The 135,000-nt window shown below is 38.7% G+C and overlaps 1 protein-coding gene across 6 annotated transcripts; it reads left to right on the top strand.

Annotated features, from left to right (window-relative positions):
- Positions 1-59,661: 59,661 nt before the first annotated feature.
- LOC308691583 (myocyte-specific enhancer factor 2C-like) lies at positions 59,662-126,349 on the top strand. 6 transcript variants are annotated; one of them, XM_081366956.1, is made up of 11 exons: positions 59,669-59,980; positions 80,695-80,885; positions 90,243-90,446; positions 107,727-107,873; positions 107,984-108,121; positions 111,178-111,322; positions 112,459-112,533; positions 120,793-120,965; positions 121,919-122,048; positions 122,567-122,702; positions 124,594-126,349. In XM_081366956.1, exons 2-11 carry the CDS (start codon positions 80,832-80,834, stop codon positions 124,955-124,957), a joined length of 1,566 nt encoding a protein of 521 aa, XP_081223082.1. In that variant the 5' UTR covers positions 59,669-59,980; positions 80,695-80,831; the 3' UTR covers positions 124,958-126,349. The 6 variants fall into 6 exon arrangements, with proteins under 6 accessions (XP_081223084.1, XP_081223082.1, XP_081223083.1 ...); XM_081366957.1 differs by having other exon boundaries at positions 59,680-59,980; positions 112,459-112,506; XM_081366958.1 differs by lacking the exon at positions 107,984-108,121 and having other exon boundaries at positions 59,662-59,980.
- Positions 126,350-135,000: the final 8,651 nt, after the last annotated feature.

The following is a 135,000-nucleotide window of genomic DNA, read 5'->3' as shown; positions in this document are numbered from 1 at the left end:
CGTTGGGTTAAAAATGCAATTTAAAAATAGACAAACCCAGCCGTTGGATTACATTTTTAATGTAACCAATGCAATTTGTCCTTTTTTTAAATTGCATTTTTGTCCATTTTTGATTTTGTCCAAAATGCAATTTGTCCATTTTTAAATTGCATTTTTTAACCCAACGTTGGGTTAGTCCATATTTGACCCAACATTGGGTTAAAACAACCCAGCATTTTTTAGAGTGTAGAAAATATGAATATGGACTATATTCCAAGTCATACATTGTTTTTGTATGGTAAACAGACCGTTGTTTTTCACTGATAATATTTTCCTCTGATGGATATCGCCTGTAGCCTGTGATCACATCCCCATTCAAAAAAGAGCACATTGTCATTATTAGTAACCGAACATGAGTGTTTTATCTAAAGCACTGCATTCAAGCTATACTTTTTATCCATTCAGGCATTCATTGGGAATCAAACACATAACCTTGGCTTTGCTCGCACTACAGTTCGAACAACTCAAAGATGCACAGTTTGGGGGGACAGGATCAGTGACACAGTCACTGTAATGACTTAATTATTTCAGAAGACTTAAATTATAGAATGCAAATTGCATTGACTATTATAGTGATTTTTGGAGCTTAACAGCCATGGTCATCACATAGTGTCATTTTATAATGAGAGTTTCATAAACATTTATCTGTTTGTATTCCAGGGGTAAAGAGTAGCAGAATGGTCTTGGAACGAAATGGATGAGTAAAGGATAAATCATTTCTTGAAATATGCTATTTTGACTGTGATCAAATGTAGATACCATCTCAATCAAAATCCATTTGAAATTACAGAAATTGAAATGGAATTTCAAAGAACTTTAATCAGTGGCCGTATATGAGTTCTCTATATTCTTACTATTAGAGCTTAAATAATATATCAGTAAAAACCAATGTGTAATCTTATGAAAGTATAATCAAAGATCTTGAGATAAAAGTCCAATCTCACATGCACAGGAATGACTTAAACTCTTGTCTTTGGCAGTGGTGCCAGATGAGGGATCAGGCTCGAGTGTGTTTACACCACACAGAGGTGTGTCCACACGTCCCGTAGCGCCTGTGTGAAGTGGTCGGATGTTGGTCCCTCATGCGGTCCTTTCGAGTCTTCCAAAATCATGGGTGGCTATGAATTTCACTGTAGCTCTTTTTCCTCCCCTTCTTTCATTCTTAAGCCTAACTCTTTTTTTTTTTTTAGTCAAAATGAAGGAAATTTCCTGTCTGAGGCAATTCTTTGTTTGTTTCCTCGGAGGAGGTAGGGAAAAAAATAGTCTGAAAGAGGAGGCAAAGCTCGCATGACACTGCCCAGCTAAACATTAGAGCCTAATGTGTCATCTTAACAGGCCCTGAATGGAAATTTACAGTGGAACATGGTGAAGTGGGCTTCCCTCTTGTTTTATTAAAGCACAACTGTAGAATGAAACCCTGATTTTCACCCCTCATTAACAGATTACAAAAGTGTGTTTGAATCCACCTTCTTACCCCGCTGTTATTTTAATGCTGTACAACACCGTCCTGATTATGCACCCATAAAGCCATTTCGTACAATATGTAAACACTCCATAAGGATTCACACACACCAAAGAACTGAATCCAGACACAAAACAGAGCTGTTTCTTATATGAAACTGCTTTCATATTCTAATGAGAGCAGTCAGAACATCAAAGAGCCTTATGCAGATTAAGTCATTAGTTGAGCTTGCGTGTGCGCAGTTACGCAGCAGATCATCTGTGCGTCACGCTCCATGAACCAAAGTGAGAGAAACTGCAGACAAATGAGCCCAGTGGAAAGTCTTTTTGCCTTTAAATTGACTGGAACGGGTCGCACGAAGGGTGTCTGTTTACACTTGTCAAATTTTGAACTTATATATTCTTACAGAGCGTGTCAGGGGCAATGAATGACACAGTTGTGACAATTCGAGCCCACAGTCCGTGACTGAATGGCAGGGAGTGAATGAGTTGTTTGGTCAATACACCAACTCCTTAGCAACCATTTCTGTGGCTAAATGGAGGGAATTTTATGCTCTGGCCCCCACCCAATGCACACAAAGCCGACTACGACTTCATTGCGGCGAGTATAAAAATAATTTATTCTGGCTAAACCCTTTCGCCAAATCTTTTAATCACCGTAAAGGGCTTTCAGTATGTGTTATGTTGCAGATTCCTTCAGATGCCTATGTGAAATATTTATGATGTGTTCCTACGTGGCACATATAAGGCAGTGATTTATTTTGCTAGGTGGAGGAGGACGCTGTAACTGGTTTATGTTGTAGATGATGCGAAATTGTATCTGACACTCACTGTTGATGCTTCAAGAGCTTATGAATCATTTGATGTAAATGTCTTTGGAAGTTATTTGCTGTGTAACTTCCGTGGAATTAAAATATAGTGTCCTGTGATTCTCGTTCCAAACCCGTGTAATTTAGTTCATAAACAGTAGCCTCAGTAAAACATTGAAACTTGAATCAGTTTGCGTCCTTCCTTATGTTTAAGAGAATCACTGCATTGAAAGGCAGTCCACCCTGTTGGTCTTGGCAGAACGGCATTTTTTTTTCTTTTCTCTCTGCTTGAAATGCAGCGGTTCAAACCCCACTCTGAGCTTTGATGTGCAAGTGTTATAAGTCTGTTCAATTGTAATATATATATATATATGTCACCGCGTCTCATACATTTTCAACTAAGCCAGTTATTTAACACCAGAGAAATGTCACGCGTTCGCTACACTCAGTTCACACATACATATTTTTGATATTTGTCTGTATATGCAGAAAACACATTCTCTTCCGCCTTAATGAATAATGCAAAGGATGCTGTCTCCGATATTTAAAGAAACGGTCAAAAACATCTCATCTCGTTAAGTTAACCTCCAGTTAGAGAGTCACGTGACTCACGCGGCATATGTTATTTACATTTATGGAGCGGGAAGATGTTTGCAGAGAAGGATAATTTGACAGTCCGATAAACCAGCAGACAGACAGATAAACAGTCTGCCTCGTCGCCACAGAGATCTCATTGTCAGTCTTACTGAAACCCTTGTTTCTCACTGCCATCCCAACAGCCATGGGGCAATATTTAAGCAGACAGTCAGAAGACGTCCAAATATTGAACAACATTTTCTCTTTATTTCTAGCCCTCTCCCTTTTTTTCTATTACTTCTGTAATTTTTTTTTTTTTTTTTTTTTTTGGCTGAGACCACAAATCCCAAACAAACAGGACGGCTGAGGAGCGGGAGAATGGGCTGACTCATCAGAGAGAGTGAGAGTGAGAGAGATGGAGAAGAGCTCTCCATTCTCGCTGAACCAGAGCAAAGAAGGCCAACCAGTGCTCTGCATACAAGCTCATGGACCACCCAGATCTCTCTACTATAAAGTAATATTGCTTTAGCCACCTCTACTGCTGCACTGGTTAGGCTAAAGGTATGAAGATATTACAGGCGTCTAAAAAATAGTATGCGCTTTGAATACTATCGACCACCACAACAGAGGGATAGTGGTCTGACAATATTAAAAAACTATAAACATTACTATTATTATTATAGAACATTTACAGGTAGGTCAGTTTTCTGCATTGTCCTAATTTCTTAAATATAAAGACTTATTTTTTATTTTAAAATGGATATTTATTTATATACTTTATTAGAGACTAAAAATAAAAAAGGGACAAGAAAGAACATTTGTGGTTAGGAGGATCTTGTTTTTGAAGTTTCCCTTTAATTTCATATCTGAAAGCTGTTGCCAATAATTTGATGATTATTCATTTCCAGTGTTTGGTGTACAGTCTTCTCTCTGCAGTAATTGTCTGTCTGTTTTGTTAGGCACGAATGTCATTGCTATTCCTTTTTCTTTTCTTCTGGTGGCCTTTAGGGGAAAGGCTAATATCTTGTGTGTCAACTCACAGCATGAAAACTTTTAGATCTATATAAGGTTACTCATTTCAGAACTTATTTTCTAAGAGAAAGGGAGGGAAAAAATAAATACATTATTTATGAACATATTCCCAGTCCAATGGTTAATTGTTTATCTTTTCACAATTGCTTTGATGTAACCAGAAACGTAATCTATAAAAGAAAGAAGAAAGTTTTCCTGTTTTTTTTTTTTTTTTTTCTTGGTGTAATTGTTGCTGCATTTTCCGCTCGTTTCTTTTTTAATGATTTGTGACAAGGGGACATATAGGTTATTGTAAAAATGATTCCACTTTCTCTCTCTATTATGAAGGCGTGCATGCGCCCCAAAGCCTCATCAGCTTTGATTAAAAACATCTTCTCAGCTGCCTACTCTCATTAAAGCTGCCATCCGCTACCACTTTAAACATATTATATCTTTAGCTTAACTGACCATGTCCAAAGAGTTTTAAAATGAAAGAAATTAAACATTCCTGGGTTTGTTTTTGGGCTTAAAACACTGCACACTCAGCCTTTTCAAGCATAGCGGTGGAGACAAATTCACAGCAGAAGTCAAACATGGATAAAAAGGCTGAAACAACAAAATTATCTGGCAGTTCTAACCTTAAAAGAAAGAAAAAAAAGAGAGAGAGAGAATTGTCACTTTGCAACCTACAAAATAAAACTATTTTTGCTTGCCAGGTGCACAATATTAGACATTCTGTATAGACAACTCTAGTAGTTTCTGAAGGAATATGGTGAGGTCTGTCTCGCCAGCGGAGCTGGCAGAGCGTGTCCAGTATATGGCCGCATATACACTGCTGTCTGTTTATGTCAGAATGAAAGATGGGGGATTTTTCTCAATGAGTCTTTTGTTCATGCTATGGCAGTAGTTACAGCAGAGCTTACAGTATATGAGCCTCATTCAAAATGCACTGCAAGATTATGCTAGCGGCATGGATTTTTGGTACTGGTGTGACTGGAAATACTAAGATTCATATTTGGCAAGTCCCATTGTGACATGTCAGTTATCTGAAAATGATTTAATTATTATTATTATTATTTCATCTTTGTGGCATATATTGTGAAGTTTAACACTTTAGACAAATAAAAGTTTTTTTATTATTATTTCATACCGTACTTACTGTAAAACTAACAACATATTGTATATATTCACTGTAGCTGCACAATTAATTATGGATATGTATATTTTTGTATGCTGTACTATATGTCAAATTGCATTGTGTATACTGTAGAGCTAACATCAGTAAACTATTTACAGTACTAACCACAATATATTACAGGTTTTTTAAGGTTTCTTTTTTTTTTTTTACTCTCGTTTTACTCTTTTTTTTTTTTACTCATCAACAGAATGTTCAAAAGGGAACATCAAAATATAGTTTTACCAATGTTTGATCGGAAATGATCGGCTACATTAAATTATGTCTAATAAGAATCCAATGCAATAAACAAATAACTAGTCAAAACATGTTAAAAAATAATGTCTGTGACAATTTTACCTCCTTCATTTTAATTGTGAAATTATGACTACAAATTATTTTCCCTCTGTAGGCCTACATTTTTTCAAGGAATAGCTATTGCAAATGTGAATGCAAATTGGCATCAGCATGATGTGCGGTTTCTACAGTACTACTGTTCATCTGAAAATATGGCAAAAATACTGTTATATTTATCTATTGCTTTATAACTATGGTCTTAATGCCTAAAGATTGCTGTGACCTAGTTTGGTCTCCAGACAATTGAGAAATTGTGCAAAGGACAGATAAATTACTATAAACTTTAGCAAAGTGTAAGACAAAATTCCACTTGCAATGATTTCTTTCTTGGGCTGTACTAAGCTTGTCCTTAACCATTTAATCACCCAGAGTAGCATTGCCAGAGCCATTTTCTGGTCTACGGCACAATAACAGAACAGCCCCAAAGAGTGAAGCAGTGGCCCGACGGTACAAGCAGAGAAGGATTTGCTCAAATGTGCCAAACACTCAGTTTATCAAGCATAACCCTGTAGAAACACCACAACACCTGTGCTCGTTCCTCTGCTCAGTGCTCACTCAGGTAGTTCCTGCTGGCCCCCCTCAGAGATGTGTGGAATATACTCTCTCTCTCCTGCTCTTCTTCCTGCTCACTGTTTGAGTCGTCTTCTGCCTCTTTTTCTCACGCTTTCATTGTGCGTCTGTGTTTTTTCTCCCTCTGATCTCGTCTCTCCTCTAGACATCAGTGTGGTAGACTACGGAGGGCTCTACGAGTGAGTCTCTCTTTCTAAACCGTTGGCTCATTAAGCAGCATGTTTGTATAGGCAGACTTAGTATTTTTAGTGTGTTGTTTGTTTTACATGCCCTCTGTTCTCACAGTGGAAGAGAGGATGCGGCTTTTCGCTACGTTACGCTAAAGCCGAGTTCTTTGCGCTTTTGCCACACTGCAGGGAGGAGAATTGCAAAACTTTTTCGCCTCTCATTACAGCTGCGTTTCAGAGCGTCTGGGAACGCTGTGCTGATGGCACGCCTTTGGTTGCTTCCAAAATTACCCCACAGCAGGTTCTGTGATGTGGTGTTTTCTTGTAAACAGGTTTGAGGATGGCTGTTCCATAGGCTTGGAAAAGTAGGTTTAGTGTAAAACTTTCACCGACGTCTGAATTCTCAGCATGCTCACCTCCAGGCACTGCCTTCGAGCCAGCAGTGTTTGTGAAGGCCAAGGTGGGAGTCCTGGCGATCCAAAAGGTTCTCAGACGTAGTGATTACTCTCAATACCGCAAAGGAAAGGACAAACTTGCCCTTTGTGATTTAAAAGTGTAATTAAAAACACAAAAAAAATGTTTCAGAAACTGCAATAGTTCTGCTGTGTCTTTGGAAATGTGTCACTCTGCAAAAGTAACGTGCAATAGGAATTAATCCTTTGATTGACAGCAATTCAATTTATGATTTACTGGTTTGTTTGGTTTCATTTTAATTAAGTTTTATTAATGAAACAGCTTTTCAACATTTTATATATATATAAAAAAGAAGATATAACAACCCATTAAACATAAAAAAACAATCGTTTAAGTCAAGACATGTCTCCTTTTGGCATAAAGGGTTCTTTAAAATTGAGTCAAGAACCCTAGTGTTGTATATATAACTCCATTAAACCTTATTTTTATAAGAGTGTATATTTTCAGCTAGCACAGCATCATTTTATTTAGTTAATGGTTGATTAAGTAGAAAATCCATTTCTCTAAGAGAATCCCTTTCCTTTAGTCACAAAAGGCATGAAAAGAAATATTTAACAAGAAGTTCATCCTTGTATGTTGTCATAAGACCACATCCTCCCTCTTAGCGGACAACAGACTAAATAATGGCCCTAACCGTTTACGGCAGTTTCCTTCACTTTGTGGCTCCGACAAGTGGCCCGCTTGCATAGTCCAAACAAGCTGAGGATGACGTCTACCCAGCCATTGTAACTGTATCTCACCCTTTCTTGGTCACCTGACAAGCTAACTCAAAATGAACTGGCCACTGCTCTGGTCTAGTTTGTCCTTTGCCATCCATGGCATAAATATTTCACTTCATACACATTTTTTTTTTGTGACAGTGAGAGATTCCTCCCTGAAGAGCATGGTGATGTCCTTTATCCAACAAGCATCACAAATTATAGTGACAGAAATGATCTTTGTGTCTATAAATGACTCCAGTTATGTTGTTTATATGTAGCTTTTTTCCTATGTGTATTGTTCCAGAGAAAACACTTATACAAACATTGCAGTACAACTTGTCTTTTGTAAACAGAAGTATCTCCTGAATGGAGAGAGACCTGCTAAAAGGTTTGCTGCAACCAATCGATACTCCATGGCTTCTCCTGTTGCCTGAGGAAACCACAGGTGCTCTTAGATATCCCAACCTCCTCTCCGGTGAGCAGTTTTATGTTTTCTTTCAGGACTTTAGTTGACTTTAGTTGTGTGTGCCTGTTAAATAAATCCCATCTAGGTTACCAAACTATAAGTAACATGTTGTTGTGTTTTCCTATTTTTTGTATTGAGGCCTAGAGGCTAAAATATGGGTGGAGAATTCCTTACACTTCAATTGTTATAGGGGAGTGAATCTTTGTGTTGGCATGTAATATTTTTTTGTACTTGATTTTTAAAAATTGCACAATTTGATTAAAGCAATTCCTTTCAGTATTTGTTGAAAAAAAAAACGTAGGAAATAATCCAAGTCCAGGCACTCAGTAGATACAAAAAGTAATACAAAACACTTTATTAGAGGGCTAAAAAATGTAAAAAACACCACGCGTATCGGCCCACTGGCCTTCATCAGGGTGTTCAGGGTGTTTTTTCCTTTCAGTATTTATTTTAATAAATATTTTTTTAAGGAGTATTTTTTTTTTTAGGATTTATGTGATGGTTTCCATGCACACTGAAATAATTATTTATTTTTAATATTTTTTTTAGTAAAATGTCTATAAAAAAGATAAATTTACTTTAAGTAGCATTGCGTAACATATACAAAAAGTGTATCCTGAGTATTTGTATTTTGACCCCATAGTGGAGCCCAAATCCAGGTTATAAAACCTCACAAATGTGTGTGGCGGGGACTAGCCTGACGCATCACATACATCTTGGAGGGAAACTCTCGACAGCAACGCTTTTGAAACAACCATTCTTCTAGTGGAGTGGGCCCGGACAGCCATACTGTAGGTAAAGGCTGGCTGGCCGACTCATATGCAAGTGAGATAGCCTCGACTACCAACTTGCCATCCTCTGCTTAGATGCGGGAACCCATTTCTGTGTGACCCAAAATATACAAACAGCTGGTCAGTTTTTCGCCACAGGGCAGCTCTGTGGACAAATGCATCTAATGCCCTGACTGGGCAAAGCAGATTTAGCTTCTCTTTGTCTGATGTCCGAAAGGGAGGAGGACAGAAGGCCTGCAGCACAATCGGTTTTGCATTAGTGGGTACCTTAGGAATGTAACCCGGTTAAGGGTGGAGAAAGGCTTTCACCATACCAGGTGCAAATTCTAAGCATGAAGGAGATACGGACAGGGCTTATAAGTCTCCAATTCTTTTGAGAGACGAAATGGCAAGAAGGAACACAGTTTTGAGAGTGTTAAACTTTTCTGAAACCTCTTCGATAGGCTCAAAGAGAGCCGTAGATAGGCCTTCCAACACTATGTCCAAATCCCAAGCCAGCACTCATGTGCAAACTACAGGCCTCAGCGTCACAGTGCCATTGAGGAAACGAGTCACCAGTGGGTTTTTCTCTAAAGATGCACCACCCAGAGGAGTGTGGTAAGCAATTATGGCCACCACATGCACCTTTAAGATTGAGGGGGGATAATCCTGCAGAGAACAGCTCCTGCAGGAACTCCAGGACTGTACCAACCGTGCAGTTGACTGGGTTCAGCATGCAATTTCTGCACCATGAAGTGAATACTTTCCACTTCAGGGCATATGGTTTCTTTATGGAGGGAGCTCTGGAGGGAAATATGGTCTCAACAACCTCGATTGAGAGACCAGAGTCTATGAGCTGGGCCCCCTTAGAGAACAAACCCAAAGCTTCCACAACTCTGGATCATGGTGAAGGAATGTCCCCCCTGGTTGAGACAGAAGGTCCCCCATGACCGGAATCTTTCAAGGAGAGCTGTTTAGGAGGGACACAAGGTCCAAGAACCAGTTTCTGGTTGGCCAGAACTCTCTCCAGAACTCCTGGGAGCAAATCAATTGGTGGAAATGCATACAAACATAGCCTCGGCCACGTCTGTACCATGGCATCCGCCCCAGAGGAGCTGGGTGTGTAAGGGGAGAACCATAGTGTTGTCTCCAGAGATGAGAACAGATCTACTTCCGCTCGACCAAACCTCTCTCATAGGAGCTCCACCACCTTGGGATTGAGTCTCCATTCCCCGAGCCTCAGTCCCTGCCTTGACAGGATATCTGCTCCCTGATTTTGTTGCCCAGGGATATAAACTGCCCTCAGTGAGTGCAGCTTCCCTTGGGGCGACAGGAGGATCTGGTGTGCCAGTTTGTATAGTGGGTGCGACCACAGACCCCCCTGCTGATTTGTTTGATTGCTAGAAACACAGCCATCATTTCCAGGTAGTTTATGTGCCACGAGAGATGATGGCCCCGCCACAGAACTAGAGCCAAGCAACCACTCATTATCGCCATCACCGATCCCACCGCCAGCCTTTGAGGGATGAATGTGTCATAAGCGTTACGCGATGACAATGAGCCCATAGCACAGTCCCTTGGGAAAGGAACCAAGGTTTCTTCCACATTACCAAGGCACGAAAGCACCTGCGCTTGACCTTGATCATGTGGAATGGCTTTCCCCTTGTGGAAAACCCCTTGGTTTTGAGCCATCACTGCAGGGGTCTCATGTACAGCAGGCCAAAAGGTATCAAGTCGGATGCAGCCGTCATGAGACCCAACAGTCTTTGAAACTGTTTGACAGTGAGTGACTGGCCTAGCTTTTGCTCGTTCACGGCTGAGAGAATCGAATCAATATGAGCAGGAGACAGACGTGCCTGCATCGTCATCAAATACCATACCACGCCTAGAAAAACGGTTCTCTGAGCTTTTTCATCTTTCTCATGTGGGTGAGGATGACAAACTGCCAAATGCTCTGATTGAACTAGAATCAACCAATTGTTTATGTAATTTAACACAGGAATGCCCTGGTATCGCGCAAAGGAGCCAGTGCCGCATCCACTCAACTCGTGAAAGTGCAGAATGACAAAGCTAGGCTGAATGGAAGAACCCTATATCGGTAAAAAATACCAATAAAATACCAGCTGTAAAACCTGAATACCACGTTCCATGACCCGAGGCCTACCACTGTGGTTAGGACCCCATTGAACCTGGACGGGCGAGACCCAAACTGAATTTTGTAACCCTTTTCTACTGTCTGCAGCGTCCATTGAGATATATTTGGGAGCAGCTTACACTCTGCCAAAAAATCTACTAATGGAACCAGTCTCTCGACTGGTATAATTTGAGTAGCCAACTCGGTGCTCTGAAGCAGCGAACCTGCAGGGAACGACCGAAATGACTGCTCAAAAACCCTACTTTCTGGGCGGACTCAGAGACATTGAGCTCGCTGGAAACGACTGCGCCCCGAAGCACGTGAGATAGTGGGGTTGGCAGAAAGGTCCCCGAGGGCACAGAGGGGAGATGGGCACTGTATAATGAGGTGTAATCCATTTCCCCCCTGAGAGGTCTGCCCTCAGAAGCCCGACACCACTGGTGTCAGGGCTTCTTCTCCGACGCCTTCTTATAGATAATAATTGTCCTCAGATCCGTTTTACCATTCAAAGGCTTCGCCTGTGCCCAATAAGAGGAGCTCGTAGATGGCTGGGGCTGCACCCACCCAGCAGCCCCAGAGACCTGAGAGTGGCGAGGAAGAAATTTCTGGAACGGCGCTACCTGATTTTTCTCCTCCTGAAACCCCTTTGACGACTGAGGTGACAGCGTCGCCAAAGAGGCCTCTTATCTTTCTCCTTAATATTGGACAGATTTAACCATAAGTGCCTCTCCGTGGCCACCAAGGCTGCCAGATAAATCTGTAGCCCAGCAAAGTTCTTTAATTGCGTCAGAGCTTACTTTCTTTCCCTCATCAAGGTCTCTGAGCAGGTCGGCCAGGTATGCCAGCAGGATAGACATTATGTGCAGGCATGCTTACCCACCAGCGCTGATGTGGTTCTAACTGGCTTGGTGGAAATGATGCTGACTCAGGGAAGAAATAGCTGGCAAGCATCTCTTCAACGCTAGGCATCGCTGTTTGAATAATTAGATGTTTGGGGACTGAGGGCATGGTTGGAAACCGGTTTCCTCGGTGTGGAGATCGAGAAAAAACAGTAGGCCCCGACAGCGAGATTTTGATTGGGACGGCAGGCAAACTTTCTTTTATGGCAAACTTCCTGTTTCTCAATGTTCAGTGTGGCCACGTCACGAGTCACAACCTCCAACAGCTCTTCATATGCAGGAGTGTGAGGTGGCGAGTTCTCATCATCTCCTGTCTCGATACTCTCTACATCCAACTCCTTAGTGCTGGATGGTTGCAGTATGTGTGCTTCACTCTGTATTTTCTAAGGAATTTTCTATGTATTTTCTATTTTCTATATATTTTCTAAGGAAACTTCCGTCTTTTAATATGGATGCTTCCTTAATGAAAATGTTTTATACTTGTTTTATAGAATCTGTCTTAAGTTTTTCTATTATTTGTTGGTATGGCAATCTTAATGTCAAGAATAGGAGGAAGTTGACAAGTATAGTTACAATGTGCAGCAAGATAGTGGGGACTGACTTAAGGAGATTAAGTCACACAAATTTATGAGCATAGGGTGACTAGGTAGGGCCAGTTAGTCCTTTCTGATGTCACTCACCCATTGTGTACTGAACTTCAACTGCTTCCTTCAGGGCGGAGATTTAAACTCCCCTTGTGCAAATCAAATAGATTCCTTTAGAAAAAATATTCCTTTATACCTGCTGCAATTAGGTTTTTAAATGATTTATTATAAATGTGTGTTATTTTGTGTGTGTGTTGTGTTATAGGTGCTATATGTGTATGTATACTGCTGTCTACATAAAGAATCGCCTTTAAGGACAATAAAGTTAAATCAACCCCATGACCTGAGTCGCCACTCTGCCTCAGCAGTAGTGGGGCAAGAGCCGCGTGGAACCCACGCCGAGATGCCCTCCTTAAAGAGCTCTTAGCAGTAGCTCTCACAATGTTCACATTTAGCCCCCTCGAGGACTGACTTGAGTGTGCTCCGCTCCCAGACAAACAACACATAACTCCTGTGTGTCCCCAGCCATGATGTTGCGAGGGCAGGGAGGAACACACTTGTTTAAAATGTTGTTTGCTCGCCATACTTATTATTACATTCTGTCACGCCATCACGTGATTTTACACGTGCTTCATGACACAATCACACAGAGGCATTCCCACAGCGTCTTCGATGCAGCGCGAGTTCCTTTGAAAGGGAACTGCTGCTGCTATGAAATAAGATAAAATGCACTTAAATGATTCTGTAAAAACAACATCTTAGTGTTGCTTCTCAAGTATTTCTTGATTCAAATGATTTTTCAAATGTGTTGATGGTAAAGTTAGATGTCAAATTTTATTTGCAATGCAATGCAGCCTTAGATTCCAAAAATGTGCTCTATGTTGCCAATAATCCACACTCGTGTGTATATGTGTGTATATTTAAGCATTTTAATTAGATTTGTAGCTGGGATTTTTTTTTTTTTTCATGCATTGTCAAGTACTTTTGCTGAACTCTCTTTATATCCAGTAAAAGTAAGGCAGTAACTTGACTTTCTTCATTTGATTTAGTGGCATTGTTGCATTGATTAGTGGCATTGTTGCTTGAATTGTTACATAGGGAGAGCTATTATTTGTTGCATTTACAGGTCTGATTTTTTGAATGTGAAGTTTTGACATCACCAGGTAGACTTGTGTGGGAGGACACCTGTAATTTGTATCAAGGTGGAGGCGATGGAGGAAAATGCAAGCGTTGTTGAGATACATAAGGAATATTCAATCAAATAACACTGCCAGACTAGCACAGCGGGTTCTCAGGCCCCAGTACTTTAACTTTCATTAGAAAGCAATTGGTCATGCTCACAGCGGGGATCGTCGGCCGACTACATGGTTGAACATTGTCGGCGGTTCCGGAGTAATTTGAGTTTTGTTGATTTTTATTTCTCTTTCTTTCACATTCTTCATGTGCTCAGAATGGGACAAAAACAAGAAAATAGATGGAGACCGAACACGGTTCTGGGAGATTTAAATGCTGCTTGGGCGCACTGCTGTGTCCTTGAATATGGCCAGTCACTGAGAGCCGTAGGCGGCTAGTAAAGAGAGGGGGTTGTGTGGAGAGTCCCAGCAGGCCGTTTGTCTGGACGGTGCTGTCTAACCCTCCCCTCCAGCTGGGCAGGGCTGAAAGAAGTAGAGCCCTCACTGACTGATTAGGTTTCATGTAAAGTACCACCTGGGGAGCCTATTAGAAACACCAAAGTCAATGACAACGCAGACAGATGACGCACCTGCACGGCCACTGAGCATTTACATTCCCTCTATCACTTTGCTATCTGCTGGTGTTCAGTATGGCTCTGCAACCATACTTGACTTGAAGTTGGCACATTGTGTTGTTGCTTTATGCAACATTATGGCAGGGTTGTGCATCGTTCAGAATGTATGCATGTTATTTTCCAGTTCAATTTATCAATTTGATTCCAATTGAGGTAGCAAATAGAAATGCAATTTGAAAAGTGCAGCTTTAAAATGAATTAAAATTCAGGTTTGCAAGGTTTGTTTCAAACTTTTTTTGGAAAGAAAAGATGGATGGATGGATGGATGAGGCATGGCCAATCCAGTTCAAATTCCCACTTATGAAGTGAAATGGAGCCAATTCTGCAGTTCTGAATGTTGCATAACCATGCATTACGAGGCCTCCTTATTCATCTCCTCGGTCTTCCTGTGCTGTCTACTATATAGAACACTGTGACTCTGTTAATCAGGAAGCCGATAAACAATGAACTTCTGCCCAGCCAGATCTGTAAGCAGTAAAAGACAACCCTTTGTTTCTAAAATAAGAACTGTTTGACATTTGAGAGGAGACACAGCCCGTTCCTATGAAGTTCGCCGGCATCGGAGCACAGACCGGAACCCTTTAAGTTATTTCCAGCCTCGGTGAATACCAGTTATTGTGAACGTGTAATTACAGGCCTAGACGCTGCACTTAATTCCCAAACAATATGGTGTACTTATACACAAGGACATCAAATTATACTCAACCCACCATCTAAAAAATGTTGTCAGAGTGTGGATGCCAAAGCTACCGTACAGTGGCCGCCAAACCATCTGCCACCACCCTCTTCTGCTTTCTCATTATCCAAAGGCCCTGCTCCACGGCCCTAATGATGATGATGGAGAGGAGGCTGCCTCCAACCGACCACAATGCCTTTCACAGCTCAAACAATATCATGCCCATAAAATGGTGACCAAAATAGACATCACAACTTGTTTGTTTTAGGGAGAACATTTCATTTCAGCAAAGTGGGGTTTTAGAAAATTGATTTTGAACCTATTGTAACAACCTTGTTTTTATCAGTCATGAAGTAATCAGAGCGTTTTGAATGGTCATCCAGTTTTAGAAGCTCTCCAAAAGCAGCAACAACTTGAGAGAATGTGATCCTGCTCAAGCTGCCCTTAAAAAGATCATTGTAACACAGCAGAAAATTGGGCTATTTAAAAACAGAAGCTATGTTTTGTAGCGAAAATGAATTGTCCCCTCATATAGCTAATGCCCTTTACTTACAAGGGGCTCCGGGGGCTCATTTTGAATATAGGACAATAATGGAGGACAATGAGAGTTTGTTCTGGGTCCCTCCTCCTCTGAAATGTGAGTTAATGTGTTTGCTTTTCCTCCCTGATCATTTTAGCTCTTGCTCTGCTGTCAGGAGGACTGAACTGAGACTCCCTCAATTATTAGAGGAAATGACAAATAAGTACTTCCAGTAGACGAGAAGAAGTGAAATGCAAAGGGACACGCTTCAGAGGTTTCAGGAGAGGAAATAGGAGGGACATATGGCGTCGTACAAAGGATGGAGTGTTTCAAGCGCAGTGCATAGCGCCCAGCTTTTTTGCAAAGGAATTGAGAGGACTCTGGGTCTTCTTTTGTTTTTTTTTTGGTTTTTTGTCTCTCTTTCTTGGACAAGCTGATGAAGTTCCTGAATTGCCAAATAGCCCGACAACAAACCCCTATAATTTTCCATATGCCTCAACAGAATCTCATGTCCTTCAAAGGAGGTCTGAAAGGGAACCCTGTTTGAAAGGCCTAGTGTTTATCCTCAAAGCCCATTTTGGTAAGAAAAGTCGGCCTTCTGCCCTTAATCGGTGGAAATGTTAGCAGCATTTGATTTCGATGTACATTGTAGAGGGCAGAAGGCAGATGACTGTCACTCTATTGCCAGCCCATTGGCTCAGGTCTCGTCTGTGCCACCAAGCTGGAGAGGCTGCCAGTCAGCATTAGGCCAAGGATTCCCTGAAGAGACAGCCATTTCACGCAACCAAGAAATTATGCCATTTGAGAGCAGAATTTGATAATATGCTTATTTTCTCTCGTACAGCCGCAGGGAGAGGGGGAGAGAAAAAGGGGAGTGGTGGAATTATATGCTACGTTAACTTTGGAGACATCTCTAAGGCGGCGAAAAACGTCGGAGAGCATTTTTCTTTTCTCAGACTGGCTGCTGTGACTGTGAATTGAGAGAGAGAGAGAGAGTCACTGTGACTTAAACGTCTCTGGAGACTCGTACACCCTAGGTCTTTCTGTCCTCTAGAAAACGTGCATGTGGTTTATCTTCTTTGAAGTGACGACTCAGCTCAGTGTTTGAAAGAATACACTCATTTCACATGCTTGGAACGGCTGTATTCCAGCAAAGGTTTGCTTTTGAAGAGTAACAAAATTTGTTCAGTCAGGACCACTTTGAGAATGAAATTTATTGACAATCTTTGGATTTGGCGAGAGGCTTAGGCTCTAAGGTGCTCGAGCTGCCATACTAAACAGCTTGAGATACATCCTTGAGACACAAATCCCCCAAGCCTTTTAATAACCAAATGTTTCTTAGCATATGTTTACAGAAGGAGATACAATACATCTACGTACATAGAGTTTCTATAAAGAATCCACTGATCTATTATGAAGATGCTAGGAGGTGAAAGAGTGAAGGTGGGTGTAAATGTCTGTGCGACAGACTGCGGAGCATTTGTTGAATGAGCTTAAATACTATAGACGATTAGAGTAGGTGGAGTAACAAATCAGCTGAGCGTCAGCTGATATTGTTTAGCGATCAGTGGTCTGCCTGAACTACGCTTGAATTCCATTCGATCACTCAAGCTCTATTTATATAATAAAATAAAAAAAAAATAATAAAAAAAAACAGGTTTTCAGTTTTTATTTTGACTGAATGAAAAACAAAAGTTATACAGTAAAGGAAATGAGAGCACTAAAAATGTAACTTTTCCAGATTATTGTCAAAAATTATTTCCCCCTCTGTACTTTAGATAAATATTTACCTGATTTGCTTCATGGTACTCACAATTACTTTTGGGATCAATATCTAATTATGTACACATAAAATTTCCATACATCTTTATTATTTTATCAGATTGAATAAAACAGTAAAAAGTCACTGCTAAGCTGGATACCTGCCATAAATTACACAGAGGAAAACAGATTTCTGATTGGTTCAGGGTTCAGCTAAGTGCACTAATAACATGCTGGTGGTCATACTGAAATGCTAAATGTAGAGTCCGGCCTCTCTAGAAGTCAACACAAGATAGTAGCTGTCTCCCGCAGCTCTGGCATGCATACGACTAACCGTAGTGGTACCATGTGACGTGTTCTTGCTTGAATACAGGTATTGAGTGCTGAATTCCAGAGTGTACTGGATTATACCGCACATTCAAGAGCAACAGGGGCTCTTCAAGGTAAACATTATTGCCTGCCAAAACAAGTCAAGCATTTTGATTTCATTTCTTTTCTTTAATTTTGCACTTTGTGCTTCGACATTGATGTGCGATTTTAAAAGACATGCATTGGTTGAAATTACACTCACACCAGGTTAACTAGGTCAAATATGAGCAAAGTCTTTCTCAAGTTCCTAGCTTGGAATAAAAAGTCATCAGCAAGCAGGCAAGCTTCCTTTTCAAGTCATCAATCAGGATTAGATAGAAACACCAAAGCTAATAATTACACCTTTTTTTTGTTACCGTGAATGTATTAGTTAATTATAACTTTGAAACTGTGAAATAAGCACAACTGAAATGTGTGCTTCATCTTAACATTGAGGAAAACTAGCTTCAACACAGTCATCTGAGGCACATTTGGGCATAAACAAAAGATCAACCCGAGGATGTGGAGAAGACAAACACATGCTGGAAAAACAAACAAACCCACAATGTGCTGTTGCCGGGCCGCTTTATCTCCATGTGTTCCTGTTTGTTTGTTCTGCTGAGAAGAGGGCTGTGGATAAAATGTCATGAAATGATAAGTGAAGAGCTCTTGATTGCACAATGCATTACAATTCTCAGGTGGCTGATGAAAATCATAGTATGAGATATATGCGGTTCTTGTTTAGGCTTTACCAGATCTGTTCATGTGCAAACAAGAACAGAAGCTAAAATGCTATTGGCCCTCCATCCAGTTATAATGATTAGATCTTACTGATGTCAAATATCTATGGCGGTGACAGTTTTACATTATCAGTGCCCCACAGGACATAATCAAAAAACCCATGAGAGACAGGATGGCTATTCTCTTGTCAGGCCATAATGGGGTCACCTGGGAAAACCTGTTGAGTTTGACAAGGTGAATATATATCCCAGAATGGCCAATGGCATGTTGTAAAATACAAGATGACCAAATACCCTGGCCGAATCTGAACATTATTTTAAACACAATGTGTTTTTGGTTGTTAAAGGATTAGATCACTTCAGAATAAAAATTTCCAGATAATTTACTCACCCCCACGTCATCAAAGATGTTCATGTCTTTCTTTCTTCAGTCGAAAAGAAATTATAGCCCTTTGAAGCTGCATTGAAACTGCAGTTTGGACCTTCAAACCATTGTACCCCATTGAAGTCTTCTATATGGAGAAAAATCCTGGAATGTTTTCCTCAAAAACCTTAATTTCTTTTCGACTGAAGAAAGAAAGACATGAACATCTTGGATGATGTGGGGGTGAGTAAATGATCAGGAAATTTTAATTCTGAAGTGAACTAATCCTTTAAGGCCCCTTCACACCAACAACGATAACTATAATGATAATAGCGTCCACGCCAGCGGACAATATTGTTCTGTTTTTCCTAAGCGCATGCTTATCTGTCGCTTTTAATGCTCAAGCTCATTATAGCAGGATTGATTCTGATTGGCTGTCAATGTTTTTATCATTCATCAGCTGGATAAAATCGTTCTGAAAGTGATTCCAGCTAAATTGTTTCTCTATAGCTGTTGTGTGGACTCTGCTATTCCTTAATATTGAAAATGATTTTAAGAACTATTAGATATTAAAGGATTTTAGATATTAAAGTCCACTTCAAATGTTTATCCAAAAAGTTATTTAATCACCCTCATGTGATTTGCTTTGGTCTGTTCCTCACACATATAGCTTGTATAAGACTTTGAATATAGTTTTGGATATAGACTTTGAATAAGCCGTAAAAAACATGTTTATGGTGCTTCTGTGTCCATTTTGATGCTTGCAAGCCTCAGTCTTCTTGCACTTTATTTGCATAAAAGACCAGAACAGTCTACAAGTTTCTGTTTGGTTGAAGAAAAAAAGTGTCAAGCAGTTTTGGAGCAAAGTGAGGCTGAGTAAATGGTAGATATTTCATTTATGGGTGAACTAACATGAAAAGTTTTGATTTCATTGACCTACATTTTAAAAAGGTGTAACAAACAAATTATAATGGGAACTTTAATATAAGAAAATTAGGTATGTTTACTAATCACCTAATGTCATGATTGTTCAGCGATACGTGAAAACGGAAAACGGATTAAAGTCTATCTCCCTCAGCGTGGGCTACAGACTTCATCAGGTGCAACAACTGATCAAGAAAACTCGTGTATCAGCCAGCCATGGAGCACAGTCCAAATGCTTCAACATTAATCAAACATAATTGGTGCTTAAAGACTTAAATTATTTATTATTGTGAGATCTGACAGTGCTGCTCAGAAGCAAATTGGGATCATCTTCCATGACCACTAAGGATTTGGAGATTAAGCCAGAACTAAGTTTATTTCCTCCATACGGCTTTTATCCCTGCAAACGAACCGTTTAAACGGATCACCCGCGACAGATAACCACGTTACTGTAAACGAGAAATGAGGCTGTTCCTCTTAAGATCCTCTTCTCTCCCCCCACCCCCCCTTCACCCTGGTCTAATTGTGCCGTGGATCCCCGTGGGTTTAGATGTTTGACACTGCGAAATGCTCTTAAATCCTCCTCGCTTCTCTCTTCCTTGCGCTGCGCTCCCTATCTAGAGCCAAAAGGATGTATGTCGAATTCGTAAATTTATCACTTTGCAAAACGGTGCATTAAATGAGTACGGACACGCTCTGATTTGAAATGCTGACTTAAGAAAATAAGTTCTGATGTTTCAAAATGAGTTTGGATCATGGCGCCAACCCTCCCCCCCCTCGGGCCTCCCCTCACACCCTCCTCTGCCTCTCGTCCTCTCTTTTCGTCTTCCGGCAGCGTATATCTGTAATCTCTCTCTCTCTGGCTATAGTCAATCTAAAAAGTCCACTGCTTTCACTGTCTCCTCCAGTCCTATACATGCAAACGTCATCCTATCTAATAATTAGTGTTTATATGCAGCTGGATAAACTGAAAATTAAGTAGATTAATTAATTAATCTGGTGCTTTGATGTTATTCTGATGTAAAGAATCCATTATATTATGGCAGACTCAAATATGGTATTACAAGACACCAATGTTCGCAGTTTTACTTTGTATTTAAATCACTAACTGAAGACATAATCCATCTTAATCCATCAAAACTGCTATGTTAACTACTACAAAACATGCAGTGTTAGTTTTATTTTCAAAGTGTAATCCTCTTGGTCTTATTCCTTTGAGACGACATGAGCCCAATGGCAATCTGTAGTGTTCTTCATAAAATGTAGTGTTCTTCAAATTTTTTTTCCAGTTCTGTTATCATAATGTGGCAATAGGAAACTCTCAGTCAACACAAGGCCCAAGGAGAATCAGATTTTATTAAGAAATTATCATTATCTTTTCTTCGTGACAAATCGAAATGTATATTCATCCTATGTGACTACTTATTTTAATTGTTTTTTACTTGCAGTGAACACAGAACAGCTTGCAATATTGCAAAAAAAAAACCACACACACAAAAAAAAAACGAATTCATCACTTTTGGTTGAGTCTTGTAAAGATTTGTACAGTTCTGTTACTTTTAAGTGTTTTATTTATTTTTGGTCTCAAAAATGGACGTAGCAGTGGTGGTAACGTCACAGTTAACACACTAAGCCAGGTCTGCAAAGCTCACATTTGCTTTCTTTGGCGATATGTGTACTTTCCCTCTGATATGTTCTTTCTTGGATTGCAGATAAAGTTACAGTATAAATCATGCTTTCTGAACCTCTCAAGTCCCAACCCAGTGAATAGAAATCTGTATAAAGTGTGAGTGAACTTCTGCCATAGATTCAGCATCCTCAAGAGACATTCAGACAAGACTGTGAAAGGCTTTGATGACAACCAAGACCAAAAAGCCCCCTTTTCCCGGGCCGATTTACACTGAGAACTTTCTCTCTCTCTGAATCTTTGGTCACCACTGCATTCTTTTATCTCTCTGTTCCCTCTACTTGTTTGGACAGTGTATGAGACCTGCTACAGGGCCTAGTCTAGACCCCATAGCCTTGATTGCTTTGTGTGCAAGGTCATGTTGGACACATAATATAGCTTGTCTAGCAAAGCAAGGTCAGAACCAATGGTCTGTATAATAATATAGTATCTAATACACATCACAGTCCCATTAAATCCATACCCTAAACTAAAACGCCACTGCTCGGGACGTGTTGAAATGATGTGCTGAGATTCTGTTGCAGAGCCTCTCCTCTTTCAACAAGTAAACAAGCCATAATTAATTGTACAGTGTGTAAATTTATCCCAGAGGCACGGAGGCCATCTAAACCCTCACCGCAAGGAAAGGTCTTGGCAAATAGCCACAAAATATTTTTAATTTGGCCTTTTCCTGTAAGGCCCAATAACTCTGCTTTCTGTGTATTGTCTATAAATCCAGACTTTTTTTCTGTCATTTAAGATTATAATAATGTTTCAGTGTCACCAATGTGTTGATGATCCAATATAAAGCATGAGTAACACAACAAGACTTTGAATCATATGATGGCCACGGCAGTGACAAAAGTGAGAACGGTGTCATAGATAGATCTAGCAATGTTTACAGTATGTGCTCTCAATATAGATGGTCTTAAAGGGTATTATGGGAGAGCTTTTTAATCTACATGCCGAGACATGCTTATACATGCACTCACCCACTTTCTCTTTGCATGTCTGATTTAATGGCCCCCTCATTTAGTAACCCCCATCGGTGTTGGGGGTAACGCATAACAAGTAACGTAACGTGAGTTATGTAATCAGATTACTTTTTCAAGTAACAAGTAAAATAATACATTACTTTTCAATTTACAACAAAATATTTGAGTTACTTTTTCAAAAAAGTAACACAAGATATTTTGTTTTCCCATTTATTTACTGACTCCTCTCTTGTCCCCATGTTGAAAGAAATCAGGAGTAATGTACAGAGAAGTTGTGTGCACTGTGTGAATATGATGGTTATTGTAGTTGTAGACTAAATGCTAACATGCATTTACTCATCTCACTTGCACAAAAAAAAAAAACAGATTCAGTATTCCTTAAGGTCCCTGCACACTGAGGCCAAAGTTTTCGCATGTTAAAAAGTAAATACGACCTCACGTTGTGTCATTCATGTCTACGCACTGCCTCCGATACTTTCGTCCATCATAAAAAAAAATCGGATTGGGCTCAAATGGGACCCAATATTTCCTCTTTCTTTTTCTCTTTTTAAGAAGAGAGGGGACAACAAAATCATCCTCACTGTTTGAAGACTCCATTTTGTATTGTTTTGCGAATTTTTTCGCAACTGATTAATTAATGCGCATCAGACTCTGTATAAGGTTTCTCTGCGCGACGAATTTTTAGGATGACGAATACAAAAAAACACATACGAAAATTTCAGACTCAGTGTGCAAGGACCTTTAAAATGAATAAAAACAGTCAAATGCAAACTCAGAATATTACGCAAACCTCCAATAATTAAATGTTAAATAATACAAATATACTTTATGTATTTAAGCTCACTTTATTAACCAATGTCTTTGCTGCTAACCTTCGATGATTCAAATCAACCATTCTAATAAGCAAAAAAAGACTTTAGATAGCCTATGTCACATTTGTTTCAGTTTTTAGTTTTTATTGCTGAACTGAAGTAAGAGTGTTAAACTTTTTTTCTCCTGCGTCCTATTCCTCTACAATCCAGAAAAGCAGCACAGCTGAAAGGTTTGTTTGAGCTGCGCCCTCTACTGTACAGGCGTGAATTTGCATTTCATTCAGCCTGAAGGTACGTTCACACTACACGCGACCAAGCGACACGATACCATTCATTTTCAATGGGGAGCGGGCGACTTCCGGCGACACGCACGGTCGCGACCGTTGGCGACTGGATGGGGCGTGTCTGGCGACACGACAAAGTTGAGAAAATTATGTTTAACTTTATGCAAATGAAGAGCGACTTTCGCAAGCGACGACCAATAGGAGTGAAGTCAGTGGAGCAAACGTGATCCGTCACTCAGTGCAGCGTCTGACCGAGGCAAGATGAATGAGAAGTTTATTTTAGCAGTCAGAAACTGTCCAATAGTTATTATGATATGTCTCTGTGTACATACAGTGGTACTCGCCATGCTGACTCCGAGCCCGAATGGTTTCGTGAACTCAGAAAGACCAGTATTTGCCCATTTTCTGCAGTTAAATAGCCGCGATAGCACAGGGCACTCGCTGTTTCTCATTCATCTTTAATATTATGCATTTTATGTACTGATTCCATTTATATTTAGACTTTTCCTTCCAAAATGTTAGCTTGTAGCGGCAAGAAAACAGATTTGTTGTCTACAACACGTAACATCCGTGAATGTCACTCACAAACATTACTAGGCAACCAGAAGTGAGAACGCCCACTAACGACCTCACCGCCAGCCACTGGCGACATGCAGCGATAAAGTCGCTTGTAGTGTGAACGGGGCTTGAGGCTTATTCACTTCTGGTGTGAAGGGGCCTTTACATTTGCCAAAAATAGAACTAATTTTTTGTTTGTTATTAAAAAGCAAACAAGTAAGCCAGCCCAGGTGAGAAAAAAATTTTTAACTAAATTAAACACAATAAGTTACTTTTTGTGAGTAACACAATATTGTAATACATTTATTTTAAAAGTAACTTTCCCCAACACTGGTAGCCATGCATGAGTTAGAAAATACTTGCAAAGTTAACAAAATTAATCATGTATAAGCAGTGGTATTGATTGAATACACATAGGAAAATAATATTCATCTTACACATGCATATACATGACATAAAAAGTTGTTTTTGATAACATGGACATGGAAGATATTTTTGACAGAAAAAGCTTTAAATTTCATAGCAAAATATATGAAATTTCAATTTATCAAAAATAACAATACATAATACAATACACATTGAATCAAAATTCAAACATAAAATCGCTGTTCTTCACAAATGGCTCATTGTGACTTTAGACACAATGGCCCTCATTTATCAAAAGTGCGTACACCAAATTTCCAGCGTACACCGGGCGTACACCCAAAACCACGGTGACTTTGAGATTTATCAATATGGACTTTGGCGTACGGCACGCTCAAATCCTACACCTGCTCAGGAGGTGGTGTACGCATGTTTTGAGTGCGGGAATGCGCAGAAAAACAATTCCTAACACCACAAAACGCACTGACAAAATAAAAGATATGATATATTATGACCCACTGTAAAAAAACAAACAAACATAGTAATTATAAACTTCAATGTTTATTTTTGTGCAACATGGACTTCAATGTTTAATTTGTGTGACTTTACCAAATCATTTGAATTGTAGGCATATGTATTCCTTAAGTTGCGAGCCTGTGCGCTTTACCTGACGTTTCAAGCCTTGTTTATACTTTCGCCTGGCTCCGCAGCGCGAGTCTCCGCAGACTGCGCGCGCACCTCCCCAAACGGACGAGGCGTTTATACTCGACGCGCTCGCCGTTGTACTATTCTTTGAAACGATGGTTAGGCCAGGGTTAGGCCCGGCAGGTATGCACGGATTGGGTTTAGTAATGAAAGGCTTTCAATGACCAAAAAAATAATTCAGACTGACAAAACAATAAAAATGCCATTCTTCTTCTTTTAAATAATAATAATAATACAAATAATAATAACGACATTCTTCTTCTAAATAACAATAAGCGTCATTAATAATAAAAATCTAGAAATCAATTTTGTTTCTTTCCACTTCCCTGGTTTCGCTTTCTCTTTCTCAAAGAAGTTTCTCTTTAATTTGCCGTCTTCCGTGTGTCCATGGCGTAAAATGAGGGCGTGGGGGGAGCGGAGACTTGAATATATAGGGGCGTGTTATTCTAATGACGATCGATTTCAGCCGCGGCATTTATCAAGGGCAGGTATTGCGTACACCAGAATTTCAAAGGTACGCACAGCTTCATAAATCAGGCGATGAGAGGAGTGTAAGCATAATCTTACGCCAATATATACGCCCGTTTCTACGCAAGATTGATAAATGAGGGCCAATATGATGAAGTGCATTGCATATTATGCATTGCACACATGCAGTTGAAATAAACTCTTTGCTATGTACTTTCTTTTAGTTACATGTCCTATATATTTCAAATTTAGCGAGAAGTAGTGCACCTAAAGTTAAAGCAAGTGAGACCATGTCCTCAAAAACTTGATCAGGTCATCCGGCCTCAGTTCGGCCCTAAATCAGTACAAATGAACTGATTATTTAAGCGTAAAATGCAGTCTGTGCCAGGTGCGTGCTCTCAAAGGTGCGTTAGATGGAGCAAGTCAAGGCGTTAACATAAGGCCGGAGCGTGGATGTAGCAGTGGGGTCTTTGAACCCTCCAGGTGCAGCTGTATGTTGACTGATGGAAACAGGCTTCGGCCTGCGATCGCAAAGCCTCGGATGCACTGAACAGGCTCCGAGAGGAAGAATCGTTACACTTTGTCTTGTTTATCAAAGAATAAGTTACTGAACAATGTTTTTTTTTCCAGGAGATAGCTGAGGTCGAGAGTTTGTGTTTCTGTGTGTTTGAGACACTCCAGTGGGGTCTTATTTGGCAGAGGGAGAACACAACTGCATCTTTCGTGAACATCCGCAGGCAAGTTCGCACTGTGTTTTCCTCTGTGTAGTTGCAAAAACCCTCTTTCTTTGAGCAAAGAGTGTGTGTCAGTAGGTTTACACACATGTGCGAATCCCACTGGGCCTTTAGTCTACGTCGAGCTCCATTTTATCCCCTGTTGTTTTGTTATTCAAAAGCTGCTGTCCTTGTATCCATCTATGTGCCCACATACTCATTAAAAACAAATATGTCCTCATTAGCGACAAGGCATAGATTACACGTGTACACATCAGTCTGCCGAGCGCATTCGTGCAAACATAACAGCCCTCCTGTCATGGATCTCAAAGATGTTTTTCATTTTGCTTGTTTTATATCTCACACGACAGCGTGATGAACGCATTAGCACTTAGTTATAGAAATGCTATACCTCTCATCATTTTCACCCTATTTCCTTTCACAGAAGTCGCAGGAAATATAATCAGTGCAGGTTGTACAACTCAAGTGGAACCGTGGAAATGGCAGCATAGCTAGAGGGTTCTGTCGGGTCAGCAGGGATGGGGAAGAGTGTAAGGCAAAAGGAGTGAATGAAAAACAGAAGTAAAGCGAGTCTCCTCAGCTTTTGCCCTCTCTTTACACTTTCCCTCCTCCAGATCCATCCGTACCCAGCAGCACACCGCTACTCTTTCTGGGGGGGGGGTCGAAGAGAGCAAGGAGCAAGCGTTCCGTGCGCTCTGCACTTATTGCCTTGGGCCGTGATGTGATATCCTCCTCCGTGATGTGATATCCTCCTCAACCTCTGTGAAGCTTCCAGTGTCTCCTCCTGCAGATGTCCAGGAACATCTAAGCTCAAAGCGCAATAAGGTTTTCAAGGCCTTGTGTGGCATGGGATACGTTATTAGCGACGCATGAAGGTAAGCTCGACACATAGATCAAATGAGGAGAGTGGCGGAAGAAGCTGCAGTTGATTTGAGGGTCACCATGCTGTGTAAAGGACACAGGTTGAGATCAAGGCATGGGCTGTAATTAGTGAGCCGAAGCTCTGGATACGAGCCCGACTGTGCAGTGTGGGGAAGCAACATGTTAATTGCTACCTTTATCAACGCACGAAAATACAGCAGGAAGCGCTCATTCAAACCTTGTGAAGGTGCAGAGATGGAAAAACTTTGACATGAAGACAATAATGGACAAACTGTGTTTTGGTGATATTGTTGTCATGCTTTGAATGGATGGCAAGGGGGGATTAAACAATTGCCACATGTCCTGACGCTATACTGTATCATGCATGTTGAGATGATTAATTAGCTCATTTGATCTAATGAACTCTGAAATGGAATCCATGCTGGTATCGATTCAGTTTGTAAATATTTCAGCAGTCTTGTATTTCTGTAACGTATATAACAATATGTTGTCACTGGTTGGTTTTACATGCGCATTTTGGGGGTAAAGCAAAACACTATCAGTGCATGTAGATTTTTGTACCATTCAAAAATGTAGGATCAGACAGAGTATTTTTTTTAAGAGATGAATACTTTTATTCAGTATTTGGGATTACATTGATAAACATGGACAGCATACATTAATAAGTTACTAATAAAATACTAATAAAATAAAATAAATACTAATACTGTTAAAAATAAAATAAACTTAACTTTCTATTCATCAAAGAATCCTGAAAACAATAGTTTACAGATCACAGTTTACACACACACACACACACAAAAAACTGTTTAACAATGATAATAAGAAGAAATGTTTCTCAAGCAAATCAGCATATTAAAATGATTTCTGAAGGATCATGTGACATTGAAGACTGGAGTAATGACTTTTTTATTTTAATATATTAATAACACATTTGTAGTAAGATTTCACAATATTTCTGCTTGTACTGCATTTACCAAATAAATGCATAAGAGGTATCTTTCAAAAACATTATTAAAAATATATTTGGATTTTATTGTTTGTACAAATGTGCATGTCCTTAAATGTATTATTCAATACCAGCTGACTCCCTTTTTACATGTATTATTGACTTCAGGCTTTAATGTCCTGTTTTGCTAACACAAGATACACACTTGCTTGTGCTATCTGAAGACATCTGAATGTGTGACAAGCTGGTGTACTCGTTTTTTATATGTATTTCATTTTAACAACGGTCTCTCGTGGGCCCTCCAGACTTGAAATACTTGGCCATGGCCAATGGCATGCCTTCGAGCGACATACTACACTCACTCAACCTCAAGGCTGGTGAAACCCTCTGCAGAGATGTCAGTCATTGATCCCTCTAGCGTGGACATGGTCAGGGGACAGGAATATCATGTCTGGGCTGAAACTGACTTGCCCCTGGAGACTCTAGACTGGTTGTCTTGTCTTGGGAAGTGGCGCTCACTGCTATGATGGAAGCCAGTCGGTTTGTTGACATGGTGGTATGGAATGTTACACCTTGTCACGTTGCTCCAGTAGACAAAATGTCTTTCAGTGACTGTGTAAAGAGATGCCTCAGGATTTTCTTTGTCAAAGACACATCAGAGAAGGTTGTACAAAAAGATGTTTTTAGAGCTCTCTAGAGAACGAATTCCTTGGGTCTGTTCTGGTCGTCTCGCGCTATATAAAGGCAGAGTAGAGCAAGCATGTAGCACTTGTCTAAACTGCTGCGATTTTTGATTCAGCAAACTTTCAAACATGATAACAAGCTGGCAAAAACTGTAAACAGCCCACTTTACCATTAGGTAATTGAAAAGAAAAAAAATAAGACTCTGTTTCCCCTCTGTGCCACCCTCTCTCCCTTTTTTGACATTTATCTTTAGTTAGAAAAGGCGAGCATGTAAATTGCCAGAGACAAGTGTTTGCAGGATTATCTTTACATACTCTGAGATTAGTGGAGGATGTTGCGCCATGGTTGTCGGGGTAAATTAAAATGAATAAAACAAAGGGCTAATGAGTATGGTGGATATCTTAAATACCTTCTGCACCTATGTTAACTGGGTTTGAAGTCCTTTTGAATGTTGTTTTGCTCTACTTAAGATTTCAGCCGGCTTTGAACTGGCTTAGAGGGAAAACATTTGAACATCTTCATATAATATAATATAATATAATATAATATAATATAATATAATATAATATAATATTATATATATAATATAATATAATATAATATAATATAATATAATATAATATAATATAATATAAAATAATATTATATAATATAATATTATATAATATAATATAATATAATATAATATAATAGGCCATTTTTTTTCACCAATTAATGCCAAAATATTGTAGATGAATAAAACAGCTTAATTGCTATCCTGGAAAACACACACAACAAAATTACTGATAGTTATTGCAATTGCTTGACTCAAATTAATCAAGAAAACTAAATTCTATTTAGTTTATCGAGTGCTAATACAATGTATGTTTTGAATAATACTTGTTTTTATACAGTTTCTCAAATTAATTACATGTATCATTAAAAGCAACACATTTGCAGTTTAATTTTGGTGCTTTGTTTGATTTACTGTGGAGTCTTTTTTTTATAAGTAGAGTAATTAATTAATTTGAATCAATAACTACACTCTAGCTTATCTGTGGCAAAGAAGTGGCAAACTAATGCTTTTTTTTCTTATATCAGTTGTTTTATAATTGCATTGTATCATATGTAATGGTATTTCATTTGTTTATTAAATACCATTACACCATTATACCATTTATTAAAGGAGTAATGGACCTTTAACGGTTAGACAATATTTCAGTTATTTGCTATATGTGCATAATTCTTTACAATAACTATTATCTAATGCACATTTTCAATACAATTCAGATAAATGTCTATTAAAAACGGTGAATCTCAGCTGTAGAGAACTAAATCAAAATAGCTGCACAAGAGCATATATTAGATTGATTTGGAAACTCTTAAAATAACTCTTGTGACCAGAATATATCTCTCTCTGAGTCTTGCAGACACAGTGAGGAATCTGATGAGGTAGTGTTGCATTTTTGTTTGTGGGTCTGTTGCAAGTGCCGTTCTGGAAATCTCTCGGCACCAAGATATATAAATATGGCTTAATATCATAAAGGATTTGCTCAAATATTTTTTTTTTTCCTACAAAAATAACCAGCCAGTGTAAAGTATTCTGTTTGTATGCACATGGCCTTCTCCTTACAGCAACAGTAAATTGACTGATTTGTTGAAAGGTGTCCATGAGCATGACAAATTCTGCCGTGCTTGATAGTGTTGTTCATTATCAAGTGAGGAACACTTCATTATTGCATCGTGCCGCTATGTGAGCCAACCATAATAAACAAGACAGGTTCTTCTGAATGATGCCATTATATAATACTTTTTAACATGCATGCAGATTTTTGAATATGCATTTTTAATAAGAGCCTCAAGTTATTTGTCATTTGCAAATTTGTCTGACAACCTGCCATTGTTTAATGAATCTCAAGATCAGATTCTGAACAGGTGGTGTAAAACATACTATGCCACTCATATTTTAAACCCAAAAAGCCGGGGACTGAGGTGAACATCGGTACGGATCTCGGCACTATTTATTACCCCATTATAAGTGTGCCCTGGAAGAGTGACGTTAAGTATAACACAAAGTGTTGGCTTAAAGGATGTCTAACAGATGGCTTACAAAACCCAGGATGTTTTTGAAGGGAAAGACCTCAGCTTACATTATTAAGCTGTCACATCTGCACATAGCAAATATGCTGGCAGGGATAAAATCAAATGAACAGAGTAGTAGCAGCAAGAGCGCGGTACGAAATAAGGAAAAAAAGACCCGGACAAATCTCTCTCTTGCTAAGTTAATACGGAGGTCAGCATTGCGCTTACCAAAGCAAGACGATATGAACTTTGCATGCGTGGAGTTCATCCCTCGTTCCTTACCCATCAATGTAGCAGCTCATTTAACCCTTCATTAGACCTGCAGAGAAGCAACTTCAGCCGATGTCATCAAACTCGGGTTCATCTCGCATGGCCTGGCAGCCTATCGTGCGCAGAGCTGATGGCTTGGAACAGGTATTTGGGACGAAACCGAAAGCAGATGTTTCGCTTTAAGACCTCTCTTAGATGTCTAATGAATCTGAAAGTTAAGGCCTGTTGATCCAGAGCTGTTTGATTTGCCAGTGGAAATGGGGCATCACATTCATAACGAGCAGCATTACCTAATCACAGTAAGGCAGCGTGGGCTGTGGGGGAGTGGTGGACTGGGGGGAGTTGGGCTAGGAAATGAGTGCTTCTAATGCCTCCTGAATGTTGCGAGTGAATCATTGGTGCTGAGTACACACTGCCGAGTCCAATTGATGTCTCATTTCCTTTATCCTACAGGGATGCGGAGAGCACTTCAAACTTGCAATCAGGGAGACCTTAGAGAAAATCACTGAGACCCACACAGACCTTTGAACGGTCATGCAACTGAGTGTGCGTTATGCAAGATTTGCTAGACTGTAATGATAAATTTGTGTGTTTGAATGTACTGGGAGTAGGATACATGTTGACATGCAATGCTAGGTGTTTTCAAAATTGTGCATCTACATGGATGGCATCATGTTTCAGTTTTAAATACTTTGCTGTGTGGTATCTATTAATTAATTATTTAATTATGCCACAATTCATGCTGGGAACTGGAGTCCTGCATCCAGCCAGAGTTGTTAAATTGAAATAAAGTTGAAATAAAATGTAAATATTAGATGAACAACTTAAAGCTAAACAAAAATTTGAAATGTTGCCTCGGCAACTAACTGAAATAAAAAAGAAAATTATAAGTTTTAGTATAAAATTACTAAAACTAAAATAAATTATCAAATTAACAAATAATTAAAGCTAAATAGTAATAAAAAAAACTAATACAAATGATAAAGGCATATAATAAAATTACTAAAACTTTAAAATTAAAATGAACTGAAAATATAAAAATAAAATAGAAATCAAGTTATAATAATAAGTAACATAATAGTATATAAATAATACTAAAATAGCACTGCACTCTAAGGCTATTTGTGCACTTAATTTTTTTTTTTTTACTTAATTGTACAGCCTTATACATTGGGCTGTCTAAATGAGCAAGTATAGTGTCATAAAGGATAAGAGAATAATATTTCCCAATCAGTGTTGGGGAAAGTTACTTCTGAAAGTAATGTGTTACAATATTGCATTACTTCCTAAAAAAGTAACTAATTAACTTTTAATGGAAAGTAATGCCTTATGTTACTTCCGCATTACTTTTTCTTACCTGGGCTGGGCTTGCTTGCTGTGCTGCCATTCTGGATTGCCGTAGAAGAAAATTCACCACTTTTACTGAGAAGCGTCTCACTGCAGCCTGCGGTGGACATCCAGCTCGGCTCACGTCCAAGTGTGACGTCAGAAGCCATGCCCAAGTCCAAATATGTCACAGTCTCATGTCTCATGTTAGTCTCAAGCTTTTTTCGTCACGCCCCCCTTTGAACCTTTAATTAATTAAATTAATTCATTAATTCATATCAGAATTACATTTTTTATTTAAATAGACAAAAACATTTAAATGTTTCAGTGATGCTTTGGATGAACAATATATAAAACCGCCAAAATATAAATGAAAGCTTTAGCATAAGTTCTGCCGGGAAGACTTAATTGTTACGTCACTTTACCTTCTCATCTATCCAATCACATTTTAATACTCGTGGTATAAAATATTGGTACTTACACACGTTTTAGTTCGCAGATGCTGACGCTTCCATTCACCTCCATCCTCCCCACCACCTCCAAGACGGATCCTTCCCTCCATCCTCCCCACCACCACCAGGATAGTCCCTTCCTATACCTTACAGGGGGTCGGCTGCGCCCCTGCCTTTATCTTCAGGCAGGATATGCAGAGTCCGGACCCTCAGATTGCGAGCTACGCCAAAGAACTTTATTGCTTGCTGGGCTGTTAATAAATGTATAATTGTCACAGTATTTATTCTCCCGAGTCTTTCTGGTAGAACTGCTTTTGACAGCGCCTCACCTATGAGCTCAGCCTCTTGTTCGTCTTCTCACCGGAACACGCACAGCAGCGGAGTTGCTTGCGCGTTCAAAATAGCAGCTTGTGAATCGGTCCGCTAAAGAAGTGCTTTTCTATGGCAAGCAACTTCTATGTTGGGCTTGTTCCAACGGTGACAAGTCAACGGTCTGAAGAAAAATGATTTAGTGTAATTGCCGTTCAATGCCGCTTTATTAAAGTCGGCATGAAACGGAAGTTGAGATTGTACTTTTTTCCTTGTTGTGACATATATCCGAGTGAAACGGCTTCTGAAATTAGAAAAAAATGTAGGGCGGGGCTTGATTTCGTCCTTCGGGAATTGATTGGATCGTTGGAGGTTGGGCGTTGCAAACAAAATGGAGGCAGATTTGAATGACAGTTTACATTCAGTTGTGGAGGATTTCTCTCCACCGGACTCCCCACCGTTACCCTCCCATGAAGGATTTTTTATTTTATTTTATTATTCCCGCGAACCAAGATGAGTCAAGTCAAGTTATCAGCCTTATTAGACATTCTCTGTTATCAGTCAAGTTCACCCTCGAGAGCATCTCGATAGCTGCACCCTCATCGACTCTGGCCGCACCCTTTCGCCATGGCACGTGACCGAAAGAGAAGAGAGGTCGTTTCGAGGGGGGAGGGAAGGGTAATGTATTTGATTAAAGATTATAAGGGTACATGAATTTTAAAAAAATAATGAAGTGCACAGATAAATCATTTATAATAAACACTACAATATTACATATAAAAAGAAGATTTGTCAAATTTGATTTCATGCCGACTTTAAGGCAGATCGCTAACCGCTAATCACGCACTTGAACACAGTTGCAACGGCTGTTTTAATTTTTTTGCTGATCTCCCATGCCCCCCCTGCAGTATCCTTGTGCCCTACATTTTTGAGAACCACTGCATTAGCGTGATTTTTTTTCCCCCAGCGAAAACACCCTGCAGCTGATTCTTAAGATTTTATTGGTCATGTCAATCACAGTGCTGATTGCCTACACCAAACACTGATCCCTAAACCTACCCGTATATATAACCTTAACCAATGAAATTAGCTGCAGGACGGGACTTCTGGTGAAGTGGTTTGGGGGGAAAAACACGCTTCCTCATTAACTTTGAAACCGGAAGAAGCATCAAGAAGACTTAACCCTGACACCTAATTCTTTTTCATTTACTTCTTGTATTTCTCTTTATATGACAGACCGCACTAAAACACACTCAAAACCTACCCATGCGCGCCTAAAAAAAACACTTTTAATCTGGAACCCATACTGAAAACCAATAAAAAACCCTTTCAATCGGAAACCTATATACAACAAATCAGGTTTCCGGGGCGGAACGGGAATGGGGAGTCACAAGGTGACATATTGGACGTGAGCTTGGCTTCTGACGTCACTCTTGAATGTGGGCGGGGTTGGATGCCCTATACTTACTTTTACTTCAGCAATTAAAAAAATAAATAAACAACTGTTAAACTTTTATTATTAGTAGTAGTAGTAGTAGTATGTTTCAATTGGATTGCCGAGGGTCAGCAACAAAGACATTGGATAATAAAATGAGATTACATGCATGTGTAACATGTGACCTAGTTCCCTTTCAGTTGCTCACGTTCGACGTAGTCGACGTGTCGACTGATTGGGATCACGCTTAGGGAGCCTGTCATCTTCAAGTATTGATAAAACGAGCCAATGCACACATTGGCGTGTGAGCTTTGCATCCACGCTGCGCCCCACAGCACGGGTATAAATACGGAAGTGGATGCACGCACCACTTGTCTTTCGCTTTGGAGCAGATTGGTCTTCATGACGGTGTCTCTGAAGAGTGCTGATTCATCCAACGAGCAAGTGTGTCGGTGCATCTTCTGGAAGTCTCTCCTGGTGCTGGTGGTTCTACAGCAGCGGTGGTCGCGAGCCTTCTGAGCACTTAACTGCTGTTTTAACAGCATTCCTTTTTGTGTTTGTTTGTCTGACAGCCGGTTGATGGCGAAGAAAGTGACTGCTTCACTGGTACAGGCTGCACCATCCCTGTCAGTGTTGTCATGATCATTCCCCTGTGTGCTCCAGCACTGGTGAGAGTTTTTAATTTCCTGAAAGAGTAACATGGGTGCATTTGCTTCATTTTCAAGATGTCATTCCACCCGTGTGTTTCTGGATGCGGTCGTTCCCTGTCCCCCTCTGACGGTCACATTAGTTGCATCACGTGTTTGGGATTACAGCATGCTGAAGCAGCTTTTGTGGATAGTTCATGTTCTCATTGCGAAGGTGGAGTCCCCATTATCACGCCACACCCTAGGGTGCCGTGTGGGACGGGTGATCAGAGGATCATAGTGATGGCTTCCCCGCCCGGTAACCCATCCCTGTGGGCCCCTCATTCCTCTATCACACCACAGCCGGTGGAGCCCCCTGTTGAGCGCGCTGGTCTCTCTGTAATGGACCGACCAGCCCTCAAACTTATGCTTCTCTCGACAGCCCTCCCTGACCCATTCCTCTGAGACATTCTCAGGGACGGGACACCATTGGCACCCGCGTCCAGACCTCTGGAAACTCCATGTCTGGTCCCGAAAGGACGGGACGCGGAGGTTCTAGGTGATCTACCACAAACAGGTCGTAGATATATCATCACTTCTGTGAGAGCACCCTCTACAAGGCTTGCTTACGCCCTGAAATGGAACCTATTCGTTGAATGGTGTTCTTTTCTTCCGAGAAGACCCCCCGAAGGTGTTCGATCACTCCGTGCTTTCTTTCCTGCAAGATGGGTTGGAGCGAGGGCTGTCTCTCTCCACCCTCAAAGTGTATGTTGCTCTATTTGTGCACATAACAATGCCGTGGATGGAAATCCATGGGAAAGCACGACTTGATCGTCAGGTTCCTGAGGGGAGCGAGGAGACTGAATCCGCCTCGCGCCCCCTCTATACCCTCTTGGGACTTATCTCTGGTGCTGCAGAGACCTCCCTTTGAGCCCTGCAGGCAGCTGAATTAAAAGTCCTGTCTTTAAAAACAGTTCACCTGCTTGCTTGGCCTCTATCAAGAGGGTAGGAGACTTGCACGCATTTTCGGTCAACGAATCGTGCCTGGAATTTGGGCCGGCTAACTCTCACGTTATCCTGAGACTCCGGCCTGGATATGTGCTCAAGGTTCCCACCTCTCCCCATTAAAAGGGAACAGGTGGTGAACCTGCAAGTGCTGCCCCGGAGGAGGCAGACCCAGCCCTGGCTTTTCTCTGTCCTGCCCGCTCCTGCGGTTAACTTGGACAGAACGCAAAGCCTCAGGACCTCAGTTCAGCTCTTTGTCTGTTACGGAGACCAGCAGGAGGGAAAGGCTGTCTCCAAGCAGAGTTTGGCCCACTGAGAAAAACCAAAAGATAGTGGATGCCATCGTCTTGGCGTATCAATCCCAAGACGAACCATGCCCCCCTGGGTTGCGAGCCCACTCCTCTAAAATGAGAGGGTGTAGCTTTTCCCTGGGTGTTGGCATTGGGTGCCTCGCTGACAGGTGTTTGTAGAGCTGCCACATCAAACACGTTCGCTAGAAAAATAGCCTGTGTGTCGAGCTGGTTGCTTCCCGTGTGCTCCTTTCACATGAAGCCAGTTACACTGGAAGCCCGGTTCGAAGTGTCGGCTTGCTGCACCATTCCCCTCCTATGGACTGGATACGTGTGACATTCTTTCTCCAGTAGAGTTCCTCTAGGGATCAGTACGTATGGGCCCAGCCTAGCACAGGTTCCACCAGTGCATACGAGTGCTAGGCCTGGCATCGGACGCTCCACCACATCGGTTGCCGAACCCTGTCGAGTTCCTCCACACCCTTCGGCAACAGATGTGGTGGAGCGTCCGATGCCAGGCCTAGCACTCGTATGCACTGGTGGAACCTGTGCTAGGCTGGGCCCATACGTTCTGATCCCTACGGTGATCCCATATGTCTATTCTTCCACGGTACGGCCCCCTGCGGCGAGCCCATATCTTTCCCTTGGCAGAGCCCCTCTGCCATCACTGACAGGTGTGTGTCCCCCCTGTTATAGGCTGGAGCTACCTCAGTGACATCCCATATGTTGTAGTCCATATGTGTATCCTCCACATGTATACCTCCCTACGGGCAGGATGTGGCTTCCGCAGCGTATTCCTTTCCAACGAAAGGGCACGCTTTCCTAGTGTTAACAAGTCTGACAGAGTGGGTCTTGCGGAACAGCAGTGACTTCCCTGGCCTAAGCCCTGTCCTATCTCCGCCTCAGTTATGCGGGGGGATCAGGAGGCTTTTGTCTAGGCACTGGAAAGTGGCACCACTAGTGGCGTTTTAATAGGGATCACAATCAGTCGACTACGTCGAACGTGAGCGACTGAAAGGGAACGTCTCGGTTACGTATATAACCCTCATTCCCTGAAGAAGACGTAGTCCCATCACCACTATTGCTCGTCCACCTCTGACTCAGGGCTCCACTCTGCTCCTCAGTGAAAAACAAGCGGAGCGTGGATGCAAAGCTTACACGCCAATATGTGCATTGGCTTGTTTTATTAATATTTGAAGAAGACAGGCTCCCTAAGCGTGATCCAAATCAGTCGACACGTCGACTACATCTCCGTTCCCTCCTTCAGGGAACGAGGGTTACATACATAGCTGAGACGTTAAATCTGTTTGTTTAGTCATTTCATTCACCTGTGTCCTGTTAATTTACTGAATTAATTCCTTTGTTGGCTCTGTGTATTTAGACCCTGTGTTCTCCCTCAGTCTTTTTCCGTTCTCGGTAATATTTGTGGGTTTTTTTTTTTTTTTTTTTTTTTTTCTGGTTCCTGAGTGTTTATGATTAAAGTCTGTTTCCTAGATTATTCCTCGTCGTGCGATTTACTATTATACCATGTTACGTAACAGCATGAAGTGTAAATGTATTGTTTAACTTAATTATTGCTGGTTTGTGTAATATTTTAAGTTTGCATTTGACTTTTTTTTATTCATTTTCAGGAATACTGAATCTGTTTTTGTGTAAGTGAGATGAGTAAATGCATATTGACATTTAGTCTAGAACTACAATAAACATCATGTTCACACAGCGCACACAACGCTTCTGTGCCTTACTCCCGATTTCTCTCAACATGGAGAGGTGTCAGTCAGTAAATGGGAAAACAAAGTAAATTATTTGAAAAAGTAAATCAGATATTTTTTTGTAAACTTAAAAGTAATTCATTACTTTACTCGTTAATTGAAAAAAAGTAATCTGATTATGTAACTTGCATTACTTGTAATATGTTACCCCAATACTGTTTCTAATATTCATGAATTTGAGAATAGGCACACACTATTTCAACTTCGTCCCCTCAATTTCTATCCTTGTCAATGTTGCACACAGTTTCATGTATATATACTGTATATATATGAAGAGTTCAGATGCAAAAGCCTCTAAGTGCCATTCGGGGCTGTTGCTGGACAATACGGACTTTCAGCTCTCTCCATAGATTTTCTATTGGGTTCAGGTCTGGAGACCTGTCTCCAGGACCTTGATGTACTTCTTACGGAGCCACTCCTTAGTTGCCCTGGCTGTGTGTTTCGGGTCGTTGTCATGCTGGAAGACCCAGCCACGACCCATCTTCAATGCTCTTATTGAGGGAAGGAGGTTGTTGGCCAAGATCTCGCGATACATGGCCCCAACCATCCTCCCCTCAATACGGTGCAGTCGTCCTGTCCCCTTTGCAGAAAAGCATCCCCAAAGAATGATGTTTACACCTCCATGCTTCATGGTTGGGATGGTGTTCTTGGGGTTGTACTCATCCTTCTTCTTCCCTCAAACACGGCGAGTGGAGTTTAGACCAAAAAGCTCTATTTTTGTCTCATCAGACCACATGATCTTCTCCCATTACTCCTCTGGATCATCCAGATGGTCATTGGCAAACTTCAGACGGGCCTGGCTTGAGCAGGGGGACCTTGCGTGCGCTGCAGGATTTTAATCCATGACGGCGTAGTGTGTTACTAATGGTTTTCTTTGAGACTGTGGTCCCAGCTCTCTTCAGGTAATTGACCCCGTGTAGTTCTGGGCTGATCCCTCACCTTCCTCATGATCATTGATGCCCCACGAGGTGAGATCTTGCATGGTGCCCCAGACCGAGGGAGATTGACCGTCATCTTGAACTTCTTCCATTTTCTAATAATTGTGCCAACAGTTGTTGCCTTCTCACCAAGCTGCTTGCCTATTGTCCTGTAGCCCATCCCAGCCTTGAGAAGGTCTACAATTTATCCCTGATGTCCTTACACAGCTCTCTGGTCTTGGCCATTGTGGAGAGGTTGGAGTCTGTTTGATTGAGTGTGTGGACAGGTGTCTTTTATACAGGTAACGAGTTCAAACAGGTGCAGTTAATACAGGTTATGAGTGGAGAATAGGAGGGCTTCTTAAAGAAAAACTAACAGGTCTGTGAGAGCCGGAATTCTTACTGGTTGGTAGGTGATCAAATACTTATGTCATGCAATAAAATGCAAATTAATTATTTAAAAATCATACAATGTGATTTTCTGGATTTTTGAAGTGTACCTATGGTAAAAATTACAGACCTCTACCTCTACAGACCTGATAAAAATCACAGACCTCTACAGTGTGTGTATATATATATACATGGTCTTTAGCGTCCTTCTTAGCTCCCCTGCCTCCCACGCTGGACACCCGGGTTCGAATCCTGCTTGGGGCAGATCGAGTGGGAACAGTTACATTTGGTGCTGTGACCCGGATCAGAGTGAGGTTTAGGGCGGTAAGTGTAACTGAGACAAGCTAGTATGAGCTGTGCATATAAACTCCCCTGGCCTCATGAGGCACACTAGCGACTGACACTATAGGCTGTGGTCTTTAGTGTCCTTGTTAGTGTACCTGCCTCCCATGCCGGAAACGCTGATTCGAATCCCACTCAGAGCGGTGCGAGTAGAAACGGAGGGGTGAGCATCTTTTATTTATCCCACATTTTATTTACGTCAAAAGGTCTTCATTATTCATTTGCATTGGTAGAAGCATAATCTACCAATTATAATCCTTTTTCATAATCCTCTTTGCTGAATTGTCACTAAATAATATTTTTGCTGAAGCCTTTTGGGCAGAATATATAAACTATTGCTCTTTGTTGTTCAAAGTGTGTCATGAACTTCACTCGAACCTGTTCACCAAGCCTTTCAGGTCATTGTCTCATCATATTCTCAGAACAGTAGCCAACCCTCGAAACATGAGTTTGTAGCTATTTGTGCTCTTTTTGGTAGCGAAGTGGTGGGACACTTTAACCTAATAGACCTTAATGCTTATGGCTCTCAGAGGCAGTAATTGCACCCCATATCTGTCTGCCCTGACCTCTCTCACCACGGCTGTGCTTTGACAAGAGCAGCTCTTTCAGCTAAGCAAGTGGACTCATTGCCACCAGAATAGAGATGTGATGATGTCTTTTGCAGTTTTTTAATATTTTCCTTTCTTTGTTCTATTTTATGTGAATGATGTATTGGAGAGGATTTGTATACTTAAAAAGGTAATTGAACATGTCTTTTCAAACTTGAATATAACAAATTGTGACAGTCCAATGTAATTTTCTATTTGTCATGTTTTATTCTAAAGAAAACCACTGGTCTTTTCTTCTATAGCTATGGCAACATGAGAGCATACTATGCTATTTAGAAAAACAAAACAAAAAACAAAAAAAAAAAAACCTCTGTAATTTTAATATATACGCAAAGTGATAATAAACAGACACATAATCATCATTATAATTCATCAGTTTCGACAAATTAAAGGGGCAGCCACATAGCCATGACCTTTGACATGTCTTATACCTCTGAGCTTTCATCCTGATGGCTTCATTTGTCACTCTGCACTACCACTAAAACAGCACCACGCCAGCTATGGTGAGATTAGAAAATTACACAAATGGAAGGGTGGAAAGGTATAATTGAAAATGGCAAATGGTTGAATGGGGAAGACATTTAAAATGAGTGCTCTGTGCTGTTAGGCTGGCAGGATGTTGGGAAGCCTTGGAGGGGCATGCTAAAGAATCATTACACTTTGTGACAGGGCTCCAGGACAGCGCCCGTTGGAGAAAGCTGGCACGTCGTGCCCAGACAAACAAGAGTAGAGTTTAATCACGGAGATTACTGCAGTGCCGCTGCTGCCATGACAGGGACTAATTGAGGAAATACAAGACACCTTCTAATGAACATCTAATTAAAGCCACACAATGTCCCAAGAATCATCTTGAGGAACGTACTAGGGAAAATAAGACATGGCATGGTGCTTTCCAGAGCGTAAGTGGTACTTATGCCGCTTTGTCTTTGTGGCTTGTTTCCTGAAAGCATTGTTATGCATTACTTAAATACATTTGGAGGTTTGAGAAAGAGTGATAACTGTCAGCCAGCAACACCTCCCATTTAAGTATGAAAATTATTATCATGAGCAGTAGCAATCCAAAACTTGAAGTTTAGAAATTTGTGTTTTTAGAGTTAAACAAAAAAACAAAAAAACCAACATCCAATGTCACTATTCCGTAATGAAATAACATGCAGTATAATTTATATATATAATATATATGGCCTGACCACATGTATTTTTGCAAAAGAATGGCCAACGTTCGATGCTGAAATCCCCTGATTACTAAGCTGTCTCCTGAAGGACCTCCTGGGGATAGTGTCCTCATGTTGGCCTCTTCTTTAACATTATCGTCTGACATGCATTCAATTTAACCAGGGTGCCAAGTTGGATGCCAAGAATGTAACCTTAAATGGTACCATAATTTGGACCACTGCCGGTCCCATTATATTTAGATTTGCAGAAGTCTTGGAGTTGCATCAGAAAATGACCCTTAGCAACCAAGGCATGTAACAACATTATTATCTGCATTCTAACAAGCCGGAGACTTTTTGGAGTGCCTTTTGACATTGCCATTCAATTCTGTCTTGTATAGTAGACATAACGAAGCCCACTCTGAGGACGTATGCCAAGGATGAGACACATTTTCGAGCTGTCACTTTGCTGGTCATTTCACCCTAATTGGGACATCACCGACCTGCTTTCCCTGAAAATATGTCATGGTTTGCCCTTGTAATTAAGCTGTACCTGTCAAAAGCTGTAATATCACACCAAACAACTCAACTTTTGCTTATTTTACTAGCATAAAGCAGAATTTCTATGAATTGTGACCTTCGAAATAGTGCTCGTAATATAACACCATTTTTCAACACCATTTAAAACCATGTCTTTGTTTTATTGCACCCATTCACTCCTTGGAATATCAGTATACAAATTCAAATTCAAACAGTATACAAAGTCTATTGCCAAGTTTAATCTTAATCTTAATTTTTAAATTTTCATTCATACTCACACAAATAAACTGAAGTTGCTGAATGCCACTAAATGTTGGGCTTTCTTTTTTATTTTCCTGAAATGCTTTCCAAGAAAGTTGGGGTAATTTGGGTAATTAGGCAAAAATCAGTAATCTAATTATATATGATGGTAATTATACACTATATGTAATTTCCTTGCAATTTTGGTGTTTGTGGATGTTCTTTATTGTGCCCTTCTGATGTCTGGGATAACATCATAGCATGACAATCCTGTGGATTATGTTGTTGTATCATGAGTTGGATGTTAAATAGGCTCATTCACTCTTTTTTTCTTTTTCTTCAGAATTTTTTTAATCCAAGTACATCTTTAATATGAACAACGTCATTGAGGTTGTCTGAGAGTGTTTGGAGCCAACAACAGGGACAAATTGGCAAATTACTTATCCAAACTTTAAAATATGCTAAGTATACTTACCATCACAAATTGCACCCAAAATCATATCCATTTGGGGCTATTGTTTTGTCTACATGATTACAAGAACTAAATTTGTGTAAAAGAAGGGATCTGGACTTTGTAAAGGTTTTCCTTGGCTTTCGCCCCAAACAATCTGCCACCAAGACTTAGTCAGGGACAAAGACATGGCAATAGAAACATACCCTCAGGTTAAAACCCATTTTTTACGGATGTTTTAAGTGGCAATCGTTAAAATTCAAAGCATGGACATTAATTGAAGAACTCTTGAAAAATCAAGCCCAATTTACCCACAGGAGCTTTAGTGAATGGGATTCATGTTATCAAATAGTTTGCCAATTTTACTCTTTACTTAGCTGCTAATATGTTTGACAAGTCCTTTAAATCAGTGATACTGAGAAGGCTGTTTGATTGGACTAGTTGTCACTTTAAAAGGGATGCCTGAGGCTGGTGATTGACTCACTCTAGATGGAATGAGAGAGCTTTGTGAGGGATGCTGCTCTGGAAGTGTCCGTTGGATTAAGAGCTATTATGGGAACATCTATTATGACACCTAAATCATCAGCTGCAAGGCACAGCCAAATGCACCATGAAACGGACCCGAGAAGACCTCGCTCCTCACACTCCATCTGTGCTGCTTGTCACACGCTTTTCAGCTAGTGGAGGCAGAGCTGCTAAGAAAGAACGGGCTGGAGAGAAACAGAGGGATGTACATATGTAAGCGCTCGATCTGTATATGTGGCGCCCAACGTAGGGCACATGAAAGGGTCTGATTGAGCTGCTCGCTTTGGGTGAGACGTGTTTGCTTCCTCCAAACACACTTGGGGTCTTTCCGTCACCTTCCTGAAAAGTAGTTTACTCTTTGTTCTGTTTCGTCACGTTTCATTTTTTGTTATGAAAACAAACTGAGATGTTATTCATTTGACATGAACAATCTATGTCAAAGTCCCATTATGGGAGCTGACTTATTAAATTTAGTCTTTAGAATAAATCCTGGATTATGATGAAACCGATATACAGTACCGAGATAACTTGGATGAAAGGGCCGTGCAGGGTCTTGCCCCACTTGCTCTTACCTTGAGGTGAGTTCCTTCCATCTAATTAGAAGATAAAAGCTGCCACTTTCACAGTGCTCAGGGCATGCTCGGAGAAACTCGGAGAGTGAGTGAAGGAGGCAGAGAATGAGTGGGGTTGAGTGCGCTCTCAGGTTGCCATGGACACCTGCCAGAGCGTTCAGGTTCGAGATCTGGAAGCACTTAGGAGATTGAAATATGAAGATATATGGCATTTTTAAATGAAGTGAATTGAAAACAGGCTATATGTTCATGTGCTTTTTTTTAAATCAGATAATGAAAGTGTGTAGATTTTAATTTTTTTTTTTCATAAAAACAAAACAAAAAAACATCCGCTGAATCTGCCATTTTGTCCGACAGTCAGGAGAGTTATTCAATTATCGCTGGTGGACTTGAACTTGAAAAACGGTGTGTATTGACGTCTTTCCACGGTTGAAACAACATTCCTTCTGATGTTCATTCATTTTTATTTGATGCTATAAATTAACTAGAAGGAAGAGATGATCGGTTCACAAGGAGCTTTAACTGAGGTGCTACAGCGATCTGTCACTACACATTAAAGAGCCACAAAACTAGACTAGGTAAACCCAGCCCGATCAGCCGGCGATTTTATTTCGCCCTGCAGCTCAGGCTGGAAACCTGTACATTTTTCTATCCTGCTTCCGTTACAAATCTGCGGGGACCAATCACAAACTGGCTTAAACGCCTGGCGCGCTATTGGCTCTTGCATGACCGTCAATCCAATTAATTTTAACCTCTTGATGATGCTCAAGGGCTTCTTTAGTTTAGCAAACAAATCGCTCGAGTGGGCGTAAATACTACTCACTTTCATGTTTTTTTTTTGCACAACATGCAAAAATCGCTCAATACCATTGCTGCTTCTGCAAACCGCTGAGCAATACTACAAACCAACACGTTTGTTGACACGTTTCCTGCCTGGAGTTTTCACGTTGCTCAAAGTACGTCACCCGGATCATTGGTCTGATTGCTTGAAGGACTATCCAATTGCGTAGAGTCATTTGAACTATGCCCGTTGATCACGCCTCTTGTGCAATAGAAAATACAGAGCAGACTCCCCAGACTAATGTTCAATCTTAAAAGATTGAGCTTGGTCCGGTGATAGCCAGACTACCACAAAACTTTATTTACTGTTTAAATTTCTGGTTAAAGAAAAGACAAAATTTGAAAGCTAAGACTTTGTTTTATATCAAGCACAATGTGCTCTCACCATTCCTGATTTCTAACACACACTCACCACATTCACTGTGGTCTTTCAGCTATCAGAGCAGAAACGAAAGCTTCTGCTCTCCTTGCTTTTTCCGCTGTCTCCTTTCACGTTCATATGTACATTTTGTGTGCTTTTTCCGTCCATTAGATCAAAAGATCTGAAAAAACCTATACATTTACCCGCTCATAGACCCTCCCCTCAAAGAAATCAGGACAGAAGTGGTCGAAAGTGGATAAAAGAGACAGATTAAAACCCTAGGTGTAAATGGGAATGTGTCTCCCTTGTCTACTTGTGATCCGATCGACCAAAACACATCTTAATACCAGGTGTAAACAGGTCCTAAAACCAATCTAACTGATAACAAAGAACCTGCAGCTGCCAAAACACATTTTACATAATGACTGTTTCCCATGCATTTGTGACTGTTATTTAAAATATATGTAATGTGAAGCTAGTAGAAAACTATAATTGTCCAATTAATTCAAATTATTAAGAGCAACACCTTTTGGGCACCATTTTATTTAATGAACATTCATTAGGATGCAGTTGACAAATCTAGTTTGATATATGGTAGAATAGCACATTCTTTTAAGTGAACCGGTGTCGAATGTAGCGAGGTTATGTATATAAATGTAAACCAGTGAAGTAAAATAGTTCTTGACTATTTTTCCATGTATCCAAAGTCTTCTATTTTAAAGCATACTCAGATAACCCATTGTTTCCCCTTAGTAGATTGGAGAGCTGTTCATGCAGCAGCAGGGTGGTTGTCATCATAGAGTATCTCCATGCAAGCTAGTGGCTGTGTCTGTGGCAACCAGAGTGGTAATAGGGGAAAAAATAAGTTGAGGCACCAGCCGTAATCCTGCGTTCAGAAGATCCAGATGGCTAACCTTTCAGTCAAAATATTGTTTTTGGAAAGAGGTGTGTGGACTCCTACCTCTCTCTCCCTCTCTCTGTCTAGAGCTCTCGCCTTCTCCAAGCCCCCAATCCCTCCTCCTTTATTTCTCTGTACTTCATCAGATCTATTCAGGCTCAGAGTTCATCAGAACGTTCTAGAATGGAACATGAAATCATGTGATGTTCTTAGTGTGCTTACCTTGCACATGTGTATGTGTGTGTAAATGAATGGATGGATATGCGTGTTAAACGTGGGCTCCCCTCAGTCTCCTGGGCAGGACACACACAGAGCGACCTTGTGTTAAGGAGAGGGCTGACTCGAACCTGCCCACGCCACTCAGTACCGTTGATATATAGACCACCGGTGGAATTTCCAACACAAAAACACAGTTGCTGAGAGTTAGCTGAGAAGTATGCAACATATGTCATGGCATATTTTGATTTGGGATATTCAAAATAATGAAATATTTTAAATAATTAGCCCAGAGAGCATAGAGCAAATCCTGCTGGAAAAATAACCTTTTAAAATAATGAAATAAAGTAAATGTTATCAAAATGGTTCATAATACTTCTCTATTGTATCAAAGAAAAAAATACAAATTCAATTAAATATTAAACTTAAAAGGTTAAAGGTTAAAAATGAAAAATTCAAAATTGAGTCATCATTTACACAATCTCATGTAGGACTTTATTTTTCTGCAGAACACAAAGAAGATATTTTATATATAGTTGGTAACAAAACAGCTCTAGAAAGAAAGAAAGAAAGAAAGAAAGAAAGAAAGAAAGAAAGAAAGAAAGAAAGAAAGAAAGAAAGAAAGAAAGAAAGAAAGAAAGAAAGAAAGAAAGAAAGAAAGAAAGAAAGAAAGAAAGAAAGAAAGAAAGAAAGAAAGATGTTTAAACATTATACAAAATTTATTTTAACTTTTTTTTTAATTATTGAAATATATTTAGTTTAGTCATTTTTATATTAATTTTTTTTATATGCTGGTGCTATTTTGTTGCTCTGAAGTACTTTTTTAGTAACTGTGCTGCTATAAAAACAAATCACATAAACATAAATCTGTCAGTAGATTCATCAAGATAATTACTGTTAATGTGCTGTCAATGACTAAACTAAAATAGTAATTGCACTGAAGGCAAAAAAAAAAAAAAAAAAACACGGCACACTGCCTCAGGAAAGATGCCGCTTTGAGCTTCCTGTTAGTCCTCTGTCACCTTTAAGATAACAGAACACACGGTGTAAAGTACAGACATACTTCCCACACTAAAATATACACTTAAAAAAAGTCGAACAAATCCTACTCTTATTCTCTGTCTCTGTCCCTCTCACACACACTTGGGTCCAGTCAGCGTGCCTCATGGGGGGAGCCGGGCTGGCTCCTGTGGTTGATGGTTGGGGCGTCTCTGCTGCTGTGCATTGCCACACTGGTCCTCTTTCCTCTAGAGCCGCACAGACAGCCAGACTCCTGCACGCTGCTGCTGCTGCTGCTGCTGCTGCTGTTGCTGCCACTGGAACACACAGCTTGTGTCCAGCATTGAGCGCTCTAACAGCATGGCCAGAAAAGACAGAGACATTCCAGCTTGTTAGACATTCCCATTAGTTTATTAAATATAGGAAAGAACTGTCTGTGAGTATTTAGTGGAGAGAAGAGAGACAGCAAAGAAGGAGACAGTGAGAAAGGTGTGCCGACTCAGAAATGCAGTTTTCCAGGTTGTCGCTCTGGATGCTGAATGAGGCTTGGTATTGTAACTAAGTTACGATAAGTGGGGAGGGCCAATAATAAATGCACTTACAGTTCAAACAAATTATGCTTTTGTTACTGAGTGCTCTGTACAGTAAGGGATAATTATGCATTTTCCCCCCTCAACAGTTTCCTCTTCCCTTGTGACTGACCTCGGCTACATCCTGTTGCAGTGTTTTTACAGTAAGCAAACTCTTTTACCGCTTTTTGTCGTATTTTTGTGCACCGTTTCAATGAAATCCCCATTATGCTATTGTAACATTAGATATGTATGATGAACTCATTCCTTCTTACCAAAACCCATTCCCATTAAAGGTCAGATATCCCCAGGATATTGTAAACAGGGTCAATACAAATGTGATGTCACTGAGAGAATGGAATTCTGTGAACCCGAATACACTTTTGGGAATACACTTTTGATGCGGTAAATGCTTGTCTTCCCTGTACTTGTGCTATTCCAGGTTAAAATATCATTCATAATTGAATTAGTATAAATATGTCTTAAAAATCCACATTGTGTCACTGTCAGTATAATGTGTTATTGTGTGATTTTAAACCGTACAGAAATAATGGCGATCAATTACAGGAATTGCTGCTTTTATTCCACACTCTCAGAATGCTTTTACATTTAAAGGATATGACAGGACAGGACAGGACAGGATAGGATAGATGATAGGATAGGATAGATGATAGAATAGAGGAAAGAATAGAGGATATGATAGAGGATAGAGGATAGGATAAGATATAGGATAGGATAGGATAGGATAGGATAGGATAGGATAGGATAGGATAGGATAGGATAGGATAGGATAGGATAGGATAGGATAGGATAGGATAGGGTAGGGTAGGATAGGATAGATGATAGGGTAGGGTAGGATAGGATAGAATAGGCTAGAATAGGCTAGAATAGATGATAGGATAGGATAGGATAGGTTAGGATAGGATAGGATAGGATAGGATAGGATAGGATAGGATAGGATAGGATAGGATAGGATAGGATAGGATAGGATAGGATAGGATAGGATAGGATAGGATAGGATAGGATAGGATAGGATAGGATAGACGGACGGACAGACAGATAGATAGATAGATAGATAGATAAACTGATATATGGATATATGTTCTTATGCAAAGCATGTCCCAGTTTGTTTGATGTTCTTGATGACAGTTGCTACAGCAATTCCAGCAATGACAACGGTCTGAGTGTCATTGATATATCTCAAGCCTAAATTTACCTCTGAGCCTGGAGAGACGGGAACAGGTGGAGATCAGGCACTGCCAAATACTTGTGCCACAAATCTTATGGGCCATTTTTTCATGGGGGTGTGTGTTTAGGGTAGCTAGTGTCTCATTTATGTGTGTATGCATAGCACCCTTTTCAGATCCAAGAGAGTTTGTGGGGCAACACAACCCACATCGGGGTTTCTGTTCAAAGCCAGCTGGTCTGGCTTTATTAATGCAGGGCATTTCTTTTGTGTTCATTCTTTTTTATTTTTTTTATTATTTTTTTATTAACCTGGCCCACAGCTGGAGCTGCAGGGTGTGACTTCCTGGGGAAGCACAAGATCGGCACCGGTGAGTTTTTCCTCTCCAAGCTCTTCCCTTCCTCCTTCCCCTCTTGTGATGAGCCGAAAAATTGTGTCTGTGGAAAAATCGAGAACTGCACAGTGGCCGAGCATACTATGTTGTAGGGAGAGGATTTTACATGTGTCCTTCTGTAAGGGGATTTTCAGTTCAAACGGTGTGAGCGGTGAAGTTTTGGGGGTCTGAAACATATCAGGTGAAACGAGTTACTAATAATCCACATATAATAATTTTTACTAATTTCTATAATTAATCTACAATTATCACAAACACAAGGACTGTATAATCCTGAGATTATTTGCTGTTTTTTATGTTGTTTTTATTCCTCAACGTCAGACTGAATTATTACTCCCGTTCAGAGTAATTGAATCCAACAACTATTTGCTTGGTTTGAAATGAAGCATGGGGGAAACCTCCTAGTCTCAGAACAGTGTTAATTCTTCTCACTTGTGAAATAGCTGCCACAACAGAATCAATATCAATTTGAATCACTCTGGCCTTAGTACAAGTTTGACATTGCTAGTTTAAGTTTGAAATAACAGGGGAATAGGTGAGCATGCACTAGCAGAAGCAGTCTGAACAGTTTGACATGTTTGAGAACTCAGGGAATCTGTGGGAAGTGTTTAAAATGAAAGAAAACAGATAAATATTTCATAATTCTGAGACATACAGAAAATGTAAATAAAAAGTTATATTATATAGTTATATATTTTTCACTCATATGTTATATATAAGAATATATTATATATAATAAATAAATTTGCATTTTAAAACAACAACATAAGCTTAGTTTTGACATCAACTTAATCCTTATATGAAAGTCAAAATGTATACAATGTATTGTGCGTGTGTGTGTGTGTTTATATACATATATAATTACAAAAAATAAAGTGCATTGTTGAAAAAAGTATATATATATATATATATATATGTATATATATATATAATAATTATATACTTTAAATATTTATAATATTCTTAAGACTCAACAAATATATGCTTAGTTTTGACATCAGCTTAGTCCTTTGAGAATAAAATCGGGATTCAATCTGCTTCTTCCTCTATAGTTTATTTGCATTCTGAGAACAATGTTTCTGAGGCAGCATATTTTTAAGAAAGCATCCCTTGCAAGCTTTCTGCCATCTAATCCCTCTCTTCCTGGGTGTTCAGGGTATGACATTCAGCACCCCCCACCAACCCACCCCATGGAGACACCGGCAAGGCAGCTCTGACCCAGTTTACCAAAGCTCCCATGTTTGTCATTTGAAAAACTTTCTCGCTACCAAAATAAATAAATAAATACAAATCTTTGATCTGAATTGTGGTTGGAAAAGAGCGTTGTTTTCTCGCAGCAAAGGTGGTGCACTTTGTAGAGGAGGCACCCTTTTCTTTTTGAACCCTTCTCTGTCTATTCGCCAGTGGCTATGTCAGGATTCAGTTTGTCTGCCTGTTTGTGTGTGTTTCCGTGCACTAGTCCTCTTCTCCCAGCTCCCGCAGGCTCCTGTGTTATTTGCAAAATCTATAATAGCCCCAAATTAACCTGAAATTACACAAATATGGCAGTCAGCCTTGTTTGCTTTTGCTCATATTTATAAGAGCATTTAAAAGCATAAGTGATCTGACTTTAGCTAAGAACTGAAGCCACTCGGCTTTACGGATGCGACATAGACAGACCTATTTGTGCACTAATGCAGTCTACAACTACGAAACATATACGGTGTTGAGAAATGAACCCCCCACATTTATTTATATCAATCACAGTTGGCACGCAGGCGTCGCAGTAGTTACCATCCTTATGTTGCATATTGCAGATCCAGATGCCATGTTCTTAGGTTACATGCTTCCACATTACTGTCTATTGGAGGAGAATTTTATATTTAAAACAAACAGTGACATATTAAACACATGGAAACGGTTTCATCTCTGTAGCGTTGAATTTGTGATTATCTTTGTCCTATAATTGCTCACAGTGACGGCTTACTTTTTCTTTCTTCTCTCTCTTTTTCATAATCTAATTCCAATATTTCACACTGGAGCTGTAGTCTTGGCCGTCTGACGTTGCTCCTTTCTTTATTCTCTTTCTCTCTCTCTGCTCATCCACTCTGCCCCTTGGAGAGGGTGGCATCGGCGCAGCGCTCCGCTCCGCTCAGCTCCTCCGTGGGTCTTACATGTTGGATGGGGCCCGTCTGAATCTACAAAACACGAGTGCTTCACCGCCTTTTGATCTCAGGCTAATCTCTGTTGCCTGCCTCCAGTCTCATCTTGTTTGAATAAGAATGAGTCTGGGGTGCTATTGCAGGCACAAAGAGGTTTAGGCGGCATCCGTTCAGCAGAGCAACGCTGCGCCGGTATGTGTACAGCCAGATTCACTCCTCAAGACTCAGCGCTCATATGCTTCTATATTCTCCAGTGTGAAGCTTCTGCGAGCGTGTGTGCGTGAAGGGGGTTTTCTGACTCTTTGACGTTTCATTTTGTCTGAGCAGTTAATGTGTGAATTTCTCTGTAAATATAATGGGAATTTGAGATCCAACCATGACTTGTCTAAAGTGTCTCGTATTGATGAAACCTTCTACAAAGGCATAGTTCACCAAAAATGATTTACCCACACTGATGTCCTTTAAAACCAGTGTGACTTTGTTTCTAATGTGGTAGGATACATTTAACAAAATGTCCAAGCTGTTCTTTTCCACACAAAGAACGTTAATGATGAATATGACATTTTACCTCCACAAACTGACCTCCGCGACTGCAAATTTTTCAAAGCAAGATATTCTCTGAATAATGACTACATGCAAAAGTTTGGGGTCAGTAAGTTTTTTTTTTTTTTTGGTAAAATTTTTAACAGTACCTTTGTTATAAATGTAGTTACGTACTATAGTAATAACAGTAAATTATGCACAACTACTGTGCATGCAACTAACCCTAAACCAAATCCTAATCCTAACGGTAAGTGCACGTATTTAATTAATATTACTCAGTCCTTAAATGTATAATTACACTGCAACAAAGACACCTTAAAATAAAGGGTTATACTTTATTTTTAAGGTGTCCTTGTCATAGTGTAATTAGACAATTAAGTACTAAGTAATAGTAATTAACTACATGGACTTACTTTATAATTTGGGTTAGGGTTAAGGTTTGGTGTAGGGTTAGTTGCATGTAACTATGCATAATTGACCGTTATTACTATAGTAACTACATGTAAAATGTTTAACAGGGTTGCTGTGAAATAAAGTGTTACCAAATAAAGTGTTGCCTTTTTTCCCAAAGAAAGAAAGTAATACATGTATAGTTACACTGTAACAAAGACACCTTAAAATACAGTATAACCTTTTTTCTTAAACAGTTATTTTAAATTGTAATAATACTTCACAATATTACAATGTTTACTGTATTAAAACATTTTAGAATGGTAGTGTATTTTCACATGAAGGAGATAAAATAATGACTTGAGAAAACTTGAGTTTTCTTTTTTGGGTGAACTTATCCTTGCAAACGTATGCCTTGTAAAATCTTGGTTTGAGTAATTTACGTGAAAGGCTATTATAATAGCACAACCTTTCCATTGTGGTGTAGACCTAAGATCCAGTCTGTTCTGTAGTTTATGTGGCATAAAGAGGGGCTTCTCAGTTCATGTCCTCGGGTCAAGAGGACAGTGGTGCTGTTTTTTGTGTGTGTGTTTTTTTTACTACAGTCTGAGAAGAAAAAGCAAGAGGGTTTGATTTCTTTACCACCTGAAGTGTGCACGAGTGTAACTGGGCAACAGTTTCAAGGAAAAAGAGAGAATAAATCAGAGAACAACACAGACAAAAAGTGAAGGGATGAAAGAGTAAAATAACTATATTTGATGTCTAATAAGAGTTTGGGACTAAAATGTTCTCCTAAAAATAAAAAAACAACACACATCAGACATACTTTTACATGTATGTAACCACCCCCTGCACAGATAATCTACACTGTCTGGTATAGCAACTGTTATGTGACCAGTTAGGAATATACATAAGAAAATACAGGTAGAATTTCCATTGCCTGTCCATAATGCCCACCATCTGTTAAGACCCAACTTCTGCACAAGCTCAGGAAACACCGGTTGGCACTGCAAGTCTGGAGACAGAAAAATGTGATGTTGGCATCTTTTTTAGTGTCGCCGTTGTGGGGGAAAAAATGTTGAAACAATGAAATAACTGTGCAGGTTTTGTAGAGGTTATGAGTGAATTAGTTTTCACCATTCAAAGGAGGAAAAATCATTAGATTTTATTTTAAATAGTTTTATTTTTCCAGCTTTTAACATTAGACAGACAAAGGGAACTTTGAACTAAATGGTAAAATATACAAAGATGTAAACTAAGATTTTCTGAAATAAAGAGACTGACAATTTAAGGTGGTCTAAGTATGGGACAGAGAGAAGGTGCCAGTGCTTTTATTGAAAGATTTGTGCCTCATATTTATTTATTTATTTATTTAATAAATGCATGTTACTGTGAGTCAACAGATGCTTGCTGCTATATCCATTTGACTTACAGTTAAACTATTGTATTAGTTGTGATGGAGAGGGTTGACTCTTCTGTGAGAAAGCCTTAGTGTGCCCCTGCTGGCAGAGGTATATATTGCAGTTACACATTTTACTCACAAGGCAGAGAGCCGTTCCAAGAAATTGCCGTTTAAGCTGTGCTTTTACATGTTTGGAGCTAAAGTAAATATAGATTTGAACTTTTACTGTCATTTGCCACTAACTCCTATTTAGGCCTCCATTAGCAAGTGGGACAGAGTACAGGTGTATTGACAGGGGAGATAAAGACTTCAGTAGAGTGCAGGGTAACTGGAACTGGGGTGGCTTTTTCCAGCACACAGCTTTAATACTGAAACCAGAGCAGCAGCATCCTGAACAAAGGCTTAACCGTGTTGTGCTGCTTGTGGTTCATTTATAATGAATCAAAGGTGTAGCATTCACGCGCTGTTTGCCCAACAGAACATGCAAATTACCAAATTTGTCCCCACACGATTCAACACTTCACTACCGGTTTTCTTCCAACCACAATATGTGTTAGCGTGCTCAGGTGCTATAAATGCAATGAAGAGAGGGCTCAAACCGTGATGAATTCATCAGCTATGCGCTTTCAGAAGTTTCTAAGTTATATGCTTGGAAAAGTTAAAGTTGCACTACTACTTTGAGATGAATTGAAAGCTATACAGCGATATGTAAAATGCATGGCTTGCTGTAGATAAAGACTTTGAAGGGTCGGAGGAGCTAATGTAAGATGAGATATCAGCTTCCCTTGAGAAATATTGCTGAACTTGTTTGCTTAATATCTGCCCACAAATTGTCAAAAAAGAAAAAAAGAAAATAAAAGAAGAAACATGATAAAATGATGGCAATGATTTAATTAGTTAGGTGGGTGGTTACGAAATGAATTAATTAAATAATCCGTATGAGTAAAGGTAAACATGCAGAGACCTGTCTTATCTATCTATCTATCTATCTATCTATCTATCTATCTATCTATCTATCTATCTATCTATCTATCTATCTATCTATCTATCTATCTATCTATCTATCTATCTATCTATCTATCTATCTATCTATCTATCTATCTATCTATCTATCTATCTATCTATCTATCTATCTATCATCTATCTATCTATCTATCTATCTATCTATCTATCTAAATAGATAACAATTTCTGAAAAGTGATATAAGATATACAAGTAATATAATATAAAAGTAATATCTGCTGGATTTTGACAAAGCCACATAAATATATTAATAACTTGAGGGGAAAGTTTCAAAAGTCAGTTTCGAATTGATTGATTGAATGATTGATTCACTCACTCACTCACTCACTCCACTCACTCACTCACTCACTCACTCACTCACTCACTCACTCACTCACTCACTCACTCACTCACTCACTCACTCACTCACTCACTCACTCACTCACTCACTCACTCACTCACTTACTTTGCCTATCTACTTACTATATGATCTCTGGGATCCCAAACATAAAAATATATCATGAGGGTTAAAAACAGAATACATTAGATTAGGGCTGGCGCACGTCTGTGACAGACACAAACGACTCATGCGCACAGAAAAGCAGCTTCGGACAGCGCTTGAACGGACAAAAACACACAAAATCAAGCCAAAATGCCTGTTTTGTCAAGGATCCTTGCAGGCACAGTCTTAAATTAGTTTAATTAAGTCTTAATTGAACGTAAAGAGTTGTGAGAAAATGGGATGCATGCCAGATCATGTGTGTTAGGTCTTAAAGTGACAGCAGCCTAATAAACTTAATGCTGTCAATCAAAGAACAAAAGAAAAAGGGAAAATCCCTCACTTGTCTTGACTGAAAAACTTTTGTAGCTTAATAAGGATTAATCTATATTTCATGTTTAGGGAAGACTGTGAAGTTTTTGATAACTTTATTCAATTTCTGGAAATCTTAAAGGTGGTATCAGTGATTTCAGGCCCAAAAATATTTTTATCACATTCATCTAATCTTTCCTAACGATCCGCTAGCTGCCCGCCCCATAAGCATGCCGTCAAAAAAACGCGTCTCTGTAGGCAGCCTAGGCTCTGAGATCTGCACACAAAAACAAATGGTTTAGCCAAACACTCAAAACCAAAACAAATAGTGTTCCAACCAATCACCAACAGGCGGAGGGTGTTGTGAGGTTTTGTGCTCGTGCACGGCTGCAAGCGAAGTCAGAGCTGAAGAAAAAGCTGGCTCAAAACCTCACAACACCCTCCCCCTGTCTGTGATTGGTTGGAACACTATTTGTTTTGGTTTTGAGTGTTTGGCTAAACCATTTGTTTTTGTGTGCAGATCTCAGAGCCTAGGCTGCCTACAGAGACGCGTTTTTTTGACGGCATGCTTATGGGGCGGGCAGCTAGCGGATCGTTAGGAAAGATTAGATGAATGTGATAAAAATATTTTTGGGCCTGAAATCACTGATACCACCTTTAAAGCACTGTTTACAAAGTTACATGGATAAAAGACAATGAACACAATAACTTTATGTGAATTTTCACAGGGCAACTAAAATTTAATCGATTGACAGAGCTAATTTAGATATAAATGCATACTGAACTGAGGCAGAAACAAAAGTGCCATTTCGTAGCCATCTTAAGCCATTTCTAAACTCTTTTAGAGACTCTTACATAACTTTGTGCTGCATAAATACCCAAGTTATTGTGTGTTTTTTCCTCTCCCTGTCTGTCTGTGTGTCTATCTGTCTAAATCTTCAAAGTTTAAGAGAGAAAAGAGGGCAATAAAATGGAAATGGGTGATATTAAAGGTGGCAGAGAGAGAGAGAGAGAGAGAGAGAGAGAGAGAGAGAGAGAGAGAGCAGAGGGGAGGAGTGAGATAAGCAAGGAGGGGACAAGAAGAATCTATGAACCAGACCTGGGAGACAGGCTCATCCCCAACGTTCTCCTGCACTGTGAAAGCTCAGCGCTGGTGTTTGAGCACTTGACAGTGTTATCAGCACTGACAGCCAGATTGTGTTTTCACATGAGTGTGATCAGCAACAGATTACACACGTATACTCACGCACACACTCATACATTAACAGCCTTGCTTGTTCCTGTTATTTCAACACAGAAAACGTGTTGATGTTTATCGTGCTCTTAAAATAAAATGAAATAGAGGCCTTGTCCCTCTATCCTCCCCGAACACGCTACTTATGTCTGACTGAAGATAATAAGACACACGTGGGTAACTACTGGGCTCCCGAAAAGAAAACAACGTAGGCGGGATTGTTGTCAGCCGCTAACATTGTGTATTTATCTTCCATCTCCTTACATCTGCTCGTTACAAACATGAACAGATGAGGTCGAAACCTCAAAATTACCTTTCTCTGAAAAGCCTCTTGTATGTGTATACGAAATGACATAACTGCTACTGGACACTTTCCTTGTGGCTTTGAACTTACTGGAAATCGGATTGTTGATCCTGAGTGATGGCAAGCAGGTTCAGTTTGGACCGACAGTCTGGTAGCGATCGACAGCCAAGGAAAACAAGAGGGAGAATAATTCATTTGTGTATACACATGTATACAGTATGTGTCTGTCTGTTTGTAAATTAGGTCATGAAATATAACTTTACACATTTTTTATGTTTCAATTGACATAAATCCCCTTCTGAGATATTACAGTAAAGTGCCTTTGGGGAATGTCTTAACAGGCAAATTTAGAAATTTAAACAAACTCATTAGTCAGCTCTACTGCACAATGCTTGGTAGACTGAACTAATGTAGTGAAAGTATCAAAAGTATTAAAAATATCTAATATTTCAATGTTTTTATACAGTTAATAGATTTCTTTCTTAAAGTGTTATATAAATGGCAGCTTTAAAAAAAATAAAAATAATTTTGACCAAACTGGTCAGAGAGAGAAAAAAAGAGAAGGATAATGGCAGGAAATGACATGAACAAAATGTCAATTTACTTGCAAATGTGTAATAATTGCTATTCTCTGCATATCAAGGGATATATAAGGCAAATGATTATTTATGTTTTAAACTGCAAATTCTTATTCAGATCTACATCAATGATATACGGTATAGTTGCTGTAGTTACTGTTGTTTCTGTTCCTCTTCCTGTTCTTTATCTAGTTTACCAACCACATGAATATGCAAGAGGCGACTCAATAACGGTGTTTATATATTTATTTATTCCTTTTGTAGTTCCCCCAGTCATGCAGTGTATCTTGAACACTGTGCCTAGATATAGCTATTAACACAGAAAGAATTTCTCTCTCCCTTTGTGTCTCTTCACCAGGTGCCAACTAAACAAACACAAGCGCACACTGAAACCTAAGAGGGTCTTCCTGCTAAAACTGTGCACTGGAGCTGGAAGAACTGAAGGAATTGTGAACACGGTAGGCATAACGTAATACACATGCTTTTCAAATGGATGTACGATTAATAAAAATGATAGTGTGGCCTGATCTTGAGGCTAAATATATTTTCATTGATATAGTGTGAGGAACTGTCCATGTAAATATACGTATGGTGAAACAGAGAATCTGATGAAACTTAGCACGTGCTATCACATAGCTGGTGGAACCGAAGCCGTATTGATCTAGATATTGAAATTACCAATAAAAATGGAATTCAAGATTACAGTGTCTTGTGATCCAGAAGTGGGATCCCAAGGAAGCTGATACCCCTGGGTCCAGTTACAGTCTGTCAGGCAGATTAGCAGGTTTTATTAATTCATTAAACTGATTTCATGTTTTACCTCTGCCTCTGGTTTGTCTGTCAGTGACTCAGGTGCTTAAGGTTAATTCTACAGCATTCGTTTTATGAAACAATGAAATAATGAAATATCAGTGTGAAGCAATTCAGATGACCGCTCTAAGATGGGGAACTGAAAAACAGCAATATGATAGTTTATATTCTTTTGTTAACCCCTTAAACGTGAATTCAACCATTATTTCTGAACATTCACAGGATGGTCTTTGGTTTAGCTAATTCTCATCTTTTGATTCCTTGGTAGATGTGTTTAAATCCATTCATGGTGGGACAGATCTGTCTGTGATTTATTCATGTTTAGCATGTGTTAAAGTACTTATCTCCAGTGATAAGGAACCTCATTTAAATATATGGTGAGAAGATGGATTGTCTTGCTGGGCTGTGAGAGGGCACTAATGCTTATATCAGAAATTTTCACTCTAGGTTTCTTGAGTTGTCCTGAGTCCTTTGTGTTGTTGATTCTTCAGATCTGAGTTCATTAGAGCACCGCTTCGTAGATGGTTTTCGAAAGAACTTACGGATAAAATGTTCTGTAGATCGAGTTCTCCTACACTCTAAAACGGTTTTCATCATGTTTTCAGATAACACCATCTTTAAACTGCATCGAAGTAACTAATTTCTGTAAATTCTCAACTTGATTGTCACTAATTAAATTCAGAGTGGTTGAAAACATGTAATAAAATGTATGCAGGCTGTCACTTTGATTATTCTTTAAATATATATATATATATATATATATATATATATATATATATATATATATATATATATATATATATATATATATATATATATATATATATATTAAACTTAAGTTTTGCATTTTAGTGGGCTATAAAACTAGTTTTGGAGTTATAGTCCTTAAAACACACACACACACACATAAATATCTTGGATTTTCATGTTTTAAGGGGTCATTCCTACTTTGTATACTGTACAAACTATATTATATCCCCTAACTTACAACAATTAGGCCTACATAAGAGGCTATAGTAAAATATTCAGTTCAATAAAATTAATTAGAAATCTACTTATTATCTGATAAAATCACGTTGTTAAAAAAAAGTCACAAAGCTAAACGTAGCCTACCATTGTGTCTGTGCACAGTTTGATTATACACGGTGTGATTTAACTTGATCAGGTAGGAGATAAAAACGCATTAGTGTTGCGCTTCTTTCATTAAAACACTGGAGTGATGTAAGCCCGTCCCCCTTCAAGAGTAAACCCGATTATTTGCCCTGCGTAGAGAGAGAGAGAGACAGAGAGAGAGAGAGAGAGAGAGAGAGAGAGAGAGGCGCGCGCGCTGAGCTCAACATCATCAGTCGCAATAACGGCTTAATCATTCCTCACCGTGGACGACCGACACCAACCTCAGCATCTGAAACGCTTTATTAGACACGAGAAAAGAAACACGCATTTAGAAAACGACACTTTTCCCAGGTGCTTCTGGTGATTTTTGCTGGATTTTAAGTGTGAGGCGGTAAAGTCCAACCGGCGGCTCAACACCTCCCGTCACACCGCAGGACAAACTTCACCGGGCACACTTCAGACGCGCCATGAAGTAAGTGTGACACTGATACCCTACACCGGTGTGTGCTTGTTCGTTGATACATATTGTGTGACATTGTTGTTAAGTAAACAATTATGCGATGAGTTAACGTCTCCGTTATTTCGTGAGCTCACAAGGGTGAGAGTTAAAGTAGCTCCGTTAAGAAAGTTGACATGACAACACGTTATGTCTGACTACTGACAGGAGAATCACTAGCCTACTAGTGTTTATGTATGTCGACTTATTATTATTATTATTATTATTATTTACAGGCGCGTGCTTTTGTTTGGGTCTTGTAAAGTGCTTTATCAGCTTGCAGAATAAACCAAAACACTTTACAGAGGTCATGCATGCATTTACTGTTACTGCCGTCGTGAATACTGTCAAATAGCTGTGCGATGTTGTGTGGAGGTCCGAGGGTCATCAGACTATAAATTCAGTATTGAATTAAAACAGGCGTTCAGATATGATCAACATTCATTCGTGTAACAATATTTATTTCTGCTTTCTATTATCAGGCTATATGCAGGTAGGTTATAGTTCATGTGCTACTGCCTAAACATTTAATTTGACCAACTTGTGCTGGCAAATCCACATATAAATAAAACTAAAAACTCACCAGGAAAATAAATAAATTAATAAAATAAAATAAAATAAATAAAATCACAGCATCCTGATTCTGATCAAGAATAGCAACATTTGTAAGTCATTAAATACTACACAGACTAAGGCTGAGAGACCATCTGTTTATTATATATCCAAAAGTCCATATTAAATGTTCAGTTTAATGAGGGTTAATTATTTGTTCTTCTCCTCAGTAAGCTTAAACTTAAAAGTATATTTGCTTAAAACAAGTTTATAGACATAGACATTTGTATATATATAGCCTATTATTCCCAATTAAATCTAGAGAGAACAGTTAAGTTGAGGGTCAAGTTTCCTTTCATGCAACCATAAATCAAAGTATATATCAAGACAAAGAAGTGCGAATTTGTCTATGTATATATATATATATATATATATATATATATATATATATATATATATATATATATATATATATATATATTGTATGTGTGTCTGTGTGAGCAGTTATTGTAAGAAGCTGTTATAATTAATTACATTTTTAAGTAGGTAGCTGCTAAAATGTGATAATCTGCATACTTTTACAAGTAAAGGTAAAGGCAGATATAGATGTAAATGAATAAATGTGATTGTTAAATTAACAATTAAGAGAGTTATTTTGTGTCACTTTTTTGTATTAGATTTTTTTTAGCATGCCTTTGCTTATAGGAAATTACAGTGAAATAATATGTTTATGTCCGTTTTTTTTTTAAAAAGTTTAAGCAAAAATTTTGACTAGAGACAATTTCTCCACGCAAAAAGGCGTCGCGTATTGTATTTCTGTCACTTCTACCACAAGTGCACTCTTTTTCAGACTATACTCTCAGACAGGCGAACACAATCAATGAAGCTCCTGTGTGTGTGTGTGTGTGTATGTGTGTGCATGTGCGTGTGTGTGAGTGTCTCACCTGTTGCTCTCCTGGGATTTAGTGTTTGCTTAATCTGCCCAAGAGGAAAATGAACACACTCACATGTGGACTCGTATGATTACACTCAGAGGGTCCTCTCATAGCCGTGCACATATACGCGCGCACACACACACACACGAGCGGTCGTCCTCAGACCTGTCGTCTCTAGGAAATCACTTGGGATTAGGCTTCTGTCGATTCACAAAACCAACAGTGACAACATGGCCTTACACTTCTCTCAAAGAGGGATCAGCTCTCCACGTGTCACTCTGATTGGCTGAGCTACTTGAGCCGATTGTCAGAGGCATTTACAGGCACAGTTTGTGTACCCCTCCAAAGCACAAATGTATTGTCTTTAGGTTTGTCCTGATAAACACAAGGAAAATGTTTTTTTATTTGCAGTTGTTAGGTAAATTACACTTTTGCGTGCAGTGTGATGAATTATAATTGATCTTCAAGTAAAGGTAGGCATTATGCACCAAAAAAAAAATCATGTAGTAATTAGTTTTAAGGAATAGTCATTAATCTAAACGTGCTCTAAAATAAGTCATAATATGTGTTTAAACCAAACATTTGGCACTATCTCCTAAGTTTCATGAGAAAGACAGTCTTTATTTTCGTTGTAACTCTTCAGCAATAATAATAAAAGTAATATCAGCCCGTTTTATTACACAGCAGTGTGTTAATTTTGAGTCAGTGAAGTCAAACATTTTCTCATTTCGTTTTTTCCATACTCTCTCTCAGCTTCATTTACTAGGCTAAAAATTAGTTTAATAAAGCAAATAAACCAGCTCCAGATAAGTCATTTTTACCCTCAAAGAGGTTATGATATTTGGCATTAGCTGAACGTACCCAGCGCGTACGAGTCCTGGTTTTTGCATAATAAATTTAACTTTGCTTCTGTCTCTATTTTGTAATTAGCAGTGACGCTTGGCAACTTTCTTTCTCGCTGTAAAGTGGAAGGTGGTGTATGGAGTTGATTCACCAGAGTGCTGCTCAATCACAGAGGAATAGTCCTGCCTTTGATGTTTAATTATATTGTGAAAAGAATACTTCTGCATAAAATTGAATTTTTCAGCTGAACGTTCTCTGTTCTAAAGATCTGCTGTGGGCTTACGTGGTATGTACCGAACACACAGTAATTATTATGTATGCTAAAGAAGTCTGCGTGTATGTGGCTGGAAATAGTTCTGAGAGTTGTGTATTTGGATGTGCATTTGCATGATATGAGAAAAACTATATTTTACTGTGTATTTGTACACGAGCAGATGATAGAAAGCTGTGAAAGATGGTAGAGGCTGCCACGAGGAGGCTGCGATGACAGACAAGTCAGTGTGCGTGCGTACACCGAATGAATGTGCGCAACATATCACGCTGCGAACATGAAAGAGGTGCTGTCCCCCCCCCCCAAAAAAAAAAAAAAGTGACTCCTGTTTCTTATAAACTCCTCTTCAGATTTGGGTGGTCTAGCAGAGAACCTTTTCTGGCCTTAAGCATCGAAACGCTTCCAATTTGGTCAGTATCTTAGGAAAACAGAGCACATTTTATGCTAGATAAGAGTTCACAGAACAGTAGAAACAGTTTAGGAAAGGGTACATCCCTGCATTCGAGAGCTCGTTTTATCTAGTATCTAGCATTTTATATACAGAAAACCTATGTGTTTTATTGGCTGTTCCACTTCTGTTAGAGCTGGAGAGTTTAAAACAGGTTCAGAGATTTCACACATTCTCTTAATGCACCAAACATTAATGATGACGAAAATCACAGGATCGTGACCCTTTGAAAGGGTCAAGAAGACCTTCGAGTAAAATTGCTAAAAATACACGCCTCGCGTATTCGGTCAGTTTTACTTGCGATCCTGTAAAACTTTTCTTTAACCATCTCGGATCTATGTTTGCCGGCTCCATGCTTGAACGCATTGTTCCATGATAAAGCACAGTGGCACGGTGTGTGCGCCTTGCTTGGCACACTGGTGGACTCGGGCCAAAAAAGCGACAAAAAACGTCAAAAATAATATAAAAAATGAGAGACGAGTCGAGAAGTTAAGGGAGGGGAAAAAATGCTGAAATATTTTCCAGCAAATGTAATTTATCTTTGTCAGTGGGGCAGCATAGCCCAGTCATTCTGTAAGGCTCTCCGGTGAGAGGGGGGACAGAGGGCCCTCTATGCCCCAGCTTCACATAACATTCATAACCCCGACGTCTCTGTCGCCAAAGCTGCCCGTAGCACAGTGCCGTGTGGCAAGGTGTATATTTTTAGCAATTTACTCGAAGGTCTTCTTGACACTTTCAAAGTGTCACGATCCTGTGATTTTCATCATCATATACTGTTTGGTGCGTTCTTTTTTGTTGGGGGGGGGGGGGGGGGGTAGTAAACACGGGCCACTGCGTCTGACAACTGACAGACGTGATTCAGATACGTTTGAACATAAAACGTCGGGAGGAAATAAGAGTTTCTTTTCATTAGTGTGAGGTTGAGGTGTTTCATTCAGCCGAGCTTGCAAAGACAGCCTCTCAGGCGGCTCGCAAGAGCAGCTTCTCACGAGCGGTGTCCTGCCAAAGCTGCACACGTGTGTCTTTCTGCAGTCATCTGCGCCCTTCTCAACAGCGGCCTGTCAGCAGCGGAGGCTGAAACTTCGGGAAAAAAGCGTGCCGCGCCGGACACTCGAGATTCAAGGAAGAGAAAGAAAAAGAAAAGTCGTGAATACAGAAGGGGAGATGTGTCTGTGAGCCTGGCATTGTGACACTTAATGCCTTTATGTTTGTGGTGGCGTTTACATACTGTAGGGCCCTTCAGCAGGCTGTCACCCACCTCCAAAATAACCAATCAGACCAGCCAGTTTCAGCCATTGGCTGTCTGCTCTGTCTTAAATCGGTGTTATTCCACAATAAATGATGGGTGCTATTAATTTTAGACTGTGTAGAGTGATATATTAGATTAATAGATGTAGGGCCTATATATATACAGTATATGAAGAGTTCAGATGCAAAAACCTCTAAGTGCCATCTGAAATGTTCTTCTAGAATGTTCATTTTTATCAAGCTCGTATATTTAAGTTCAGTAATTTCACTTAAATGGCAATTAATAGGTAATTTTCATTGCCATTTAAGTGAAATTACTCAAGTTAAATATACAAGCTTGATAAAAATGAACATTCTAGAAGAGAATTTCAGATGGCACTTAGAGGCATTTGCATCTGAACTCTTCATATATATATATATATATGCGCAAACATTTCATTTTCTTTCTTTGTTTTATATCTAACAGTCAAGGAACTATCAGTTTTTTTCTTCATACTTATTCACCCCCCCGCCGCTCCACAGTACACTGTTTACTTTGATGTATGACTTTTCTTCCAGTAGTTACTCCGAAGTACAGCCAATGATGTCATTAATTTTATTACAGATGCTCCATCTGGAAAAGAAGAGAATAAAAGAGAGAGATGGAGAGAAAAAAGAAAAAAAGAATGAGAGAGAAAGAAGGAAAGGAAATGTGCGGCACCGACTTGTATGCATAATTAATAAGCCCAGCACTTCATTTGAAACTTCAGGGTTTGCTGCCCAGTGCAGGACGGGATGTGGAGTGCTCAGCTTTATATGGTGAAGTGTGGAGGTGGCTCCTTTCACCTGCAGCTGCTCTGTTACTGCCCCTCTGGAAAAACAAATAACCTTGTGCGTGCGTGCGTGCGTGTGTGTGTGTTTATGCCCGCGCTCAACCCTGACAATGGCGGGAGCTCCTGTGACATGAGACCATGTGACGCAGGCGTGTCATTAAACTGCTTGCTGGCCCGTAGCCCACACTTCCTAAATGTTGCTGTCCCGCCAGAAATAGCTCAGCCATGAGATTGACTTTGTCTGCATGTGTGTGCATATGTGCGCCAGGGACTACGATTGTGAGCCTGCAGTATTGTTCAGGTTAAAATTGGTCACTGTCTTATTTTTGGATCAGAGCGGCTCACGGGTTATAAATAGACAAGGAAAGGAAGGGAGATACCTGCCGAGACTCTGGCGAGCTCTGTTGTCCCCCACCGCCTAATGTTCACGTTGTATCCTCTCTATATCACGCTCTCCTTAAACAGACCTTGATATGTGTGGTTTTAACAGGAACTTATTAAATGGAAAATAGTCATATGACTATACGTTGCGACAGAGCTTTTAGACTGGTGTATGGTCTTCACGGTTGGTAAAGAGAAGAGAATAGAGAAAAAAAATTGTGCGTAGGCACGGAGTGTAATCTAATAGGGCGATGTCCACATCATGGAATATTTTTAGAAGTGAAGTGCTAATTTAATTTCTTCGTTATAAACTTGAGCTGTTTAGGAACATTTCCCACCTCCAGTAGATTTACCACATTCAACGCCACTATGTGAAAATAGTTTCACTAAATAAATAATAATAATAATAAAAAAAAAAAAGGTTCGTCAGGAACTTACAAAGTGTTTTATATGAATGTGGATCTAAATGAACTGTTTTTATAAATTATTAATTGTTGCAAATATTATTTATTATAACTCAGTCAATATGAGAACATTTGATATACACAAACAAACGTGTTTTAAGCGTTAAATCAAGTATACGTAGTTCCTTAAGATAACATTCATTAAAGTAAATTATGCTAAAGATAAATTGCACGTGTAAAAATCAGTGAATGAAAATTTCAAGGTACTTTGCTAAGCAAATAGTTTACTTTACATAATATTTCATTTGTTTTGAAAAAAGTTTGGGGTCAGACAATTCCAAAGTTTAAAAGTTTGGGGTAAGAAATTCTTACTTCAGCATGGATGCATAAAATTAATCAAATGTGACAGTAAATACATTTATAATGCTGCAAAGGATTTCTGTAGTAATGGCTGCTGAAAGAAAATCAGCTTTGCTAAATAAATAAAATATATTTACTACATTTTAATTGTAATTGTCACAATATTACTTTTGACTGTATTTTTTTATCAAATAAATGTAGCACTGCTGATTGTAATATAATATAATAAAACATTAAAAACTTTTGAACGCTAGAGTATATTTGATTAAAACAAACCTCCGTGTGAACAGCTCTGCACTTATGTCCCCAGCCCTGCTGCCAACTGTTAAGATTGTGAATTAATGATGTGGCATGATTGAATTTGACTCGGCAAACATTCCTGCTAGCTCGCCCCAGTTTCCCGCTGGTGTCTCTCTAGAGGGGTTGTGTATTGGACCTCTGGACTCTACGTTAGCACCTGTAGACCGCAGAGAAGCCTGAACATAGGCCTGACACCTTGGATAGATTAGAACAAATTTAGGTTGACGAGAATATTCCACGAGAGTGGAAAAGAGGCGTATTACTTGCATCTGCATTATAAATGCGCAAACATTATCTCTAAAATATATAGTACTCAACCATTTTTTTTTACTGCAATTTTCTCTTTCCCACCAGAGTAGAGGACACACAATGGTAATAATTTTATTATATTGACATGGTGGCATTATCCACAGGTTATTGTTACCTAGGTCAGATTAAAAGCGCTGTGCTCTGCAGGCCTGTTAACGTAGGAGGTGTAATCTTATTAGATTCATCATCATCTTTCGCGAGAAAGAGGAACTGCTCTTGTCAAGCTTCAGTGCGCAGGTGAAGAAACCTCATGTTAATAAAGCGGCAGTTAGCCTATTTTCCTCTCTCCCTGTACTGGCATGTGCCTTTATATTAATGTGTTTATGACAGTTTAATTGGATAAGCAGGCCACTCGTAAAAAGCCTACAACTGTTTTTCGCTAAGGAAAGAGCAGACCTTTTTTTTCTCCACGTTCTGCTAGGCAGCCCGTCGATGACCCACTTCTGAGATGGTCGAGAAAACAAGGAAGAGCCGAGAACAATTTGTGGAGAATGACGGAGAGAGGGCAAAAAAAGAAGGTTAATTTTGTTGGGAAGTCGATTCGAAATCCTTTTTCACTTTCTCTCTTCCTTGTCCTGAACGCAGCCCACTTTTTTTTTCTTTCTCCAAGCTCCCCTCCAGCAGAATCGGAAAAGAGAAGGACTGGGAATGCTGGTGTGGATTAGCTTCCGATGCTTGGCTAGCCCCCTCAGTTAATTACATGTGTAATGAGTTGTTTATTTGGGATAATGCGCAGCTGGAACGTCTGCCTAACGCCGGAGCTGGGAGCAGACCCAGGGAGAGTCAAGGATAGCATAGGAGGATGGAGGAAAGAGGAGACAGGAGAAAGACAGTCCCCAATGTCGGCGCCAGAGCAAGGAAAGGGAGGCTCGGTAGGAGGAGGGGTGGGCATTCACATCCCATCTCAGGGTCAAACAGCCATAGGATTTTTCTCAGGGGTGGGGGCAAAAGAAACCTGTAAAAAAACATACAATGCTGAATAAGAAAAACAACGTACGGTGGAGGGGGGGTGGGCTGATGTGTGCCCAACAGTGCAGAAGGGAGTGGAAAAGTCCATGGGTGCAAGCGCAAAGGAGGGAGGGAGAGACAAGTTGTGCTATCATAAGCCGAGGGGGACAGCTGGGGTTATGTGAACGCTGCAGCTGGATCGGGAGCCGAGGGAGATCGCTTGGCCGATCCCTGTGCTGCCGAGTGGCTGGAGCCTTGAGAAAAAGCTTCGCTCCCTTCTCAACCTTCTGCAGGCTGCACTTTCCCAAACCCCCTAAAAACAAGATGGTGTAGATAAGCCTCTGGAAAACACACACACACACACACACACACACACACAGACCTGATTTATACAACACCGGCTGTAAGCACTTGCTTTCACTTGTTTTCTTTTCCGCTCTTATCGAGTCAAATCGAGAAGCGGTCATTATTTAGCTAGAGTGAGCGATTACCATCAGAATAACAGCAATTACAAGAGTGATTATTTTTTATATAAATGCCTGAAAAAACAACATGTGATATGCATCTCACAATATTTTATTCTTCCTCTGAGCAGAGATTTTTCTTCTTTTTTTTTTTTTCTTCTTTTTTTATTTGACTAGCATTTTTTTTTTTCACCTTCATCGAGATGACTGAAAAGTGTGAAGCAGAAAAGTGAAGCCGTTTAATCCGGCTTGCGGTATCGGAAAACTTTTGCTGTCACTGTTTTCTGATCACATATAAAAAAACAGGCCCGTCACAGCTGCAAGACACAAGAAACACACAGTAAAGGAAGCTATGCAAATGCGTGCAACACTGACACACTACTGAACAACAAGGTAAAGCCTGAAAAAATAAATAAATAAGTAGTGAAATACACGCGCACACATCACACGCTACACATGGATACTCCTGTATGGAGGATTTGATAGGAGAATAAAAAAAAAGGTACAAGTTGTGGAACATTTTCTTCGTGCACACAGGGGAGAGACTGAGATTAATTGCAGTGATGCATGGCAGGACATCTTGAATGTCATTGTGAGGCGGAAACATAGAAAAATGTTAATAATTGCACTGAAAAGGAAACTTAGCACTACACATATATATATATATATATAAGTATATATATATTACGACTAAAATACATATCTTTGTGTCAACTAAAAATAGCTGACACAACAAAGTGGGAGGAGCTTGGCCTGAAGGGTCACCTCTGTGACGGGTCCAGAACCTTGTTGCCAAGTTAGTCCATTCAACATATGTGTGCGTATTATCAGTAAAAGCCGTGAAAATCGTATATTTACTCTTTTCCGTCCGTTCTTTCTTCCTCATCAAGGGTTAACCAACAGCGCTTTATCTGATCACACTAGCTCTGTGCTCTAAACCTCCCGTTCATGTTTGAGGTTTTTCTTTTAAAGTCCGGACCGTTTTGATTCACCGCAGCTGCGCTGACTCTTTAATCAAATGCTATCTTTTCACTGCTTTTGCCCCGTCTACCCTTCCCTCTCTCCCTCCCCTCCCCTTCCTCATCCCTTAACGCATCTTAATTGGTTGCTTTCTGTGACAAATTACGAGCGCGTGCTTTGATGAGGTCAGGCCGAGCCGGTACTGGAGTAACTTGTGCCAGCCCCTGGTGGTTCCCCTCACCACTACAAACGGGGGGTGGGAGGGTATGCGTCGGCATCCTGAAACCGTAATGAGAGACTGGGCCCGGGGCTGCCTGTTTCCCCTTTACAAGCTGTGAAGACACCAAAGGGGGGGTTGCAGGTATCTTAGCCAAAGAGATCCGCATTTTGAGACATGTTTTTTTTTTGTATATTTATTATATTTTTAAATATTGTTAATATAAATTTATATTTATTTCATATTTATTTATATATCATAAAATGTATCTAAATATTTTAATGTTTTCTCATAATAATGAAACAAACATTTTTAAGTTATTTAAATACACACAGATGTGTGAATATGTGAACATATATATATATATATATACATTTTTTAAGCAGTGTAAATATTTAAATTTATATATTTATTTATTTACATTTTTAGCGGTTATGCTTTTATTAGCATGCTTACAGTGTGCTTTACTTTCATGTTTTTTTGCACAGTAAAAGTTATCTAAAATGAATTTCCTTTAAAGCATCGTTGCTACAGCCATACGCATTCAGATGGGCATCACATGACGTTGAATCACATCTCGATCTGTTTTTGAGCTTCCCGCCATGAGTGTTGCTTTTTGTTAAATGACATGTCAAGTTAAAAATAACTCTTCTTTTAAAAACTTGTCTCAAAACCCCAGTGTGCGTCAAGCTGTTTTTCAACACATCTTATGTAAAGGCTCCCTAAGAAACATTTGGTGCACCTGAAAACAACCTAATCAAACAAGCCGACTAGTCATTCATGCAAACCCCCAACTAGTCGATTTAGTCCACATCCCTAGTCCTGCATAAAAAGACGTGAGGCCATAGAAGGAGTGAGTCAAGAAGAAACCGTTAGAGAGGAGGAAAGAGAGATAGGCGTCACCCAGTCATATTGGCACTCATGTTTAGACAAACGCTAACTGCAACAATTACAGCTTAATGATCCGCAATGTCAACAGCGCAGCAATGCTTCCAACAATCAAGCGGATCGGCTTGCGCTTAAACCAAACTGTGACATCACTTTGGAAAGCCGAGGACGGGGAGGGCGGAATAATGGCATAACATTTTGCAGCAGGAGATTTGAGATAGTGTCTGGGCTCACGTAATCTTCATCTCCTCTTCCGCGCTCTCTTCCTCCCGATCTGGGTTACTCGGTTTCCTCACAGAGCTTTGGGACCGGTGAGAGAGAAATGTGGAGGGTGAAAAAAAAAAAAAGAGTCAGGTCAACATTTTGAAGGACATCTTTGCTGAATGGGTTTCAACTTCAAATCATGTTCTCCCTGAAAGATCTAAATGTGTTTTGTGATCAGTTTAGATGTCTTCAGGTCACCTCAAGGGGGGTCAGAAGTGCCACGTGTGATGTTACGGTAGGAATTGATTCATTTCTCTGGTCAGTGTAGGTACAGCGAACAGTCATTTGGGAATATTGCTTTGTCAGTTGGAAACTGTGGCCCTGTGGTTCTCAGTTATATAATTTGCTTACAAGAGCAGGTCACAGATCAGTCAGAAGTATGTATTTGCATTGCTGAGTTTCCAACCATAAAAGCCACACCGCCCCGACAGACACCGACCAATGGCGACAATCACTAGATTGCAGTGTCACTTCTGAGACATTCCAAGACCTGACAAACATGTTCAATCGGTGAAAACAGCCGCCAACCAGCGCTGACAAAACCTGACGAATTGTTGGTTGCCTCTGATCAGCGTCTGTTGGTGCAGTGAGAATTTGCCTTAACGGAGAATCTGAGAGCTACATATTGCAAAATACTACATTTATGTTATACATATGAAAATGATACTTGAGATTACACATTTGATGATATTGCTGTATCAGACTGACCTTTAACCTTTTTTTTTGTTTGTTTTTTTGCTACAGTGAAAGTGAAAGTAGCATCTGGTAACAAACTGTTTCACCATCATTACTGAAACATCACTCATTAACAGAAATTTCTCGCAATCACTGCCGATTGATCAGAGAGAGGTTGCTCAACTTCCCTTTTCCACCTTATCCCCTTTCTCCCCCATTCAACCGGCATCTTGTAAGGCCACTGCAAGAAGGAACCACAAAAAAAAAAAAAAAAAACTTAAACAGTCTTTAAATCAATGCAGTGAGATTTTTGTACATGAATTTAACAAAAAAATAATCCAAAGAAAAGAAAGAGAGAGCGCGATGATAAGTGGCAAAGGAAGTATCTTGGCCCTCGCTCTTGCCTGGTGAGCCACGTTAGCCTCTGGGCTTAATTGAAGCCAGGAGGGAGCGTTTAATAATTGCTGTCAGAAGATCAAATTTAATTCTCTTTTCACAGGACCGCTGTAGGGTAGAGTGAAACAAATTGTCATCGGAGATTTCCAAATGAACAAAGCTTTTAATTAGTCTGATTAGAATGCCGTGGTACAGAGGGAGAAGAGGGGATGAAAAAAAATGCGCGATGAAATAATCAGAGGATCATCCGAGCATGCTTTCTGGTGTTGCAGGGGAAGGTCACATGACTTTGTCTTCCCTCCTAACTATCGCCTCCAACAACATGGCTAACATTACAATACATTGTCGTTCTCCGCTCATTATAGCAATTTTCTATGTTTTGACTCCAGAAGTGTACAGAGTAGTGGTTGCTGTGTCTGGGCTAGTTTTATAATGCGATAAAGTGTGCATCTCTTCACTGCTGCTGAATACCATTGTCATTGCGTTTTAGCATCAGTATGCCTGTTCACACACAATTCAGTTTTCAACTAGAGTGACACTGCTTCCTATAAATGATCTGACTCTTACATGTCAGACAACAACTAGTGTGATACAATGTGAGACCAACTGTGCATTTGCGTCATATCATTTGTAACTTTATGGTGTTGACAAGTCACCATGTTTGGCAATTACTTTAGTCACTGTCAATATGGTTACAGACATATTCACAATTAAAAGGGGCTTGACTTTAGTTATTCATTTCTACCGACATTAATCAGTTAACCTCTTTAAGATATGAACAGAACAATTTGAAAGTCCTGTTAGTAAAAATGGTTGTTCATCTCAAAGACTTCTGTGTGAACGTAGTCTTAGACTTTTTTTTCTTTGACATGCTAGCGTAGTTGAACATTATTTCAGTTCTCCTTTCTTTCTTTAACTCTGTTCCACAGTACTAAGAACTCACCCAGAAGTCTGAGAGATTCTTTGAGGTAATGCCTTCGGCATACTGACCGATGAAACCACCCAAAGAAACCCACGCAATCTCTGTATTGTGCCCAGCACAGGGCCATTGCCCTGTTCACGTGAAGACCGAGCCACTGTCAGGGCTGTTATTTCCCCCTTATTTCTTTACTAACAGCTGGCCGACCAGAACAGGACAGTGATCAGACACCATTCACTCAGTATGTGTCTGTCATCTGAGCAGCTGGTTTCAGCGTACCTTTCAGTTACAGTTGACATAGTATGTCGTGCCATGCTTTTCTTGGGCCAGTAACCAATCGCTAATTGAAAGATAGCTCTCACCTTCCCTGGTTCTGGCTTTAGTGGGCCACACTTCCCTGTTTACTGACTTCATGAAGGATGCAACTGCTGTTAACACCCTTTCATTTTGTTTTCCACTGTTGCGCTTGGTCACGTGCCGCCATATGAAAGACTACAACACTAAGGCACTTTTTCATCTGACCTTGCACCGAATATCCTTATTTCCTTGTTACAAAGTATTAAAAAAGCAATATGTCAAATTAGTACGAGACAAAAAACTTTTTTTAAAGAGCCGTGTGGCTGTTGTAAAGTGTAAGTTAAAAATGTTGTACTTTAAAAAGAAAACAAATCGCATACTGTCTGAGTAGGCACCAGATTTGAATTTGAACTTACTTTGCGATATAGTATGAATGTGGGTAGTATGAGTGAAATTCGGACGCACTGCATCCGCCATGTTGTTTCTGTCATGTGACCTACCAGCGTCAGTTGCATAGCTTCATTGCGATTCATAAATCCTCTCCCGTGGCCTCATGTGATAGTAAAAAAAATGGGATAGTTTTTCGTATACTATATCCACCTTACAAATGATGAGTGCCGCCATGATGGATTCTAACTTTGTATGATTTCTTGTTTGTATGCTGTCCTGTTCTGGTCTCCATAGGAACCCATTGTTAAAATGGAGTAAAAATAGCGACTGAATTAATTAAACAGAAACTTTTTAAACATTACTAAAACTTAAAATGAGCGCAGAGTTAACGCACAAAATTCCTGGAAGGTACGTATTTTGAGCACCAGCACATCTGAAAAGAATGTCCATATAATATAATGCGCCCGATCGGGATTTGTATGTAGGATATGAGCGCCAAATCAATCTGTTTGTCTGAATGTAGTTAAACTTTGACGGCTGAGCTGACAAAAGATGGTCATTGCGACACTGTAAAGTTTAAACAGGTTTAACGTCACATTATCAGCTCGGAAAATGCGCTAATTTGACTAGGAACACTCAAGACCGAAAATATAAAGCATAGTTTCACTATGAGTCGGGCGAGACTTTCACGGTCAGGAAAAAGGTGGATAGTATGTATGTATTCGATTCGGACACAGCGTTTGTTTTTGAGATCGAAAAGATTTACATGTTACTGGAAAACGATAAACTGTAGAGAGCTCAACATATGACTTTAAGTAGTAGAAAATGGTGGTGGTGATTTAAATCTGGATTCAAACCATATAATGCTGCATGCAGTGTAAACCTACAAACCTGACAAGAGCATGTCATATTTATGTCTTACATGATTCTATGCCAAGAATTTGAGCTGTTTTGACAAAGAGAGGGGAAGTCAAAACAGCTTCCAGAGAGGGGCCGGCGTGTTATTTTAAGGTACATGTAGAACTATTTAAGTAATTAGCTGTTGATTCCTGTAGAGACAGAAGGAAGGTATTGCAGCAGAGTCCTGAAAGAGTGCCCTGTATCACATAAATAAATCCCTCCACCCAATGCCCTAATCTAGCAAAGCACCTGAAAAGAGCTATTCACTAATCACTGCAAAAACAGAAGAACAGTTCATCTATAATTTTACACTTTTGCTAATAAAATCTCACATTTTGAAAATGTCTCTCTTCATCTCTGCTCTTATCTTCCTTTGGGTTGAAATGAGTTTATGAAGAAGCAAATGACTTGCATGGTTGACTTGCAAAATAAGAATGGCTGTGAAATCAGTTTTACCATCACAGAATGAGGCTGTTTTGTATGATGAAATCTAATAATGTGGACGCAGTGATTTTTCGACCATATCCGCTGCAAGTGTGTTTGTTAAGCTTTGTCATTACATTTTTGGCCATCACTAAGTGCTTAAAAAGTACAAACTACAAGCTGTGTTTTTTTTTTTGTTTTTTGTTTTTTTTTTGGAGTTGCATCAGTGGAGGCGGTTTGTTTACAGTCAGCTGTGGCTCAAGCCCTCAACTCTTTTTCTCTCTATTCTTCTCTTCTTTTTTCTTCTTTTCTGGCCTGGAGAAGGAAGCGCAGGAGTTTTGGTTCCCATTTTGTGTACGCTGGAACAGTTTAGGAAAGGAAGCACCTTTACACCTTTGATTGTCTGTGGCTGCTGATGTCATATCCTTCCACCATTCTGTGTGTGTGCATGTATGTTTCCTGTCACTATCCAGTCATACAGTGGGGGTGTAGATGACCATGGAGGAGCCCAGATAGACACTCATGCTCCCTAACAATAATGAGATTGTGTGTCTTACAGTAGCTTTTAATATGTTTTGATTGCATTCAAAATACAGTCGGTGGAAATTAGGGGGAATCCAAATCAGATGTGTTGCGATTTGGACTTTTCTGCATTTCTGCATTAAATGTCCAAATATTAGTATCGAACTGTAAACTTGTTAAGCAATATGCTATCTGAATTGCATCATAGTAAAAGAGAGTTTAACAATTTTTTGTTTCTGCTGATCCACAGAATTAATCGTAAAAATTGTATTTTGTATTTGTACATCTATAGTGGAACAATTGTCACACAGTTTTACAATTACTTTAAATGTTTTCTTTACTTTTTTCATCAAAAAATATTTTTTTATTACATAAATATTTCTTTTGTTTCTTAACAAAAACTTGCAACAAGCTAGAAATTATGTCTCTATATTTGGTCAGAAAACAATTTGTGATACAATATGTGTAAGATTTTTTGTGGTACCACATTTCTGTCAATTTGCCCAAAGTCAGCCTTGTAAAATAAAAATATATACCTAAATAGTATCTATCGTTGTAGCTCAGAAAAGTCTGTCCCTTTTATTCCTGTCCACTTTAATTCAGATTTTAAAATCCACATGCAGTAAAAATGTTGTACACACTTTTTACTGTGTATTTGGATTTACCAGCACTCATTAAGATCTGTACTGCCAGGGTTCCTCCCACACTGATCCTGATCTCAGGTTCAGGTCAACCATCCTGTGTCTTTTCCACTGCCAAGATTTATGGGCACTCATCAGCTTCGTCCCTCAGGCAGACTCTGCCACACTTAAGAAGCACTGGCCATAATGACTTTATACAGACAATAGGCTGTTAACTCTCTCGCTATGGGCTCCCTGCCCCGTTTTAAGTGCAAACCAAACAGCCGCACCTATATATGTACACATAAAAATATGTGTGTAAAAGAAAATAAATATTATTTTAGTTTCAATGATTACAGCATGAACATTTCTTAAGATTAAGATGTGGTAAAAAGTGTCACATCCAAGAAGGTTCAAAAGTGTGCCATTGTATTCAAATTATTCATAAGACACACATTAAAAATTGTTGACCTCTTCAAGGAAACGCCAGTTTATTTTAAAAGAGTGAGGGTTTATTTAATGTATCATGCACCTCCTAAAAGGTTTACTTTTTGCCCATAATATGTTATTTTAAATCTTCGCAACCACATTTCCCCACGAGGATAGAGGATACTGCCCTTTTTTCAAACACACACTAGTACCAAATGTCTTGCAGATGTGCTGTGAAGAAAAGAAAAGAAAAATGGGGAAAGTGGAAGCGAGAGAGTTTACAAAGGGTGGCAACATAGTGCTGAGGTCGATTTCTCAAAAGATCAGCTCCTGTCTGATTGTAATAATAACATACAGATGACTTTAATGTGGTGGGAGTCAAGTAGCGCTGCTCTGTAACCCCCCTGTACCCTTACAGATTGCGCCAGATCTCAATAAAAGTGAAACCTGCCAGAGTTGTATATCTCATCAAAACAAGTGTTTCATTATCACATACAATCTCTGTACTTTTTTGTGTGTTTTTGTTTTTTACAAATTTAATTCATGGTATTTGCATCTTAATCATTTTTCATTCTCAACACGAGACCCCTTAGAGAAATAAAAAATTGCTTTGTTTCTTTTTCCCCTAACAAAATTATATCGCTGAGCACAGAGAAGTAGTCATATTCACTTTATTAAGACTTTGACAATACAATCGCGTGCAAAATATATATAGTTTTTTTTTTTTTTTTTTTTTTTTGGTGGAACACTAGGGACCGAGCCGACCCAGAATTGTGCCTGTTTATGAACGTACTCATTGCCCTCACAGTTCCATTTCTTAAAAGGAGAGAGAGAGAAGGAGAGAAAGAGAGAAAAACACACAGCACCTCATTACACATCAGTCCCGGCACCCCCACCTCTCTCTCCTTTTCCCCCACGATTTCTCCTTGTTCCCCCACCACCCTTGTGCTCTGTGGCAGAGAAAGAGGGGCATGGTTAACAGATGGGAGGGTGGACGGCAGCCTCTCCTCCCTTTCCTCAAGAGAGACTTGCTCACATATTTCTGCTTTTCCTTTGGTTTTCTCCCTTCGCTCATGTTTGCTCTTTGTGCTCTTGCTTTGAGTCCAATATATCAGTTGAGAAAGGTTGTGGGTTAACTTGTCTTATCTCTCCCTCTCTGTCCTGTAGCATCCCTCCATGACCCTTCAGCCCTTGGTGATGACCCCTCTTCCAGGCTTTCTTCTGCCTGTCACACTATGCCAAACCCGTCCTGAGCTTCTTTTGGGGGAGGGATCTTTCTGGCCCTTGACTATCTCTCTCCCTCCCTCTCTCTCACCCTTCCCATATGGTTTGGCTGTGGATTAGTGAATTGGCTTAGCATGGCAGAGAAAGCCTGTTAGTAGTCCCTCTCCGCCTCACTCTTTCTCTCTCTGGTATAATTGCACATATAAGCTTTAAAACCTCCTCACACACATATTTGACATAGCATTTGTTCCTGTGCTTTCGGCAGGATTCAGCCACACTTGTGCATCAGACATATATGATCAGAAATTGGATGAGAGTCGAACCTTATTTACATGTAAAGCGCCACTGGCTACTGATCAACCACAGCTTGTCTGCACTGTAGTTCGGCTTTACTGGTGTAAATTGGATTGTGCTCATCTGTGGTAATCTGAAAGCAGATGAGTGTGAGCATGTGTACATGTGAAGGAGGGGATGATGTAGAGAGAGAGAGAACTTTATGCTTTATGCCCGGAACACATTGTGCGATTTTGGGCAGTCCCAGATGAAAGATGACCAATGGTGGGGATTTTTGTGGTCGTGGCTCCTAACGATGGTCCTATGTCATACAGTAAGAGAGGTTCAAAGACGGCCGTTGTCGCGGTCTTGCGACCAAAGATAGCCTGCGATAATTTTCTGACAGTGTCATGAAACATGGCACTAAAACTTAAAACTACTTACCTCAAGCTCCATTTGCAAAATCGGCATGCCAAGTTGGCTTCTTTTCCCATAGCCATGACCGCCTCTCCATATTTTCCTCTTTCGCTTCCTTCCTTTTTTCCAGCGCACATAAAAACCATAATTGCCAAAGTGCAATAAATCTTGCTCTATTTGTTTACCACTAGCACATGCGTATTACGTTTTACTCTTCTGTACTAACCTGCGTTCTTCTATACTAGCCTACTAGCATATTAGCCTAGCCATTACTTCTATACTAGTAATGATCTTATAGGATTGCTGAAATCGCACAGTCTGTAGCAGGCATTAGATAAAATATCAAAACCTCGACACATTAATTTAACTTTCTGACAATAAATATATTGTCGTTTATTTATGTGTATTAATCTGGATGTATAGATTTTTTGATTTTCTTTTATCTATTGTACTTTTAATTGCATTATGTTTTATTTTCTCTTTACTTTTAGGTACAAATAAAATTCTTTAATGCTTAATAAATAATTAAATAATAACAATACTGCATTGTTTTAGTTGTTTGTTTGTTTGAACATGTCCAAAGCTGTGAGGTTATTGCAAAAAAAAAAATAATAGAAATGAAAGAATGAATGAATGGTTCTATCAAGGTCTATCATCATGTTTGATATTTTGTCAACTCTTATGCTATAAAGTTCATACTTTAATAATTGTTGGTGCCACTGTAAACAGGAATCAGTGTCCAGATGAAGCCCATTAAAGGATGTTTAAAATGACGTAAGACACAGCAGGTCCATGTTGAGACTGTGGCGTGGTTGTCTCGGGCATTACGGACCTGTCGTTATCAATGAGGAAGCTCCTCTTGGATTCGCAGCCAAAGACCCTGTTTTGATTGAGTTAACTACTTAATCAGCTTTCAAATGCGAGCAGCGAAACCACACTCGGTGACGCCAGGTTCTGCTGGCTGCACAGTAGGTAAATATTTACACGGACGTCCAGTCATTATCACTAGCTTGTAGTCGAGTTGTTTTGCTCCTTGTTTTATGTCTTTTACAGTGGTCCTCTAAACAATCATCAAGCCGCTTCGGATTTCGCCACATACACATTAAGACGTGCTCGCTAACAGTCCAGCTAACAACTCTTAGTGAAGTACAGAGCGCTCTTGTTTGTATGCTAATAGAGTGTAATCTTATTCACAGTTATTATTAGAGACAATGGAAAATACATTGTATCAACATCAGCACAAGGTTGTATTTATAGCGAAGAAACTATGTATTTAACAACTTTATTTCAACAACACCAAAGGAATCCAACAATTATGTGTGGCATTTTGTAGATTAGCAGCATCCTATGAAATGAAGATGGATCTCAGCCAATGAAATTAGAGTTTGCTTGCGGTTTAACTCATATGACATGGAAAAGACTCTCGAACACTTTCAAACCCCTACTCCACCCATAAACACTTGATTATTAATAAATGAGAGAAGCATGGCAGCGCGGAGAGAGACGTGAGAAGCGCAGCGTATCCTTTAGGTGTATCTACATCAATGTTCCTTGCTTGCTCTGGCAGGTGAAATCTGGTTCAGAAAGAAGAAAAAGAGCCAGAGAATAAAGAGAAAGCAATGGAGGGCTTTTAACGTGACACCACTGACAGCTTTACTGCATTACAGAAAGCTTAAATAATGGGACGCTCATTTGCATAACGAGGGACGTTATCACCTCTACTGTCAGAATAAAACACAACAACACTTCTGCCGCTCCTCCCAGAGATGAATCGGGTTGGCCTACTTTACGGCACCAAAGAGGTGCGCACATGCACACAAACACTGGTGCGCGCACATGTGTGTTCTGTGATCGCGAGCTCTCGCACTGTGTGGATCTGAGCTGTGAGCACTTTATAGAAAGCCTGGGTTAGCTTCTCGGGTGAGGGCAGCCTTTCAAAAGGCTCAGCAGGAGGGCCCGATAAAGGCCCCGCACACCTTTTTCCCTGAGAGACGGAGAGCGGAGCGAAGCCGTTACGTGACAGCGGGATCGTATTCCAGAGCGGGTTTGACGAGGGCTAAATCAGGATGGCCCAGGTTTCCATTCAGGTTCTTCTTCAGATCTTATGATACGTGGATAGTGAAGCCTCGTCGTTCGGGGCACCGTAGCTCAGCCACAGTTTTGTTGCGTTCACACGAAATTTCAGCTAAAAGGGAAATACAAGTGTGTTCGTTCAGCATGCTAGTGACAATTCTATGCGATGTTACACCGCTGTTGTTTAGGAAAGTGCCGCTGTTTGTCGTTCAGGCGACAGTAAACGTTACACTGCAAATGATTAGAGCTGTTAAGTTAGTGGCACTTCCAAAACACTGTCAAATTCTCTGTGACTGTAGAGAGAGCATGACAGTGCTGTCTACCCTCATAGTCGCAGCCGAAGCGCGAGAATCTGATTTGCATGATATTGATGGCAGAAAACAGCGCTGCCTCGAAACGTCTACGGATTCTTTTGTCTTTATTTGCTGTCCCATGTGGCTCAGACTCTGCCTTTCCCTGTTTTTTAACGTTGCGGTTTTGCCATTTTTCATCTGACTTAATGCCTTTCTCTCTCTCTGCCTTTCACAGGTACAGCTACTGGAATCTTTGAAGTGAGCGGAGGAAGTCAAGAGAAGAAAGCCTGGTTTGAAGAAATCGCAAGCAAAAACAGAGGGGCAAAAGAATAAAGTTCATTGGTGAAAGAGAGAGACGAAAAGACGGGGACAATGGGGAGGAAAAAGATTCAGATCACACGGATTATGGATGAACGCAACAGACAGGTGAGTCACGCTGACCAGAAGGAGCCAAAAACGAACTCTAGACAGCTTCCTTCACAGAAGTTTGATGGGTTATTTCGAACTAAAATAGACTAAGTAGGTGGTGTGCGCACGCTAATTGTCGGCGTCCTCGCACGCTGCTTACTGCTGTGGAATATTACTTTAGCAGGGGCAGGGTGGGTGGAGAACACAAACACACAGAGATGGCAATGGTGGAATGATGCCACATGCTTCAGGGCTTTAGGTGGAGTCAACACAGAGGTAAAAGATGGCCCTCCAGGGGCCCTTCCTGCCTTAGCTAGTAGTTTTCCGCTTCAACTCGGCTCTCAGATCATTGAGATCCTGTTCATACTAATATAAATTGTAAATTCTAATAAAGAAATCTGCTCAAGGTTTTAGCTGTTTCATGCCGGACTGGTAGGTCTCCAATTCTGGCCAAGCTGGTTTTCAGCTAGTTTAGCTGATTGGTAAGATGGTTTTCTAACCAGCAGACAAGTGCCCAAAACCCCTCTAAATCCAGCAAACTAGACCAAACCAGCTTTGACCAGTTTAAGCTGTTTTCTTCTACATGGACAACACTAAACTCTTAAAATAATTCATTTGGCTTTTTGTGTGTGTTAGTGGTCTTCAAATTAATTCTGTTAATGCGTTCACATTTGAACAATTAGAAAAACGTTCTGTTTTGTATCTCCATTTCTCTGGCCGTGAAACAGAATCAAGTCACAAAAACAGGCAGATATTATGCATAGCAGATACTGTAGTTGTATTGATCGTATTGGTGCCAGTTACATAGACGCTTGTTTTACTGCAAGATCAATAAATGTTATTTAGGCTTGACATTTACATTTGTCCCCCTTATAGAAAAAAAAAAAAAAAAAAGTCAGTAAAGCCTGGAAAGCAGTTTGCAGTTTGACAGAAAGTAACCTTGACTAGTTTCAGGTTGTTCTATTTGTCTTCTGTGTTGTAACTTGACTCTCTAAAAACTCTCTGAACAGTCAACCAGAGTCCTCACATCCTTTCACAGGATGACACTTTGTCACAGAAACAGACATTTGTAGTTCCTCAGTCTGGTCTGGAGAAAAAAAAAAAAAAGATGTGATTTTGGGAAAAGGACTTGACTAACAGTTGATATGACTGAGTGAGACCATACTGCTGCAGTTAATGGCTGCTGTCTGGACCTTGGGTGGGTTGATCAATTATTGAAGATAGTGTGAGGGCCTGAGGAGAAGTGGAGGAGAAAGTGAGAAAAAAAAGCGGGTGAGAAAAGTAATGGGCGTGTCAGCCGGAGCAGACGGAGGGGGCACACACAGTGGCATTAGTCATTCAGTACTTGTGGGTTGAGTAAGTTCTCCCCCTTGAGGAAACCAGAGGCTCACATGCATGTGGGCTTTCATGCCAAACGCTGAAAGAATGAGTCAAGGTACTTCTCAAACCAGAAACTTCTCTGTTCTCTGTTTCTGTTTATTTCGAAAAACCAACAAGTTTTGATGTTAACAAGGCATCATATTGAATTTGCTTCTGAGTATAACATACATATATAGTTTGAATAGTCCTAATGGTAGATTGTATGTCTTATTGGTGATTGTATGTGCGCTAATGCAGTCTTTATGCAGCTAACAATGACCATTGATATCTATCAAGCTCCAAAAAAGTACAAGAAAAGCATTATAAAAGTAATCCATCTGAGAACCAGTGATATTTTGTGTCATTGGTCCCTAAAATGTGTGATGGGAATATTATAATATATCTTATATTTCAGTCCCACACAAATCAATTGCATTCATTTTATTTAATTATTTTTTGTAGTTCATTTATCTATTTATTTATTTATTTATTAGAGCTTAACACATGCAGTCACTATCAATCGATATTAAATGGAGAAGAACTGCATTCATTTTCAAATTTCTCCATTTTTCATCCACAGAAAACATAGTGAGACCATAGTGACAGAATTGTCCTTTTCAGGTAAATGTTTTGGTTTTACATAACCTTTCAATGCTCTGAGACACAGAGTTTCGAATCATAAACACAGATGAAAAGGAAAGGAGGAAAGAAACGGAGAGAAGTGTGGGGGGGGGGGGGGGGCTGAGGTCAGGATGTTTTTGGCGAAGCTATCGGATTGCACAGAGAGCATCCTGTCTTGGTGTTATCGCTGTTCTCCTCTCCTTTTCTCTCTCTGTTTCTCTCACTCCCCCTTAACCAGACTTCAAGATCAGAGATTGATACAGGAAGGACACCTGATGAGAGTCAATGCCACAGATTTCCAGGTCTTGGGATAGAAAAGAATAAAGTAGGGGGACAAAGGAAGAAAACAGCGACATTTATTTCCTTTTGGCCCGTTTCTTTAAATATGGTTGAAATTAAGCATTTTATACTAATTAAGTAGCTTCTTTTGTTCTGTGAATGTTCAGATGCGTCACACTGTGTGGGATTGACCTCTTGGCACACTACAAAAATAAACTTCTAAGCTGCACGATTGCAGTGTTAAGGGATAATGTAGTAGATAACATTTTAAATTTGTATAATTATTTGTAATGCATTACTTATTAAAAACAGAAGCCCTAGAACATGACATTTATCCTTTTGCCAAAATTCGTCATACTTTTGTATGCTTAATGTCTAGTATGACCACATCGTTAGCCATATGTCAACAACTTTAATAAAAAGCAATGCCAAAACATACTGTGGCCTTGCAAAGTGATAAAAATTAGCTCATAAATTCTCTAGAGAGGTTTTGGTCAGAAGATGCTTTGCTGAAAACATGCATCATAAATTGTTGAGTATTTATAGACTATACGCCATGTTCGACAGCTGGCACAAGGGTTATCATTGACTCTTGTCCTCTTGCTGCCATTCATCTGGGGCTGTGGCAAACAACCCGCTTCATTGTATTACAAGAGAACCGTGAAGACAGACATCACAAGACAAGAATGGGGGACCTTTGACTTACAAAGGGTTTTTTCATTTCTATTTTGCTTTTTCTCTCCCCTCTAGCTCTTAATGTGTTGAAGACGTGGCTGGGGCTGTGCATATTTTCACTTCCTCTTTAAGGAAATCTTTCCATACCGAAGCCAAATAAACAACAGACTGCTTCAATGGTGTTACCTTAAGCAATGCATTCTTGAGATGTTTGCTCTTTTTCATTTTTTTTTTTATAGCTGCTTACTTTTTTGTGGAAACCGTAATACAATATGTATTATACATAAATTATTTCCAAAACATTTTTTGACCCAAAACTTTTGAACAGCAGTTTATATGAAATTGTTTTTTTTTGTTTATATATATATATATATATATATATATATATATATATATATATATATATATATATATATATATATATATATATATATATATATATATATATATATATATATATATATATATGTATATATATGTATATATATATATATATATATATATATATATATATATATATATATATATATATATAAAGTTTTATTTGAATTGCATTAATTAACCGCTAAGAGCTTGAATACACTTTAAAAACCTAATCGGTCTATAAAAATCATCTTTTTCAAACATTTAATGTCTGAATGCTCAAACATTTTTGGCCCAGCTGTCGTCTCCCATCATTTCCTTGCTGATATCACCTCTCCCAGATTGGCAGCTTCCCTACGGCCCACCCTGTCTCTGGCGCCATGCTTATGGGCACAAGGTCTCAGCCGCCCTGGGCGGCCACTTTGGCTGCCTATAGCCCACCTCCTGAAAACACTTGCGAAGAGCAAGGCTCCTCCAGCAGGCCTCCCTGGCGTTGACTTGCTGCCCAGAAGCTTAGACAGAGGGCATCAGTGTGAGGAGCCTGGCTTTCTTCCCCTCAGCCACTCAAACACTTTCCTGGGCACGTCACATGAAAGGACCCCCTGTGTCATAAAAGTGTTAGCCACATCGCTAACAAGAGCATGCTTACTGACTCATTTTCACACTGCTGAATACACAGCGTACACTTACAGGCACATTTGAGAGAGATGAATCTATCTAATAATTATTTCAAATTCAATTTTATTCAATGCTGATTCTTCTGCCATGATGGCAGGAGAGGCCGGGACATAGTGTCTGATGTTGATAAGGGCGAAAAGGGCGATGAGAGATTTGCTTACTTCTACTTGAAGAATAAACTTTGTTGATGTTGACTTGTCTTGGAACATAAAATCAAACACATACAGATGATTGTCTCGTAGACCCGTTGAGTTCAGGAAATGGTATGGAGTTTTTAATGCCGTCTTGTTATTGTGCAGCATTGAACAAATATTTTATATAATATAAATATTAAGTGACATTTATAGTTTTACAATACTTTTCTATTTGAAATCATTTCTTCAAAGAATCCTGAAAATATCACAGCCTCCACAAAAATGTTAAGTAGCATGTTTTCAACATTGATAATAATATTACATTTCTTGAGCACTAAAATCAGCATATTAGAATGATTTCTGAAGGATCATGTGACACTGAAGACAAAAAAATACAGCTTTGCCTTCATAGGAATAAATTACATTTAAAGTAATAATAAAATAAAACACTTTTTACTCTATTTTGATCAAATAAATGCAACCTTAATGAGCATATCTTACTGACCAAATTTGAATAGAAGTAATAAGAGAAAATTTCATTGTAATTTTGTATTCCATTTCATTTTCATTTACTTGAATAGGACATGAAGGGAATTATGATGGTTTACAAAGAGCAAAACGAACAATGACAAAGATTACATTTTGGGATTTTCTTCAGCAGAAAGGCTCAATAAATATGGTCAGTAGTTACTTCTGTGTTAGAAATCAGGTTTCTGGAATTCTCCGTATTGTGGAAGTTCATTCAGAAGTACGTACTTTAATTGGCGTTCAACATGCATGTGGTTGTCACCCCTCTAACTGACTTGGCAAATGCAGGCACCACACGTTCAGTAGGCTTCTGTTACCTTTCTTTTCATCTCTGCCTCATGATGGTGTGATGGCATGGAGACGGTGCTTGATTCAGCCACCCATGACAACAGAGGCGTCTCTCCAATCAACAACAGAAAGGTGTAAAACAGTTTGAGTAAAATTAACAGCAAGAAAATAATGAGGCCCTCTGGGTATCCCATCACCCCTTGCTCTCCCCTCCACGATTCCCACCTTTCTCTTGTGATCGTTACCTCTGCGCCTGTCTCCTCACGAAACACGCTGTGCGTGTTTTTTCACTTTTTCATCTGTCTCTCCCTCTCTCTCTCTCTCTCTCTCTCTCTCTTTCTCTCCCTCTCTCTCTTCTTTATCTGCTTCTTCACCAACATCATTGGGAAAATTCCTTTGCTTCCGCGAAGTGCAACTTCTCCAAATTTCTCCTCTTAGAATTGATCTTCTTTAAATTCTTTTGTTCCTCTTACACTAATTGTTATTCCACTTTTCTTCTCATTATTCAGAGCTTTTCTCATTTTCATTTTTTCACCCAGGTTTTGTTTCTTATGTTTCTGCTGATGACCTTCAAAACATTCTCTTTGTTACAAGCAAGTGATACTCATTGAGGCTTTGAAAGCGATGTGCTGAAATATCGCATGACTTTTAAACAAATTGTGTTGCTGTCAGTGTAGCTTAGCATAAACTGTGTGTTTGTTAACACAAAAGCAACCTCTAAAATATGTTTAGAAAGGGAACAGAGCAGAATTTTGGTGGGTCTCACATATAAGCTTGATGTCTATTGTCAATACAACCCCTACTGTGAGACTTTACTGATTCATACAGTATATCATGAAGCGTGAGCGGGGAGATTTTGGGGTGCGTGGGTCGCATGGATCATGGTTCAGGGGCAGATGGTGACAAATGGACATTCATCCTCCCTGTCTCTGTCCTCTAGAGGAACTCCCCAGGGGGAAAAAATGCACTGGAGGCGGGAAGCAGAAGCGAAGCCATTGTGAAGGGGAAGCTGTCAGGCACTTCCTGTTATGAGAGGAAATGCATACAAATGTGCTTCCTGACCTCCCCCCTCTGACTCCCCCTCTCTCTCACACACACACACACACACACACACACACACACACACACACACACACACACACACACACACACACACACCAAACTCAGGCTGGGAATCAGACCTTTTTTCTCCTTTCTCCTTTTCATTCTTTCTGTTTGGCAGTAGAAAGTGATTCTCAGTCCTTTGAACAGCAGTTCAAGCTCACCTTACGTGCGCAACGGCGCATTTACGTCTAGGCAGTTTGTTTGTAACGCATGATAAGAATGTGCTTACATGATAAGGGCTTCACACTCCTGCGGTCTACAGGTTCAGGGTTCGAAGACACAAAATCGTGATCGTCATGAACCGCGGTCCTTCATTCTTTGCAGCTCTCACCACATCAAGGAGGTGTTGCAACTGGCATTTTCTGCAATTAACACGCTGGATCGCTGAAGGCTCATGAGCTTCACAGATTGTGGAGGCAGGTAGTGAGCAGGAGAGGAGGAAGAACATCACACTCCAAGGCCCTTGTGATCACATTACCATGTTACATATATGGTGAACCTAAAAATGGGATTGGAGACAAAGAGTGAGCGAAAGCTATTATGATGTTTTTCTTCATCAGATGAGATCAAATATGTAGTACTTGGCTAGTATTCAGTCATGTGATCCCGAGATGGTGGTTATAGCCAGGTGGCTCCCTTAAAAAACTTCATCTCATGACAGCTTCATCTCATGTTGAGTGGACCTGATTTGACCATTTTTGCAAAGTAAAACTTACTAGGATAGTTCACCAAAAAAAAAACAAAAAAAAAAACAAAAAAAAAAACCTCATGTCGTTCAAATTCCGTATGGCTTTCTTTCTTTGCGTAACATGAAGGAAGATATTTTGAACAATGTTGGTAACCAAACAGTTTCGATGTCCATTGACTTTCATTGTATGGGTGAAAAACTGGGACATTTCTCAAATATCATCGTTTATGTTCCACAGAAGAAAAAAAGTCTTGGAATGACTTGAGGGTGAGCAAATGATGACAGAATTTTCATCTTTAGGCGAACTATCCTTTTAAGAATAAAATACTGAGTGCACCGCTCACTTAAAGAGGAATATATGTGACCATGCCGCTTTAGAAAAAAAGACTATGGTGAAGGATAAGTTAAGTATCTTTAGTAAGTGTTGTTTTGTGACTGTGGGTGTTGATGTCACTAGCCACAGTTATGAGCTTGACCACAGTTGATTATTTAAAGTCCTTATATCTCCATATCTGTGTATGTGTGATACTGCTTCCTCTTTCAGAGAACTGCCCAGTGCAAATTTTGGATGTGTGAATTAATTACTGACTCCGTTATTTGTTATTCAAATAATCCAAAATTCAAAGTCTGTTCATCAAACACATTGTTCAGCTTTTTCTTTTCTCCACCTGCTGTCATACTGGAGGATTTTTGGCTTATTCTTTTTGCATCTTGTCACACTTGCCAAATCTCCAGAAGCCTCAAGAAGAAACCTCTCAGAACTGCAAAGCCACAACGTGGAAGCTCAAAACTCTCGCTTCGGCTTTATCTTGCAGAAAGGGAGCTGTCAAAACATCAGTTGTGTTCTTTAAGTGGCTGTTCGACTTGTCAAAATGAACTTGTCAAAATGATACATAATCAATACATCATTACTTCGCTCATAAATTAGTAGAAATATGATGATAGAAGATGACCAGCAGGATGAGATCTTTATTTTTTTAACTATAATCTCTGAAAGATGAGAGATCACTGTCAAATGAAATTGGTGAGCTCCAGTTCAAGTACACATTATAAGAACTGGTTACAGGTCATTATTTTCTTAAGGGGATATACACTGTAAAAAAATAAATAGATATATATATATGTATATATATATATTATCTGCAGAAGAAAGAAAGTCATACTGGAATGACATAAGGGTGAGTAAATTATTTTTTTTATTTGTGTGGGAACAATCCCTTTAAGAAGCCATTACTATCTTTTTCTTGGCTAATTCATTCATATTAAATCAAAATTAGGCTTAAACAAAACCAGTTAATTTAGATGTACATGAAGTACATGTGTAGGTTACCTGACAACACTGTTTTTTTGTTGTTTTTTACAGTTTACTGTTTCCTTTTCCATTTTTATAAAGCTACACGCGTTTTTTCTTAGAACATTTTTTTAAGCACAACCTTACTGAAACAAAAACTGAATCTACTCTCTCATATAACTAGGGCTCATTCTTTATTTATTTTATTTTCATTTAACACACCAGCTAAGCTAAATAGTTTCACCATGACAACGTCAGAAACAAATTAGCATCATCAAAGAAATACCTTATGCTAATACATGCTAATTTTCTTCCTTATCAAATTGCTTTGGTGATTATCACACGCACAATATATTTTGTAAAATTATGCATTTTTCTTCTGCAATAAATAATGCATAGATTTGCCCGCGAACATGTATCACATTAACAGGTGCATGGGGACATTTTGGTTACACTTATGAGGTGAAGAGTTTAGCGGTTAGGCCTCAAGGTTCCTCGTCTGTGTTGTTCTTCTCAGGAGCTGGTCTGTACGTGTGTGGTTTCTCCAGCGCTGCATTTAAGTGCTCAAGAGACATGAAACCTATGAGGTCAGAGAGAGATGCTTCTTATTTTTAATGCTGCTAATTTAGATGAGAACATGCACTGAGAAGTCATTAACAGCCTCTCAAACACTCTGTGGCAGTGATGATCTTCGTGCGTGAGTGTGTGTGTCTGTATGTCTGCGCATCTGCTGGAAAGTGCATTTGCACACAGATGCACACATGGAGAATTTGCTTCCCATGCAATACAGGCAATCCCCCCTCCCCCCCCCCCCCCCTCCAAATTTGCTTGAGGTGAATAAGGTTAACCTTAATTATGAAATAAAATCCTAATTATACAGTTGAACTATTGTATTAGAGGGGCCAGGCACAGTTAGTGTTACTGTATTAATCTTAAATGAAAGGTCATTGCATGATTTTGGAGCACACAGGTTATATTTCAATTATTAAGCTCTTTTCGTATGAATGTAAGAATAATAGGAAAAGTGAAATAAGTATTTTACTTAGGATTAAAGAATGGAATTTTTAAAAGATCTTCAGATGATTTATGAGAGGAAGGAGCTATTACGCTACTGTCTATTTTTCCTGATAATTTGGAAGAGCACAAAGGAAAATAAAAGAAAGAAGACAGAAGGAAAGAAAACTAACATTGATTTTCTGAAGAAACGCTGTATTTAGGACATCTCGGGAGTCAAGAATATTTAAGAGTATATTCAACGCGCTGAGTAAACACACATAGAGTCATCCATCTCAGTTTTTATACGGCGTCAGTGAAGCCTATGACTTGTCTAACCTTGTTTCCCCTCTTCTGTCTCTCTCTCTCTCTAGGTGACATTTACGAAGAGAAAGTTTGGCCTGATGAAGAAAGCCTATGAGCTGAGCGTGTTGTGTGACTGTGAGATTGCCCTCATCATCTTCAACAGTACCAACAAGCTGTTCCAGTATGCCAGCACAGATATGGACAAAGTGTTGCTCAAATACACTGAGTACAATGAGCCACATGAGAGCAGGACCAACTCTGACATTGTGGAGGTGAGTTTCTCTAAACACACTTACCTGACATTCCCACACTGACAGCAGGTTATTATTATGGTTATTAGAATTATTTATTTATTTGTATTATAATAATAATAATTAAAAAAAAAACACTACTGTTCAAAAGTTTGGGGACAGGGTCATCAAGTTTGTTTTTAAAAGAAATCTCTGATGCTCACCAAGGCTGAAATTCTTTGATCAAAGATACAGTAAAACAGTAATATTGTGTCATGTTATTATGATTTAATAATAATTGTTTTATCATTTTTGTACTTTAATAATTTAATTTATTTCAAATGTTAGGGTTAGGGTTAGGGTTTAGGGTTTATTCCTGTGATGGCAAAGCTGAATTCTCTTAAAATTAAACAAATGTTTGTGGAAAAATATACAATAATGTTGAGTATGATCATGATGAAACCATGAGACTGTTTTTATTAATAGAAAGGTCATAGAAAGCATTTATTATTTAAATAGAAATCTTTTCGGACATTATAAATGTCTGCACTGTGAATTTTTTATCAATTTAATATATCCTTGCTGAATAAAAGTATTATTATTATTATTATTTTAAATCTCACTGACTCCAAACGTTTGAACGATAGTGTAACTTTCACTTGATGAATTTTTTTTTGACATAGTTAATGGACATTAACTAATGATCTGATAAATGTTATATACTTTAGTTGCTGTTTAAAATTAAACTTGTGACAAAATGTTACATAGAAATAGAGTTTTATATTGGGGGTCCCTTAGGTTGTACCTGTATGAAAGTCTGGGTGGGGGTCTGTAAAGGTTGAAAACCTCTGCAATAGTGAGTGTGTATGCAGAAAGATGTACATAAATGAGTGTTTCGTGTTTGATATTTCAGTAGGCGAAATGTATCATTAACACATGACTATGACTAGATTCCTTGTGCATAGTGTCGCTGCACCCTTATTTTCAGCTCAACCCTTGTCACGGTGAGACACTATAGACACAAACCCAACAACACGTTTTTACAGTCTAATTGACTAGAAAATAGACTATATGAAAAGTGCACTAAATACATCCAGTGTCATGCTGTATTTCACTGCACTCTGTTCTTTTTGAATGCCTGCTGCTTTGATGTCTGCATTTTTCTCAATCAGCTTAATGCTCCTTAAGGCTCTCAGGTCTTAGAGACACATTTGTTGGTTCCTGCCTTTAACCTAACCTGAGGTCAGGCCATGCTAAGCGATTGGCGGCAAACATCCAAAAGCATGTTGCAGCGTGAGCTGGTTACGTAATCTGCTTTTCTGAGATGTCACAACACATCTTGACAAGAAAAGGTGATACACATGGGTTGACAAGATGGTCCTAAAGGTGGGACTAAAGGGCTTTAAAAAGGTGTCCTCTTGCAATGCCAACACGCGAACAGGTCCACATCCCCAAACGGTTCTTAATATCACTAGATCTGTCTGTGAGTTTGTGAAGTGAGTTGTTCTCAATCTAAGTGCAATCCAATTGCTTTGCACTTAGAGTTAGAAAAAAACATGTTTTTCTGTCTACTTCCTTTTTTATCCACTCACTCTGTGCTCAATCTTCATTTCAGCTGTGCGTACACTGGCTCAATAATTCTGCAGCTTTATCTTTTTTTGGTTTATTTACATATTCAACAATAATATTTCCATATGCATTTATCTTATAAAGCCAGCGTGACATCTTTTTTCTAATTTATATATTTTTTGTTTTTTTTGTTTTTATGCGCTAGAAAATTATCATCTCAGATGCAAAGATGAGTTTTTTGGAAGTTCATCTGTCATAAAGTGTGAAACATGCCCTGTGTTTTTGTCTCTTATTCAAACTCAGACCTTGAAGCAAATTTAAAGGGCAAAAAAGAAAGTGCTTGTTATACCTACAGTGCATCAAGGCACAATTATAAAAATGCACTCCAAGCATTAGCAGCTGTGCATTGCACTTGAGAAAAGACTCAAGTAAATACTAGATTTTCTGTGATTTATTCTTAGAATATTTATCATTCCGATTCATATTGGAATTCTCAGAAACGCTCATTAGTGATTGAACAGTCATATACTTTTTAGTGTGTATTATAGTCCACACTCCATGGCAAGTGGTTTAGAAATTGAAGGAAAAAAATAATAAAGATCCAAGATCCAATTTATGCTGAAATGGTGGTATACCATTAAATTTTTCAGGGGAGAGTGAAATGGAATGTAAAGTAAGATTCAGGGCCCAGCAAAAAGGAATAAAGATGTGTACTTTACTTGACAGAATTTTAAGTGGATTTAAAAAAAAAAATTAAAAAAATCATTAAATGTACTTTACAATAAATAATTATTTTTTTATTTGTTTTAGTATACTGTATATCATACATATTATAATTTAAAAATAAGTATGGACAATACACCGTTATTTAACACTATGCCAGCTATAAAATTCTAAAGGCAGTGAATGAAATGTTTGCAAAAATTACAGTGCATTACAATTCAAACATTACTTCATGCTTTCAAGACTATCACGAGTGTTTCTCACAATTTTAACAAAAACTCTTTTAGTTTAGTTTAGTCTTTTAGACCTGAAATTGTCTTTATTATTGAGTTCTGAGATTGTAAAATATACTTGTTATGCTTCATTTTTTGAAACCTTGTAGAACAACTGCAAAGTGCTGCACTGCTTAAAGGGATGGTTCACCCAAAAATGAAAATCCTGTCATCGTTTACTCACCCTCATGTTGTTCCAAACCTGAATGAGTTTCGTTCTTCTGTTTAACGTAAAATAAAATAATTTAAAGAATGTTGGTAACCAGACAGTTGATGGTAGCCATTGACTTTCATAGTATTTTTGTCTTACTAACAGCTACTGTCAACTGTTTGATTAGCAACATTCTTCAAAATATCTTCTTTGTGTTCAACAGAAGAACGAAACTCATACAGGTTTGGGACAACTTAAGGGTGAGTAAGTGATGACAAAATTTTCATTTTGGCCTGAATTATCCCTTTAAAAAGCAGGTCCTGAGTATCACAGTTTTCTTTGCCATGAAGACAGAAATATTAAGCACACTAAAGAATCAGCACACTCAAACATTGAAGTAGAAAGGAAATAAAAAAGAGCATAGCGAGTCAAACTGCTCCCATCACCAAGCAACAGCTTTAGTGGAGTTTCTTTCCAATTTGCCAGATTTCGTGTTTGAGAAATCGATTTTGAAGGTGGCTAAAATGCCGCCCTAACTGGATTTGTCGACGCTGAAGCGTTGAGCTCCTGCAGGGCCCCGTTTTTCTGCTGCTAGGTTACATCACGGCCAGGGGATGTGGGCGGTAGGAGGTAAAGAGGAACAAAGCAGACTTCCTGTTGTGATGGCAGGATGGGGACGAGGCCTTGGGGTGGGCTGGAGGGGGAACTCGGCATAGGGGTGTCAGTGCCATAGTTCAGCTTTGAGCTGTAGAGTGTGTGAGAGTTTGCGTGTTTGATACACGTATCGACTTGGACGGTCTCAAAAGTGTGCTGTACGTACATAGATTTAGCATTGTTTAAACGGGCGAAAAACACACACACTCATATAAAACACACAAATCCGAGCAATCTTTCCTGTCTTTGCCTGGAGTGCCTGTGGGGTGCAGTGGGAGGATAAGGAGAGGCAGGGGAGCCGGGCGCAGCGTGTGGGCGTCTTGAAGAGCAGCCCGCTACATTAGCAATAAAGCTCCATGTAATTAGCATGTCTTTGGTTGATAATTAGCGTTGTTGGGAGAGAGGCAGTGAGAGGCTTGCCCAGCCTCTTTAGCTCTATTTATGAGAGGCTAGAGGCTCTTCTACCCTACTCTTCTATCCCTAGCTCTTTCTTTCCGCTTATGTCTTCCGTTTTCGTCCCATTTTTATCTCTGTTTTCGTAGGTCAGGCCATTATTTCTTTCAGCCGAAATGTACGCGGACGTGCCTTTCTCAATCTGGCACTGGCGTAATTAATAACATAAACATGAGAATAGAGACATGAAAAAAATATATAATTTGCAAGAGAGGAAAATGTTCTCAGATAGATTTTAACAATGTTTGTCAAAAGGATCTGATTTAATTTATTATATCACAAGACAGATTGGTAATGGATTTATCATACACGTCAACCTTGTTAAATGAAAGTTTATTGTAATGTACAGTAATAGAACATAGTTTTCAATTCATACTGCTTCATGCCTCAGTCAAAGCACTTTTCCTACCGTGTTTAGCTTTCACACAAAAACTCATTAAAAGTCTCCTACGTCTTAACATCTGAGGCTAGACGAAAGGTGGGAAGGTCCAGATAATTACACCTTAAGTCGTGAAGAAAGAACAAATTACGAGTTCTTGTGTAAGGTCAAATTATCTTGTTTTAGATTAGCAGGGGGGGGGGGGGGACAACAAAAAAACAATGCAGCATTTATTTGGCAGGTGATTAAAAACTTGGGCAAGGATTTCCCATAATGCACTGTGCCAGGAAAAGGTTTTCCCAGCATAGAGAATTTAACTCGCAACCTTCAGATTACCAGTCTGACTCTCTAACCATTAGGCCACAGCTGCCCCCGAATAAGATGTCCTACACGGGACTCAAACCCACAGTCTTTGGATCGCATCTCATTGCGCCACTGTACAGACATTATTACAACACCTTATATCCTTGCCTATTTTATTGGAAAATCTTATTCAAGGTAAAATTATATTTAGCATCCCATTCATTGACAACCATATAAACATCTAGATAGTCAGCTTGATGATGATTCTGGAATTCCGGTCAAATACAAGCTATTTTCGCTGTGTATAAAACATACAATATGCTTCAAATGATTATTCATATATGTAAATATGCATAACTTTAATGAAAAGACAAGGCGATGTCGCTGTTGTGGAAACAGCAATCCTTTTTAAAGTTTATGGCACGTCCAACTCAGGAACTTGGTTATCAAAATTATTCCTGAGCTTCCCAGTGCTAAATATAACTTGAAAGGGTGTTCATGTCCAATTTTTAAGTAGGAAACTCATATTTGTGATAATTCCGATAGCACGTGAAGGCGACATTACCGCTGGTTGTGATTTTTGTGCAACCGATGACAGATCAGTTGTACTGATTCTCATCAAACGTTTAATTTTATTGGCCATTACATGAAATCAGTCAATGAATGAATAATGTAAAACATATCAATATGATAAAAAATCAAACATTATGTAAATACTATTTAAATGTAACATTTATATTACACTTCTATTACAAATTATAATTAAATAAACAAAATAATATATAATATATAACTAATATATAGTTTTTAACAACATTGTATTATAAGAAATATTATGTCAAATTAGTCAATTATTGAATGATTATATATATATATATAATGTGAAGAAAACAAAATAGTATATAATTTAATTCTACAAAATAATATATCATTTTATCTAACGTTTTTATTACTTAGAAGCTCCAGCTAAATGACTAATTAATAAGCATTATTCTATTTTTATTATTCTTATTAATTCAGAACAGTTTTAATTAAAAACGAGCGAGATTAACATGAAAGGAAGCTAGTTGTGGCTGCATGCCTTACTCATGTCAACACTCACGTCATCACATAGAGCGGTCGTGTGAACATTTCACAAACACTTGAGAGAGAGTTTGCCAAGCCCATCCCATCGTAGATTAGCTTTATCTGAACATCAACCTTTTAATCTTCTCTCTTCTCTCACCTCTACAAGTTCTAAATGAATCGGCAACAGAAAGGAGCGCGTTTAGCTGCAAGCGGCGGGAGACAAACTGAGAGAGAGAACGACAAGGAGGGAGGCTGGTGATTATTTCCAAAGGTCACACTGTTAATGACTACCTGCTTGGTTAATGAGATTCCACAAAGCTCCCTCACGATGTTTCACCCTCATATGTGTTGCTGTGTGCTGAGATGTATAAGAAGGGTTGCAGGCGGCAGGCTTCTCTCAACTTACATCTGTTTAAAGTAGAAGGAGAAAAAATGAAGATAAACACAGGTTCATTAAACGTCTTGGAGAATGCTTAATGTGGATAAGGTACACTAATTAACTGAATTTCATTTTCATTTCTTTTCAAAGTGGCAGTAAAGAGTTAATTAAAATATATTTTCCTCATAAGGACTTAGCACATTAGCAGGCTCCTCTGGTAGAACATTCCCTCAGTTGTCTTTTGAAAAGACTTTCTTTCTTACTAGTTTGAGTAATCAGAGATCAGAGAGAACATTAGCCTACAGCGGTTTTCTCTCAGTGCCGAGACTCAATGGCCATCTATTTAACTTACAAAGGCCCGCTATGACATAACACACTCACATAACTGTGTCCTCTTACAGACAAACATACATCTGATTGAGGGAAATATTTGTGTACCACCATAATCTACCACAACGCACACGCATACTATTGATGGCTCACGCAAAGAGTCAATAAGTTTATGCTAATTTAACCGAGTGATGTTCAAGCTCAGTGTTTTTGCCAGAATTTTTGATTAAACTCAGAAGAGGCTTTGTTTAGTTAAGCAAATAAACCTTGTGACATAGACAAGTCAACAGAGGAGGAGTGTAGTGAACAATGAGCATCACAAACAGGATGTAAAGCCTAGTATAAAGGGAGGCGTTATTATTCATAGAGTATGTGATACACTCGATGGCTTGAACAGTTATAATACACCTTACAATTGGTTGTATTTAAGGCATCTATGATGAGCCTAATTTGCATAGAAAGGCGTGGTTTTCCAATGGCGTAATTTAAATATTAGGTGAAGCACTACTTCAGTCCACTTCTTCTTGTTAAACTAGATTGTTGTCGGTTAACCTTTAAATCCATGAATGTTAATTATTATTAAATATTTGGCTGCAAATTATTATTAAAATTCTGATTGCGTTCAGTTCTTGCTCTGCAGTAAATCGCTGAGCCATTTCAAGCTTTGCTGATGATACTTCCTATTCTTTTGTTTTCTGCCTGTGGTAACTATGTGTGAAATGTCACTTCCTCATTGTGTATCAGACACTGCACTTATTCAGTCATCAAAGATTTAATTATCGTTGTGCGGAAAAAAATATATACATACACTGTTACACACCTCGGGTCTTTGGTGACCCTATACAATTTTTACCAAAAATGAATGGGAAAACATTCTTTTATAATTTTATTATTTTTTTCTTAACATATTGTTTATGATGAATTGATTGAGGAATACTAAGAAGATTGATGTCCAACTTTAAAAAATGAATGAGGAAGAGGGTATAGTGAATGACGTCCTGGGTCACTTAAGGCCCGAGGTATGCGTTTAAGGGTTACAGAATAAGAGATAGGACTGAGATATTGCAAAAGTGCATGTGCAACTTTTTAGTGAGTTTTTCTGTATCAATTATATAGTGTAATGCATTATACTACTTCATGCTTTATAGAAATAAGTAATGCATTTATAATGTTACAAAATATTTCTATTTCAAATAAATGCTGTTGACAATGAAGACTGACAATTCTGCTTTGCCATCACAGGAATACATTACATTTTTAAACAAATTAAAATAGAAACCAGTTATTTAAAATTATAGTAATATTTCACTAAATGATTTGACTTCCTGTAGGCTGTGAGATTTGGAAGTCTTTGCATAATAACAAACCAGAATATATTTTCTACGGTTCTTTAAGAAGATAACCGTAAAATGTGACATGCGTGTGAGACGTCTGCCCAGCCTTCAAAGCAGATCTCATCGCTCATTCAGTGTGAAGCAGCACCGGTCCAGAGCATGTTGACCCCACAGCCTTAGAACAACTTGTTGAACTTCTGCCACATGGCAGCTGGATGTTGACGAGAAAAGGATTTGTTCTGCCTCGTTTTCTCTCTTTTACTCCATCTAAATCTCTTGTGTTTTCCTCTACACTTCCCTCTGATTGGAAACAGCTGCAAAGCGTCTACGGCAACACTTTTAAAATGAGCGTATTTCAGAAGTGTCCAAATTAGGAGCCCCCTCCCTTTCCCCCTTCCTCCCTCTGTTTGTGTGTGTGTGTGTGTGTGTGATGTGGTTCTGTGTGTGTGCGTGCATGAGTTTTTTTTAGCATCCTTCCCCTAATAAATGTCTCAAAAAATGGTAGTGGTCTAAAAATAGTGTACTGTGTTGCTAAATTTAGCACTTGGCTTATTGCGCTGGCAAAGCAAATGGAGAAGAATAGGCGTGGAGAGGCAGGGTGAGTAAGCAAGACTCTATTCATTCAACAGCTTGTGTGGAGGACTCTAGTGAACCGCTGCCCTTGGACTGCATTCCTCCCCTCCACCGCCAGACCTGGGGGTGCCACTAAACATTTGATCCAGGGGATAAAAGCTGTTATTATTTATTTATTTATAAAGACTCTAAAGGGTTTTTATGGCTAATTTAATGGATCTGAATGGCTTCTCCAGTGATTCAGTGTCACAGAATAGTGCATGCACACAATATATAGATATTTGCTGAAACGGCTGTGATTGTAGATTAAAGTTTTTATGAATTTATACGAACAATTTTAGGTTATAAGATTATAACTAAAAGATAATAAGAATGTATAAGTAAAATGGCCCGTTCACACCAAGAACGATAACCATAACAATAGCAATATCTATGAAGTTTTAAAAATCTTTCGAATTCTATAATTATAGGTAAGTCCGCACCACAACTGTAATGATAACAACATAGCGTTTCGATATCATTGGAATCACATTCAGAACAATTTTTTTCCAGCTAATGAACAATAAAAAACATTGGACACAGCCAACTGGATTCCATCATGCTATAAAGATCTTAAAGTGTCAGATGATATAATTGCTACGTGCGCTTATAATAAACAGAACATTATTTTGTGTTGGTGTGGATGCTAATATAGTTATATCGTTATAGTTATCAGTTCTACTTTATTTTGGTTGTCCCCTTTAAACACTGTTGACTATAAGTAATGTTGCACCTACATGTCAACTGACTCTTATTAGAGTATTAGTTGAGTATTAGTACACTGCTTGGGTTAGGGTTAGTAGAATAAGTTGACAAGCATTTTGCAAAGTCATGTAGAATGTATTTTGGGGGATATAAGTGTTAGCAGATATGACGAAGACGGTCTATTAATACTAGTTAGTTGACATGTAGGCGCAACATTACTTATAGTCATCAGAGTGTCTTAAGGGGATCGTCAAAATAAAGTGTCTCCTAGTTATCTTTATAGTTATCATTCTGGGTGTGAACAGGCCTTAAGACTGTCTAAGTGAGTATTTTATGTTCCCTAACTGTTAATTTTAAATGATTCACCATGCTTTTCATTGGTTTATTTTTTTTATTGGTACTGCATATTGACAAATTCATTTTCAAAAGTACACATATTTCATGTAGATTTAGTTCATATGTCATATAATATTGCATAAACCTGCATGTAAAATAATTATAAAAAAAAAAATATATATATATATATATATATATATATATATATATATATATTTTTTTTTTTTTTTTTTTTTTTTTTTTTACACATTCTTATGGTGGAATATAATGTCACTGCAATGACACACAGTTTCAAGTAAAAAAAAATTATTGATACATAAGATGAAAGATCGGCTCTATTCATCAGCATGAAACTCATAGACTGACCTTAAATCAGCACAGCATATGACATCAGCATTAAGATACAAGAAACAAGGCTGTCCTGTCTGGCTGCCCCTCTTACTGTCAGTGGAAAATGAGCAATCTATTTCTGTGTATGGGTGTAGATGGCAGTGTCCCCTCACACAGGGCCCGAAGGGTGTGGAAACACAAGGTCATGCCAGAGAGGTCAGGTGCCTGTGCATTGTTCCTCAAAAACCCTCTGCCCCTTCCTGTAATGCAGCTGCATGATAAGAACCCCTACAGACAAAGGCTGATAACTGATGTGGTGTGTGTGTGTGTGTGTGTGTGTGTGTGTGTGTGTGTGTGTGTGTGTGTGTGTGTGTGTGTGTGTGTGTGTGTGTGTGTGTGTGTGTGTGTGTGTGTGTGTGTGCGCGCAAGTGTGATTGTAGCATCCAAAAAAAGAATCACAGCCCTTTCAATGTGTGTGCATGTGATAGGTGTCCTTCTGTCTCTCTAGAAATAAAATAAGACATAAAGACATAACCAGCGTGTTTCAAATCGAAAGATGGCCATGGTATAAGCACCCCTTTATTTAGCTAGACTGAGTGTCATTGTGTGCATGTATGGGATGCTCCATTAGGTCATATGAATGACTTGTTTGTCTGTAATAGCCATGGAGAGAGCATATGAGATGATACGCTTTACGGTCATATACCAGAATCTGAAAAACATGGCACAAATGTTCAACAGAGTATCACATTATTGTAGAGGTAGTAAATAAAGACTCAGGCATATTTAGTACAGTGGTTTATCACTGTTAAGAATAATGTGTATTTGAGTAACAGCTGTATTCTTGAAAATAGCTAGAAAGCTATTGTCCTTCCTTTCTGTGTACAACTTCACTTAATGCCTGTGTATTGGGAATAGCTTTCATTTTAGAAATGTCTAACTATAGAACATTTTAAGTGGATCTGAATTTGCCCTATGTTAATCCATTCCAGGATGTAATTAGATGCTCAAGGTATGATATTACTTATCCATTACCTACTGTAATCATGAGAAATCAAATTTTCCTTGATCGGTTGAGGTAAAAGAGTTCATTGTGTCAAGAAAACATACTGTAACTTTTAGAACGGAAAACTTCTCAATGAAAAAAAAAAACGAGCTTGTTCATTCATTCAAATATCTGACATCAAACCAATGAATATATATATCCGAACTCATATAAGAATAATTCGAATGGTAGTGTATATATATATTATATATGTTAAAAAGATGTTTTTACATTTTATTTAAATAACTCTCTTATGCTCACCAAGGCTGAATTTATTTGATTAAAAATATACTAAAAACAGCAATATTGCGAAATAATATTACCATTTAAAATAACTGCTTAACATGTCAAAATGTAATTTATTCCTGTGATGACAAAGCTGAATTTTCAGCATCATTATAGTCTTCAGTGTCTCATGATCCTTCAGAAATCATTCAAATATTCTGATTTGCTGCTCAAAGAACATTTCTTATTATCATCCATGTTGAAAGCATCTGTGCTGCTTAATATTTTTGCAAAAATCTTGATCGTTTTTTTTTTTTTTTTTTGGAAAAATATGATGTTCAAAAGAATGGCATTTATTTAATCATACAAAAATCTTTTGTATGATTATAAATGTCACTTTTAATCAATTTTATCCACCCCTTCTAAATATAGGTATATAGCGATAAAAACTCATGGGGACAAAAAATATATATAATATGACCTCTTTTACCAATATCCATATCAACCATAAAATGCCAGGCCTATAGTTTGTCTCTTTGTTGTGTGATTATAGTGTAGAGGGGGAAGGGCTCAAAGCAAGAAAATTACAGTAAAGTAACTGTTTTTAGGAGTTAAGAGGTGCCCACTTCCAAAGGCTGAAAAGCATGATGGGTTAGTTCAAAGAAGGATGGTCTTCTGTGATGCACCACCTCACACTACCATCTTACTGTACACATGCACACAGAGACACAGGCACATATGGAGGCCACATCCTTTGTCATCTGCATTCATGTCTCGCTACAGTGTCGTAGCATGTTCAAACCACACTTAATTAAACGGTGGCTTCCCTGCTTTCTCTACAGCCATATGCTTCCAATATGGTCAAGACAGACTGGCTCTCTTCCTAAAGTTCTGCACTCTCATGTTCAACGGGAGCAGGATACTCTGCGGTCCCCCCTCAAAAGTACCATATCAAATCACAGAGTTTTTAGTGAGGCCATCTGCAGAGCACTTTTGGATCGAGTGCGTTTCTGTCACTGAGCTTTCTCTGACCTCCATCCACTCTGTTGAAGCAATGACTGTACGCAATAATTAACTCCAACTTACTCGCAGCACACACATGGTGGAGGCGTGACTGTTGAGGTGCATGATGTCATCTCTGTTGGCCTAATGGGACCACCTTGGAGTTAGTGGCTTTATAGTGGATTTGTATAAGAGAGAAAGAAGTGGAAAAAAACATGAGTACATGTGCTGAGCAAGGAGAGTCACTGAGCTGCCAAAATAGAGCCCTGTGTGAAATTATGTCTTTTTTTGTAAACCTAACGCTAACGTGAGCTAATGAAAATGAATGTAACTGTTCTGCTAGGACCTCAAAGTAACAGTGCAAACTTTGATTATCGGTGTTGATTATTCAAGTTATTTGAATCTTTATGACAGGAACACAGAAATGTGATAATTAATTATTTTGCTCAACAGTAATAATCATGATTATTAGTCAGGATTGTTGTCATTTGTGAAATTTCTGTTTACATTTCATCAAAATTATTACACTTCCACGGAACGACAAATCCAGAGAATGTCAACTCAAACTCCTCTAGTTTCCTGATTTAACAGTTATGAAAACTGGTAAAACTTTAAGAAGCTTCTGTCAAAAGCTATGTTTTTTTTATATAAAACAACAAAAAGTCCTTGTATTGTAACACATGAGGAAGTGCATTTATTCAGTCGAGATTCATGTTTGGTCACAGATTTACTGGCTGCAAACAAGCACAAGCGGCCTTGTGAAGGAGCACAGACCGTCTCTATTACAATTTTATTTGAGCAGAATATCACAATTGAGTTCGCTAAACTCCAACAGACATGTTTGACTGTGTTTTCAGAGAGAGCATGTGTGCATGGTCACCAGGTTGTGTATTAGCAAAACACTGGGCAGAAGCTGTATCCAGTTTGAGAGCAAAGTTTAAGAGAAAAGATCTGATTGGGGAATTTAAACTGTCGACATCTTGCAAGCCCATACATAAAAACCATTGCAAGATAAATTCTAAACGAAAAAGAAAAAAGGATAAATAACCAGTGGACCAATATCATAGACCATTATGTTTAATTAATCGAGGGAAGCAGATATCGTGGTCATCATTAAAATACGATTAATCATCCATATTTTGTTGTCAGATCATATAAATTAAGCTTGTCTGTCATATCTCCATGGTCTCCAGCAGAATATTGAATGAGGGACTTTCTCCAGACCTGCAAACCTGTCATCTCCATTCCACAACAGAAACCCTCTTAAAAATAAACCATGTGGTCTGTCTGGGTCAGAATCCCTCATCAATCTGGCCTGGTTTTAACTAGATGTCTAAATGAGCACTGGACACTGTTCAGATTTTAAAAAGAGGTCAGGGTAAAATGATCAGTAGTGAAGACAGTAGGGAATCATCTTTGGCTACTCGAGCTAGAGTTTCTCTGGCTTGATTACAGCTGGAATTGCAAGACCGTAGTTGATATCAGTCCATTATTTAGGCTTCAGCCCGGAGAGGAGGTCTGACTAAAGGAGCCAGGAGAGACGAGAAGTATGAAGGAGTTTAATTAGGAGCATACCAATGAAGGAGACATTCCTTCCCACTCTTTTCCCTTCCTTGTCTTCACCCATTCTTGATTCTCGGAAACCTCCAGCCGCTCGTCCTTTCCACAGCTCTATATTGACTATATCTGTGCATTTTAGCTTTTTATCAGCCCCCCCTCCCTCACCCCCATCTGGCCATTTTCCACTTTGTTAGATTGATTACTTCTCATCGATGTTTTGGAAGGACAATCATGCAGCTTTCATCTCGTGGAGCTATTAAGACATCAGAATGTTCTCACTGCTTGGTCCAAGTACAGGGTGTCTGTTGTCTACTGTAACTTATTTTTAGACCGGCAAACTAGAAGCATTAATGTTGCCGTTGCTTCTTGGGAAATCAATTGCATTGGCTGTGTGTTTTGCCTTCTTTTAGAAATGAAGATCATGGGAGTGATTATGAGTGAGTCATTATAAACCCATGGGAAATAAAAATTACTAACGGGATCTAAGGAGTCTCAAATGTTTCTCCTAAACAGCAATGGCATTAAATGGAGTTCAAATATAGACTTAAGTGAGAAAGAGACCCCATTAACGTCTTCTCTCTTAACATGTCTCATTCTGTGCTCACATTGGCCAAGAAACCAAATGGATCTGTTGACACTGATTGTCCCTAAAAGACTTTTTTATCCAAGTTTATCCAAAGTTAAAACCTAAAAATCTATTGAATTCAATTCAATTTATGAATACATGTATTATGAAATTATTTATTTATTCATAAAATGTCTTAAAACATATTATGCATTTATTATGTAGTTATTTAGTATGACCTGTTTTTATGTATAATTTAAGCATTGTTTATATGATTTATACACTTTTTTATGAGATTTTCAATTGTTTCTCACAAGTTCAAATAGAGAATTTTGCTCAACTGAGAAAAAGACCCTGGTAAATATGCTCATATATTGCTCATATGCAATCAAAAGTCACATTTATTTTCCATTAAATTCACCTGAGCTATGATAATTAATTTCATAGTTCTGTACTCTTACTCTCTATGTCTCATGTGTGTCAATTTTTTATTATTTTTTTTGAAACTAAAAAAAAGATGATGCTTCAAAGAAGTATAGTTAAGACATCCACTAAGCCTCCTGAGCTATGAGAGAGCAACATCTGAGCACATTTTGTTTCTCTCAGGGGAATGGGTGTTTGTTTAGCCATTTATGGCCATCTTCAGCATACACTCTGTGATTGGCTAGCTCTACCACCCTACAGCAGAACAGTGTGTGTGTGTGTGTGCGAGGGCTGGTGGCAGGTGCACATATCTGGAATGAGTGGCATAGCGGCGGACCGTCAGGGGGTTCAGAGCGGCTTCATGCTGGGTCTTAAACTGCCGATCCCTGCTTGAGCGCTCACTCAGCCAGCATGGCCTCCCATCAGCACTCTATAGTGTACTCTTCCTCTTCGCACTCCGTTGCCTCAGATCGACGTCAGCTACACCGCAATCTTCCCCCACCCCGGTGCCGAGGCAATACCTGAGTTCTGCTAGGGGGCATCCTATCATTGCAGACAAAAAAAAAAAAAACACTTTTGAAGAAACCATGGACTACCACAATTAGTACTTTACATATATATATATATATATATATATATATATATATATATATATATATATATATATATATATATATATATATAGCATCATAAAGTTGTTTAGTTTGTCTTTTTCAATGACTGAGACTCAAAATCCGTCATTTTCTATTTCAGTCGCACAAAACAACCAGACTGGTACTCATCATCAAAGCATTTGATAAGCTCAATATGTATAAAGGAAGAGAAAAAAAAGCTCTCATCTCACAGTGCCGCTCTCCACACACTCCCCCAACACCTAATAGAAGCGTGTCATAGCAAAGAAAAGAGGATGAGAAACCCGTCTTCATCAAGTCCTCGCGTCAGCAGAGTAAATTAATTCTTGTGTGATTGATGCAGACAGGCAGATGAAGGCAGAGAAGGACTGTGTGTGAGAGCGCAAGCTGCACATATGTTAGCTGGTGGCTAATATCCCGCCACGCCACACTTAAAGCCAGTTGATCCAGTGGAACGCGTCTCGCTTTGATGAGACGTCAGACTGCTTGAGAACCTTGTGCAGATAATGTCATGAGACAGTTGAAGGGGGTTGGGTCTGGTGCAGCATGTGGCAGTTTGCCTCAAGTTTTTATTTCTTCTTTTCACAAAAAAAAAAAAAAAAAAAAAAAAAAAAATCAATGTTTCTCTTAGAATTTCTGATATTAGCTGATTTTGTTTTGCTCAGGATGGCAGAATCTCTTTAACTACATTGAATGAACACAATGGCTTAATGGTAAATTAATAGTCATTTAAGATTTGTTAGTGTTAATACAAAGTAATACTCTCTCTTAGGTTGACTTTATTGCGAGAGGAAGATCTCATTCCTACTAGAAGGTGGCCATCAGGTGGCAGAAAGAGAAACTGCTGCTTTAATATATTAGGAGAGCCCACAATTCTTTCTTGTACTGTTACACTAGCTTGTTTGCTTAAGCATAGCACAACTTTTCAGCTTCATCACACACGTGTTAATGGTTATATCAAAAGAATCCCCATATCTTTTATTTTCCTTGGGCGTCTTTCTGTTAATCTATTTTGGCCAGGTCTATAGGCGTCTCTCTCATGTGGTCAGTAGCAGTAGGGCTGTTTCTTGCTCTTGAAATCACATTTAGACATTTTTCTCTTCGGGACCCAGACCTGATTAAATATTAACATTTATATTTTAGGTTGGCCCTTCCTGTCTCTGTGTGTGTGTGTGTGTGTGTGTGTGTGTGTGTGTGTGTGTGTGTGTGTGTGTGTGTGTGTGTGTGTGTGTGTGTGTGTGTGTGTGTGTGTGTGTGTGTCCTCTTGTCTCTCGACAACTTCCTTTACACCGACTTACAAGGAATATGTATGATTATTTGATATTACATAAATATAAATAACATGACCTTTTGCAAAATGGTCTAAAGCAAACAAGATTCTAGAAAATAAAATGTCAGTTCGAATTTCTTGGTTAATAAACCTTTTAACGTTTCTACACTAGTGGTTCTCAAACTGTGGTCCACAAGTGACAAATAAAATGTGACATAAAAAAATATGCCTAAAAATGATTAAATTAAATAATTATTAAATTCAATATATACATTACCATTTAATAATTTGGGGTTGGTGGGCTTTTTTTAATTATGTTTTTGAAAAAAGTCTCTTATGCTCACCATTTATTTGATATATAGTGCAAAAAGTAATATTGTGAAGTATTATTACAATTTTAAGTCATTTTTTTCTGTTTTACAATATTTTAAAATGTAATTTATTCCTGCGATGGCAAATCTCAATTTTCAGCAGCCATTATTCCTTTATAGTCTTCAGTGTCACATGATCCTTCAGAAATCATTCTCATATGCTGATTTGCTGCTCAAGAAACATGTATTTCTTGTTGAGAACAGTTGTGCTGCTGATGCTTCTTTTTCAATAATCTTTGATGAATATTTTTTTTTTTAAAGAACAGCATTTGTTTGAAATAGAATTCTTTTGTAACATTATAAATGTCTTAACTGCCACTTTAGCTTAATTTTATGTGTCTTTGCTTAGATGTATTAATAAAATGTCTTTCTTTCTTTAAAAAAAAAAAAGAAATAAATCTTACTGACCCTATAATCTTTTGAACGATAGTGTACTTAACTGTACATAAAACATTTGAGGTATAATTTCCCCCAAACACTGAAGTGGGCTATAGTGTACATGGATGGGTTTTGAACTCTGGAAAGCATTCAGTTTAATCCTGTCTAAATTCAGCTTGTTTTTTCAGACCCTTCCACCTGAGGGTCTACATGGTGGTTGGTATTTGAACTGTGTGCAAACTTGTATTTACAGACCCTGAGAAAGAAAGGTCTAAATGGCTGTGACAGCCCTGACCCCGACGCAGACGACTCGGTGGGCCACAGCCCTGAGTCAGACGACAAGTTCCATAAAATCAACAACGACATTGATCTGCACATGATCAGCAGACAGAGGATATGTGTAAGTACCTGCATTTCAGACCAGCCCTCTCACACTTCCTTTCTCTTTCTCTCTTTTTTTCTATCTCTCTTTGTGCTCTGGCTCACTCTTCGCTCTGTGCGGGCCATCAGGCATTGAGCAAGAAGGAGAACAAAGGCGGAGAGAGCCTGGAGCTCGAGTCTGCTCTCGCTCTCACTCCGTGCACGGAGGAGAAATACAAACAGATTAACGAAGAGTTTGATCTAATGATCAAGACTCAGAAGATGTCTGTAAGTACAGTGAAGAGAGGAGAGGCTAAAAACTAACAGCTTTGTGGAAAAGCTAACAAACATATTTGGAGAAACAAAGTAGTTCATTCTAATCTTGATTTAACCTTATGTACCGTATATAGATCTCATATAAAATATATATAATGTAGATCTAGTATACTGTATCTAGTATATACACTGGCACTGCCCTTGGATGCATGGGTAATAATTGCACTTCTGAGATATGACTAAAACAAGTAGAAGCTCAAAGACAATTACTGTGAGAAAAACAGTCATTTTAACCTCCAGAGTGTGTTTTGTGCGTTGGACGGCCTTCCACTGATTGGTATACAGAAATAATGATTGGTATACAGAAAAACATGTCTGAACCTACAGCCTGATTGATTTCAACAAATTCATTTGCAGATATTGCATGTGCTTTCCTAGCTACTGTACTTATGTGTCAAAGAATCTATCTATCTATCTATCTATCTATCTATTTATCTATCTATCTATCTATCTATCTATCTATCTATCTATCTATCTGTCTGTCTGTCTGTCTGTCTGTCTGTCTGTCTGTCTGTCTGTCTGTCTGTCTGTCTAGATAATTTGCCAATGCTGTTAGAAATAAAAGATCATCTTCAAGGAAAGTTGGAAGTCTTAGTACCTTGCATGATTTTGATATTTATTTATTTTGTGATTAAAGATATGTCCAGTAAGCTACAGTGTTTTATTGGTTATGGGAATTACACCGTGTCCTAACTACACATGCCTTGACGCGCGATAAAAGGTATCTTTTCCATGTTAATCTGAGTTTTTGTCCAAACCAGCCGTGACGGCGACACACATCAATTCTATTTTAGAAACGGTTTCTATTTTTTCTGCAACATCGCGCTGGAACTACAAACACAATGTGTGGCAATGATAATCTCAGGTACTGTATATGTGCTTCATTTAATGTTAAAAGCATGCAATGTGACTTTATATCATTTAGTTCTCCCAGCTTTGTAGCTGTAAAAGCAACAATGGATAATTCACCTCAGATTTGAAATTAAACAAATGGAAACAAGAATGTTCAAACTGTGAACAAACAAGTGTATTCTTTGACAAAGATTGTTTTAGTAACTCAGTAGCCTATGTATTTTTAATAATGTTTAAATGGTGTAAATTTGTGAATTTGATTATGTAGCCTACTTATCAATTTTCTTGGCGAGTGGCGTCAAGATTACTCTCTGGTGCCGCGAGACTCCACCCACACGCTGTTCTGATTGGCTGTGGGTTTTGATTGATTTTAACGCATCTCGCAGTCGCGTCGCGTCTAGTGTGGACAGACAAATTATTTGTCGCAGGAATTTTATCACATCGCGTCTGGTTAGGACACGGTGTTAGGTTGGCTTGGGTTGGGTGGAGTGGAGTGGTAGTAAAAGATAGTTGCAGTTCGCTCTGTGTTCACAGTGACTGAGTTATATGTTTCTAGTTAGAGAGTACAGTAACGCAAAGAGGAAGAAAGGCACCATGCCGAAGATGTCCAGCCTCACGTACACAAGAAGATGTGGAAATCTTTTTCATTTAAAAATAGGGCAAACTTAGCAAAGATGCTAAAGTTTCCCCCATGTTCTGTTAAGCTTGACTGTTAGTATTGCTTAGGGTGACCTGAATCATGTACCTATTAAACTAAAAAGTAGTCATTTAGATACTGACCCTTTATTTTCTTTTCACTTTTAATACATTTTATTAAATAAAATTATATAATTAAATTAGGCTGATATTACTGAAGCAGTATCCCAAATAATCTGTTTTGTCAGAGAGTAGACATGCACTTTTTAGGAATGTGGTCTAGTAATATATTTGACTATTACCCCAGGAAAAAAAATTAAATGTACAATAACTGATTGGTGTTATAAGGTTAGAATGTGGTTTATAAATTAGTTCTCATACAATTTCAAAAAAGTCATGAAGCATCAAACTAATATTTTTCAAGCTATTAAAATGCCTTAGGGTCTCTGAGACTCCAAACAGAACATGAAGGTAAAGACGGAAAAATGAACACCTAACAAAAGTGAAGCTGTGCCCGCCAAGACCTCTGCGGAGAGAAAATATTTGGCTGCCTAAAGCCATGATTGCTGTGGCCTTGTGAGTTAATGAAGAATGAAAGAGTGAGAAAGAGCGAGAGGCTCCTCTTCAGTTCCTGTCAGTTGATGCTCTCCCAGATGAGCACTTACAGACCCTCAGGACACATGGCTACAATTAGGGGCTATTTTGTCCTTAAAAAAAACATAATATGAAGGAGGAAGGACTCTCTTCAAGGTTAAGCCTGTGTCTTTTGGAGTGACATGAACAAGAGGATTTACAGAGATTTAGAGGGGTTAGAGTCATCTCAGCCTGTTCGTTTAGGGTAGATAACAGAGAAAATGGACAGAAATACTTCTCAGGAGTTCTAGGAATTGATGCCATTGCTATGGAAGCTTGTTTCAGCCACGGAATAAAACTATTTAAAAGATAATTGCAACTTTTTTCTCTCACAATTGTGAGTTATGATGTCAGAATTGCGAGATATAAACTCGCAATTGCGAGGAATAAAGTCAGAATTACTTGATACAAACTTGCAATTGCAAGTTATAAAGCTAGAATTACATGATATAAACTTGCAATTGCGAGAAATAAAGTCAAGATATTTTTCTCAGAATTGCGAGTTCACAATTCTGACTTTATAACTTGCAATTTTGAATTATATGATGCAATTCTGACTTTATAACTCGCAATTTCAACTTTATATCACGCAATTCTGAGAAAAAGAATTGTCAAAAAAAGTCAGAATTGTGAGATTAAAAAAGTTGCAATTACCCTTTTTATTTTTTATGTGACAGAAACAAGCTTCCTACATTGCATTCAATATATTTGTCAAAAAAAATTGTTTTTGCTTTGCAAAAGGTTAAGTATTCATGTTCAAATTTTAGTCTTGCCCCCCCCTTGCCTTTGTATTCAGTGTATTTAACTTGTTGTTTTCACCATTATTATTGTAGTTTATATTACAAATCAATATTTTAAAGGTATTTATTGCTGCTGTCTCCAACCAGGCGGTGCCCTCTTCCACCTATGAGATGCCCATCCCAGTGAATAACCAGATCTACCCAGGCAATCATAACCTGCTTCCACTGGCCCACCACAGCCTGCAGAGAAACAGCATGTCACCCGGGGTCACACACAGACCACCTAGTGCAGGTAAAAACACACACACATATACATATATCATATTGTGCATAGTGGGACTGTAAAAAAATATAATTTTTTTATCTTGCTGATGTGACCAAGTCCTATTAAATAATAAAAAAATTAATAATAATTAAAAAATAATAATAATTAAAATAGTATTAAAGTTAGACGTGTTACAAATTCTCTGTCATACCTACAGGATAATATTACCAATAATTAATTTAATACTCAGCATTCCCCTATATTTATATTAATCTGTCATTTTATCTTTAACATTTTATCTTGTCATTTTGTATTTACTTATGGTTCAGTGGGGCTCTATTGGCTTAAAGCTTTTATAAGAAGAAATGCCTTAAATGATTGCATAATACTTTCATGTTTAATGGATTATTTTAAAAAAAATTCTAGTGATAAAGCATGTTTAAGCTGTTTAATGATACGATTTAATCAAAGTATAAAATGAATTAAAATTAAATTAACTCATGAAAAAGAAATCCATAAAATGATCCCATGATGGGAACCCATAAAAAGGTTTTACATATGATGTGCTCAACCAGAACCCTTTAAGGTTGTGTATAGAACCTTTTCTTTTAGAGTGTGCAGCACGATCCTGTTGGCACTTTGTTATTGTTGTGTTGTCTTGCTTCATTAGACAGAGTCTCTCACCCACAGCTCTGTCATTAAAACTGCTTTCTCCTGATGCAATCAGCTCTGTGTTCCAGGAGCGCTTAGCTAAATATGAGTTTTGGCCCAGCCTGCACGCCTCTGACCACACTTGCTCCCCTGCATGCTTAAAAATAAAAATGTGTAATTTTTCTTGGACACTGCGGACGAGCCCCGTCGGCCACATCGCTTCCTCCTTAGAAATGTGTGCTGAGGTGGAAAAGGACAGTGTTTTGTTATTCACAAACAAACACACGCACGTCTCTGTCACCTTATATTTGTCTTTCGGTCTCCCTCGCTCTTAAACATGCTGGGAGGGAGGGTGATCTCTATGGCTTGAAGGAGCTGAATGAATGACCTGACAGTTGTAAGAGGGAAGATTTTGTGGTAGGATATGGATGTCAGCTGCAATGAAGTGACTGAATCTTTCTCTCTCCCTCCCTCTCTCTCTCTCTCTCTCTGTCTTTCTCATCCCATGCTAGGTGGTCTGATGGGCACTGATCTCTCCACTGGCGCGGGCACCAGTGCTGGTAAGGACGGCATCCCCACATACTACAGTATGTTCCCTCTCCATCATGACTTTTACTCAGCCAATAACTGCACGAATTCTCTTCCAGCTCTAACCAGCCTCACAAATTTTCAGCAGAACGTTCTGTTTGTTTAAGCTGGGCTTGTATTCACAGTAATTTCTTCGCAGACTTTAGTCATTAAGTGAACTGGACTGAACTGGATTGGTTCAAACCCAACAGCCTCTGTAACTGAAAATATTTGGTTTCGTTTTTTTCACTTCAATTCTTGCGAAATAATTACTGCACAATAGTTGTTTTGTGTTAACGTGTGTATTTGTATTAGCATACAGTATACACTTCGAATATTAGCATATACAAAAGATTAGGAGTCGGTACTTTTTTTAATGCTTTTAAAAGAAGTCTCTTATGCTCATCAAGGCTGCATTCATTTGATGAAAAAAAAAACAGTAAAAACAATAATATTGAGCTGAATTTGTCAGCAGTCATTGCTTCAGTCTTCAGTGTCACATGATCCTTCGGAAATCATTCTAATATGCTGGTTTGGTGCTCACGAAACATTTTGTATTATTATCAATGTTGAATACAGTTGTGCTTCTTTACATTTATTTGAAATAGGAATCTTTTGTAACATCATAAATGTCTTTACTGTGATTTCTGATCTATTTAATGCATCTTTGATGAATAAAAGTATTAATTTCTTACAAAAACAAAAAAAAAATCTTATTGACCCCAAACCTTTTAGTGTATATTAACGTTAAACCATTTCCTTACTGAATTGGTCAGGTTTGGTGAAATCAAATGCACGCACTCTTGTTGTGTGCTCTTCAAGCATATAGAGATGTTCATCCTTATAAGCTTTGTAAATATCAGCTTTTTTAGTAAAGAGGTAAATATTGGCATTAGCGATATGCTGCACTGTCTGAGCCATGTCCCTTTGTTTGTTTGCTTCAGCTCTTGTCTGAAAATGATAGCGCACACAGCTCCCCTCTCACCCTTTACTTCTGCTTTATGTCCTTTGTAGGATAAGGCCTACCGTGTGTTTGGAGTAAAACATACTTGGAATATTTTTCCATCTAGCAGCCCAGTCCTTTTTGGAGAATTTGTATGAGTTTCTATAAACCAGAACAATCCACTTGAAAGGAATAGTTCTACAGTCGGATTGCTTCGGCTTGTGGTTGCCTCAGAGTCTCTGGGTATATGTGGACGTCTGTGTATGTGTGTCTGTGCATCTGTTTGCGTCTGTACGCGCACGCGCGTGTGTGTATGTGGGTCTTCCAGTCTTAACCACTAACCAGTGGTCACTGCAGAAGCATGGCTTGGATATTTAAAGCGGGACAGTAGATGTTTTGAACTTGGCCTCCGGGCTGCTGAGACACAGCTGGGTAACCTTGTCTGGCCCTGAGTCTATTGTATGAGGGTGAGGGTAAGGTCTGTCAACTGACCCCCTCTCCTCACTGTCTCGAATGCACAAAAGTACCACTTGTTGGTGTGGCCCTGCTGTCCACATTCAAGGTCTACAGCCATCAAATATAGCCATTGTGCCGACGACAGGCTAACACAGGGCACAGTGTGGAGTTGATGTAGGCCACAACTCTGGAAACAAGAGTTGAAGAGAGTCAAACGACACAAGCAGCCTTTTAATGGTCTAATAGAGAATATTACATAAATATTCATGACTTTTTCTCTCGCTCTCTTCTAGCAGCCTTAGTTACTTATTGATTCCAAGACGTTTAGTATCCTTCTTTTTTTTTAAATGACAGATTTTTTATTATTATTATTAGTAGTAGTAGTAGTTGTATACAGACTTTGCATTAAGAATGAAACCATAGCAATAAATATATAAATCTATATACTATTATTAAAATAATTAATGATATATAAGTACATATATTTTTTTAATACCAGTCACAAGTTTGGACCCAGTAAGATTTTTTTTTTTTTTTTAAGAAATTAAAATCGTTTTCAGCAAGGATGCATGAAGTTGATCAAAAGTGAGAGTTTTTTACACAAATATTAAGCAGCACAATTATTTACAATATTAATAATAATAATAATAATAATAATAAATGTTTCTTGACACCAAATCAGCATAATAGAATGATTTCTGAAGGATCAATGTGACACTGAAGACTGGAGTAATGATGCTGGAAATTCAGCTTTGTAATCACAGCAATAAATTACATTTTACAAATATATTAAAATAGAAAACCGTTATTTTATATGTTTTTATTGTATTTTTTGATCAAATAAGCACAGCCTTGGTGAGCATAAGAGGCAAAACCACAAAAAAACAACAACTTTTGAACAGTAGTGTGTATATATTTGAATATATTTTTTCAAGTTATGTTATGGAGTGGTGTTTTCTAGCAAAGTGTGCCATGTTATGATGTTCGTCGCAGACATTTATTTGTTTGGCTGGCAGCCTGGCATTCTCAGACAACCGCAAATCCTCTGCTACGTGTATTTATATATCTGCGACACATGTTATGCTATGAGATATGGAGAGGTCAGCCAACACATGTGAGAAAGTCTATTTTATCTCGTAGGAGTGAGTAGCAAGTCCATTAAGTTTTTTATTTTTGCTTTTGTATTGTTCATTTACCGCTTACAGGCATTTGGTCCTACCACACCTCTGCAGTTTATGGGTCATTGAAGTAGTAGTGCACGTGCAGTTCTTTCAGTTGCTTGAATCGAGGCCGGTCTGAAACCTCAACACCGAATCAACAAACACGGATAACAGGATTAATTCGACCGTTACACCACAATAAGTAATCAGAGAATGTCCAACTCGCAGGGAAAGCAAGCGTGTGCTTAACCACACTAACTGGTCAGCTCGCTTTGATGCTGAGTGGAAACTTAGGCCAAGCCCATTTACAGTTAAGCCTCCTCTGCGGAGCCCCAGAAATAGAATCGGCTCCTTTATCACGTACACACATCAGGCGATTTGTGTGTGAGGAGGGGACCACTCGTTTCTGGGCAGCTGTAATTTTAGTACTTCCCCATTGTGAGGGCGATAGCTGGGCCACAAGTGCACAGGGAAGATACTTGTGTGGCTTTTGCAAGGGAAACGGCAGAAGATGGACACTGTTTTGGCCTATAGCGCACTGGTTTTGAATCTGGGATGCCGTTTTCAGTGACTTACAGAACAAGCAACGGCAAAAAAAAAAAAAAAGAAAAAAAAAAGCATGAGATAAATGAGTTTCGTGCTACTTATTGGCCACCTGAATCCCAGCTGTGCTGCTTCTGATCCATAAATCAAGTCGCCGTGGCTCATTCATCACCAGTGTCTAACACACGTCCTTAGTTGAACTCATCGTCTCTTTCTGTCTGCTCTCGACGGGTCACTTAAACTCTTGCTTGGTATTGCTAATCACCAATGGCCAGGCCTGTTTCCAGAATCAAATCACTAAGGGTGCTTCTGAAATTACTGAGGGTGCTCTAGTAAAGTGCAGATGTAGGCAGAGCAACAACGACTCTTTAGCAGTGTACAGTGAGACATTTAAGATTATTTACAAGTCATCACTTTGATCAATAATTGGAATAGAATTTCAAAAATATTTTGCTATCAATATTTTTCTAATTTAAAACTAATTAATCTATTAGTCTGCCTTTAATGCATTACTATTTTAACATGTCATATTTCTATCCTGTACAGAGTTAATCCAGTATTTGTATGTAGATGTCACTTCCGAAACTTTGCAGCATGCAATTGGCCATCGGTCCTCTTAGCAGCATGAAAGACAATAGTTTTATTCAATGGATTATATAGGCTGTAGCCTCGAAAGCGAGCCAAGATCGCTCCCTTTACAATCACTAAAACGCTGTCGCTTTGTCAGTTCATTGCGATCTCACAAAAGTCCATTAAAATCAATGAGGCTGGCAGCAATGCAGAATAAATCTCTTACTTATATCGTGTCTACACTTTGCACTGAACTCAGCACTGAATATAAAAGGGCGTTTTGAGTGGATGAGTGGATTCTGACTTACTTAAACACCTCTGATTGGCCATTGCGTTCAAGAGATCAATAACTATATCTCTGATTGGCTACACTGCTCACCACTGCAAAAACACATTGTAAATAGACACATTTGACATTCTTCAGAGCGCAAACACAAATTTGCACTGGAGCAAATTTTGCCAAATCTGTTTCACCAATATATTATTACAATATCACATGAGGGTGCTCTTGCTTGCGTTTGAGGTTGCTTAGCGATGTGCCTGCCAATGTCAGCGCTCTGGTTGTTAAATAGATCTCAGTCCGTGTGATCTGAGCAGTCCACGTGTTTATGATCGGCTCAGGGTGCACTGTACTGTACAGGCCCCTTTAATTAACCTGCACACATCATGAAATCACATGTTTCTATGGTTACCAGAGCAGAACAGAGGCCAGTCTCTATGAATGGTTCTATCGATCAGTCCTTTTTTGCTGTAATAATTACAGAAAGTGTTTGGATTTTCTCACTGTGTATCGGTCAAATAGCTTGAACCTAAAAAGTTGAAAATGCACAGATATTCAGTAAACATTATATATGGCCCAGATACAAGTTAAGCACAATCAACAGCTTATGTGACATAATTCTGATACCAGCATACATGCTGGAAGTGAATGGGGCCAAAAAAAAGCAGATTTAGGGCCCTATTTTAACGATCTAAGTGCGTGGTCTAAAGCGCAGGGCCCAAGTTCACTTAGAGCGTGTCCGAATCCACTTTTGCTAGTTTAACGGAAAAATGGTTGGCACGCCCAGCGCATGGTCTAAAAGGGTTGTCCCTATTCTCTTAATGAGTAATGGGTGTGTTTTGATTTACGTGCATTAAACCAATCAGACCATGGTAGATTCGCTATTTACATGGCGGAATTTGATAGTGGAAAGACCGAAGCCGTCTCCAGAGCACAAACGGAACTGCTCGTGCGCGAGGTAAAAATGCGCAAGCAGACCATCGACGGGACAAGCCAAATTCCACCATATCTTTATATACACAACAATAATCTTTTACATTGTAATCCTTTTAATTTTAATATTTAGCATGTTTGTGTGCTGCTGTGCGTCCCTGTGTGTTTAATAAGCAGAATGTACGCGCGTTGTGGACCCGCTTTAGGCGCACATTACTAACGCGCTCTTTAAATAACAAAAAAAATATTGTGCCATTGACTTTAGACCAGGTTTCAGTTGGTCAATGGCATAGTCTATTTATGTTGCCTCAAAATAGCAACGCACCAACAATGTGCCAGAACACACCTCGTTTTCATACAAGCACGCCCATGGGCGCACAAATGGGCGCAAATGCATTTGCTATTTAAACAACGTGGCGCAGGATGTGAAAATGATAACTGCGTCAGGCTGAAACTAGCAAAAAACACTTGCATCGCGCTTGGCGCTGCATTGCGCTGCATTGCGCCGGGTGTAAGATAGGGCCCTTAAAGATTTTAAGTAATAGTTAAAAAGTAATAGAGTAATATTTAAAAAGATTTAAAAACAGAAATATGTAGCTTATAACTTTATAAAAGCAGGTACATTAATTCATCTGTTAAATCTTAGACGTAAAGCTGCTTAAATTATTATTTTTACAGTAGTTTATGGCATTGCGTCAAAGTTATAACTTTACATGGAAACTTTAAATACAATGTTATTATTAGAAAAGAATTCTTAGTAAAATGGTGTTATTCTATAGAAAGATTTTAATGTGCATGAATTGCCCGTTCACTTCTATTGTAAGTATTGCATTGTAAACTAGATTACTGTTTTTTTGTTGTTGTTTTTTTAGAGAGAGAGAGAGAGAGCGAGAGAGAGAGAAAAGCGGAGATGAGTTGAAATAATTTTTTGTGGCAATCAGCATTATGCCACGAGTGCTGTCGATTGAGCTCAACTTGTACTGAGCCTGTTATATTCCTTCATAAGTGTGGAAATGTATTTTAAGGGGATCAAACGCAGTTTTATTTCCTCATCTCCACTGCGAACAATGAAGTGTGGCTGTTTAAGTGTTTAGAGAAGAGCTCCAGCCAGCTGTTTTTCGAGCCCTGTACTTCACTATGTATGAGGAGACAGGAAATGCATCAGTGCACATGGCACTATACGTACATCCACCCGCTCACACTTGTACTAACACAATCTCTCACAATCACAGTTGCTCTTCCTGGTTCCCAACTCATGTCCTCCTTCTTTTCCTTGAATCGTGCAAATTGCGCTTTCAAGACTTCTCATTTGAAAACAACAAAAAACATCGCCTTCAAATTATAGAAAGATCACCGGGGCGAAATTGCTGAGGACGACATCTGCGTCTAGTTTTCCTCTCGAGTGTATGATTGGGAAATTCATTTATGTCTACCGTATAATTCCTAACCCTCTTTTAAGTGGCAAAAGCCATGCAGCACTTCACATTTTCCCCCTCGAAAGCAAAAAAGAAAAGAAGAGGGATTTGGTTTGAAACAAAGACTCTGTACTTCTTTTCTCGATCCCTCCTATTTTTTAGGAGTTGGGTTAGCAATTGTGGATGAGGAATAAAGATTGCTTGTCTGATCCACTTCTGGTAGTCATAAGAGAAAGCCACATGTGCACACATGTATTTATCATTGATTGCCAAATGACGACCTTCACTGTCAGTAGTTAAGGCCCATGCATTTTATGTCATTCATAGAGACTGCTGCCTTGGGAAATGAGATGTGATAGTGGAAACCTTCCCATTGTGCTCCAGATGGGACTTGGAGTGATCCTTTACAGTTGAAATAAAGGGTCTTGAAATGACTGGAATATTCAAAATCCAAATGAATTTAATTAATATAAAGTGTTGGAACAAAACCAGTGGTGTTCTGCTAAAAAATAACAATAATACAGAACTAAAATGTTTTACCTAATGAAGTTTTTACTGTTTTGCTCTCATTTGACATCAGCTCTTAAAGCACCATGAGTTACCAATGCCACCTGTCTCTATTCATCAAACACCTGCCTCCTTACCGCAAAACCACAAGAGGAACAAAATGAGCCTCACATCTATCCTCTCTCTATTTATCTTTATCTACCCACACTCCACATTTTCATCTCTCAACTTTTTTAAAGAGACATGATGCTGCAACAGTTTGCTCTGAAACAAACATTTTAGCAGTCTTCATGAATCCACCATAGCTGAAGACCAAAGACCTCACTTAAAAGAGACGAGGAGAGGATCAGTGACTTGCATCGTAGTTTTCACCATAATTCATGTCATAAAGAAAATATTAGCACTATTAATTAATAAAAAATAAAAATAAACTATTAATCCTACCAAAGTGGATTTTTTTTCTTTTCTTTTTTTTTCGGTAAATGTTTTCCTAAATATCAGATGGTGTTGACAAAAAAAGTAGGTGACAAAACTGTGAAGCTTTATGAAAAAGGTATATTTTTAATGAACCATATCATTTTCTCCAGCAGTAGTTTAGTTTAGTATAGTTTTTACTTTATAAAAAAAACAAACAAAAAAAACATGTTTAAGCTAAATATTAAGCTTATTATATTTAAAAATATATATTTTATTTATTTATTTATAATTTATTTTTGTATTATATTTTATATCTATATAAAGTATTGAATTTTTAAGGGGTTTAAGGGATAATGAGTGATCATGTAACGTCATAATTTTGATGAAGAAAATAAATTGTATTTAATCTCTGCTTATTTTCAAAGTTAAAATGTTACTGTTTTAAAACAAATATTTTCAGAACTTGTTTTATCTTATTAATCTTAAGAATCAGTGACAAAATTATGTAGCTTATCCGTGACAATCGGTTGAACTGAGAGCTTGGATCTTTTTACTCGTGCAGAGGCAGAGAAAAAAAAAATATTTTGAATCATAATAATTTCATGAGTGAAAATCATCTGAGCGTGACGGGGTGATTTGGGGTAGCTGAATTAGTCTGGCTTGGTTTGATGGAGGGTGAAAGAGAGGGTGTGTTGACCAAGTGCTTGGTACAAATGAATGAGTGGTGGTGGAGGTGAAAGTTGGGTGAAATGGTGTGGAAACATTGAATTGAAAGAGCACATTCTTGGTGAAAGATGGTTGCAATACTCCAGAACGGATAAAACAGTGTTTAATGGCTGCATGTGGTGAAGGCTCACTGGAACCGTGTGGAGAGCTGCAGACAGGCTTGAATGGAAGCTTCACAGTAGATGACGGTGGAAATTATGCATTCTGGTGCAGGCGAGAGAGTGAAATGAAGCTTGCTTAAATTGGGTGCCATGGTGAAAGTTTGATGTACTCAATTTGGCTCTGTTGTGTCTAACGCCTTTTCCCCCTCCCTTTCCGTCTCTCATTAGGAAATGGCTATGGAAACCACCGTAACTCTCCAGGACTTCTGGTGTCCTCCGGGGGAATGAACAAGAGCATGCAGGCCAAGTCCCCTCCACCGGTGAACCTGGGGATGAACAGCCGTAAGCCTGACCTACGAGTGCTCATCCCACCCGGGGCAAAGAACAACATGCCCTCCATCGTAAGTGTGTTGTGTTGAATTGTACTAACAGCCACGATAGTACCACATCCATAAAACCACACGCCTCGGTTCCTTCGTGATCCTCCGTGGTTCTCCTCTCCTTTCTTCTCATTTCCTCTCCAGCAGTTTCATTATCTAATAAGCACAGGTTAGAGTTCTATTAGAAACATCATACTTAGTCTCCTCAGCAGCTTTGGTGTTGTTTGGTGAAGTACGCGTCTGTAGCTTCACATAGTGTCGTAGGCGGTTATCAGCTGCACTCACTGTCAGTCAATGACACTAATTCTGGATTTATCACCCTCCCTTTACTGCCATCAGTCTGAGGATGTTGACCTTCTATTGGTAAGTGACACTGTCACTCAAACCGGTGACATGCGTAGGCTAGTAGATCTGAAGGCCATTTGTCATCCTCATACACATAAAATGATCAGACCAGTAGTGTGTGGTCAGATGTTGTTTAGCTTATTGTTCGAATGCCAATAGGGCGATGCACAAGTGCTTAAACGCAATTTCGTATTAGTGAACTAAGAACATCTACACAACCAAGCTCCAGAGTGACATCTAGTGGTTATAAGAGTCGTCTCGTTCTCAGGTCTTATTGACCCCTTCATGTCCATCTCTGCTTATCGCTGCTTTTCTTTTCTTAATCTCTGTCGCATCATTCAGTCATCAAGCCAGAAAAAAAAAACAAAAAAAACATCTCCAACCCCTCTTTTACTGGTTCTGTTGCCTTGGAGACCTTGAGTTTCTATAGCGACCAAGTGCCCTATGCGGGATTGTAAATCATAGGTTGAGATGGTTCAGTGGTGCTTCATGTCAAATGGCCATTTTTTTCCTTCATTATTTTGGTGGGCGGCGCTCCCTCGTTTGTTTGATGAAGATACAGATGTTCAAGCCTCTTGACGTGACAAGTCACCTGTATGTGTTCTTCTGCTCTCTTCCTCTTCTTATAGAACCAGAGAATAAACAACTCTCAGTCTGCACAGTCACTGGCGACCCCAGTGGTTTCTGTAGCGACGCCCACTCTACCGGGGCAGGGAATGGGCGGTTACCCATCAGCCATTTCCACCTCATATGGTACTGGTAGGTACCTCAACTACACTAAAACTCACAACACGTTATACACACATTATGTTTTACTATATATATATATATATATATATATATATATATATATATATATATATATATATATATAAATATATATATATATATTATAGTTATATTATACCATTAAATTTAGTCATTTTAATGTTTAATGTTTATTAATAAATAGATTAATATATAATTTAATACAATTTAAAATACTGTTCAGTGATCTATTACTACTGTAATTACTGTAAATGAACATAATCAGATGTAAAAATTAACATAAATATTTTTAATTAGAATTTCATATTGCTTTTTTTTATTATTATTTAGCTCTTTTTATATTAATTAAACCCAGACTAAATTAATTCAGAATCTCTTTTTTTTTTTTTTTTTTGTCTAGTCTGTGTGTAGCTCTGTCTCTCCAGCAGGCGGAGCCATTGTTATCTAAAAAAGCAGCATCAATTGTTTAGGATGCAAATATTAACCCTGATCATGCGTTTTTCTTCTAGAATATTCTCTGAGCAGTGCAGATCTGTCCTCTATATCTGGCTTCAACAGTGCCAACACTCTGCATCTGGGCTCAATGAGCGGATGGCAGCAACATCAGATTCAGAACATGCAGCACTCTGCTCTCAGTCAGCTGGGGTGAGTCACACACACACACGCACACACACACACACACACACACACACACACACACACACACACACACACACACACACACACACACACACACACACCAATACACACATTAATCACCAATACACACATCAATCCTTATGCACTTAAAGGTACACTATGTAACTTTTAGCCCTCTAGTGATTAAAAAAACAAAAGTACATGCATTTTGCAGAAGAACATTGTTTTGGTTGTGCTTGGCCTTTGCGAATATGAATATTGTTATCCTACTGCTCATAAAACATTAACTACTTGGATTAAGAGATATATCTCTATATACTGTAAGAGATATAGGTATATAGTTAGTATATAGAGATATAGTTATCCTTTACTAGGATAAAGAGATAAGAAATCATAACTAGGATTAAGAGATAAACAATCCTTTAGATGGAAAGGATCTCAAGCTGTCTAGCTGAAGACGTTACTGTAGCTTTACCCATTAATAGACACGGTACTTCCTTGAAAATAAACTCCAGCACAGCACTACAACAACCATAATGAAGTGGCCCTTCACAATAGATAATGCTTTACAATAAACTATGTTGGAGAGCTACATATGGCAATTTATTTGTTCAATAAAATACCTTACTCACGTGTTGAGTAATAAAAACACCATCTCCACGTCGCTTTTACAACATTTCAGATCCCTCAGTTCTCAGCAAGAGAACCAAGAGACTTTCCTCTGTTCGGCGTTTGTTTAAAACAGGTGATTCCCTGGAGGTTGGAGATTTAGCTGCTCCATGTCAACCTTTAAAGGAGAACTCCGGTCAATTTTAACATTGAGCTCATTTTTTTGTACATTTGGAGTGCTGTCAATACAGAGAACAACAACAAAAATTGGTGTTGCCTACACCGAGTTATTCTATTTTTAAAATTTGCACCCTGTTGACTTCAAAGGGGCAAGTTTTAAACCTGCTTTTAGCCTCTTAACATCCTTGATGTGTCATCACAAAGTAGTCGATTGCCGAGTTCACGCGCGTGATCATAGGTACTAAACCTATGCGCGTGAACTCGGCAATCGACTACTTTGGACTTCACTCGAAAACAGGATGTAAGCACAGGTATTTGCGCTGGCTTAAATAACATCATTTTTATACATTTCTTTCACATCTACTGCAGTCAGATTCACCCGTGTTCACTCAGAAGGAATCACTCACATTTTCTGTGCACTTGTAATGACACATCAAGGATGTTAAGAGCCTAAAAGCAGGTTTAGTACTTGCCCCATTGAAGTCAACAGGGTGCAAATTTTAAAAATAGAATAACTCGGTGTAGGCAACACCGATTTTTGTCGTTGTTCTCTGTATTGACAGCACTCCAAATGTACAAAAAAATGAGCTCAATGTTAAAATTGACCGGAGGTCTCATTTAATGCTCATTGTGACAACTCCCACACCATACTCACGTCAAAGTAGCCGGAACAACTTTTCTCAATTTACAGATTTGATAAGACACGCACAAGCGAGTGACGTATGCCCAATTTCCAGCGAAAAACATGTGGACAAGTGTAAAATATAAACACTTATAATAGGCTTAGCATAGTGAATCAGGTCAAACATACGTTTTAGAAGAAGAATTGATGAGGTATGAGGTAACGACAGCAAAAAAAACCCTACATAGTATACCTTTAATATGTGCAACTTTCTCGCACTTTCTCTTACTGTTCTTTGTCACTATATAGGAAGTAAACATCTCTTTATTTTCTATAGTAATGCAGCGTTTTCTTTCTGCAGCAACCATGTTGGAGTATTTTTAGACAAATGTCACTGATTTGATTGTATCTCTGCCACCTGTGTACAGGAGTGCACGAGCACTCGTTCCGATCCGTAACCCCCTTCATTTCCTTTCCTTCCTACAGAAATTGCTCTAGCTCTCACTTATGTCAGGGTTCAAATCTCTCCCTGCCCTCTACTCAAAGCCTGCACATCAAGTCCGAACCTGTTTCTCCTCCTAGAGATCGATCCAGCAGCACCACACCAGGCGGCTACGGCCAGCTACCGTCTCACCAGCAGCACCAGGGCCCGCTCACACAGGGGCGCCAGGACTCGGGACGCTCCCCGGCCGACAGCCTCAGTAGCTGCGGCAGCTCGCACGAGGGCAGCGACCGCGACGATCACCGTCCCGACTTCCATTCGCCCTTAGGATTGGGCCGGCCCGGCCTGGACGAGCAAGACAGCCCATCCATCAAGCGCGTCCGCCTCTCGGAGGGGTGGGCCACATGATAAGCGATGCCCCCCTTGGACAGCCCAATCCTCGACCTTGACCTCCCCGCGCGATGCCACGTGGTTCCACGGCGCCTCACTCGTTCTCGCTTTCTCTCTGCCGTTTCTGACAAGTCACAATCATTGCTCTCCCCTTATTCTCTGATTTGCCGTGGAGAGGGGAGGAAGTGCTCTCGAAATGACCTGTAACATTTGTTTTTAACTATTATTATTTCATCAGAGTGTGTCTGGTATACGTATTGTTGTGATTGACGGGTTTTCAGGGAGGGAAACATGAAGGAGGACTAGTACAAACCGGGTCGGGGAGGGTTTAGTGGGCGGGCTACTATGCATTACTTGTGCAGTGTGTGGAATACAATGTAAAGAATTACCAGATATGCATATATATTTACACGTTGTGTAGGTGTACATGTATGCAGAGTAAGAAACCAACAAAAAGTGTCAGGTACTCTTGGATCTTTTTTTCTTTGGTCTTTTTTTTGTTGTAAAGTACTTGCCTCAGTGATGTTCAGCCACACGAGGAACACAGCAGAGAGGTGACAGCTTAGCACTTGAGTTGTTGTACCAGTACAATATGTACAGATTCCTTTTTTTTTCTTCTTTTTTTTGTTTTTGTGCCACTCTATTCCGAGGGCTCCTTCGCTAAATGTATGTTATGGGTGACAATGTCATGTTGCAGGTTCAACGTATTGTACATAGAGACAAGGCTGGGACACGGGGGGAAGGGTCAAGGTTGGTAAATATTGCTGATTTCACACAAACAAAACTGTTATGCAAGAATTTCGAAGGATTGTACAGATATATGTGCAGGTTCCTTGGTTAAGTTATGGGGGAGTGGGTATTTCAGGAAACAAAAACTCTCCTGCTGAAGGAAATAGCAGGACAGAGTGGCATCGCCAAGGTGAAGGACTTTAAATTAAGAGCCATGTTTCTTCAGTCTGATGACATTTAAACCTAGGACTTGCAGTTGTTGTTCAGTATTAAAAGAGGAAAAAGAGGAAAAAAAAATGTATGATACACTTGCTTCTATTTTCATATCAAAAAGGAATACAATGCAAAGCATTTTTGTGGCTTTTTGTAGTTTATAAGAGCCAGAATGTGTTTTGATAGCTTTGCTTATACGAGAAATGATAGTAAAAGAACGGGAAACCTTGGGCTTTTTAACCATAAGCCATGAAATCTGAGACAGTGAATCCTTGCTTTGCTCAATGGTTTTTTTTTTTCTCTTTCTCTCCCTCTCTCTCTCGCTCTCTCTCTCTCTCTCTTTGTAGAAGTTTTGTTTTTAAACGTGTATTTCTAAGTATATTGAATAATAATATTAAGAATCTTTTTAAAGAATCTGTGAAATTAACATGCTTGTGTATAGCTTTCTAATATATGAATATATATGATAAAAAAAAAATTATGGTCATAACTTTTTTCCCCTTTACAGGGAATATGTGCAGTTGCACACGTTTTTTTTTTTTTTTTTTTTTTTTCTTCACCGGACTGAGTCTTTCAGGGGCAAATACATTCAGAATTACATTTTAAAATTGAAGTCACACTCACAAATATGCCCCCCTTTTTTATAAAGCACAAGATATTTGTCCTGGTCTGGAATATTCACAACCTTTTAAAGTTTCCCGTGTCACATTAATCGGCATTGCACTGAAGATTCTATAATATAAGACGGCACAGTCATAGATACCTCATGACTGCTTGTGCAAGCTTGTATCATCATTTAGTGGATTGTGACTAGTTTTGTTCAGTTGTTATACATATCTATAATTGTGCATTCTGTGATTTTGACAGGACATATGTTAGTCTGTTTTTTCTACCAAAGACAAAAAAGTGATGTTGTGTTTGCCGATCCATTATCCTTTCTGGGTTTGAGACCATTGTGTTTCTTCACAAGTTGTTCATGCTAGTGGCTGGTACCTCTGACTCACCCTCCCAGTGCCTCAGATTACCTTTCAATGAGTTGGTCTTGTCGAGAATTTGGAACGTTCTCCTCTAACTAACGAGTGTACAGTATTGTGAAACAATGCCATTGTTTGTTATATAGATTTCAACTGTCAATATATGACTCTCCGGTTATTTTTATTTAAAAAAAAACTTTTTTGCTTTTTTTTTTTTTTTTTTTGATTGAGCTTTTCTGTTTCTCTCTCTCTCTCTCTCTCTCTCTCTCTCTCTCTCTCTCTCTCTCTCTCTCTCTCTCTCTCTCTCTCTCTCTCTCTCTCGTGTTGTTTCCATTAAGTATATAAATAACAAAATAAAAAAAAATAAAAAAAATGCTGAAAAATTCTGTAGTAACAAATGTAGCTTGTATAAACCTACAATGGGTAAGGTTGAAAGAAAGTGTCTTTTTGTTTTCTAACCAGGAGAAAGAGGCTTTCAGCGGCACAAGCTGGACTTTGTCGCCACTTGAAGACAAGATGTCATTAAATTAAAACCACATCTCTGTATCTCAAGGGACTTGATTCAGCTGTATGTAGTAAAAAGTAATGTATGGAATAAAAATTGTTTCTCCTGCTGGGACTAAAAAAAAAAAGGTATTTGTATTTTGAAGAGAATTCAGTAAAGTTACTGGCTTTCTTAGTTACACAGACGTCCTGGTGTGATTTTATTGTGTTCTGTCCCTCGCCTTGATTGCAAGATAGCTTTGTGAAAATGTTTTTAGCCAGGTAGCTCTAAATCAAACATAAAGTTATTAATCACAGAAGCATCCATGCAGAATAATAAGGCTATTATGTTTTTATGCAGCAAAAGAGACTGTGGTCATTATGTCTGGGCATATCTTCACACAGAGGCTACACACACACAAGGCTTTACCGCTTTGGATTTTCCAAATAAAATAGGCCTATTAGATCATATTTGTCATTCACACATTCATTAAACCACTCAGAACATTTTCGTTGTTGCCAAATCTTGTTGACATAAATTTCATCATGTGTAGGCTCCGTGTTTGTTAGCGTTTTTTTGTGTGTTTGTTTGTTTGTTTTTCGATTGTAGGCCCGCTTTTAGAGATCCTAAAGAATGCCCTGAATCTTAAAATATTTCATTGAATTAACTCTCCAAGTATAGGCTATCACTCGAAAATCTACGATAGACCGAGTCTGTAAACGTAAAATAAAAAAGTCGCTGTCAGACTGTTTTTTTTTTTTAGCCAATCAGAAGGCTTTCAGCGTCTTTCTGTCGCGTGCACAGTGTCCAGTCCATATATGGAAACCGGAAGTTGAGAGCGCGATAGTAGATGAACTTTGGGGCACTTTCATGAGTTTGAAGGATGCAAAACCACGGCACGTACCAGATTTCTCACCTGTCAAGAACGGCCTACACAGGTAAACATCCTAAAAGGAACACTGGGAGTAAAATAAAGAGACCCAAAAGTCATTAAACATTGGTAAATATCGTCATGTTTGAGGGAGGTAAGAGCTTAAAAACGGTTAAGCAAACTTTAACAAGGTTAATATTAACGACGTTTTTCGCTTTGCTTCTGCTTTAAAAAGTAAACATAGGCTATATTGTCTGGTCAGCATGGTAACAGCAGCGTGACAGGGTTGTGCAACGAGGGGCGTTGGTGGTTTTTATAATGAACATTCTAGAATGGCTGACTTCGCCCACTACACCTGCCTGTCATTCATAAAAAATATTTAGCTCCTGCACATTAAGCAGATAACATATGTTTGTCATTTTAAATTCCAACCAAAAAGCTAACATATAGCCTGTTTATTAGTAAATTTGTAATAGACTAGGCTATAGATTTAATATGTGAGTCGACTTGTGAATATGTAATGGTTTATTAATCTTTAAATAGGCCTATTGTATAAAAATAATGAAAAAATGTCAGATCTGAAGTGACCCAATGCAAATGAATTGCATTATTGTGGAAACATATAGAGTGTTGAAGAGACAATGAATCCTTTTGGCCACAAGATGTCACCATTGTTCACATTTTAAAATATTATGACCTCTTTTATTTGATTGCGTTCACACGCTTATATACGATGAAACAGAGATTACCGAACTAATCACTGTCCGCTGCTTTAAACGATATTTATAGGCTACTGCACAAATTCGGCATAGACTACACATTCATACTCTTCGATTAGGCTTTCATTTGAATGTGTATTTTGTTTGTATTGGATTTTAATTGTATATGCTATTTGTTTTGATTGCATTTTAAGAGATTTCTAGCTAGGCTATTTTATCATTAATTGCTGTTGGCTCAAAATAGGCTAGAACATTTGTAGTGCATAAAAGAGGCCAATTTCATCACATATATTCTTATCAGATGTAAGGACAGTATATTCCCTGTGTATGCATTCTCTAACGTTGATACCTGGTTTATATATATATATATATATAAGTAGTCGTATATAAAACATAACATGTTATATCTAAAATGTAAGTGTTTTTGAAAGTCTGTATAATGATCGAGAAGAAAGTCACAACAAAGAGATTATTTCAACGTTTAATCAACAGGTTTTCGTCAGGCATTCTGTCTTCTTTATATGCAGCATGACAGAACATTTTCTCATTTAAATCACACTTTCAGAAACCTTTCAAAACACATTGTATAAACACAAACGAAAGAAAGAGAATCAATCAAAGCCGCACTTTACTTTTGAAAGAATTAGCAGTTTACATTTCCTGCCAATTAAATCTTGGTTTGAAGTTTAGATTATATGAACAATTAGGTAATAACCGCGGTTTTCCAAACACACACAATTAACACATTAACACGTAGGCCACAAAAAAGTTTTTTTTTTTTTTGTAAACCGTATTTTGATAATCCCATCCCAAATTCGATTAAACATTTGAACGATGTGAAACTAATAAGCTCATTCTGACTCCATACATAATTGAAAATGAATTTTGCTTCAAGATTCAAAGGAGGCTTTCTGCAGAAAATGAACGAAAACATGCAATAGCAGTTCCTCTGGATTTAAAGAAAGAAGAAAAAACTACGTTCCTTTTAAGCTACACGGCCTTTGGTCATTTTTAATCAGCCATATGCAATATGTAATTTTTGATTCCTCTTAGCTACATTATTGCAGATGATCTGGCAATAATAGCTCATCGAAAATTACTAAATTACCAGATGAATATTATAATAAATAGGCCTAAATATAATTTTAAAATATAAGGCCCTGCATAAAATCAATACAAATGTCGAAACACCTCGAATACATTTGATTTGAATACAATGCATTTTTAACTAGCCTACATCAAGTAAATATGGTAAGTTTAACGTTGTTATATGAAGATGAAATCGAATGGGCAACATTATAGTGTTAGAAGTTTGAAAACTGTTATCACAATGTAAAAAAAAAACAATAAAAAAAAACATTAAGGCTCATAAATGCATCATAATGATTACGCATTTATAATCTGTCGTATTGGCCATCAGTGCCTGCGACTTTTTAGAGAAGTAAGACTTTGAAATGGCTCTTTGTTTTCCAGCTCATTTCCTGGCTTTATTAAAGGCTCTGGCTTAAGTGGACGCGGAGAGAATGAACGAGCAGGACTTTCCTCCATAATTCCCACAGTTGTCCGACAACCTCGCAGTATTGCATATCATTTCGAGTAAGAGCTGTTAGTCATCACTCATAATTGAGGCCGACAAAAATATAACCGGATCTAACAAAGAAATCTCTCATAAACCGAGTATTTGGATATATGGTGTGAAAACTGTTGCGTTATGTGCTGAATTTTATTTCCCAAAAATAGTACATTTTGAAACGTGTCTACGAAAAGAAATGGACGCAAAACTCCTATAATTTAAAGAAAGCGATTATTTCTTTATATTTAGGCTACTTCAATAGTTGCTTACAATTTGAAATCGTTGTAGCCTCAATTCGTTATGATAACTAGTCTATTTAGATGGAAGCTTTTATAGAAAAAAGAAAACCTTATGCACAAACAAATATAATTATAATGATAGATTGCTTTTAATTTGTGAATGGTATCGCATGGAATTATCGCATGTGTCCAACTGAAATCGTTCCATTTGTTTCTGCAGCAGTTTCCGTTATGTGCATTGCACCACTAGATGTCGCCGCGTGTTACGGAAATGCATCTTAGGCTACTTCGAATGAATTTCTAGAGAATCAATGGCTGAGGCAATATTTATAAAAGGCTTGGAATATAATTTAGAACATAGTTTAACATGGAAATTGCTGTCTTACACGTTAAGAGAAATTGGGATAGCCTCATCAGTTGTCATGTGGTAGACGGAAAATATAAGTCTTAGTTGAAAGGGGGAAGTTTGAGAAACCTGAAGTTTTTTATTTATTTTTTTGTTCAGTTTTTTAAATATTTGTAAATGCTAAATACCCACCGTCATTCTTAATTTATAAATATCTGTTAATCGTGAGGTGTGCACTACATTATTCGGCAGAGCAAACAATGGAAAGCATGCATGTCTTTGTATTGAATTACCTGGAAACCTGCCTCTCCTCTGCCTCTCCGCGCCTCTCTCTCTCTATCTATCACACGTTTAATTGACTTAAACAACTCTCTAATCATATCTTATATAAGTTATATAGCTAGCTATATATTTAGTATTGATGATGTAACAAGGACAACAACAAAAAAAGAGAGAAATGAGGTGGAGAATGAAAAATAAGCCACAATGCTCGTTTAGACGCTATAGACATTTTATATTTTCATGTTCCTAATTTACACTCGTAAGTGTAGAGGCTGGATTACAGATGTATTTTTGATGCTAAAAATGGCCCTAAATATATGTTGTTCTCCCTTTTTTTATCTACATCTATAATAAGAATGTTATTAATTTTATATTTTTAATTAACAGCCTAGTCAAGATTTTAGATTTAGAGGAACACATGGGGAAAGAACGATCATGTCATATCGATGATAATGTGTGGGAGAAGTGAATGCAAAAATCCCACAATTTTATTTGTATTTATTTTGTTCGTTGTGAAACGTCGATTTTTATGGGCATCGTAAACCGTCTCAAAGTTATTAAAATACTTTTTTTGATTATATATTAGGGATGTCATTGTGAATGCTCTGAAATCCCTTTTAGTTCTCCGCGAAGTCGAAATCTGACTCTCTCTCTCTCTCTCTCTCTCTCTCTATATATATATATATATATATATGTATGTGTATATATATATATATATATATATATATATATATATGTAGCCTATGTATATAGCCTGTATCCTATTCATTTTATATTAACTAAGACTATAGACTCCTCAATGGCTAAAAAAAAAAAAAAAAAACTTTAAAATGCTAAGAATTTAATGCAAAAAAAAAAGTACAGTAAAAATAACAAAAATATATTTAGATTATAAGACAATAAATTGGTTTCATTATCCAATAATGGCACACAATAATTGTGTGTTATTATTCCAGACGTGGTGAGTCATTGTCACCCATTATAGTTTATAGGAGCTGTGGGAAAGTTTGAAACCCTTTTCTCTGTAGGTTTTAAATATGCATAAGTATGGTAATCGCGGTCCTGCTGTGTTGCAAACAGGCGCAGCAGAGCACACATGTGCTACACAACTTCGGACCGTACGAAGTCGCCAAGATGAGGACAGACAGAGTCCAAGTAAGTCCTATTTCTCTCATTGACGTCTGTTCGTATAAAGAGGTATAGGCTGCAAGGCTGTCTTAAGTTTGTTTTAGGTGGAAAACATGCGAGCACGTGTGTTGACCCATTGGGAGTAAATCTTTACGCGTGCTCGTCTGAGCACTTCTATTGGGTGCCAGATCAGTTGAGCAAAGGTTTACAAGATGAAGATCAGACGCTTTACGATGAACTATGAAGAAGAGATGCCTAAGATTGCGCAAAAAAAAGTTATGGGAAAGAGTCATGTCTCGAAAGTGAACGCAATAATATTAATAGGAAACGGATATTAGGCCTAATGATGACTTTAGCGGTAAGTTTTGAGGTCGACGATGTTTGTGTGAATGGCAAGTTCAAAGCAATAGATTTCGTTTGTCAATTAATTTTCTAAGCATTTGCCTCATGATTTCATGTTTTCTTTTTGCAGACGAGTTATGTGGTTTAAGGCAACTTGAAAACTAAATATAGGATGCTAATTTTTGAATTATGAATTCATTTACAAAATGTACACCAAAATGTCTTCTATTCTAATTACTATGTTAATACTGTTAGGTGTACAGAAACATAATTTTTACTTTACTCATTTTATTTCTTATAGACGTCTCCAAATTGTATGCGAATATTTGCTTTGTCTAATAGGCTGTATATCTGTTAACCGACTGTTTCTGAATGAGAGATGTTCTAAATTAATGATATGCTAATGTCACAATGCTCTTTGTGCCTTTTTGTTTGAGCCGTTCAAATGTCTTTGTTCGCTCATAATGCTTTTGAATGTGCATTTTATAATATCTGTATCTATTGGCGGATCCTAAAGAATGAGTAAGAAAAAGAAACACATTATAAAGTGTTGTTAAACCTACTCAATGGTTGAAATTGTACAATAATGGAGACAATGCTGTAGCCTATACAATATAAAATCCGCATCGCGAAGAGCCAAAACACTGCCAAATGCGATGGAAATAAAGACTATACAGCCATCATGAATGCAAAGGAAATTCAAATATACCTTTTAAATATGCATCAATATTAAAAATTATACACACGCAAGGACCAACTGCGGTGAAGATGTAAGAATGGCGGAGCAGGCGTCTCATTATGCATGATGGCTCCGCTTCTTTGCTGCAATATCGTCCAGTATTCACGCTCAAGAAAGGTGCTCCCTTTCAAAAAAAAACAGCAACTTGCATATTCTTCCGAAAAAAAGAAACAAGCCACCTCGAAGCCGATGAGGGGAAATTACTCCGACCGCTGAAAGAAAGGCTATGTTGGGGTATTTGCATATTTGATGCGCTAATTTCCCTGATGTATTTAAATATGGCTGCACGTAGCCGATAGGCTTGCTACGTCATTGGACGTGACCTCGTTGTAAAATTGAAACGTGAATTCGTTTTAGTCAAACACAAGTGCTAGCAATAATTGAGAACTGTGGAAGAATAAGAATAAGCAACATTATTCGGAAACGTTTAGAATCTCCAATGAAGAGATGTGTTTAAAATCTGAACGAGGGTCAATAAAACGCTTTGCAATAATGACAATATAAAAATGATAAATAATAATTTACGGATATTCATTGTGTGAATTTGCGAGGGTTTGGGCGGAGGGTCTGGCCCCCTAATTAAGGTTTGAAGCCCCAACATAGAATGTCAAAACAAAAGGTCTGGCATCAGGGTCTTACAAATAAATGTCTATTTTTAGGTCAATGTTCAAAGTTAGATTAGAAGCAAACCAGTGCCCGTATATTTAAATAGCCTAAGCTATAACACTGGCGAACAGCAATCTCATTCGTCAGATGAGGTAACTATAGCAACTGCACTTTTTTGTTAGGATCATCATCGGATGAGACATTGACAAAACATAAACAATATAATTATTTATTTCTTCATTTGCATACAGCATAAATCTATTGTTTAAAAAGTATTTTGCTGACGTTGCACTAATTTAAGTATAATCAACTTAGATGTTTAAGTCATTTCAACTTGCATTACATTAAACTGACTTTAAAAAATGAATTGAATGTTGTATAACTTATAAAAAAGTTGAAAATTGTTTATTATTTTGATGGAGTGTAAAAACACATGTTGTCTTAACTTATTGATCATATTTTTTTAACATTGTCAAACGAGAATTCTCTGTAAAATTCTTCCTCACACTGTAAATGTTATTGCGTGTAGGCCTAAACATTCATGGCCTTATCTGCCTGCGTACACGCGCACTTTTTAGGTTATGGTAAGTTTAAAGTGTAAAGATTTCACTTTTTCTCTCTTTTCTTTTTCTTCACAAGCCATTACGTATCGGTGTGCAAGTTTTCTCCGAGCTAATGATGTCCTCTCAGTGTCAGATTGCCATTGCGTTCCGTCAGTCAAAACGTGTTGGGAAGAAGCGCTCGGAGCAAATTCATTACCGCAGTCAATCCGTAACCTGGTCTGGGAACTTGGGGCTAGTCCACGCCAATAGAGGA

The sequence above is a fragment of the Scardinius erythrophthalmus genome (assembly GCF_964197995.2).
Source record: "Scardinius erythrophthalmus genome assembly, chromosome: 5".
NCBI classification, from domain to species: domain Eukaryota; kingdom Metazoa; phylum Chordata; class Actinopteri; order Cypriniformes; family Leuciscidae; genus Scardinius; species Scardinius erythrophthalmus.
Note: the sequence above shows the minus strand (reverse complement) of the source record. Positions and strands in the feature narration are given on the sequence as shown.

Excerpts from the sequence above, each read along its gene's own strand:
- LOC308691583 (XM_081366956.1), top strand. The coding sequence starts at position 80,832 with ATGGGGAGGAAAAAGATTCAGATCACACGGATTATGGATGAACGCAAC. Across the intron at positions 107,874-107,983 it reads TCAGCAGACAGAGGATATGT|GCATTGAGCAAGAAGGAGAA; the intron begins GTAAGTACCTGC and ends GCGGGCCATCAG. Across the intron at positions 120,966-121,918 it reads AGAACAACATGCCCTCCATC|AACCAGAGAATAAACAACTC; the intron begins GTAAGTGTGTTG and ends CTCTTCTTATAG.